Source organism: Copadichromis virginalis, linkage group LG11 (genome assembly GCF_057382275.1).
Source record: "Copadichromis virginalis isolate Kocher_CV1m ecotype Utaka linkage group LG11, C_Virginalis_male_GT1.1, whole genome shotgun sequence".
Classification (NCBI taxonomy): Eukaryota; Metazoa; Chordata; class Actinopteri; order Cichliformes; family Cichlidae; genus Copadichromis; species Copadichromis virginalis.
Window position 1 is genome coordinate 19,980,292 of NC_140628.1, and position 144,179 is coordinate 20,124,470.

At 40.4% G+C, this 144,179-nt stretch overlaps 10 protein-coding genes, 2 long non-coding RNA genes and 1 pseudogene across 13 annotated transcripts; 9 read left to right on the forward strand and 4 right to left on the reverse strand.

Annotated features, from left to right (window-relative positions):
- Nucleotides 1-7,143: 7,143 nt before the first annotated feature.
- On the reverse strand, nt 7,144-12,551 carry LOC146698416 (uncharacterized). Its single transcript, XR_014923028.1, has 4 exons — nt 11,998-12,551; nt 7,778-7,839; nt 7,509-7,571; nt 7,144-7,342 (listed from the first exon to the last, which is right to left on the reverse strand). It is a non-coding gene; the product is annotated as an uncharacterized LOC146698416 (long non-coding RNA).
- A 9,839-nt stretch (nt 12,552-22,390) lies between these two features.
- On the reverse strand, nt 22,391-23,077 carry LOC146698417 (sialic acid-binding Ig-like lectin 14). Its single transcript, XM_085472585.1, has 2 exons — nt 22,753-23,077; nt 22,391-22,668 (listed from the first exon to the last, which is right to left on the reverse strand). The coding sequence occupies exons 1-2, from the start codon at nt 23,075-23,077 to the stop codon at nt 22,391-22,393; spliced, it is 603 nt and encodes a 200-aa protein (XP_085328711.1).
- A 4,025-nt stretch (nt 23,078-27,102) lies between these two features.
- LOC146698418 (uncharacterized) lies at nt 27,103-30,163 on the reverse strand. Its single transcript, XM_085472667.1, has 9 exons — nt 30,056-30,163; nt 29,860-29,920; nt 29,199-29,585; nt 29,084-29,104; nt 28,941-28,991; nt 28,737-28,857; nt 28,323-28,397; nt 27,985-28,063; nt 27,103-27,883 (listed from the first exon to the last, which is right to left on the reverse strand). The coding sequence occupies exons 2-9, from the start codon at nt 29,918-29,920 to the stop codon at nt 27,809-27,811; spliced, it is 870 nt and encodes a 289-aa protein (XP_085328793.1). The 5' UTR covers nt 30,056-30,163; the 3' UTR covers nt 27,103-27,808.
- A 2,341-nt stretch (nt 30,164-32,504) lies between these two features.
- Nucleotides 32,505-45,312, forward strand: LOC146698419 (TBC1 domain family member 15). Its single transcript, XM_085473503.1, has 10 exons — nt 32,505-32,756; nt 33,925-34,110; nt 34,246-34,364; nt 34,654-34,757; nt 43,059-43,126; nt 43,248-43,394; nt 43,829-43,919; nt 44,073-44,221; nt 44,323-44,464; nt 44,549-45,312. Exons 1-10 carry the CDS (start codon nt 32,549-32,551, stop codon nt 44,715-44,717), a joined length of 1,383 nt encoding a protein of 460 aa, XP_085329629.1. The 5' UTR covers nt 32,505-32,548; the 3' UTR covers nt 44,718-45,312.
- Nucleotides 45,313-46,282: 970 nt separating this feature from the next.
- hsc70 (heat shock cognate 70) lies at nt 46,283-50,833 on the forward strand. The gene is made up of 9 exons (XM_085473504.1): nt 46,283-46,434; nt 47,570-47,774; nt 47,935-48,140; nt 48,454-48,606; nt 48,679-49,234; nt 49,354-49,556; nt 49,678-49,876; nt 49,988-50,220; nt 50,412-50,833. Exons 2-9 carry the CDS (start codon nt 47,570-47,572, stop codon nt 50,604-50,606), a joined length of 1,950 nt encoding a protein of 649 aa, XP_085329630.1. The 5' UTR covers nt 46,283-46,434; the 3' UTR covers nt 50,607-50,833.
- Nucleotides 50,834-51,325: 492 nt separating this feature from the next.
- On the forward strand, nt 51,326-53,148 carry LOC146698421 (chymotrypsin-like protease CTRL-1). The gene is made up of 7 exons (XM_085473508.1): nt 51,326-51,410; nt 51,675-51,778; nt 51,905-51,984; nt 52,065-52,146; nt 52,246-52,426; nt 52,627-52,757; nt 52,953-53,148. The coding sequence occupies exons 1-7, from the start codon at nt 51,365-51,367 to the stop codon at nt 53,112-53,114; spliced, it is 786 nt and encodes a 261-aa protein (XP_085329634.1). The 5' UTR covers nt 51,326-51,364; the 3' UTR covers nt 53,115-53,148.
- Nucleotides 53,149-53,217: 69 nt separating this feature from the next.
- LOC146698422 (chemerin-like receptor 1) lies at nt 53,218-58,184 on the forward strand. 2 transcript variants are annotated; one of them, XM_085473506.1, is made up of 3 exons: nt 53,218-53,735; nt 54,050-57,629; nt 57,719-58,184. In XM_085473506.1, the coding sequence occupies exons 1-2, from the start codon at nt 53,726-53,728 to the stop codon at nt 55,099-55,101; spliced, it is 1,062 nt and encodes a 353-aa protein (XP_085329632.1). In that variant the 5' UTR covers nt 53,218-53,725; the 3' UTR covers nt 55,102-57,629; nt 57,719-58,184. The 2 variants fall into 2 exon arrangements, with proteins under 2 accessions (XP_085329632.1, XP_085329633.1); XM_085473507.1 differs by having other exon boundaries at nt 54,050-57,620.
- A 1,521-nt stretch (nt 58,185-59,705) lies between these two features.
- LOC146698423 (histone H1-like) lies at nt 59,706-66,381 on the forward strand (annotated as a pseudogene).
- Nucleotides 66,382-72,714: 6,333 nt separating this feature from the next.
- Nucleotides 72,715-74,801, forward strand: LOC146698424 (formyl peptide receptor 2-like). The gene is made up of 2 exons (XM_085473505.1): nt 72,715-72,755; nt 73,148-74,801. Exons 1-2 carry the CDS (start codon nt 72,746-72,748, stop codon nt 74,218-74,220), a joined length of 1,083 nt encoding a protein of 360 aa, XP_085329631.1. The 5' UTR covers nt 72,715-72,745; the 3' UTR covers nt 74,221-74,801.
- A 5,428-nt stretch (nt 74,802-80,229) lies between these two features.
- LOC146698425 (formyl peptide receptor 2-like) lies at nt 80,230-81,887 on the forward strand. Its single transcript, XM_085472669.1, has 2 exons — nt 80,230-80,283; nt 80,676-81,887. The coding sequence occupies exons 1-2, from the start codon at nt 80,274-80,276 to the stop codon at nt 81,746-81,748; spliced, it is 1,083 nt and encodes a 360-aa protein (XP_085328795.1). The 5' UTR covers nt 80,230-80,273; the 3' UTR covers nt 81,749-81,887.
- Nucleotides 81,888-96,537: 14,650 nt separating this feature from the next.
- Nucleotides 96,538-101,793, forward strand: LOC146698426 (chemerin-like receptor 1). The gene is made up of 2 exons (XM_085472670.1): nt 96,538-96,629; nt 100,257-101,793. Exons 1-2 carry the CDS (start codon nt 96,620-96,622, stop codon nt 101,333-101,335), a joined length of 1,089 nt encoding a protein of 362 aa, XP_085328796.1. The 5' UTR covers nt 96,538-96,619; the 3' UTR covers nt 101,336-101,793.
- Nucleotides 101,794-113,867: 12,074 nt separating this feature from the next.
- On the forward strand, nt 113,868-115,581 carry LOC146698427 (chemerin-like receptor 1). The gene is made up of 2 exons (XM_085472671.1): nt 113,868-113,926; nt 114,027-115,581. Exons 1-2 carry the CDS (start codon nt 113,917-113,919, stop codon nt 115,100-115,102), a joined length of 1,086 nt encoding a protein of 361 aa, XP_085328797.1. The 5' UTR covers nt 113,868-113,916; the 3' UTR covers nt 115,103-115,581.
- A 26,640-nt stretch (nt 115,582-142,221) lies between these two features.
- On the reverse strand, nt 142,222-143,275 carry LOC146698428 (uncharacterized). The gene is made up of 2 exons (XR_014922907.1): nt 143,204-143,275; nt 142,222-142,768 (listed from the first exon to the last, which is right to left on the reverse strand). It is a non-coding gene; the product is annotated as an uncharacterized LOC146698428 (long non-coding RNA).
- Between the last annotated feature and the right edge of the window lie 904 nt (nt 143,276-144,179).

Genomic DNA, 144,179 nt, shown 5'->3' on the forward strand with positions numbered 1-144,179 from the left:
AGCGCCAGAATAGAATTGAGGATGATTTTAATATGATTGTTTTGTAGACATAACAAGAGTCTTGTAGTGGAGAGGGACGTAATGTCCTCCTGAGACCCAGAGAATAAGAAAAAACAGGGAGAAATTATTTTCGTTTTTTCTTTTTTCTTTTTTTTCTTTTTTCTTTTAAATGAATCAAGTGTTATTAAAATAACAATCTCATAAGATGAAGATCAGGGACCAACTCAGAAGTCACTGACACTTCACTAACTGTAAACTATTGGTTTAGGAATAAGTGATGGCACTGACCTTTCTATTTCACAAAAGTCAATTTATTTAGGATATCTGAGTAAGTACTGATTTTATTTGGAGACACAAAGGAACATTTGGCACTTCCCTCATCTCACATCTGTTTCATTGTTGTACCCAATCATTCTACAACTGAAATGCCTTGGACTGCTAACCATTTCAGGCAAGTGGAGTGAACCATATTTTGCTAGACTCTCATCAGATTGGGGCTTCCTTTTATTGATCTTTGGAGAGAAGTCTTCATTACTGATATTATTCAGGTCTTGTTCACATGTTTGTCCCAGGTTTCTCAGCCAAGAGGAGCTTAAACCCCAGATACTGTGAGTTCTTTTCACACGTTGAGATCACTGATAACTCTCAGCAACGACGTGATCTCGTAGGAACAATTAGGTGTTATGGATTCAACTATAATTGCGACTCTTATTTTTTACTTTACTGGAAAACATTTCTGCATTTTACCCATATTTTATTTTTAACTCAAAATCAAAATTCCAGATTCTACTACATGTTGGTTTTGCACCAGATAGGACGACAGATTTCAGGTGGCCCTGTGTCTTTCTCTATTACATCTGCCACTGCATCTCGATAATCTTTGTGTGGCTTTTAGTGGGTCCTGACCCTCTCATATTTTGAAAAATCTATGTTTGAATCTCCCTTAATAATTGTGTTAAGAATTCTCTCCGCCTTTGTCAAAAGTTGGGTATTAGGAAAAAGTGAAATAAATATAAATATAAAGTCCCAATGTGTAGAGCACACATTAATAAATTAGTCATGTTCCCTGTGAAAGTAAATGAGCCTAATTCTTAAAGACCCCTGAAATTATTTACCAGATGTTTATTTTTTGAATAAAATAAAAATCTGAGTTTAACAAAACATTTTAATTGTAAATATCAAGCTTACCTTTCTTTCTTCCATAAAATGTGCTTGTGGGCACGCCAGCCATTTTGAAAAGGTGGGAAAAACAATTGGCAAGGCCACACCCCCACACATGTGACATAATTTTAAAGGTACTGTTGTCCTCTCTAAGAAACATCAGGATTTAGAGGAGTGGCAAGTAGAGTATGAAAGCTACAAGCAAAAAACTAAATGTGTACTACAGTGCGCAAAAATGAATTACTGGGTCATCAGGGGGTCTTGAGGGACATTTATAAAACAAAAAATCCCACAAACTTTAAAAGTGCACTTGAAAAGCTCACACAAGAAGGTTAACCTAGCTTACCTAGAAGACCTCATCAGGGGGAGCACGCTCCCCCTCGTTGAAGAGCTCACCCACTTAACTCGCATCCCAAGAAAATAGCTAACCCCAGATAAGGCAGCGTGATGTATCCCGAGATAACAGGACTGGGACATCTAAATAAAGGTGTGAAACAATCGCCTTCAAAAGGTTATCAATTAACTTTAACCAAAATTAGGACCACTCGGTGCGGCAAGAGTTAATAGTTATTAGTCTCAACACCCAAGGATAATTAGAAGAGCATGACTGATATGATGCAACTGAGATTTTGTTATACTTAACTTTTGCAAAACACAAATAAAACTAAATTGAAACTAAGGATTTTCAGAAAATAAAAACTAGACTAAACTAGCAAAGAATTGGTAAAAACTAATTACAACTGGCAAAAAATTGAAAATCTGGAGTCGAAACTAAATAAAAGATAAAACCTAATGAAAATGGCGAAACGTTTAAAACTCTGGTGCAGAGATTGGCAAATCTGACCAGGAAAAGTATGAGATGGATTGTCAGGACAGTCAGCGTTAAAGCCACTTTTGACAGTCCATACTAGGATGGCATTGGACATCTTGGGGGTGGAAAGGGGTTGGTGTGACCAAGGTGTGGTTTGGCTTGTTGTATGTATATTTGAGATCATATGGCTCTGGATGGACCAGTTACCAGGGCATGGAAGGAGGACAGACTCATTAAAGGAGCAGAAGGCATTTCCTGGGATTGGAGATCCTCTGGGTGAGTGGTTGATTAAAAGCATGCATAAAATAGAAGTTATCTGTTGTTATTGATTGGTAATAGATTGATAATTGGCCTCATTTACAGCTGTATTGACTTGTTGTGGACGTAGTCGACTTCAGGTTTAAACACTCTCATTAACAGGTTGAAAATAGTGATATTAAAGGAAGAGTATGCAGCACCACCCTGTCAGACGCCAGTGATGGTGGAGCTCACTGATGAATCAGGTGAGCTGGATTCATGGCTGATTCAAAACTAAGATCCCCCTGCTGTGGTCAGTAAGGGGAGAAAAGGGGGAAATAAAATCAAGAATTAGAGAGGCATTTATAAACGTTTAGGTGTCAAGTGAAATGGGACAAAAGGGGGTGTTATACTGTTATTTTCAATGTCAGCATTATTATTGTATGAGAATCATGCAACAAGCATTGCATCGATGATCATTTATTGAAGTTTTTGACCTTATACTAACATCTGTGTTCCTGTGATTGTTATAACCTCTGATGAATCTTCTATTTACAGGTGTTAGGATAATGATATAATTTTTCATTGCAAGTGTAACCGTGATCATTTTTATACATATTGCAACTTGTTGCTCATTGTAGAGTTGTGCTCAAGTTAATAAGGGTTAAAAGCTACAGTCAGCGCGAATGTCTGACTGATCTATTGAGGGGAAAGGCTTCGAGCATAGAAGGCCGCACGCGCTTACAAAACACTGATATCATGTTATTCTTTGTGGTCTTTTCTTAAATTATGTCTTTAAGGTTAGTTTAAATAGTGGCAGTTAATTAAACGAGATTTATTAAAATATTAAATACCTGAGTCAGAACGTTACACGCGGATCACCTTAAGAGTCTGGGAAACTTTGTAGCTGCCTAACTTTTTTGAATGTTCTAGCTCCGTTGATTTGACACATTGGAATGTGTCAAAAAAGGGGGGGAAGGTTGAGCTTTAACATCAAACAAGGATTATTTGAACATTTTATAACTTCATTTGTGTCTTTAATAATTTAGGAATGGTAAAGCTTAAGCTAATAGCGGTCCGAGAAGACGGACCTTTTAGAGAATCAGTGAAAAAGCATAAACTATCACTTTCATGTTTAATCATTACTCATTGAAATGAACTGAATAGCGTTTAGAAGATTTGTTAATTTTTTGTCTTTTGTTAAAAAGAGGGGTTTCAATAATTTTCAGACACACCTTGCAAATGTGCTTATAACGAGTTGGCACTCGGCCTTTTGAAGGTCAGAAGCTTCGTTCGGCGTGACTGTCCGGACTGATAAAGTGTAAGAAATGCCTTGAGTGCGGAGGGCTAAATGCAAACACTGCTTACACACACATAAGATATGATTAGAATAAGTCCCTGGGACATTCTGAATGTTTTAGACCAATTCTGAATCACTAGAAGGTCAGTAGCTAAGAACATTAGATTATTAGGGTTAGGAAGAGAGGTGTTTTGGTTTTCTGTCTCTTACAGAGAAAGGAACAGACACCAGACGAGGTCACAGAGATGCGAGGATCCTCCGTAGCAGAGTCAGACACAGTGACTGCCGAGACATCAACTGGGTCCAAGGGTCATGGCGTTTGGACTCCAGCTAGTCACCACAAAAGGATGGATCCCATAAACACAGCAATAACCATGAAGGGGTTGGCGGAAATCCGGGAACACCAGACCAACGAAGTTCGAGAGGCTTTTGGGCAAAAAGGGGACACCTTCCTGTTCCTTTTTCTGGAGAATACACAGATCGTTGTTTGAAATCGGAGCAGAATAATCCCCTGATCTGTGTTACAACTGAAAGGTTGTCTAACCCCTAAGGCGGAAGAATTAAGAGCAGAGGATCACCCATCTGGACGACACTGGTAGCTGCAGCAATAAAATAAAGGTTAAGAGCTCTTCGGACAGAGGTTCTAGTCTACGTCTGAATGGTATCAGGGAACACCAAATAAAGCTGTGGGAGAACAGGGGAGTGTCATCTGGACCTGCTATCCTTGTAGTAATAGTTTGTCTTGCACCTGACTTGCGCAAACACAGAGGTCATCTTACATATGGTTTGCCCCTCAGGGGGACAAAGGACCTCAGGAGTGAGAAGAGATGAACCCGGCCACACTGGGCTACAGGGTGTTTGTGAGGTCATTATTCTAATGACCTCATCAGGGGGAATTGTAAAATTATGATATTATTTTATGCCATGTTATACCCCTAATTAAAGATTGTGAATTATTATGCAGTTTTAGTTTGCATTATTCTCCTGAATTAGAAGAAGCTGATAACTATTGCATTAGTTAAACTGATTTGCATTACATTAAACTGCTGACTTGTTGTGAATGAATGATATTGTTTTATGATGCATTATATTGCTGAGTTATAAGAAATACTGTTCGCAGAAGGTTATTGTCTAATTTGTCTGAGTAGAAGAGAACAGAGTGTGCTGGAGTTTTCTGCCCCATTTCAGCAGGAGCAGATAAACAGGGAGCCAAGGTCGTAGCTTAGGCGCTGTGTGAGAGAGAGCATGTGAATGTTTAGGCTTTTTATGATAAGGTGGAGGCACCAGAGGTTATAAAAGTTTGAGCAATGCTCCACCATTTTGAGATTTTGAGGCTGTCTGCATCAGTGTCCATCTCCCACGTGTGTGATCATTAAATCATCGTTTGACTCAACCCGGCCGGACCAGTGTTGTTATTGTGGTTTTTTCTCTTGTCTCCATCCCCAATATTTTGAACCTTAACAATCAGAGTTAAGGGGAAGAAGAACACAATGAAGAATAGTACAAAAGGTTAAGTAAAAAAATAACATAATTCCTTTTTTGTTTACATTTTTTTCTGATATTTTCATATTCTAGATATTCTAGATACATATTTAAGCATTTTTTATTCATCTTTAGGCATAAAAAGAACATTTTAGAACTTCATTTTTTAAACATGTACTTTTTAAAGAGTTTTTTACATGTTCACTTAGGTGGACAATTTATAGTGTATAGAGTGAGACATCAATGTCCAGTGTAGTGGTTTATGTGCAAGTATACCATCGACACTGACACAAATACAAGAAAATAGCCCTTGAATAGCTGTCTACTGTAGTGACCACTATGCGTGAAACGGTTAAACATACCTGATTATATTCTGATCAGTATTAAGCAATTAAGCATAATTGACTATCAGAAAAAAAAATACCTAATACCATTTCTCTTATTCACAATCATGTATAATGATGGGTTGTGTCACGGTACTGGGTGACCCAGTTTCGTTGTATTTTGTTATTCATTTGTGTTCTAGTTTCAGTTTAGCTTATCTAGTTAATTTCTGCCATTTTAGTCCTTTGTTTTTTAGATCCTTTTGTGTCATCTGCCCCTGTAGTAAGTCTCCCTGGTTTGTGTGTCTACCTATCATGGTTCTTGCCTGTGTGGTTCTTGTTGTCCTGTTTCCTGTTTATTCTGAAAGTCTTGTTTCCATGTTCTATGTGCGTATTTCCACTGTGGTGCCATTATGGTCAATTGTGTCCGCTGTTTCTCCATGTGTGTTCACTTCCCTCTGTTACACTCAGGGGCAATTCTAGGATCAGAGCTTTGGGGGTGCTGAGCACCCAGAGAGCTGCCCATCCTGGCAAGGTAAACTTTAGTCATCACGATGAGACTTCTTCCCCGTCTCTGTCAGTCCCTGCATCCTTAAATGTCTCCAGTTGTCCCGAGTTCCCTCTGACTGTCTCCTTGGTGCATTTAAACCCCTGTTCCTCCCTGTCCTCATCGTCTGTTGTCTTCATCTCCATTATCACTCATCATAATTGTACCCTCTCTGTGCAAGTCTGCAAATTTCTTTATTAAATCATGAGATTCTTAAATTCATCAAGTCTCTCTGTGCCTGGGTCCTACACTCCAAAAATAGAAGAGTCCTTGAAATGTACAAAATATTATTACAAAATTAGAAAAATTGAGACACCTTGGCCTCTGGTACAATGTATACAATGTATGAAAAGATCTTTACTGCAGATACTACTATGGCTCTGCAGATTTGTTCTTTTCTTTTATCCTATGTCGCCTCACTTTGAGGTTGGTAAATCTGTCTATCACATTTTGGTGGTCAAGTTTCTCAAGCATTTCTCAACTGACATCACAGCCAGGTGCTGGAGTCTGCTTTGACCCATGGTCCTTCTCAGCCAGGTATGGAGCTGACTCAAGACACTAAAAGACCTTTCACAGCTACAGCTGCTAGCTGGGTTTGTTAGGGCAACCTGAATAACAGTTTTCAGTGTGGGGACGATCTGATTATCCAGAAGATTGTACAATGTTAACATATCTGGGATGGCACCAGCCTCATTCTTGAGCTTCAAAAAGGTTTTGGCAACCGTGACTTCCTCTGACTAAAGCTCAATATGGTAATGCAGTGCCAGGGCTGACAACCCAGTTTGTTTTGCAGATTCTGTACAGCAGCTTTAATATAGGGAGAAAACAACTTCCAGATTGTACGAGTAAAATTAGTTTAACAGTTTCTGTTTTGCCTGTGTCCCGAATTCGAAAATGTTGAGCAACAGAACAAACCAACAGAGGCTCAGGAGAGTGCAATCAGACAAGGAGTTTATTAAACACACGCAGGAGGAGAAGTATACAGCACCACACCAGCAAAACGTCTCCTGCTAAGAATACACGTGGAAGTGTTTTATAACATCAGGGTTCACGCCCCTTCTCGCTTCGATTACAGATCAGATACATCGATTTGCAGTAAATGGTACATCTTAAATGGCTAAAAACAGACACCAAAGTTCCCTTTTCTATAACACCTTCCATACATGGCAATAAATTTCAAGCCTACATGGTCCCTGAGGGCTTGTCCTCTTCTTGACGGGTCTTCTGTCATCTGTTACCAAGTAGACTAAAATGCAGTCAGAAGCTAAATGAGTTTCAGGCCTTTGGCCTGGCAGGTTTTTGGATTATATGTGTTTGTAAGCGTGTATGTGTCTATCCTTCTATGCTCCAAGTCACCCACAATATATCGACTGAGACATCGCGCTTATCGAAGCTTGAAACCTTCAATAGACTGAGACTGAGCATCAACTCTGAATAAAGCACAGACATGCAATGTGTGTATAAACTGACTAGGGCTGCACCTGTAAGAAAAAGGTTAATAGCAGTAAGTTTCATAAACATCTTTAATGCAATATCAATGCTGTAAGGTATATTATTAATGCAATGTTAATAATGCAGGTTATATTGTTGCAGTAAAATAATTTCTGTATCTCCACACCTGTTAGTACTCCCTGTCTGTTTTCTTACCTGGTTCTTCCTGATCTTGTACTTTCTCCTCATATTCCCCTCTTTCCTCTCTCCCTCTTTGGACTGACAATCATACACAAATAGATTGTATTCAATTAGATTTAAAAATATATATATCAAGATCACTAATAAAAAAGTCCTCTCTCACTGTACTTTCAACCAAAAGGCAAATAACCAAAGCACATGTACAACTAATAAAGGATATAAATATTGAAACACTGATCCAACATTATCCTTTATTGACGGATCATTTGATCTTACACTTTTACCTGAATGTGGCTCCTGTTTTTGAAAAAACGTCCTCATATCCAATATGAACCTGGCTGTCTCTCTGTACACACACACACACACACACACACACACACACACACAACAGGAGTTATAAGGTTAATGCGCATCCAGTCAGTTAGCTAGTTAGTACCTTGGGTTCAATATCGGCACATATGATAAAATAACCAGTTTCTCTCATTATATTTCAAACAAGACAGTGGTAACAACAGCAGGCTACGGATAATGTTAAGTTTTAGATTTTAAATAGGCTGTATAAATTTCAATGGGAGCAACAGGACGGTCAAATATCGCTGAATTTACTACAGATTAGGACGGATTGTAGGGTAGCAAACATAGTCAGGAAACACGTTTTCAACACAGCAGGTTACCTGGGTGTAATGTTTTTCAGCTAAAAACAAACATGGTCTGACTCCTACCTAACTATATAAAGAGTAACTGAAGGTTAAATGCTGAAGCACCCCCAAAAATGGGCTAAAATCGCCCCTGGTTACACTCCTGTGTATTTAAGTCTTGTGTCTCTTACTGTTGTCAGGTCGTCTGCTTATGTTCCCCCCCTTGTAGTCACAGTCATAGTTATAGTCATAGTCACAGTTAAAATCATAGTCAAACTCATAGTCTAGTCTTAGTTGTCGGTTTTGTTATTCATGTATCAGCCTAAATAAAGGCTTGCTTTTGTTTTTCAACCTCAGGAACCATCAAGTTGTTCTCTAAAAGTGAACACGAACTTTTTTTTTAAGTGCTTTAAAAGTGCAAAAACCCACAGCTACAAACATCTGACTGACACTACTACCTTCTAGGTATCCTATAGAAGATTCTCATTGCATCACTACATGCAACATGCAGCTTCTGCATGCAACAGTGATTGTAAGAGGACCACAAGGGGGCAGTACATAGCGGTGTGCAATACGTTTCAAAGCAGGGGCGGGTGTCCTGCAGGTTTTAGATGTGATCTGATCCAACACAGCTGATTTAAATGGCTAAATTACCTCCTCAACATGTCTTGAAGTTCTCCAGAGACCTGGTTATGTACTCATCATTTGATGCAATGGTATTTGCCTGCACATAGAGCTTACAGTGCTGTCTGTATCATCATCATCATTCATTTCATCAGTAATAAAGCATGGATGGTATCTTTTTAATCAGACTTACACTTTATTTATAAATTTGATTAAAAATAAATATGATTTACTATTAGCTAAAACATACAGATAAACTTTTGATAAATATTTGCAGCTCTGGAGGCCAGTATCCCTGAATTGGAGAGTTTGCTTCAAACCCTTGAAAAACCCCTATCTAGCCAGGCCCCTGTAGCTGATTGTAACGCTTGCTGACCCCTGGCAAGCTGTCCCAAGAAAACTGTCCCAAGCACAGGACCGCTGGGTGATGGTGATGAGGAAGCATAGTCTTAAACAGAAGCTCCAGAGGTAGCACCAACATGTTCATGTGTCTTCTCCACTCGGCGACACACCATCCAAGGATTAAATTCCAGTAATTGGCGATTCTGTTCTGAGATGTGAAGCTAGAAACACCAGCAACCATAGCCAATTGTCTTCCAGAGGCCAGAGCCTTCAATGCGCATATTAGAGTCAAACCACAAACTATATCACTCTTTCACAATAAATAATAACGCGCACAAGTTGTTTCAGTGATAACAAACTATATTAATTATAGATAATGCTGTTTATCAACAGTGAAGGCATGGATGTCAACAGATTAACACAGGTGAAACTGCCCCTGACTAGATCTTGCAGAGTGAAAAAACACAAAACAACCACTCGAGGGCCAACTGCCGAACAAAAAACACCTAATTCCATCATATTACAATAGCTATATCAAGCTATATAGTTTATGTCTTCCATATTTCCAACCATATCCATAATCACATACTGTGTATGCTACCATTGTATGTAGTGTATTATCTTACTTTTTTCATTGATTGTACTTATTTGTATTTTTGTATTTCCTTCTGATATCTGTACCTGAGCTGAGGTGACGCAAAAATGTCCCCGTTGTGGGATCAATAAAGTCTTATCTTATCTTATCTTATTGAGGGAAATTTAAAACTGCTGGCTAAGGGTAAATGTAAATTCACTAAAATCCTAATTCCAAGCAGTAATGACACCTGGTTACATTAATCAGAGGACACTAAAATCAATATTGAAAGGATGACTTTGCCAAAACAATGTCGGACTCTGTAGTTTTCTCTGGTCCCCTCCCCAATTGGACCACGAATGACAAGTTTAGCTGCATGTTCTCCTTAAATTCCTGTCTGCCTGAGTGGTGTCCCACAAATGATGTGGGCTTGATAGATAATTGGGAAACTTTCTGGAGGAAACCTCCCTTATTAGGAGGGACCGCATCCATCCCATTTTGGATGGAGCCGATCTCATGTTTAGAAATCTGGCCAAATTAATCAAAACCTCCCAAACGTGACTATCCAGAGTTGGGACGAGGAAGCAGAGTTGCAGTCTTACATGCCTCTCTGCAGCTTCTCTCATCCTGTTATCCCCAGAACCCCATCCCCTTAGAGACTGTGTCAGCTCCCAAATAGACAAGAAACAAACTAAAACCCTGCAAAAAATGACTGAAACATAAGAAATCACAATGAAAGAGCAATACAGTACATGTGGTCAGGTCTGTCATGCCCCAATCCTGGTTTTGGCACCACTGTAAACAAATGCACGACAGTCCCGACCACATGTTCGCACTTTTCAGTACACTTTTTTTATTGCGGCTGTTGACTTACACACGCGGCTGCGGTTTTTCAGCAGATGCAGTGGGTGCCCATATTATTAATGTGACTGCTGCGAATTTCTTTGTTCGGCTTTAAAAGTGATTCCGATGCTAAACATGACTTCCACATGACTTTTCTGCTAGGTAACTTGCGCCCCACCTGTCAGACTTCTGCCCCACACAGGGGGGCGCATGATAGGTTTGTAGCTTGAACCTATCCGCTGGAACGTTGAAGACAATATAATTACACAGCAAAGCAAGACACGAGTAGGCAAAGTTCTTCATGTTACTCATGCATGAGGGAGTCCTGCCTGGAGCCAAGTGTCGTTCCACCACTTGACCTCCGTCAGACTCTCAGCCAGGTCCCCCATAGCACTCCTTTTATTGTGGTTACATGAATATGCATAGGGTCATTAACATATAACATCTTACATAGGTATACATGTGAACAAAGAATACTCTGTGTGTGTGTGTGTGTGTGTGTGTGTGTGTGTGTGTGTGTGTGTGGTCAAGATGTGACCCTGTGAAGACTCCCCAAAGGCTGGTGCCAGGAGTCTAGGGCTCCATCTGAACAAAAGGCTCTTATACTTAAAGAAATATACGTGTGTTTGCTAAACCATATATCAGCAAAAGAGAAGATACGACCTCTCCTAGGAGGTGTGTGATCTATGCCAGAATACTCTGTAGAGGAGTGAACGCACTCCCCTCTTCCTGCTACACAGAGTTGTTACAGACCTCCTTGGATGAGACATTCTTCCAATCTACAAATGATTATATACTTCTAAGCATATATGGTTAAATATTTCTAAGCATAAATGACAATCAACAATACAAAACCTAACAGCGCACCACACACTTTGAGAATTACTGGCATAACCAAACGGAAAAAGTTTATAATTGTGAGACTACATTTCATAGTTAGCATCAAATTAGTGGCTTTAAAAAGTTAAAGAAGAAAGTAAAAGCAGAAGAAAATGCACATTTAAAAAAGCAGCATAATATGACATTACTCTACAGTAGGGATGGGTATCGTTTAGGTTTTATCCGATACCGGTGCCAAATCGGTACTTTTGAAACGGTGCCGGTGCTCAAACGGTGCTCAAACCGGTGCTTAAAGAATGGAGAACACAAAATTGGTCCAAAAACCTCTCATGTTCAGCTGTTTTTTGTAAAAATATAACAATGTTAGCCTTTTCTGCAGCTATGGGGCATATATGGCATCACTCTTGGCTGGAAGCAGTGCTTAAACAATGGAAAAAACACAAACTTTGTCCAAAAACCTCTCATGTTTAGCTGTTTTCCACTTTTTCTTTGGTCATTTTATCCTTTTTAGCCAGGGTGAAGGGAGTATCTGCCATCAAACAAGAAGACAGCTGCATGTAGCTATGATGATGTTTGCTAGTTCACCTTACATGCATTAATGTAATAACGTGGTTAGCCTACTCAACGTAAATTAGCTACTCACGCAGAGAAGAACGGCTGCTGACACCATCATCCGTCATCATTTCTGCTACACTGGCAGGGCTAGGGGCCAGGACTCTCCTCTTCGTGTTTTTGGGGGATGTTGCATAACAGGCAACCCACCGGCAGTAGATGTGCTCGGTGTGAGGTCTCGCAGCAAGCTATCAAATACGGTGCATTTCTCGGCTTTTAAAAAAAACGCTATGCGTCGCCAGGTGTTTCATCGGATTTGAGGTGTTACCTCCTTTGACAGTATCACAGTATCAGCTTAAAGCACTTGTTGCAGGCTGCTGAGTTTGCATATTTTGCTATGAAGTACAGCCAGACTTTTGACCGCTTCGCCTTGGGCATTTTTAATCTGTAGCTCTGCTCTAACAGAACGTACGTACCTGGCCCCGCCTACTATCCTCGGAAACGTAAAATGATTGGCTAGAATCTAAAGTGTATCACAGCTCAGGAAAAAAAAGCACCGAAATAAAGCACTGAAATGTGCGCTGCTTTTCGGTCTGGTTACTACCGTTTATGTCAGAACCGGTGCCATCATGGCACCGGACACCGGTACCCATCCCTACTCTACAGTATATGTGAAAAAGGTGAGATTGTGTGTTTGATAAAATTGAAGCAATGAGCAGTAAAAGCAGAGTAGAAACCATACAAGTCAAGTTTCTCCAAAATGAACTAAAAGCAGCTTTACGAATATTCATTGCTGTATTTGCTGATGTGGCAGTGAGAAGAAGAGGAGATGAGTACTCTACAGTGGGTTTCGTTCTTCGTGTGCATTTACACTAAAGGTATATGAGTTCTGTATATTGTATGATTTCTTGTATTATATAGAGTTAAGCAGTCTGTTTTTTTTGTTGGGTTTTTTGTTGTTGGTGGTGGGTGGTTGTATCTTTATCTCGAAGGCAAATAATTCTTTTTTTCCTTTCCCATTGTCACAGGGATTTATTTTGTATTTTGAAGGTTATCTTGTTAGGCTGGTGATTATAAGTTAGTGTGTTATTTTTATTTAGGTTTTAGTGGAGGTTAAGGTTAGCCATTACTTATCATCTGTGTCCTTGTTTTCTGTGTTTGGTTGCTTGTCTCGTCTGTCATGTGTTTCAGGTCTCTTAGGCTCATGGTGTCATGTCTAAGTCTCCATGTTTCCTGTTTTATTTTGAAAGAGGTCTTGTGTTCTGTGTTCATTGTTGTAGTTTCACTTTCCCTGGTGGCGTTGCCATGCTAATTTGTATCAGCTGTATCCCCAATTGTTTCCCGTCCCCTGGTCATGTATTTAGTCTGCGTGCCTTCCTTTGTTCATTGTCATGTCGTCTGTGCTAACTACCCCACATCACGTCACAGTTATCCTAGCCGTGATCCTAGTTATTCTCAGAGCTAAAGTCGTACTTCTGAGTTATGGTTATTGTTTTGTTATAGAGTCGTAGTTGCAGTTTTTTTCAGTTCTCTCACAGTTTAGTCTTCTAAGTATATGTTTTGGTTTTCCCTCATTCTGCCTTATTTCATGCTTGTGAGTATCAGCTCCAAAATAAAGGCTCGCCTTGTGTTCAAGTTTAGTTTTGTCTTCTTGCCTTTGTCCGCACCTGGGTCCTCCACACACTCCGCAGACCGTGACAGTCAACGTGAGGTGATATATTTAAGCTCTCTTCTTCTCACTGGTGTTTCTGTTTTTCTACTTCAATTAATCTCATTTTACTGTCAAATTAATTACAGTTACTCAAAGTGAAGCTTCATCTTGGACTGTAAAGTTGCCATCCTCAGTGAAAGGTCTCCTTGGCTCATGTGTGGTGATCCCTTGCTCTTATAACTACCTGCAATGTTTGTGTCGTCTGATATGTATCACGAAAAGCATCCTTGTGCAAGTTTATCACATATCTCTTTGATTTTTTCTTTCTCATTTAATAAACATGTCCTCAGTTTCCAGGTTTATCCAATATTTCTGTCATTGGTAATATTCTGTAAAAATTAAGATGACCCGGTTATAAATATGTTTGATATCTATTTTGTTCATTATTTGTGTTCAGTAATATTGTTTTATTGTATTTTTTTGTTTGTTTGTTTGTTTGTTTGTTTTTATGAGTTGCTGTGGGTAATCAAATACCACAGTAGTTAAACTGCATAATGATGGTCTTTGAGCACACATCCCACTAAAGGACACTGGGAACTTTTGACCATGCTTTTGTCACAAATGTGCACATCAATAGCCCACGGAAGGAAATTTTGTAGAGCTTTTTCTGGAGCTCAATATGGGATAAGTGTAGGTACAGTGAACAACAATACATGATGACACTCTTCTTTTTTGCACCAATGAACAGATACCGGTCCCACTGTGAGGCTGATGCCCTTCTATAACCCTGCCCTTCTCTGCTTGTGTAACAACCTCTGTGCTGCTATCTCCTCCTCCACTTTTGAAACTGTGTTTGAGGACGCATAAAGGCCTCTTTTTTTTAGAACTGTGTGCTAAATTTCACCTTTTGTGTGTCAAAAATGGGGAAACTTTGGACGCTCCCTGACTCCTTCAGTACTTAGTGAGAATATTAATATTTGTCACAAGATGGTGCTGTAAGGCAAAAAAGAAATAAATCTTTTTTTAAATTTACAGTTTAATGAGATCTTCATTGATTAACATTTCAGTTACAATGTGATGCTGCTGCTTATATTAGAGTGGAGGTGATTCAAAAAATAATAATACAATCAACAATATTAAAACATACTCACAATATAATTTGCAACCAAAGGTCAGAATGGAAATAAGTTCCAGCAAAGGGCAGTCAGGATATGGCTAAATGGAGGTTGTGGCTAATGCAGGATTATATGACTAAGGCTAAGAACAGTGAACAATCTTGCAAGAACAATAGAAGTTAAGCCTGAACACTAGTTTCTCACTTTAATTCGCAAACTAGCCAAGGAGTGCATCAACATGAGGCACATATGTGAAATGGTTTGTGTAGGAAGATAGATGGGAGGCATGTGTGAATAACACAGAGTTCATATGCAAAGAGATTCTCTCGGCATAAACACTGAGGAGGAACTGAAACCAGATAAGCTGGATCACCTTTTTTTCTTCCTTTTTCTTAAATGAGCTCAAAGATAAAATGTCTTTCTTTTGGCATTGTGCATGTCCAGTGAAATAATTCTATAAGATACAATATTTTAATTGCTTCAGGCCTATCTTGGTAATAAAAAGTTCAGACAAAAGCAGAAATAGAACATCTTTGACTTTCTTAGCTGTAGACTTTGTTCAAGTATAGTTAATCCAGTCATGGCAGTATCACACCAATGTGTGTCTCTTACACATCACCACTACAGCTACTTCTGCTGAGCAGAAACAAACAAACAAATGAGCAGAACATGAGAGATAAATGTATTACCACAATATTTTTGGGGGCAAAAATAAAGAACAAAATCGAAACATTTTTTCACCAAAATTGAAAGTAGCCTCAATAGTGATCTCACAGAAAAATATTTAAGTACTAATTTGCTAATTCAAAAATACTGAAAATAATGTAATTCATCTTCACTCTGTGGCATATGAGACAAAAGATAGATTTTGTTTGTGATAAAGTGGATGCAGTGACTATTAAAAGCAGAATGTAAACCATACAAGTCACTGTAAAATGCCGGCAAAGCCACTTTACTTTGCGCTTTTATTTTGAAGAGTACCTTAGCACTTCCTCTTTTATTGTGTCAGACTCCCTGTTCTGTTCTCAGTGAAATGACACAAACACGTTGCTTCAGAGTGAGTAAGACATTTATTTTTTGAAAATACTCATGCAAAACCATGTATTTTATTTACCTGTCACATGCTATAACTTTGGAAAGTTTACACAATGTGGTTGAATTCGTTTTTTGTGTATATGCATCTCATTTGTTTGTGGTGTGGAAAGACTGGCTAAGAGATGCGCATGGAGGAGGTTGCTAGCTGGTTCAGCATGATTAGCACCCTTGGAAGCAGAAAGAGGTTGGTTTAATAATTGCAAATGATTGTTTATGTATTTAAGAGACAGAAAGGTTATCGTTAATTCATTTTATTAAATGCTGTAACATAAATTGTTTAAAAGCGATTGATTTATGTCAATGTCACGATTTGAGTTCATCAAAATAATTTTCTATATAGTAAAATGTGAACATTTCTGCACTTTGTACTTAAATGTTTAATGGTATTTGTTTGTGCATCTTTATAGTTTTCACGGTGCCATATTGTCGGTGGTTTAAAGAGGAGAGAATAAAGTTGCATCAGTCATAGCTCTCTGCGTCACGAGTGGTAATTCCAAGTGGACAGCTACAGTCACCTCTTATCTAAGGGAAATAAAAGCAGCCACACCATGTTTGTTAAGATGGTATTGCAATGATCTTTGCTCTTCAGGTTTTTGTCCTGTTCATAGTTCTTGTCCAGAATATTTTCAGTATTAATTAAGCTTTTCTGTATTTTGCCATTAATTTAGGCTCTTCTTGTCTTATTGGCTGTTTTATTTCTGTGCTTCACTTTATCATATTTCATTGTGCACTTTTATCACAGATCCCCAAACAGAAAGCTCATCTTAGACAGTTGATGTGCCATTCTCAGTGAAAGGTCTCCTGGGTTGATTAGTTGTGATCCTCTGCTCATATAACTACTAGGGGTGCAACGATACACAAAATTCACGGTTCAGTTCGGTTCGATACTTTGGTGTCACGGTTCAATATTTTTTCGATGCAACAAAAACTGTTCATGCCTTTTTAATTTGTCATTTATTAAAATTATAAATATATATTTTAAATCAAAAGTACAGTTTTTAAATTTAATGTTGCTGAAATAACAAAGTAATAAAAAAAAAAAATCAGATCACGAAATCACTCATCTTTGGAAAAGAGAGTTTATTACAGAGAAATGGCTCTTTCCAAAATAAAAGCTATACTATACGCTTCTTCTGGGGCATACTCTCAGCAGCATATTAAACATATCAGGTCCCCATAAGGAGAATCATGTGCTAACGGCTGTCTAAATGACTCGGGTAAAGTTTGTAGCATGCGTGCTTGTTGTTTTTGTCTGCTTCCACTGTCATGGTCCTGGGCCATGTGGGCCCAGTATTCTTAGTTTTCATGTATTTTTGTATTTTGTTCTTTATTTAGGCCATGCTTCCTGGGTTGATCTGTTACGTTGTTCCTTATGTGTTTTCCCTTCGTGACTCTCACCCCCTGTGTGCCCCTCTGTGTATTTATGAGCCCTCGTCCCTCTTTGTGTTTTATTCTATGTTTTCCCCAGCCCGTTATGTCTGCGTTCTCCCCGTGCTCTCTCCCCTCCTGTTTGAACCTCTGTGTACTTCCTGTTTTACTTTGCCCATCTCCCATCAGTGTTACGTTCACTCCTGCCGTGTCTTGTTATGATTATCAGTGTCACCTGTGTTCCCCGTGTGCATCCACTTCCCCTGATCATCCCTCATGTGTTTTTAGTCTCTGTGTTTCATGCAGTCTGTGTCGCGTCGTCTGTGTTTCCACCCTCTATGTTTCCATGCCCGGTCTATTGTATTCTTAGTCATAGCTTTACCTTAGTTATTCCCAGTTTAGGTTTCCGTTTAGCCACGCTATCCCTGCTGTATTTGTATACCTTGTCATCAGCCACAATAAAGGCTCGCTTTTGTTTAAAGTTCACTCCCGCCTGCTCACCTGTGTTCGCACCTGGGTCCACCATACACACCACCGCACGGTCTGTCACAGCGGACCGTGACAGTACGACGCGACCATGTCGGACCCAGCGACACAGAGGAGGGGGATCGTCCGGACAGTGGAGTCTCTATGCGACAAGTGGCTGCACTGTTCCAGTGAGGAGGAACGACAGGAGTTCGCCCGCCAAGTAGGGGTGTGCGTATCTGTGTTCCCCTGGTTATGGGAGACGCTGCACCCCCTCGTCAGCGACTTTCTCGTCTCCACCCTCCAACTCCGTCCGCAGGAGCAGCGGCCCGGTGGGCGTGCACCTTCACCAGAGCCGTGCCGTTGCGCCGTTTCCCCGCTGTCTCATGAGCCAGTAGCGGTCAGAGTTGGAACGGTGAGGCTCGCCACAGACACACCTTCCGCCCGCACCCCGCCGGCTTCCGCGTCTTCACCGCGGTCTGGCCGCACGGCGTGGCGCACGGAGACAACGGAAGCCATAGACTTTGGCGAGGAAGAGCGGCAGCAGGTGTTACGGGCTTATCGGGAGGACGAGCTCCGGTGGAAACCCTGGCTCATCCCGGAGGAGGACCTCTCACCTGCTGCACAGCCTACCAGCCGCTCGCCGTCTCCGATCCGCTTAGGCTATTTTTCGCCTGTCTCATTTCTGGCAAGGATGGGGGCGGACGACGGGGAACTCACCACTACGTCACCCTCTGTGTTGGCGCCATCAGCGCCCATCGCGCCAGCTTCCTCTGCTCGAAGGAGGCGGCGCGCCCGCCGCCATAAACCGGACAATGCTAAAACTACACAACATGAAGTGGACGGCGGGTTCGTTTTTGATAGAGCTATTTTTGTCGACCCTGAGCCTGCCATTTCTCGGACTGTTTTTTCTGAGCCTGCTCCTTTTCCTGCTCGTGTTTCTCCTCCCAGGCCAGCTCAGTCAGCTCCCTCGCAGCCCCTCACAACTCAGTTAGCTCCCTTGCAGCCCTTCACAGCTCAGTTAGCTCCCTCGCAGCCCTTCACAGCTCAGTTAGCTCCCTCGCAGCCCTTCACAGCTCAGTTAGCTCCCTCGCAGCCACCCTCAGTTCAGTTTCCTGTGTCCCCAGTGCCACTTTCAGTTCAGGCCCCAGTAGCTCCAGTGCCGCCTGTAGCGCAGGCCCCAGTAGCTCCAGTGCCGCCTGTAGCGCAGGCCCCAGTAGCTCCAGTGCCGCCAGTAGCGCAGGCCCCAGTAGCTCCAGTGCCGCCAGTAGCGCAGGCCCCAGTAGCTCCAGTAGCCCAGTCCCCGATAGCAGTACGGTCCGCTGGTCAGCTTAACATTCAGCCAGGGGTCCCAAATCTCTCTGGCTCTGCATCAGCTCCTGCTGGGAGCTCGGATGAGCTCATCCAGGACTCCGCGGCTCCCACGCCGCCATCTACCTCGTCAGCTGGGGGGTCCGAGGGGCCCGTTCAGCCTCCCGTCTCCGCTGGAGGGTCCGAGGGGCCCGTTCAGCCTCCCGTCTCCGCTGGAGGGTCCGAGGGGCCCGTTCAGCCTCACGCCTCGTCAGCTGGAGGGCCCGAGGAGCACGTCCAGCACCATGCCACATCAGCTGGAGGGCCCGAGGAGCCCATCCAGCCACCTTCTGCTACGCCTGGTCCAGCCTCTGCTTCTGCTACGCCTGGTCCAGCTTTGGCTTCTGCTCCTCCCGGTCCAGCTCCGGCCTGTGCTTCGTCTGCTGCAGCTCCGGCCTGTGCCTCGTCTGCTGCAGCTCCGGCCTGTGCCTCGTCTGCTGCAGCTCCGGCCTGTGCCTCGTCTGGCCCAGCCTCAGAGTCTTCGTCCTCGTCTGGCCCAGCCTCAGAGTCTTCGTCCTCGTCTGGCCCAGCCTCAGCCTGTGCTTCGTCTGGTCCTGTGCCCACCGGACCATGGCCAGCACGCCTGACACTGGAGAGCCGCCGCTGCCTTCCGCGCGGCCGGCCTCCTGAACTGCTCCGCCGTCTCCTTCGTCGCCGCCGCCATTGCCTTCCGCGCGGCCGGCCTCCGGACCTGCTCTGCCACCTGTGCCACCCGCCTGGTCGGCCCCCCGACCGTGTGACCCGTGAACTCTTGTGCCTGTGGGCTCTGGGTCGGCCCCCGGAACCTTATTTGGACTACGGTCATGTGCTCCTGTGTTTTCTGTTGTTTGTTTTGTTTCCCGTTCTGGTCCCTCCGTCCTGGTCCCCCGCCTCCCGCCCTGGGTGGGTTGTTTTCTGTTTTAGTTTTGTTTCTCGGGTTTGGGCTGTCGGGAGCCAGCCCTTTAGGGGGGGGTGATGTCATGGTCCTGGGCCATGTGGGCCCAGTATTCTTAGTTTTCATGTATTTTTGTATTTTGTTCTTTATTTAGGCCATGCTTCCTGGGTTGATCTGTTACGTTGTTCCTTATGTGTTTTCCCTTCGTGACTCTCACCCCCTGTGTGCCCCTCTGTGTATTTATGAGCCCTCGTCCCTCTTTGTGTTTTATTCTATGTTTTCCCCAGCCCGTTATGTCTGCGTTCTCCCCGTGCTCTCTCCCCTCCTGTTTGAACCTCTGTGTACTTCCTGTTTTACTTTGCCCATCTCCCATCAGTGTTACGTTCACTCCTGCCGTGTCTTGTTATGATTATCAGTGTCACCTGTGTTCCCCGTGTGCATCCACTTCCCCTGATCATCCCTCATGTGTTTTTAGTCTCTGTGTTTCATGCAGTCTGTGTCGCGTCGTCTGTGTTTCCACCCTCTATGTTTCCATGCCCGGTCTATTGTATTCTTAGTCATAGCTTTACCTTAGTTATTCCCAGTTTAGGTTTCCGTTTAGCCACGCTATCCCTGCTGTATTTGTATACCTTGTCATCAGCCACAATAAAGGCTCGCTTTTGTTTAAAGTTCACTCCCGCCTGCTCACCTGTGTTCGCACCTGGGTCCACCATACACACCACCGCACGGTCTGTCACAGCGGACCGTGACATCCACTTGTCTTTGCACTAGGATGATGTCGGTGTAAATGTGCAGTCATATTCGTTGTGTTCCCACTAGTGCTGTCAGCGTTAATCTCGTTGAAATGACCTTAACCCCACAACACGGCAAATCTCTGTTAACGAGCTACCGCGGATCGCCCCGTGCGTGGGGCTGGACGGCCAACACGTTAACGAGCTAACTGCGCTAACGCACTAGTTCCCACCATGTAATTGAGCATTGCATGGCACATCCAACATACTATTTTGCTTTAGTCCATGACGCGCTTACCTTCAGGGTCATACGTCACATGAAAACCAAAATAGTTCCAAACACCAGATCTGAATTAGGGTGGGGGAGGTTCAATTTGCCATGTTGCAACGAGAGCTTAACTTCTGTCTGGCTAGCTTGCCCTGCGCTCAGTGAATCTGCGTTCGACTACACCGCCTAGGCTGCACTGTCGAGCGCAGATCCACTGAGCGCTCAACACAGACAGCATCGTCAGAAGAAAAGTTGATAAAATAAATTAAAGATTTTGTATTGTTTGATACATATGCGTACCGAACCGAAAGCACAGTATCGAACGGTTCAATATCGATACGAGTATCATTGCACCCCTAATAACTACCCAGAACCAGAGGGGAAGGTCAGAAAACTCAGATGGATTTGTAATAAATGTCCATAATCAAGTCATCTAAAACTCTGGGACAGATTCGAAATCTGAGAAAGGTGCTGGGAGACCTCAACAACTGTGTTTGGCATTTCTGACTATTTTAGGTTTAGTGAAAGCGAATGGATGGATGGATGGATGGATGGATGGATGGATGAAACAGGTCTGTGTCATGGCTGTGTGCGGGCAGGCAGGAAAAAGGACCCAAAATGCAGACTCGTGGAGGTGGAATTTAAGCTAAAAAACCGACTGCTTTATTGCAGGCTTAAATTAGGAAATGGAACAGAACGATGAGGGCATGAAACTGAACTAAACTGGTCAGAATGAGGATACGATGTGACGACAAGCAGGAGCAGACACAGACATTGAATACAAGAGGAAAGCAGGGCAAAGGGAAAACACCTGGAAGACGCAGCTGACATCAACAGGACAGGGAGACACCAAACTAGAAACGCTAACGTAGGGCACAGACTGTCAAAGTAAAGCAGGAAACAAGCTGGCACAGAACAAAAACAACACTAAACACTAAATCATAAAATAACAATACATAAAACACTTGGTCACCGACCCAGGACCGTGACTGTCTGATCCAAGGCATTCATACTGATGCCATTTTGCTTTCATTTGATTTACTTTAAATCATACATGAAAAAAATTAATTAATTTTGTATTTCTATACAGATCTTTACAGATTATGGCAAAATATGCTCTCTTTCAAGTCCCTGACAGTACTCTTGTGGACGCAAAGTTTCTGAATTGCAAAATATGTTTCATAACTACCTTATTATTTTCACATTGTCACATAACAACATCTCTTTCTAAGAATATTATTTAAGAATATATATGTATCAATTTTTTAAACTGTATTTTAACGTAAACATTTGGAGAAATACAACTTTAAGAAGGAGAAGCTGTTGATCACTTATCATTCACCGTAGATAACACTAAAACATGTGTTTTTAGTGCAGACACACTCTTTGACATCCACTTAAACCAAACAATCACAAAACCCCTTCGGGCTTCACAAATAGCAAAGCTATCTGTTTTAAGATTCACTTTAAGTAGTTTAAAGACGCTATATACCTCAAATGCTAAATTAAAACCTTGAATTAATTTATTGTGTAGAGTAAGAAGTTATACTTCGATCATGCACTGGGCTCATATTAGAAGAATAATGGAGCTTTGTGCCTCCTTCGCCCCTCTGTGTCGCACTGTGCAGTTTAAAGGCTTGTTGAAATCAGTGGCTAAAGGCGGAAAGGTCAGAGTTGACACTGTTTGCCAGTTCCATGCATTCACTTTCTTCCACTGGCTTTTGATGACTCCAGTGTGACTCCAGGAGAATTGAGGAGGAATAGATGGGCAGGAGTGAAAAACAGAGCAGGTAGCATATGCCTGATTATTCACCTCCACAGACAGAGTTGGCGGTGGGGGGTTGCCTGCAGAGTTGTAATATGACACCACTATTATAAAAAAATCATTTTAAAATTTGCATTTTCTTTATAAATCGATAACTTACTTACGTATAACATCAATGGATACAGCGTTTTGTGTGTAGGAAAAGCTTTTGTATTGTGGCATTTCAATCCTGAAGTAAAAAGGTCCAACATCAGTGCTCCGGACACTATCCAGTAGCATCGTGCAGTTCCGTGTTCTCAGTTTTCCCAGAAATTGAGTTCGTTTTTTGTACTCCACAGGCAGTTTCCGTTTTTGGATAGAGGTTGCCACAACCTTGTTCCCTTTCTTGCAGAATCCTAACCAGCTGTTTATGATCTTTTTGGAGCTAGGTCTGGGGTAATTATAGGTGCAGGGAATAACCACACTTTTGGCTTTTGGCTGACTGGACATCATGAATCACTAATAAAAAAGATAGCATTGAATTATACTATTATGTTGTGTTATGTAGAAGGTAGTGTGCGGTTCCACCACATTAAAGTTAGACACTCACCAAAAAACATCAGAAATGAAAGGCACAACTTTAGTTCCATCACTGATGAGGACCTGAAAATAAAATAGTTAAAAAGCATTAAAAAGCACTTGTTACATTTTGGTTAGTCTTTTTGCAAGCAAATGAACATTTCAGAGAACACTGAGACCCAGGAGTGCACAAAAGCTACAGTTTCATGAAAAATACCATGTGACAAATTACAAAGATGTGTATACAAACGTGTTGTTTAAAAAAAGGCTCTCATGTGATGTTACTGCAGGCCTTTTTAAAACTAAAAGCTGCATAATGATGTAATGAACTGTTCATTTATAATGTTACCACATCTAAATGTGGTACTAGAAAAGATACATTTACCACATTTAAATCAGAGGAAGTAAGTGTTTCTTGTCCTAGCTTCCTTTGTTGTATGCATTGTGTTACATTTTTAAGTCAACATTCTACATAATATAACCCTCTCATAGAAGATGTAGAATGTTCTTTATTGTAAGTATTTTTCATTGATGGCCAATTAAGTATGTTTCTCTATCTCTGGACACAGTTTTCTTGTTAGTGTTTATAAAGTAAACGTGTAAATAATGAATGTAACTAACTTTTCTACATTTGAAGATAATATTGACCTGTACATTTCTTTAGTTTAGTGCATGAAAACAGCCTGTGCAATACTTTTTGTAAATAGTCAATGGTGCAATAGACCTCAATACTTGAAATGTGCAATTCACTTGTATTTTTATTTTTATTCCTATTTATTCTATTTATCCCCTTCGTATATTTTATTTATATTTGTCTCTGTATTTATATATGTGTGTGTGTGTGTGTGTGTGTGTATGTATATATATATATATATATATATATATATATATATATATATATATATATATATATATATATTAGGGGTGCAACGATACACAAAATTCACGGTTCGGTTCGGTTCGATACTTTGGTGTCACGGTTCGATATTTTTTCGATACAAAAAAAAATGTTCATGCCTTTTTAATTTGTCATTTATTAAAAGTGTAAATATATATTTTAACACAAAAGTACAGTTTTTAAATTTAACCCTAACCCTTGTGCGTGTTGTTTTTTAGCTCGTCATATTGCAGCCACAGAAATTCTTTTGTCCATGAAACCATAAAGCTGCACTTTCTTTTTGCCTTATAGTCTGATTTGTCATAACTTCTCCGTTTTGTGGTAAGCTTTTCTTTGGCTGTCACTTCTTCACCCTGACCTGTCTTATTTGGCTCAGCAGAACTAAAATATATATCTGTCTGTGAAGGTTCTCAATCATCCAGGTCATCGTAGTGAAATATATATCCTGCCGCACTCACATAAGCTCAGCGATTCTCTGCGCGATCAACCTCTCACATGTTTAAGCTGCGGGAGATTTCACTTGTCATGTTTGCATAGTAAGCTAACAATTAATAAGACGATGTCAGAGGAATTGGTGCACAAATTATCATCACTCACAGATCAGTGCTGTCGCTCTCTACACACAGTTCGCGCGATTGCAAAGTGAAAGCAAAAAAAAAACAAGCGCAAATTCAAACACGATTTCAATATGTCACATATTGACAGTGGCTCACCCAATGACATAATTACCCAGCTACATTTCTGAAAGAATGCAAAAGCATTGACATATATTTTTCCTTCCTACAATAGCCCGACAGGCAGGGCAGAGATAGCCCCGGGACGTCGGGCTAGCGATATTGCGAGCCCTGTATCTGATTGAGGAATCACTCATCTTTGGAAAAGAGAGTTTATTACAGAGAAATGTCTCTTTCCAAAATAAAAGCTATACTATCTGCTTCTTCTAGGCTATATTCTCAGCAGCATATTAAACATATCAGGTCTCCATAAGGAGAATCCTGTGCTAACAGCTGTCTAAATGACTCGGCTAAAGTTTGTAGCATGCATGCTTGTTGTTTTTGTCTTTGCACTAGGATGATGTCGGTGTAAATGTGCAGTCATATTCGTTGTGTTCCCACTAGTGCTTTCAGGTTAATCTCGTTGAAATAACCTTAACGCCACAACACGGCAAATCTCCGTTAACGAGCTACCCTATACAGAGGGGCTAGACGGCCAACACGTTAACGAGCTAACTGCGCTAACACACTAGCTCCCACCCATGTAATTGAGCATTGCATGGCACATCCAACATACTGTTTTACTGTAGTCCATGACTCGCTTACCTTCAGGGTCATACGTCACATGAAAACCAAAATAATTCCAAACGCCAGATCTGAATGAGGGTGGGGAGGTCCACTTCTGTCTCGCTAGCTTGCCCTGCGCTCTTCCTTCTGACCATGCTGTCTGTGTTGAGTGCTCAGTGAATCTGCGTTCGACTACTCCGCCTAGGCTGCACTCTCGAGCCTAGGCGGAGTAGTCAAATGCAGATTCACTGAGCGCTCAACACAGACAGCATCGTCAGAAGGAAAGTTGATAAAATCAATTACAAATTTTGTATTGTTCTTTTTTTTTTCTCCCCTTTGGTTTTCTTTCTTTCTCTCCCCCTCTTTCTTTCATTCTTTCCCCCTGTCCTATCCCACAGTCATGTCTGTCCCGTTTGCAACTGAAAATAAAATAAATTCATAATTATAATAAAGGTCAATCAAATGGACCAATATGATGATCCACTTAAAATAAATCCTCTTGGCATCTTTCTTGGCCTCAAGACAACAATTCTGATGGCTATAGATCCAAACGGGACACAAAAAAAAAAAAAAAATTGAAAAAAATTGAAAAAAAAAATTTTGAAAAAAATTGTATTGTTCGATACATATGCGTACCGAACCGAAAGCACTGTATCGAACGGTTCAATATCGATACGAATATCGTTGCACCCCTAATATATATATATATATATATATATATATATATATATATATATATATAATATTCTGTAACTGTAACTTCTGTCGGTGCTATGCTTTTTGGAAATCGAATTTCCCAGAGGAACCCACCAGAGGGATTAATAAAGTTCTATCTTATCTTGTCTTATCTTATCTTAATCCCATCTATGATGATAAGCCAGTGCCAGTAATCAGGGCACTGATACAGCCAAGGTCGAGAACATTGAGTCGTCAGCACAATCTTGTCAGGCTCCTTGTATTTACTTTCAATGTCGGTTTACATGAAAATATCAGTGAATGGACTTGAATGGGTTTGTTTCAATGATGAGATCTTACTTCTGCTTGTGGCAAGATTACCTTGAATTATTTGAACATCAATCAGTGCTTCATTTTTAATGCCCCTTGAACTGGCTGAAAGTGGATACAAGGATACGTGTTGTTTGTCTTGAACTTGGTTTTGAGTCCAAGAACATCCAAACATTACATTTCGCTGCTAAATGCAATTAAATGTATGCAGCCAATAGTTTCAGTGATACTAAAATAATGTACACTCCATCATGACTGTATATTCTTCAATTTATCTGAATAGTCAGTGCATGTAGATAACAGAGTTTTCACTACACTTCTTAAGTAATGCAACGTTCCAGGACTTCTGCCTCTCAGTAAGCATTGCCCATCAAAGTTAAAACAGAAAGCAAAAGGTATTAGCAGCAGTTACAGTTTCACTCAGTTTAAATTACAAATAGCCTCTACACATTTTCGCTAATTCTCTTTAAAACTGCAGTGCATCCATCTTTTTCAACCCTTTAAATAAGTTTCAGCAGACATGATACAGGATGTACCCAAAGTGAATGTAATTTTCACCCCTCACTTCTGTATTTTAACTAGTTTAGTTAAAATGGGTTCCAAAGTTCCAACGAAAAGAGAACTCCACTCAAGCGATATTGCCGCAAAGTTGCAAAACTGATGCTTGATTTCATTTCCTTAGTTACTTGGTGGTGTAACACTGGCAGGTTTATTTACCAAGGTCAAAGACACTGATGTAAAGCAAAAAAAAAAAAAAACTGCATAAGATCAAGTATATTAATAAAGTTGCTGTTTTTATTTATTGCTACAGACTATTTGGCAAAGTTACTGTCATCAGTATTGGTTACAGTATTGTTATGCTCACCAGCATATATTGCCTGTATTAGGCAAACTGGGCAAGAACATTGCAATGGCAGATTTCTTAAAAAGAAAAAAACCCCAAAGCATTTGACAAAAAAATGAAATCCTTCCTAATTTTCAATCCTAACAGGTTTTCATTCTCCAATTACACAATATGCCACAAGTAAGGCTAGGAGAAGACTTTTTCTGACAAAGGTAATGTTGTTAGGGTTGGAGAAAGATTATTGTTACTGTGTGTCTACTGTTCCCCATCTCTAACACTGACATCTCACTTATGATTTTATGCTATATCATTTTTACATAAATTCATGTTTTGAAACAACATTCTTGTCTGACCATCTGAAGGTCTGCAATCACAAGTACGCAAAAAAGGAATTATCATTGTTTTGCAATGCTGTGCAGGCTTTTTTTTTTTTTTGGTCATTTAGAGTGTTTTCACACTTTCATCCTTCAGTTGAACCCACAGCGACTAGTCAGGGGTTTTTTGGGCATATGTGAACACTCTCAAAAAAGACAAAAAATATTAAGACCTGCATGAAATGTATAGAGGCACATAGTAATGCAAACACATGAACATGTGTAGAAAGCATCGTACACTAATGACATGCAGCTGTCCTTCTAAGTTCTGTAATCCACATTTGCATATATATTGTCTGCACAACTGCTGTTTGTAGCCAAGTGATTTGTTGGAGCCTGCAGAGACAAGAGGTTACATAAAAGTTGGCTTTAGTCATTTTTATCTTTGCTGTTAACTTCTTGGGACAGTAAAACTTGTGTCAGTGTGGGCATTGTACCTTGACATTGATGTAAACAGGATCATCAATAGCTTTCCCTTCAGGCAGCTTCTTAGTTTGTCTGTCACAACTGACTTCTCTAAAAAGAACAAAAAAAGAAAGAGAGCAAGAAATTAAAAATGCCAGGTTGGGGAAAAGGTCATCAGAATTTTGTCACTGTGCAACAAATAAATGCATAATTATATCCTGATAACACAAATGTATCAAATGGTACAACACCAAATTACAATAATTACTTTTGGATTCGTCACAATGACACATTCAATTAAAAATAAAAGAAATGTCAAGCTTCTTAGATGGGTACACATGTATGGTATACTTTTTCCATTAATGCAAACCTTTTGGGTGGGTTTGATAGTGCTCTGCTAAAGTTTGCATAGTATCCAGAGTCCTCCCTGGTGAGACTGCGTGACCTGGGACAATTATGATTACTGTTATTGCGGTTGTTTGTACATGATAACTAAAATTTAAACAAGGTTAACATTCGAAGCACTCTGGTATGTTTATGATAAATGAATATAATCTGCTTTGGATTATTTCTCTCTCGTACTGTACATATGCTTCACAGAAAGTTAAATTTCCACATTTAAATGTCTTTTGATTACATAAATGCTTTACATACCACACATTTGCCTGAAAAGTATCCAGATGATAAACTATGTACATCAAGTATATCAATCTGGGAAATAAAGCTCATTCAAGTTTGCTGCTTGTAGGCCACACATTTGGTTTACAAATGATGGAAAAGTTACCTCTTGTATTTTATAAAAATAAATATCCCAGCAACAAGAAGAATGATCACCACAAGAACTGCTGCAGGGATGGCTACAGACAGTATTGTTGCATGGCTCGTGTCGTTTTCATTTGCTTTTGCTGCAAAAAATAATACGTTCAGTAAAGAAAGCTGAAGTACAGAGGGTGACATACTCAACAAACTGTGTGAATATTAAACTTACTTATTGTTGTTTCAGTGGTTAAAAGGTCTTGAGTCGTATAGGAATCGGTACCTGTTGAAAAAATATTACACAGCATGATGGCAAATTTTTTAAAAAGGCTCCGTTCAATTTAAATATAAATAATGCAGAAATGAAGTTAATACCTGGCTTAGAAGCCCCCGTCTCTGTGGAGGAAACAAGCAAGGTATTAATTTCATTTTTTTTTGATAAATGCATAGTTTAAATTTAAAATTTAAAATAATTGATTTAAATTCTGACCATTTATGGAAAATGAGACACGGACAGGGTCCTTGATGAAACTGTATTTATCTTTCTGCACATCAATTCTTACATAGATCGCTTGCTCAATATCTGTGATGTCGGTGATCTGGAGAGAACAGTTGCCCTTGTTCGGGTCTCCAATGAGCTTAGTCTTTCCTCGGTACTTCTCAAGCACACAGTGATTATTTGGGTTAAAAACAAATGCCATCCTGTCTTTGTCCCCGTTACTGCAGTTACTTTGGTCATCTACTGATAACATTTTCCAAAAAACTGTAACATTATTAGTGGAGATTTCCTTTGGATAGCTAAAGTTGCATTGTATGGTAACGGTTGATCCAGGTTGTGCTGTGATCTTTCTTTCGACATTTATTTTCCATTTTGTATCTGCAAATAAAAACAAAGCAAGTCAGGAATTGCATTTATTTTTCAAAGGCTAATTTTAAAGCTATAATTTACATTGTAGAACAAATTGTTTATTACAAAAGCAAGGCCAGCATTAGAAAAGCACATTATATGACAGCTTCACCATCATTAGTGTATGAATCTGTGTAAATGGGTGAATGAGAAGCATATAAAGTGCTCCAAGTACCATATTTACTACATACTGAAAGTGCATTTCCAATTTAAATCATACACATGAGCTTATTATCTCACTCACCTTTTGAATTACAAGCCAGAATCAATACTGAAATGAAACCAATAAGGCCTGGCAGCTGCATCTAGCCAAAGCAAGACAGTCACAGGTTAGTAGACAAAATCCCGATTTAGTTTTACAGAATTCCCATCACATGTAGCCAACATACTGTACAGCAAATTGCCTATAGTCTACTATTTAGCACATAGTAAATACTCACTATGAGAGGGAGGTGTAAGAAAATGATGTTCCTTTGTGCTTTCTCAGTATGTATTAGATCTCTGCACTGATGTGAAATGACATGGGTCTGTTTCCCGTTGCACTCTAATGATCACTTGAAAAAAAAAAAAAAAAAAAAAGGAAGTTGGGAAAGAAAAGTGAACGCCGTCCCCACAATAACTATGTTCAACTTTCAAATTTTAAGCACATATACTGTATATCAGAAACACTCTCTTCCTTCTCTTATATCATTAAATTTTTACATATTAACCAAAGTGTAAAAGTCGCACTTTGCTGAACTCCTCCCTTTTTTTTCTCTCTGATTAACATTTGTGAAAAACATAGCAGGTCAGTGTCACAACAGCAGAGAGGTGTTTGCAAAACTGTCACTTCTAACCCAACAGTGTAGTCTAGTGCATTTACAGTTGACCTTCCACTCTGTCAAAAATATTAAACCAGACTATAATTTCTATTAATTGAGGAGGATTGAGCTTTACACCTGACTATATGGCACGTGAACAAAGGATAGATGATATTATGTTATTGGAAAAAAAAAAAAGACTGAGTTGCAAGTTGGATTAGACCTGGTTTGTGTTTTTCCTTATCACACAGAAGCGATTCCGTGAATTTGTAATGTGATATTTTTGGTAACAAGAAGTAATTATAGCTAGACAAATATTTGTATTGATGTCAAAAATTGCACAGCGTAGAGGTCAAATCAAATATATGGACCCACCTACTCTGGTGACCCCTTGTGAATGAGTGGTAGTAGACTGCAGAGGCCTCGTCAGGCCAGGACTCTACAGTCTATTTACACCTACAGGCCAGTGGACACTGTTTCAGTGATGAGGATGTAACATCCTGGACAGGGTGGAACGCTGGTTTGAGCGAGGTACTCATGGCCATTAATCAGTGGTCTTTGATCAGTGGTTGTTTATCAATGGTCATTAGAATTTCCATAATTATGTTGAAGGAACTGATCCCCCAGCCCATTGTTCCTTCAGTGGGCTGGTTTCAGTCATTATGCAAATATACTGTTTATAAGATTGGGGAAACCTGCAGTCAGCTAAGACTGAAGAAGTCACTTGCATGGGTGACGAAACATTTCTCCCACTGAAGACGCTACGTCCAGAGGAAAAGAATCAACTTTTGGAGAGAGTGGCAGCTTTCTTACCATAAGCTGGGTACTATTTGGTGTGTGGAGTGGCTGATTATGCACAAAATATATGTGGTAGCAACATTCACTGGCCACTTTATTAGGTTCACTTTGCTGATACTGAGTTGGACCTCCTTTTGCCTCCAGAGCTGCTTTAATTCTTTATGGTATAGATTCAGCAAGATGCTGGAAACATTCCTCAGAGATTTTGGTCCATGTTGACATGACAGCATCACGCAGTTGCTGCAGATTTGTCAGCTAGACATCCATGATGAGAATCTCCCAGCCGACCACCTCCCAAAAGTGCTCTATTAGATTGAGATCTGGTGACTGCAGGGGTCATTAAACATAACAATGACTTCATATGAATTAACTCGTTATGTTTAAGAAACCAGTTATGATTAGAGCTCTTTGACATGGTATGCTAACCTGCTGGTAGCAGTCAAGATGGATACACTGTGGTCACAGGGGGATAAAATGGTCTGCATCAATATTCAAGTTAGCTTTCAAATCTAAATAATCATAAATTGTTTTTTTTAATGTTATAAAATATTTCCCCCGCCATTTTGCTACTAGCAGCAGCCTGAACTACTTATACAAGACACGATGGATTCATGCTTTTATGTTGTTTTCTCCAAATTCTGACCAGACATTTTTAGAGTTTTCTATTGTAATGAAAAATTTGGTCTTCTGCTGCTGCAGTTCATGTGCTTGGGTGTCCAGAGATGCTCGTCTGTATCCCTTGGCTGTAAAGTGATTATTGGAGTTCCTTCTTATCACTTCAAAGAAATAGCTGATATGAACTGCTACTCACTGGATATTTTCTTCTTTTTTTTTTACCCAGGCCATTCTCTGCAAACCTTAGAGATGGTTATGCGTGAAAGCACCAGTGGTCAACGGTTTGGGAAATACTCAGATCAGCCAGTTAGCGAAATCCCTCTTCTGGGGGACATTTGCTAAATACAACCACTAGATGGAGCAAGATATACGCACAAGTCCACTGTGAACTTTAGCACATGGGTTTTGACTCCACCTGGAATGTGGGGCAAATTGGGATCTTAAAGGTGCAGTCATATGACTCCCAGATGGCTGAATGAGAGTTGTGCTCGCTGGATATGCTTTCCTGAAAGTCATTCCGACGGGTTTAGCAAAGTTAAAACGACTCGACCACGCTGCTGGAAATGAGTCTTGAATGCTTTCAGTTGTAGCTCACGGAGGGAGACGAGCTGTGTTGTTTAGGAAGCGGTGGGCCATAGGAGGATGATTATGTTGCCTGTTATGTGGATGCAGCGCGAATGACAAACTTCATCTTTGCGTGATTTAAAACCGCAGCCACACATGGAAGATCTAAACACAGGAAATCCAAGGCAGACCGCAGGGGAACGGTTGACAGCCAGCAGCCCCCAGCTGGATGGAGGCTCTCAGAGGACAGTAGCAGCGATCTGCTCTCCTGCTCTTGCTGTAGCGCGCCTCACTTTACCCAGAGTCATGGACGCCGAGGGGAGGGTCGACGAGTCAAGACTGAGGATGCATATCTTCAAAAACGGTTTCTAAAACGCACAACTTACTTGCAAGTAGTTTTTAATGTAAACTTGATTCGTGCAGTTTTGCAGGAGACATGAAGTAAGACTGCTTGTCCGCACTTCCGTTTTAATACTTTAGTGAGTACGGAAGGCCAAGCAGAAATCTTAAAATATCTAATTATCCACGTTTAGAAAAGCAAACTCTTTTCTCATCTAGTTCATTATAAGTTTGAGAGATAATTGCGTTTTTCTGTATTGATACACTATAACAGGACAGGGGCTGGCAATCAGCGCAGTCCATGAAGCAGCTGGATTTAAAGCTGTAGTTTCTCACACCGACTGTTGCTGAGGCCTCAGGTTGTTGTGAACAAACCTGAATGCACCGCACCTGCTGATAAAAGGCGTGACTGCATTCGCTCAATGTGTGTTTTTAGAGAAATTTAATTTGACTCTTTGGAAAAATAAAAATGGGCTATAGTGTTTTGACAAAATATACATGTGTCCATTTTAGCACCGTTTTGGTGTACGGTAAAAATATTTAACATGATTTTTTTTTTTTTAAATGGGTTTTCATTCTTAAGATTAAATCAGGTGACGCTTTGCCTCTGGGGAAAAGCACAACCAGACGCTTCTGTAAAGTCCAACATTTCACTGTTCACCAGACCGCCTGGAGCAAAGAAGTCCAGCGTGACTACTGTGATAAAGCGGCTCCATTTATAGGGTTGGTAGGATTTCTAGGAGTGAGATCACATGAGTGTCAATGGCTCCATAAACATATGCTGTGAACTAGAAGAAGCAAAAACGGACAGAATACGTCTGTGTTCTAGCTGTATTTTTAGTGTCTTAAATGCAAGAAGACTGTCATCTCATGCCAGAACTTATCAGCACTTCAGCAATCCTGCTGAATCTGTCCTCTTTGTGGAGGATGTTGAACTCCACCAGAGACTAAGACGTTACAAATGGCCTCTTAAATATTTGTCTCAGCAGGCTCAAGCTCACTAAAATATGTATTTGCAGTCTTGTTGCTTTGATTTACATCTAAAATTTGTTCCTTTCAGGTTTGATCTTCCCATGCTCTCTTTCAGACCAGTGGTGACTGGTTTAACTAAATGTTAGGAGGTCACGTAATGTTTTATCTTCAAGCACAATTGTCCACTGACAATGATTGAAAGGTCTGCACTCTCTGTCCAGGTGGGGTGTGTCCATCTGAGCGTGGTCTCGCGTGGCGGTTTTTGTTCGGGATGTACCCGTGTGGTTCAACAGCTTTAGAGCGCTCGTTGCTGCAGGACCAGTTGGCCGTACGTTATCAGGTGATGAAGAGAAAATGGCAGCACTTCCTCCCCTCAGCCATGCGAATGCGCCTCAATGGTACTGATGGTAAGTTGTACGGCTGTCAGTTAAAAGCCACGTACAGTAGATTCCTTCTTTTTCCAATTTTTTTTTCTATTGTTGTTTGTTTTTAACTGCCGTGATTTCTCACTCTTTTCCCTAAATATCTTATATGTGATCAAGCTGAGTTGCTGGCAGCCGTCAGGTACTTTGACCAGAGACAGGCACAGACCCAGCAACAGTCTCAGGACAGGTCAGAGGCGGTCAGAGTTAGAATGGCTTTTTTGGAGCTTCAGGCACAGGTCAGTTCAACTAAACATCTGTGAGTATTATTGTGACCTGTCTGATGTCTGGCTTTTTGCTTCTTTTACGCATACTTGTCTCTACTCACTATTGTTCTGCATTGTTTTTTGTTAAGTTATATTTAAAATGTTCCCTTTGGTTTTTCTTTGTAGAACATAAGAACAGTTTAAAGTGAGGGAAATAAAATAAATGCAGTATATTTATTCAAATGAAACAACAGGATCTAAATTTGTTAAAGGGTTTGCCATTTACCTACTACCTCTTTGTACTAACTTTTCCTATAAACAGATATTGTTTGAGCGGGTCACATTTGACCGTGAGGAGCTGCAGGAAGCCATTCGAATCATTGATAACGATGTGCCCCGAACCAACAGAGACCTGAGCTATTACCAGTAAGTGATTATCAGTTATGGTATTTTTTTTTTTAACTAACTTTGATAATTTTTTAAAGAGGTCTGCATACACTTATTTTGTTTGTCTGTCACTACTGATCAAGCACCAGATATCTTTCACAGCAGCCAGCAGCAAAAAATAAACTTGGCAATATCCAATTGTTTAAATTGAAGGACAAAGTGAGTTTCTGCTCTCTAAAAGGTTCGGGGCAAGATGATAAAAAAAAGAACACCACAGTTAGGGCTGTTCAATATGATGATATACATATCGGATGACGATATGAAAACATCTATCGTGTCATATTATACGCTATCGTTTGTTTCGTGGTGTCGCAAAATAAGCTGTTTACGGCAATATTTTTTTATTTATATTTAAAATAATCACACTATGGACGGACAAGCGACTGTTTTTATGTATCGGTTCATTAGTAACAATGACGGTAAAACCATCGTGTATCTCTGCCGTCCGCTTATTTATTTACCACATAAACCTTTCACAATAAAGCTCAAGATCCTGTTGAAATTTTTCAAAATAAGCTGAAATGATGGGAAAATACATTATTCGCAAATATTAAATTTCAGAATATGCATCAAAAAAATTACCTCAAATAAAAAAGTGAAGTAACTATAAATGGCGCTTACAGTCAACACGTGGATGCAGGCACAGAAAATACCAGCATGGCCAGTGAAGATGAGGCAGAACCAAGTAGCTCCAAACAGAAGGACCGGTCAAAACAAATTGAGGACCTTATTCCTAAACTAGGGGCTACCTCTGTAGCATGGAAATGGTTTGGGTATAAAAAGTCTGACACAGACCAGAAAACTGTACTATGCAAATTATGCCGCAAATGGGTCCTAACCACAGACTCAAACATGACAAACTTCTACCACCTACGCAAGAATCACGTGAAAGAGTATGGAGAGAGTTTACAGATGAATAGCCAAAAAGAGCCATCATGTGCTAAAAAATAAACTTTACAGAGGGGGTCTGTCACATTATCCATGTTGGGGAGGCTGCAAAGCATAAAGAATGCGGTTAAATGTCCCCTGGAGCACCTTGGAAATAGTTTTGAGCAGTGGTAAGGCATCATGGCAGTTGTTGTTCACACTTCTGATCATCTGATTATCTCAGCAGTTTGAAGCAGCTAAACATTCCCTTAAGAATGTTCTTCTGATACAATACCATGTCACAATTAACACAGAATAACTTCAACCCCCCCCCCCCCCAAACATTACAGTCCTGTTTAACTTACAGGGAGTGCAGAATTATTAGGCAAGTTGTATTTTTGAGGAATAATTTTATTATTGAACAACAACCATGTTCTCAATGAACCCAAAAAACTCATTAATATCAAAGCTGAATGTTTTTGGAAGTAGTTTTTAGTTTGTTTTTCGTTTTAACTATTTTAGGATGATATCTGTGTGTGCAGGTGACTATTACTGTGCATAATTATTAGGCAACTTAACAAAAAACAAATATATACCCATTTCAATTATTTATTTTTACCAGTGAAACCAATATAACATCTCCACATTCACAAATATACATTTCTGACATTCAAAAACAAAACAAAAACAAATCAGCGACCAATATAGCCACCTTTCTTTGCAAGGACACTCAAAAGCCTGCCATCCATGGATTCTGTCAGTGTTTTGATCTGTTCACCATCAACATTGCGTGCAGCAGCAACCACAGCCTCCCAGACACTGTTCAGAGAGGTGTACTGTTTTCCCTCCTTGTAAATCTCACATTTGATGATGGACCACAGGTTCTCAATGGGGTTCAGATCAGGTGAACAAGGAGGCCATGTCATTAGTTTTTCTTCTTTTATACCCTTTCTTGCCAGCCACGCTGTGGAGTACTTGGACGCGTGTGATGGAGCATTGTCCTGCATGAAAATCATGTTTTTCTTGAAGGATGCAGACTTCTTCCTGTACCACTGCTTGAAGAAGGTGTCTTCCAGAAACTGGCAGTAGGACTGGGAGTTGAGCTTGACTCCATCCTCAACCCGAAAAGGCCCCACAAGCTCATCTTTGATGATACCAGCCCAAACCAGTACTCCACCTCCACCTTGCTGGCGTCTGAGTCGGACTGGAGCTCTCTGCCCTTTACCAATCCAGCCACGGGCCCATCCATCTGGCCCATCAAGACTCACTCTCATTTCATCAGTCCATAAAACCTTAGAAAACCAGTCTTGAGATATTTCTTGGCCCAGTCTTGACGTTTCAGCTTGTGTGTCTTGTTCAGTGGTGGTCGTCTTTCAGCCTTTCTTACCTTGGCCATGTCTCTGAGTATTGCACACCTTGTGCTTTTGGGCACTCCAGTGATGTTGCAGCTCTGAAATATGGCCAAACCGGTGGCAAGTGGCATCTTGGCAGCTGCACGCTTGACTTTTCTCAGTTCATGGGCAGTTATTTTGCGCCTTAGTTTTTCCACACGCTTCTTGCGACCCTGTTGACTATTTTGAATGAAACGCTTGATTGTTCGATGATCATGCTTCAGAAGCTTTGCAATTTTGAGACTGCTGCATCCCTCTGCAAGATATCGCACTATTTTTGACTTTTCTGAGCCTGTCAAGTCCTTCTTTTGACCCATTTTGCCAAAGGAAAGGAAGTTGCCTAATAATTATGCACACCTGATATAGGGTGTTGATGTCATTAGACCACACCCCTTCTCATTACAGAGATGCACATCACCTAATATGCTTAATTGGTAGTAGGCTTTTGAGCCTATACAGCTTGGAGTAAGACAACATGCATGAAGAGGATGATGTGGACAAAATACTCATTTGCCTAATAATTCTGCACTCCCTGTATTTCTCTGTGCGTGTGTGTGTGTTTCAAACAAGGGTTTTACTAACACTGAGTCATCAGTGTAATGTCAGAGACACCCACTGCTGGGCGTCACATATTTATTTTGAGTTCAGAATCTGTAAGTCTGTGGTCTCCATCTTTTTAACACTGATACTTTGTCGGCATTGAGACAGCTATCAGGTAGTCCACACCTGCACTGAAATTTATTGAGATTTCAATATTACATAGATTTGTTGCTTATTACTGTACCAATTGCTGTTTAAATGAAATAAAACTGTATAAAGCTTTTGAATTAGAGGCCTTTCATTGTCATTATACAGCAAGCTGCTGTCAAAATGGAACACAAAACTGTCAGTTACCCAAAAGTGACCCATTATTAGGTTGAAAAATAACAGCTGTGCATCAACAGGTGTTCAAGCATAAGTAGTATAACATATGATGTAAATATAGATAAAACCTGCGCATGTAGGCCAACACAAATGGGGTATATAGGTCAACACGCATACTAATTCCCCTTTATAAAAGTCATAAAAAACAAACTTTTAAAGTAAAACACTTTTTAATTTCAGCATGATATGTAGACAGATTGAAAATGTAAAAGTGAGGTCGGAGGTAAAATGTGACATGATATTTGTATGCAAGCTATAACTTGATATTTAGAATTCCCATATATCATTAGTTATATGCCTATTTATGTTGGCAATACAAACAATGGCATTAAGAAAAACTGTTTTAAATAACTCTATACAGCATTATTATCATCACGCTGACCTTCAAATCAGTCTGACTTTGGAGGAGAGGTAAGAGTTTAAATCTAACATATTTTAAATCTTTATATGGTAAATTATTTATTTTGACAATACAAAACATGCTTGTAAGAAGTCCTTTTGAGTAATTATGCTTACCATCAGAATGACAATAACTGAGGTCATGATCATGAGGTAATGTGGTTATGGTACAGAGTTATATACAGTGGGGCAAAAAAGTATTTAGTCAGCCACCGATTGTGCAAGTTCCCCCACTTAAAATGATGACAGAGGTCAGTAACTTGCACCAGAGGTACACTTCAACTGTGAGAGACAGAATGTGAAAAAAAAATCCATGAATCCACATGGTAGGATTTGTAAAGAATTTATTCGTAAATCAGGGTGGAAAATAAGTATTTGGTCAATAACAAAAATACAACTCAATACTTTGTAACATAACCTTTGTTGGCAATAACAGAGGTCAAACGTTTACTATAGGTCTTTACCAGGTTTGCACACACAGTAGCTGGTATTTTGGCCCATTCCTCCATGCAGATCTTCTCGAGAGCAGTGATGTTTTGGGGCTGTCGCCGAGCAACACGGACTTTCAACTCCCGCCACAGATTTTCTATGGGGTTGAGGTCTGGAGACTGGCTAGGCCACTCCAGGACTTTCAAATGCTTCTTACGGAGCCACTCCTTTGTTGCCCGGGCGGTGTGTTTTGGATCATTGTCATGTTGGAAGACCCAGCCTCGTTTCATCTTCAAAGTTCTCACTGATGGAAGGAGGTTTTGGCTCAAAATCTCACGATACATGGCCCCATTCATTCTGTCCTTAACACGGATCAGTCGTCCTGTCCCCTTGGCAGAAAAACAGCCCCATAGCATGATGTTTCCACCCCCATGCTTCACAGTAGGTATGGTGTTCTTGGGATGCAACTCAGTATTCTTCTTCCTCCACACACGACGAGTTGAGTTTATACCAAAAAGTTCTACTTTGGTTTCATCTGACCACATGACATTCTCCCAATCCTCTGCTGTATCATCCATGTGCCATCCTCTGGCAAACTTCAGACGGGCCTGGACATGCACTGGCTTCAGCAGCGGAACACGTCTGGCACTGCGGGATTTGATTCCCTGCCGTTGTAGTGTGTTACTGATGGTGACCTTTGTTACTTTGGTCCCAGCTCTCTGCAGGTCATTCACCAGGTCCCCCCGTGTGGTTCTGGGATCTTTGCTCACCGTTCTCATGATCATTTTGACCCCACGGGATGAGATCTTGCGTGGAGCCCCACATCGAGGGAGATTATCAGTGGTCTTGTATGTCTTCCATTTTCTGATGATTGCTCCCACAGTTGATTTTTTTCACACCAAGCTGCTTGCCTATTGTAGATTCACTCTTCCCAGTCTGGTGCAGGTCTACAATACTTTTCCTGGTGTCCTTCGAAAGCTCCTTGGTCTTGGCCATGGCGGAGTTTGGAGTCTGACTGTTTGAGGCTGTGGACAGGTGTCTTTTATACAGATAAGTTCAAACAGGTGCCATTCATACAGGTAACGAGTGGGGGACAGAAAAGCTTCTTACAGAAGACGTTACAGGTCTGTGAGAGCCAGAGGTTTTCCTTGTTTGAGGTGACCAAATACTTATTTTACACCCTGATTTACGAATAAATTCTTTACAAATCCTACCATGTGGATTCATGGATTTTTTTTTTTTTTTTTTTTTTTTTTTTTCACATTCTGTCTCTCACAGTTGAAGTGTACCTCTGGTGCAAATTACTGACCTCTGTCATCATTTTAAGTGGGGGGACTTGCACAATCGGTGGCTGACTAAATACTTTTTTGCCCCACTGTAGTTGTACATTTGAGAGTTGTAGAGATAAGTATTTTGTAATTTCACAGTGACTTAACAAATATCAATACAATATTACACAGAGTATAGATAAATATAATATACAGAGTATTCTAAAAATTTAAGATACCACTCATTGTGGTACTGTACAGGAGAGAACTTAATGCACCAAGAAGAATACTCTTAATAAAAGAGGATGTGGTAGTGGTGGTAGAGAGGGGAGTCAGTGCAAAGTTTACCGTTGTACTGGTGTTTGAGAAGAAACAGTTTCTTTTTGGTCCCCCTTGATCTACAAGTCGCTGTAGCTGATGCCAGAGGTGAGCAAGTTGAATCAGTCAGAACAAGGATGTGATGGATCCTCTAAAATATAACCCAATTTCCAACCTTTCTTTTATCTAAAAATAAAAAAATCTTACAAAGTAGTGGAACAGATCATCTGCAGAGAATGGTTTATTTGAGGAGTTTCAGTCAGGTTTCGGAGCTCATTACAGTACAAAAACAGCTTTAGTGAGGGTTACAAATTATATTCTTATGGCCTCTGACAGTGGACTCATACATCTGCTTGTCCTGCTAGAGTGGGGAACTCCAGTGTACTGAAGGTTTTAGATGTGTCCTTGAGCCAACACAGCTGATTTAAATGGCCAAAACACCTCCTCAACATGTCTTGAAGTCTCCAGAGGCCTTGTAATGAATTAATATTTATTTATCTAAAACCTGCAGAACAGGCCCTTGAGGCCTGGAGTTCCCTACCCCTGTGCTAGACCTTTAACATTAAATGCAACATTAAATACTGTTCACCATAATGTTTTACTACAGTAATTACAAAATCCTGTAGGTATTAAAGGTAATGTGCTGTGCAGTAGTATGAGTCATATCTATCTAACAGATTCAAATTTGTTCATGTTAATGGAGTCTTCTTCAAACACTAAGGTTAATTATGGAGTTCCACAGGGTTCCACACTAGAACCAGTTCTGTACAGTCTGTTTACACAGAAGGCATAGCATACATTTTCGCTGCTCTGCAGATGATACCCAGGTCTCCATGAAACCAGATAATACACGTAACGATTTGCCTCTAATGACCTCTATTGACCTCTAATTTCTTGCTTCTGAATTCAGATAAAACTCAGGTTTTTGTGTTCAGCCCTAAAAATCTTAGAAATGTGATGTCTAACCAGATCCTTACTCTGGATGGCATGTACCGTGATCTCCAGTAACACTGTGAGGAATCTTTGAGTCTTTATTAATTAGGCCATGTTCTTCAATGGACATAATGAACAAATATGTAGGAATGATTTCTTCCATTTTGGCAATATCTCCAAAATTAAAAATATCCTGTCTCAAGTTGACGCTGTAATTCGTTATCAGGTTTTCCTAAAACTCCCTGAAAAGCCTTCAGTTGTTCCAAAATGCTACAGCAAGACTACTGCCAGGACTAGAAAAAGCATATTTCTCCTATTTTGGCTTCCCTGTTCCATCCAGAATTGAATTTAAAATCCTTCTCCTCACATACAAGGTCTTGAATAATCAAGCCACATGTTATCTTAAAGACGTCATAGTACCATGTCACCCCATTAGAGCACTGCACCCTCAGACTTTTGGTTTACTTGTGGTTTCTAGAATATTTAAAAGTAGAATTCAGCTTTAAGGTCCTTCCTCTGTGGAACCACCGCAGTTTGGATTCGGGAGACAGACGCTGTCTGTGCTTTTAAGATTAGGCTTAAAACTTTCCACTTAGGTTTAGATTTCTTCCTATTAAAAGTTTTTCCTTCCCACAGTCACCAAAGTGCTTGCTCATAGGGGTGTTTTTCGGTCTATGATGGTAGGGTCTTTACATTACAATATAAAGCACCTTGGCAGCTATTGTTGTGATTTGGTGCTATATAAATAGAATTGAATTGAAAATATTTTACACACTGTTGAGGCAGCAGGAAGTGAACAAGTCAAATGGGGCAGAGAGGACCTGGTGATCTTCTGAGCTGTATTAATTGATGTGCTGTAGCCTCCTCTCTGCTTCAGTGCAGCTCCTGTATCTCACCATGAGACAACATTTAGACACATGACACAATGGTCAGTGAATAATCATTTGTTCACTGATTGGAAAAATGTGTCATGTATCGGCATCATGTTAGAGATGATGATGTGTAGATTCTTCAGTCTAAACTACATTTCAGATTCTAAATTTGGACTAACTGCGGCTTAAAATGAGTTTTTGAATCGAGGCTACAGATATCTGAGTGAGCGGTGGTAAGCTCCAAGACCAGTGTGACACTGAACTGGCAAAGTGGGTGGGAAGTAGGAGAAAAGGAAATATTCTGAAGGCCTTTCATTAATAAGATATTTATGTTCACACTTTTAAATACAGCCAATAAATGCTGTTAACCAACAGATGATTTTAAAAAATTTAGTTGTACATTTTTAATGCATTTTGACAAAATTTTTCCTCTTTTCTATGCAAATGACCCAAATCAGTGTTACTGGGTATGAATAGCATTTAATGTTCATAATTAAACTGCCTTTTTTGCAGTTTCTGTCACCTGCATTTTGTTCTTGACGAGCTTAATCATTTTAAACATTTAAATTTTGGGTAGGAATCCAGCTTGCTCTATTAAGGAAAAGTGAAGTTGGGTAAATGATGACTAAGTGGACAACACTGAATAAAAACCCCTCGCTTCGTTTTATTTCTTAGAAACTTAAAATTATTTAACTGACTTTCAATTGAAGACTTAGTAGTTAAATGTCACATCTGACAATCTCTCCATGAGTGAAGGTTTAATTTGGGGCATAAAGCATCACCAGTGTTACGCATCAAAACAAGTTTTGGCAGCTGTGTTGAACTAATTCTGCTTATTTATAACATACTAATATTGTTTGTGTCTGTGGATGTTTGCAGGAATGAAGGCTTAGGCAATCTGTTGGTTCTGCGAGAAATTCTTATCACTTATGCTGCTTTTCATCCAGGTAAACGACCCTGTGTCAGGTTTGCTGACTCGGTCTGGATCAGATGGATTTAAAGGTTGTTTGTTGAGCTATAAAAAAGAGGCTAACTGTTTATGCATTGCTCCCTTTGCTGTAAATCCAGAGGTCAGTTATGCCCAGGGGATGAATGACCTGTGCAGCCGATTCCTGGAGGTCCTCGACTGTGAGGTTGACACTTTCTGGAGTTTTTCGTGCTACATGGAGAAATTCTCCAGGGACTTCAGGGCCGATGGTCTACACAGGAAAATGGGTAGCGATAACAAAACAGATATTTAAAAAAAATACTTTGACACCAAATAGTGTTTTGTTTATGTCTGCCACACCCACTGTTGTCATGGTGTAAGATCTGTAAATTAAACTTTCCTTTTCTGTTTCAGATAATAAATTTCATTCAGCTTCTGCACCGTTGTGCTCATATGCACCCTTATTTTAATAGTTCAGTCAAGCACTGCCTGCTTTTTTCTTTTTATCCAAAGAGTAATATGTTACTTTATGACCCCTAGTGGTCAAACAAAGACACTAACTTTATTTCCAGGGTAGAAATTTGATGGTAGGTCGGATATGCAGAACAAAATCATATTAGCCCAAAATCCAATTAAAATAGAATTAAGTCTCTATAAAAACAAAAAAATGTTTTGTATAAATTAGTTTAGTTAAAGTATAAAAGTTTTGTTTAACATCTAGAGTTGGAGGCAGCTCTGCTGAAGGAACTGGACCCTCCGCTTTATGCTCATCTGATGAAAGGCAACATGGAGAGGTTTACGTTTTGTCACAGGTAGATCTGCAAGGCTTTGTTTTTCTGTGCTCTATTTTATTTATTTATTTTGAGTTTTCAAATGCAGTTTTGCAAGGTTTTTTTGTTTTGTTTTGTTTCCCCCCCACACAAACGTCTTATTTACATGTAAGCACATGTTGCCCCTCCTTTAAGGTGGCTGCTGCTTGGTTTCCAGAGGGAGTTTGAACACAGCGAAGCACTACGCTTGTTCGAGATCCTGAGCTGTGACCACCTGGAGCTCATCTCACAGCAAGTCGACCGAGCTCGTTACCAGGAAAGAGTTGCTCAGAAATTCAGCACAGGTAAAGCCCGGAAACACAAAAGAAAAAGTAGAAAAACCCCCACAAAAAACACAAACCTCTTTGCTACTTCTTATTATGCCCTTGCCTTGTGATATTGCCAGAAGACGGTTCAGAGTCAGAGCTGCAGGCGATCAACACTGACTTCACCTTTGAGCTCTTCATCTGTGCAGCCATCCTTTTAGAGCACAGAGAGTCTCTGTTGCAGTGCCCAGATGACTTTCAGCTCCTCCAATATACTAACGGGTTTGTTTTTGTGCTGCATCACACGGCTCATCACAAATAAGATGTGCATGTGTTAGTTAATGTGTGTGTGTGTGCTTTGTGCAGCCTTCAGGGGACACTGGACCTGAACAGTATACTGAAGAAAGCCGAGCATCATTTCTACAACTACTGCAAGCGCTGTGCTTGGGATTTTACGAATGGTCGCTGCAGGCCTGATCGGAGCAAACACGAGGACTTTTTTTATCATCTCCGTAGTTTATTTGTTTTAAAATGATTTTATTTTTTTTTTAATGATCTCACAGGTTGTAATCTGTAGCTGACAGTTAATCCCTACATGCACTTTTTGATGCCACTTACTTTTTTGTCTGAGGGAAACACTAATGTACTGCTGGTTGCTGCTCACTTTAAATTTGCTCACTCATCACTATGAGTACGTGTACACTATTTATTGTCTTATAGTTGACCAACACTGGGTGCAAGTTGTTGTGCGGTGATTTTTTATTTTATTTTATTTTTTTATGCAAGGTCTAATCTTTTATTACTTCACAGTAGGAGCTTTGTTTTATTTTTTTTCCAGGTTGTTAGCAGTTTATAAATAGGCCCGGTCTCTTCGCTGGCAGTTATATTTAATGGTAGATGACACATGTGTCAGAGGGGCCTACAGTATGTGTACCACAAAGTGTCCAAGAAACCACATTGCATAACTGTCCTAAATAGAGAATGACAAACATGCACACTACACTATGAATGTTTAAAAAAATGTACCTCAGTAAAAGTGTTGAAGATTTTTATTCTGCTGGTGAATAAACCTGTTTCATTTACATTTTTGAATTTTTTTTAAATAAAAGATGACCTTGTGTTTTGAAAGACCCTGTTTTACTATGTGAATTGATTGAGCTGAATTAAAGTCATTTGATATGTAGGAATGCAAAAGAAGATCCTCTAAGAAGCCTTAACATCAAATCTGAATAACTGTGCGACTTCAGACACAAAAAAGATGGACTTTACAGGCGATTATCACAAATGAGGTCAGTGCTATAAAAAATAGTTCTGCTAAAGTGAGTTAAATCAAATCAAATCACTTTTTATTGTCACATCACATGTGCAGGCACACTGGCACAGCACATGCGAGTGAAATTCTTGTGTGCGAGCCCCACAAGCAACAGAGATGTGCAAACACAACAACACAAACGAGCAAAATACAAGAATGGCCAACCTGAAACTAATAAATATATGTACAATATATAATAGTGTATGCATTTCTGGATGTGTATACTAAATATTTTCCTACGTGTGTGTGTGTGTATACACATTTTTACAAATTAAATAGTAAAAAAATAAAATAAAATAATAATAATAATAAAATATATAAAATATACAGAATTGAATATGTGCAAAACAAGTGGCATTTATATACAGTGTGGAGTGCATAATGTTGAAGTTCCAGTAGTGAAGCTGAGGTGTCTATGACGTGTTCAGCAGTCTGATGGCCTGATGGAAAAAGCTGTCTCTCAGTCTGCTGGTACGGGACCGGGACACATGGTAATGTGCACCATGCAATATTTACAAGCTGTTTTTAATAAAAAACTTTGTCCTCACTCATCACCATTTATGGAGTATGTGAACCTAATTATCAATGTTCAGGAACTACCTTTCTTCATTACAGAGCATGTTCTGTAATGCCTATGTTCTGTAAAACTGGGAGAGAACCACAGAGTTAAAAATAGAGGCTTTTACATAGAAATCTATTTGGAGATTCGGAGAGAGAAGACGTGGATCGAGAACTTTCCTCAATGGGATCACCTGACACCCTCTCTCCTTGCACAGTGCTCTTTATACACTGGGGAACTGACACTCGTCCTCTTAGTCTGCCTGCCAGAAGAGGGGAAAGGAGTGCTGGAGAGAAGCTCAGACGGCTGTGTTGGGTGTTGAGCGAAAAAAAAGCATTTTAATTCTGTAAACTGTCAAGCGCTGAAAATTCAACAGCAAAGGTAACAAGAATAAAAAGCATAAATTGCTTTCTGGCCTTGCTTCATAGTCTGTCTTGCTTACTGCTTTCAACGTCTAACTGGCAGAAGTCAAATTCACAAACAAGTGAGGCTTGCATGGTTCTTTTCAAACAATCGCATGACAAAATAAATCTAATTCTCTATGAAGAAAAGTGCTCACGTTTCTCAAATTTCCACAAAGGTCATGGGTGGTTTCTGTGTGGGTGGTTAATTTCCATGTAAAAACAGTCTTGCAACAAGTTTCAGATGTTGGTACAGTGCTGCCACAACAGTTTGTCAGCATTTTCTGCTCTGTGTTACCCAACTGGATAACAAGTGATAATTCAATAATAAGTTCTGTTTGCAACATATCTGGAGCCTTGGAGGAACAATGATTGACACATTTGCAGAAAGAAAACAGGAGATAAGCCAAGAAACGTTATGCTCTGTGATTTAGTGTAATAATCAACTGGGTGTTTGTGATTTTCACAGCTCCTAAAAGGGTCTTGCTCCCTTAGTTTGGCAATTAATTCAAAACACGACTCCAAGAACTGTGATAATAAGAGGACTACTTTGCTAATCCTTCTGAATGTCAATGCTGTCCATTTCTTTTTTCACATCATTAGTTTTAAAAGGAACCAGGCCAGGTTTGAGTCTCTGATTAACTGATCCCTGAAGATTTTTTGTCACAGTCCACTCATTACTATGCAGACATGAGGATACTCTATATAATAAGTGAAAGCTATTTAGAGCCAGCTGTCGGAAAATAGATACACCGGTCACTACTGCAGGATTAGTGTAGCACATTTAAAAGCTTGAGTAAGACACTCTAGTATTATGTTGCCAAGGCAGAAGAGCAGTAGTATATGTTTCAAGTGTCAGCTGGTCATTTAAGTCACTGTGGTACTGTGACAGCACACCACCGCAAACCGGACCTCACGTGGTAGTGGTGTCTGGGCTTATGTAACAGCACCAGGTTCACCTTTCTAGATGCTTACAGTAACATTTTAAATAACATTTTCACACAGAAAATGTTAGAACTATAAAAATACAAACAGATAATAATCCTTGGCTCAATAATGATGAGTATGTGCAAAAATGTGGGATTGCAGTACTACGTTTCTCTTCTGTGTCACAGATGTCTAAAGGACCAGCAGTGGGTATTGATCTAGGCACCACATATTCCTGTGTGGGAATCTTCCAGCATGGCAAAGTGGAGATCATTGCTAATGACCAAGGAAACAGGACGACACCCAGTTATGTGGCTTTCACAGACACAGAGAGACTTATTGGAGATGCCGCCAAGAACCAGGTGGCTATGAACCCAACCAACACTGTATTTGGTAAGAACTCCAATACCCAACCGACAAATCGGTTGAAGCAGTGATCAAATAAAAGTATTCTTTGTGTCCTCACTTTATAACCACGTAAATATTGTCGATACACTCCAAACTGAACATTACATTAACCAATTCGAATTTTTTCCATTAAATCTATTTCCAGATGCAAAGCGTCTGATTGGTCGTAAGTTTGACGATCTCGTGGTACAATCTGATATGAAGCACTGGCCCTTCAAAGTCATTAATGAGTCATCCAAACCTAAAGTGGAGGTTGAATATAAGGGTGAGATCAAAACCTTCTACGCAGAGGAGATATCCTCGATGGTCCTCACCAAAATGAAGGAGATTTCTGAAGCATATCTTGGCAAGGTAGATAAAAGTGAATGGATAACAGGATCGTTGAAATTAGGTGGAAAAGTTGGGTTTTATGCAGGAAAAAAACCCTGCAACTATCAGCAAACTAAACTGGCTAATCTTTCTAAATATGAATACTTCTTGAAAATATAATAGCACTGAAGTTTAATGACTTTGACATGAAGCAGGTTCCCCAGGTTATCTAGTGTCTGTGGTGTCTGTATAGTAAATTATAGTTAGATAAAGTGGTTCCTTACAGTTTTCATGTTTGCAGTTTCAGATCTAAAAAAAGAAGCAATATTAACTTAGTGTCTTATTCTCTTTACAGCCTGTGACCAATGCAGTCATCACAGTTCCAGCTTACTTCAACGATTCCCAGCGTCAAGCCACCAAAGATGCTGGGGCCATCTCTGGCCTTAATGTACTGCGCATCATCAATGAGCCTACTGCTGCAGCTATTGCTTATGGACTGGACAAGAAGGTAAGCTAATTTTAAAATGTTCAGCTTTTGCTATTTTGGCTTCCTCTTTGTAATTCTCTCCTCTCAATTTAGGTCGGTGGGGAGCGCAATGTGCTTATCTTTGACCTCGGAGGTGGTACTTTTGATGTGTCAATCTTGACTATTGAGGACGGTATCTTTGAGGTGAAGGCCACTGCTGGTGACACACACTTGGGCGGTGAGGACTTTGACAACCGCATGGTGAACCATTTCACAGCTGAGTTTAAACGCAAGTTCAAAAAGGACATCATCAACAACAAGCGAGCCGTGCGTCGCCTCCGCACAGCCTGTGAACGCGCCAAGCGTACCCTTTCCAGCAGCACCCAGGCCAGCATCGAGATCGACTCGCTCTATGAAGGTACAGATTTCTACACTTCCATCACCAGGGCCCGTTTCGAAGAACTCAATGCAGACCTGTTCCGTGGAACCCTCGAGCCTGTGGAGAAGTCCCTGAGGGATGCCAAGATGGACAAGACACAGATCCATGATATTGTCCTGGTGGGCGGCTCCACACGTATCCCTAAGATTCAAAAGCTGCTCCAAGACTTTTTTAATGGTCGTGACCTCAATAAGAGCATTAACCCTGATGAGGCTGTCGCCTATGGTGCAGGTGGGTCTCTGCAGCATTTATCACTATATATTTGGCTATATTATTGGCACTATGGCTCAATAAAACAGAGCTGCTGACTGAAACCATAATCAGTTTAACTTTGTGGAAAATCTCCACAGCTGTGCAGGCCGCCATCTTGGCTGGGGATAAGTCTGAGAATGTACAGGACCTACTCCTGCTGGATGTCACACCCCTTTCCCTGGGAATCGAGACAGCTGGAGGAGTAATGACTGTCCTTATCAAGAGAAACACCACCATCCCCACTAAGCAAACCCAGACCTTTACCACCTATTCAGACAACCAGCCCGGTGTGCTCATTCAGGTACATCAGGGTTAAAGTTGTGTAACTGTTTAACCCTTATGCCCAGCTGCATTCTAGGTACTTGTGTACACTAAAACCTGACTCTGATACATTAAGCTACAATATGAATAATTGTTTTCAGGTGTATGAAGGTGAGAGAGCCATGACTAAGGACAATAACATCCTTGGGAAGTTTGAACTGACTGGTATTCCACCTGCTCCAAGAGGGGTTCCTCAGATCGAGGTGACCTTTGACATTGATGCAAATGGCATTCTCAATGTGTCTGCAGTGGACAAAAGCACTGGAAAGGAGAACAAAATAACTATCACCAATGACAAAGGTACAATTATGAAAAAATACATACTAATTCATATATCCAGCAGCAAATTTATTATGAAAAAATCAAATCCTATACATGAATGCAGGGGAAAAAAATTTAATTCTGTCACAGGCCGGTTGAGCAAAGAAGACATTGAGCGCATGGTGCAGGAAGCAGAGCAGTTCAGGGCTGAGGATGAAGTCCAGAGGGAGAAAGTGACAGCCAAGAATTCCCTTGAATCTCTCGCCTTTAACATGAAGAGCACCGTAGAGGATGAGAAACTCCAAGACAAGATCAGCCCAGAGGACAAGAAGACTATTGTGGACAAGTGCAACGAAGTCATTGCATGGCTGGACAGAAACCAGGTAAAAAGCCATGCCTTAAAAGTAGACCGAGGTTCCTCTTTATCTAAAATTGTGAAAGCAGTGAGCATTACATTGTATCAAAGTTATGAATCAATATCCTTTTTCCTTTTCCTGTCATATGCTTCCTGTCAACTCCTGACCCACAAAGCCTTCTGTCATAGTAGAGTATATTTGCTCTTTTCTTTCCCCAGATGGCAGAGAAGGAGGAGTATGATCACCAGCAGAAGGAACTGGAGAAGGTGTGCAACCCTATCATCTCTAAACTATATCAAGGGGGCATGCCAGGAGCAATGCCAGGAGGAATGCCAGGAGGAATGCCCGGTGGCTTCCCTGGCGGTGCAGGAGGTGGCTCCTCTTCTGGCCCAACTATCGAGGAAGTTGACTGAACTCAGTGTTTTTTACTATTTGCCAATAGATATTCACCTTACCTAGTACACATCTGATAAATATCTAGTCAAGTTTATAACAAATGTTTTGCAATATCTAAGCACACATCACATTCAATATCCAGATGCATATTTAGATAGTTTAAAAGTCACACCTTTGTATCAATGCTTTTTTATGCAAAAAATCAATAAATATCAACAGTAAAATTCTGATTTGAAAACTTTAACGTGTGTATCTTCTCATTTGTGAAACTAAGGTATGCACAGAGACACTCAACTTGCAGCTGTAGAAAAGTGCAGATAAAACTGGTTCCTGTAAACGAACCACATGTAATCTGATCAGTATCTTTTTCCTGCCTATTAACAAGAAATATTTACAGGAAATATTGCCACAATGAAAGAAGGTCGATGTTAAAAAGAGGTGAGATGTTGACTGTAAATGTGTGAGTTTGAAAGATAAGATGCAAGCAAGAGCATGTACCTTGGAACATCTTGATCAAAGGTCAATGAAAGGTTTTTCCTGTCTATTACATGACAACTTGGTGCTTTTGCCTTTTAGCAAAATAAATTTAGAATTCAGCAAAAACTGAGTTTATCACCAGATGCCATTTTCCCATACTGTGGGCACATGAAAGGGGGGATTGTGGGTGGGGCATGAAGACCTACACATGCAGTTCAGGGTCAAGCGTATTGGATGTGCATATAAAAGCAAGTGTGCCCCACATCTGAAACTCGGGAATCACAACCGAAACACAAACATGTTCTTGATCATCAGTTGCTTTGCTCTTGTGGCCTCTGCATTGGGTGAGTGATTTGTGATTTCATGACAAAGAAATTTGCTACCACACTCTGAGATCTGTGGTGGTAGTTGTGGATTTTACTCTTGCTGTTTGACTAGCTGCACAAAAGTAAACACTTTACACACTGGTCAGCTGTGTGCGAAAATGGGAAACACAGTTAAGCATTTTGTGCACCACCAAAAAAGACAAGTACAAAAATACATACAGAATTAACTCTGACACTTTTTGTCAAATAACTTTGAGCTTTTTTTATGTCACTGGGTCTCAGGGTGTGGAGTGCCTGCTATCAAGCCCCAAGTGAGTGGATACAACAAGATTGTGAACGGGGAAAATGCTGTGTCTGGCTCCTGGCCTTGGCAGGTTTCGCTTCAGGTAGTTTCAGTTATTTACTACTCACAAACAATGTGGTTTTGCTACAGTCACAATTTACAACAACTTATTTCATTTTAAATTAAAATGTAGAAGTTTGTTACAGATATTTTTTTTTCTTTATTGCAGGATAGCACTGGATTCCACTTCTGTGGAGCTTCACTGATCAACCAGTACTGGGTTGTCACTGCTGCTCACTGCGGTGTGAAGTAAGTCACTTGAGTGCTGTAGCAACACAATAAGTCTTCCAACACTTTGATCATCCACCTGATTTATTTCTTTTTTTTAGTCCATCACGCCACCGTGTGATCCTGGGAGAACATGATCGGCAGTACAATAGCGAGCCAATTCAGGTCATGTACATTTCTAGGGTGAGCTATAATACAACACAAATGAAAGTTGTCTTCATCAAAGCCCTTGTCTGAATCGTATTATATTTGTGTGTGGTTTATCCTCACCTCTTCATCTAGGCCATCACTCACCCCTACTACAACTCCCAGAACTTTAACAATGACATCACTCTTCTGAGGCTGTCCTCCCCAGCACAGTATACTTCCCGTGTGTCACCTGTGTGCCTGATGTCTTCCACCAGCAGCATCCCCTCTGGAACCAAATGTGTCACCACTGGATGGGGCCGGACTGGAGTAACATGTGAGTTTTTTTCCAACGGGTAAATTGAGATAATCATCTCACAATACACTGGTGTAAAAAACTTAGTTTACAAAAAGGTAATGCAGATAAATAAATGAATAATATACACTGCTGCATAGTTCCTGGAGAAAAATGTGAAAGACTTTGTTTGCAATTAGACTAATTCTTTTTATTCCTATCCTTTTTTTTGTTTTTCTCAGCAAGCCCTCGCTTCCTCCAGCAGACCGCCCTGCCTCTGATCAGCCCTGATCAGTGCAAGAGCTACTGGGGTTACAACAGAATCACTGATGCCATGATCTGTGCTGGTGCTTCTGGAGTGTCTTCCTGTCAGGTAACAACCACTTCAAAATGATTATGACAATGATCAGAAATACTCTTAGAAGGTCAAATTTTAGGGGGTAGCTCAGAATTTTCAGAAAATGCAGAAATTAAATGCATCACTGCTGAATAATATCAAGAGCATGATAAAAATATAATATTTTCTTTTATATCAACAAAGTAAAAACATCCCCTTTGTCTACTTTAGGGTGACTCTGGTGGCCCTCTGGTCTGTGAGAGCAGTGGTGTATGGTACCTCACTGGTATTGTGTCCTGGGGAACCTCTAACTGCAATGTCTACACCCCTGCTGTGTATTCTCGTGTGTCCTACCTGCGCAGCTGGGTCGACCAAACAATTGCTAATAACTGAAGCTTAAGAAAAAAATAAATAAATCAGCAAAACACACATGTGTAGGCTTCCCTTTAATATACTGCTAGCAAAATAAATAAGAGCACACCACGTTTCCCATCTTTCCATCAATGATTACAATATTATCGGTAAATGAATAACAATCGCACTAGTATTTTACTAGTTATTACTATTACAACTGACATTTGATGTTAGCAAATCCCACAATACTGATGTTTGGTGAATTTGTGACAAACAGAACAATAGATTTCTAAAACAGCTACTGTTGGTTTGTTGTTTTTCATGCCCATCTGATAAGCCAGAGAGTGAGGGTGATTGGGTAGGATAGTGAAAGTGGTTACTAAAGACTGCATAGCAGAACTAAAATGTTGGAAACCACACACTATAACAAGACAGACCTTGTACAGTATTACACATGTAAGGCGTCTCCCACTTTTGAAGCATAATTACAAAAGTGTTGCAGCATTAGCATATTCTGGGGTGTTGCTGGTTTTCTATCAGCTCATTTCTGCGTGCGTTGCTTCATTTGCTACCGCGTAAACTAAAAGGGAAGAGTAATCAAAGACTTCTAGAAGAGGCAGTAAAGACAGAATCTCTCAGCTAAAAGAAACATGGGGACTGGTAAGATACTTACATGCCTGTTGTCAGTTCTCACTAAAACAGAAATTTAGTTAAAGCTGTGCACATGTTAAGTTACACAAACTGAAACGCATGATCTTGTGATATGGTGCATAGATCATGTGCCAATACTTTAATATACATATATAAAATCTGCAAAGCACTTATTTTGTGTGTGCGTGTATATATTATATTATATTATATTATATTATATTATATTATATTATATTATATTATATTATATTATATTATATTATATTATATTATATTATATTATATTATATTATGTGTTAAAATAATAATACAATACTTCACAGGTCAATCTACACTGGAATCAGCTTCGACATACATACAAAGAGCCGCCATTATCATGTACTGCTTGATATTTATAGTTGGAACTCTGGGCAACGCTCTGGTTATCTACGTGACTGGATTCAAAATGAAGAAAACTGTAAACTCAATTTGGTTTCTTAACTTGGCCATAGCTGACTTCCTTTTCACAGCCTTCCTGATATTCTCAGTCATTTCTCTCTCTCAGAGTCACCAGTGGCCTTTTGGACAATTCGTGTGCAAGCTCAACAACTTTGTGAGTTTAGTCAACATGTTTGCCAGCATCTTTACTCTGACAGCTATAAGTTTGGATCGTTGTTTGTCCATCTGGGTGGTGGTGTGGGCACAGAACAAACGCACAGTCTGCAAAGCTCAGCTCATATGTGCTGGTATCTGGGTGACTGCTGCGATCTGCAGCACTCCTTATGCCACTTTTCGCACCGTGTTAGGAGATAATGGGACATATTACTGTGGTTATTCTATGACACATGAACAAAAATGGAGTCTCCACATTTTTCGCTTTCTTATGGGCTTTGTGATCCCATTCCTGGTAATAGTCATCTCTTATGTGGCCATAGGGATCCGTGCAATGCGCATGCAGAGAACAAGGAGAAGGAGATCTCGCAGAATCATTTTCTCCATCATTTTTGCATTCTTCATCTGCTGGTTACCCTTCCATGTTTTTAACTTTATAGAATTAAAGGCTGTGAATAACCCAGACCTCAGGAACATTGTTAGAATCATGGGTCCTCTGACTGTGAGTCTGGCTTTTCTGAACAGCTGCCTGAACCCCATCCTCTATGTTTTCATGTGTGAAGAATTCACGAAGAAGCTTCGGCAGTCCATATGTTTTGTACTTGAGAGTGCTCTGGCAGAGGACCACGTGTCATTTATCTTCACTCACTCCATGTCATCAACATTTTCAAGGATTTCCCGAAAGTCAGACGCTGCCACGACTTTAGAGAAGCTCAACCCAGCTGCTTTTGAATCCTGCACAGAAAGCAAAGTAGTCATCACTGAAAAGACACTTAGCACTTAATAAGATCTCACCAATAGATGATGAAATAAATCAATAATGCAAGATGTTCATCTCATCTCTTTGAAACATACAGTATAATGTTGGTACCCTGGCTCTGATTATCATGGGTGTCCTATAAGTCTGTTGGGGTAAGGCACAATATAATTATGCATGAAACCATAATCCAATCAAATCAGTCGGATTAAGTTCTTGATTAATCAATTAATGTAACATATAACACAAGTTTTTTAAAAAGAAAATAAGACTTCTATACTGTGGTTTTGAAGGTCTTGGATTTCTATCATTTGAATGTCAAAATTTTTACATCAGTTTTATATTTGTATATATATATCTACATTTTATTGCTCCAGCTTCTTTAACCATGTAAATCACTATCAACATCTATAAAACTGTGACAAGTGACTGAACAGTGATTGAGTTTTTTGCATTTTTCTTTTGTCTGGTAAAGAAAAACATGATAAAAGGGTGCATTTGACTGACAAACCTTACTTGCGCCCTGGCAACCGCTGTTTTATCTTACAGGATATCATGGTGCTGTATACTTCTTGCATTTGCAAAATGGAACACATTGCGTAAATCAAAGTACACCACAAACCACAAAAACATCACTTTTAAAACAAAACAACGATGAAAACAGGTCCCAAAAATGACCAACATTAATATTATTTGTAAGCTATTAAACCATGAAGTGTGGTACATGAACCTGAGATTTAAACAGCATCTATCTTATCTTGCTGCACAGATGTGCTGTGCTTGCTTCTTTTTTCTTGTGGTTTTTTTTATTATCAGAACAACACCTGCTTCACTATTCATGCTAAAACTAAAAATGGAACTCAGTAGCAATAAAAAACATTGTTACATTTTTTTCTTACCACAATGTTGCTGAAAAACATTTTGCAATATCGCTAAACGCAAAACTACAATCCTACAATGGCGACTGTATGATTTACATTATTAGATTCAAAAACTGTAAAATTATACAATATTTATCTGTCCCTTTAGCACATTAAACTCAGTCATTGTTAAAATTCCAATAAATCCAATATTGCTCAAGAAAAACAATTCCACAAATGCTACATTCACACCCAGTTTTCCATTCTCCAGTGTGAAAATGTTAGAAGAAGGACAAGCAGTGTATTCAGAGTTGGCTTACAAGCTCAACCCTGACAACCCATCCTTTTGAACACATTGTCCCAAAACTGGTCATCTGTGATCACTCCCTTTGTCAAGCTGTTTAGAAATGAAACATGTGTATATAAAAACTCGAAATGCCAAAGACTGCAATTGTCTTTGTCTAATGTTTCTTTAATTCTATATAAGCAAGTTAACGGGTGGCATTCATGGAGGATCTGAAGTGTCAGTAAAATTAGATTTTGGAAAGCCAACAACCTAGACTCATCAGCCACTTTATTGGGCACGCCTGTTAAACGGCGTGTTAAGGCAAATTTCTAACCAGTCAATCACATGACAGCAAATCACTGTAATGTTTGGTACTGCTTAGAATCTGGCTAAGGATTCAATATGCACTGAGACACACAGAACTGCAATACCAAGCAAACACCATCTCCATAGACACAGTGGCCATGGAAACAAAACACCATATAGAAGGCTTCTGTGCAAATGTGAGTAAATGCTGACTGGGCCTTTGTCTTTATAGGAAATAGTGTTACAGGAATTTGATGACATATATATATATATATATATATATATATATATATATAGAGAGAGAGAGAGAGAGAGAGAGAGAGAGAGAGACATGTATTCAGTTTTGTACCACTGGCGCACTATGACAAGCAGACAAATTCCTCATTTGGGTAAAACCTTGGTGATAAATGTAATTTTGTTTGTGATTGCGATTCTGGCGAGCTACTTCATCAGGCCAGGTCTCTGCAGGCTATTGTGTCTAAAGTATCTGAAGCTTCACAAGCTCTAATGCTGCTTTTGGTACATCTTCACTGTATGATTTCTGTATAAACTTTTGTATAACCTGCTTAAGATGAAGCAAGTATGTGTCAGCATGAGCTTGTGAAAACTGCTTAGCTAGGCCTAACAATGTTTCACTATGTTATCTGTTAACTGTTTTGCTCAGAAGGATGAAGTGCACGGCCAGCGCCAGGTGGTGGCCTGGGAAAGGATAGTGGGAGTCTTGTTTGTGCAGCAACAGCCCAGGCTGGACAAAAGACTGTTGTAACTGAAACGATATACAGTTTGTGGGATGTTATAAACATGCTTGTCCCGAGGTTAGAATGCTCATTACTATGAACCTGTCATGTTTGGGAGTGTGTATGTATATTCTCCTGCGCAGTAATAAATAGTTTGTGTCATGGTCCCCGTGTCTGCCCGGCCGGCTCGACAAGGCCACATGTGTTTTTGTGTACGTTCTCCTCTTGCCTCCCCGCCAGGGCGGAGCTCACTGCGGGCTCAGGCCCTCGGCGTACACACCTGTGTCTCATCAGGCACCAATTACAGGTTGGACACTTAAGGCAGGGACGCAGACAGTCTCATCGCTGGATGATTGTGTGAGACACGTTAGTGAATCTCAGCTTTGTCATCTCTAGCTCTGTGAAGTTTGTCTGTGATTTCTGCGTTAGCGTAACCCACCTTTTTCTGTGCACAGTTTCCCCGGAGCCGTGACCAACCCGACGTGTGAACCTTTGTGAAGAGAGGAGCAAGAGTGAACGTGATTCCCTTCCCGGACTTTCCTTTATGACCCTGGACCCCCGCTATTCCCTCACTCTATATATCTGTACCTGGTGACTTTGTAAATAAATATTGTTTCTTGCATTGACCTCTGCTCTGTGCCTGAGTCCTACTACAGTCCGTGACAGTTTGATCACAGCTCTTTCAGTGTTGCAGACTTTATTTACAAAATTCCACGACAAAAGACAACAAGGAAAAGCACAAATACTAAAAATGAATGCAGACACATTTGCAACTGTGGTATTGGAGCTGTCCTGTTGGGATCTATGTGTAGCTGGTCAGTAAGTTCAGTATTTGTTACCTCTTTGTCACCCACTCATTTTCTGGATTGGATTTGTACTCAGACATGCACAGATGATCTTGAGAAGTTTGTGTTAACTATTGAGAAAATGAAATTGTGGGCTGTTAGAGTTTGTATTGTTGATTGTCATTTATGCTTAGAAATATTTACTTATATATGCTTAGAGTTTTGTAATTAGTTGTAGATTGGTAGAGGTTTTGATCCTTGATAGTCTGCAAACTTTGTGTGTATTAGACAGCACTTTGGGAGCATGAGAGGTCATACCGTGTCTTATTATTTTATGGTAGGATTAACGTAGTTGCGTCTGTTCTAGTCTAAGTGCTCTTTGTTTAGATGAACTGCAGGACTTCCTCACCGTGTTATCTAGGATGAACCATCTAGGGTGAGGGGGAGGCTACCCTCTTCCTGACCAAGGATGTTTGACCCTTTGATCAGCAGTCCACACACACACACACACACACACACACACACACACACACACACACACACACACACAGGCAAGGTACTCTTTGTTTGTATGTAGACGTCATATGTTAATGAACTTATGCATATTCATGTAACCTCAATAAAAGGACAGTGTATGGGAGAACGGACGAGACCAACTGGAGTCAAGCGGTTGTCCGGTTCTCTCCCGTGCACGAGTAACATGAAGAAGTTTGCCTACTTGTGTCTTGCTTAGCAGTGTAATTATATTGTCTTAACGTTCCAGCGAATAGGTTCAAGCTACAAACCTATCATTAATTGGTCCTTCGATGCCGGAGCCCTGGAATCGCATTCACCGAGGGGAGGAGGGACACGCTGAAAGACTGACGTCAGCCAGGAAGTTCCTGTGGATTCGCTGTATGTCTTTTCTCCTCGATGAATGGCGATTGGCGGGATTCGAGGCTGATATTACACGCTAAGCAACACCGAGTAAGTTTAGAGTCCAACTCTATAACTGTACGTCTTCGCCGCTCAGTGGGGCGTTGTCCGTGGCCGCTTAGTGGGGCTAAAATTACGTCTTCGCCGCTCAGTGGGGCGTTGTCCGTGGCCGCTTAGTGGGGCTAAAATTCGCCGTCTAAGTGGGGCGATGTACAAGGCCGCTCAGTGGGGTTTTTTGTACAGAAGCATTAAGTCGCAGAGTTGCGCAGTTCGAACTTTTTTTGGTTCGCCGTCTTAGTGGGGCGAAATACAGACCGCTGTGTGGGGTACTGTAGTGAGTTCTCCACCGCTCAGTGGGGTGTTGAGAAGTTCCGCGGGGTCCAGATTGTGCTGGACAGTAGGCCTATTTTGTGTTGTTGTCATTGTCGTCGTCGTTGTTGTTGTTGTTGTGTGTGCGGAGCAGAACATGTGGTCTGTGACACCGACTGTTGTTGTTATCACGGGTTTCTAAGCAACCAAGAGTGAGTCGGAGGGAGACAGACGTTTGTGCTGGACTTTGCTCCTGGCAGCACAAAGTATTTATGTAAAAAAAAAGAGAGAGCGACGGCTCCACAGCTGCGCGGGTTCACGTGAGCGCGGTCACGCGGACCTGAGCCGTGCGGTTAATCGCAGGCTTATAAATGGAAGAGATTCAAATGTTAGAAGTTTTCAGAAAACACACCAGCCTTGGAGAGCGTGTGGAGAAGGCCAGCCCACATCAGCAGCACTTAAGATATGCTCTGGTGAATGGCTTTCCCCCCACCCCTTGCTGACACAATGTTTATTCTTTAGCTTGCCCTGATCGACAGCAGCCTGTGTGCCAGACCATAGATTTAATTGAGGTGGATAGTTGTTAAAAGTAATCTACATTAAGCTTGTGGTTGCTTAAATTCAGTACAATGACATGTGAGGTGAAGTGATATAGGTAAATATTTAAACTAATGATGTGCATAGAGGCACTTGACCTGTGTGGAAGACTGTCGTCTTATTATGAGCCATTGTTGAGATATAGAGCACATCTGTGAAAACAACTAATATGCTCAACCCTGTATGAAACATCTAAAAGTACATGATGGAGAAGCTGAGTTGAATATGAAAGTGTAAGACTTTGCCGCTGTGGGCAGAGCAACTACTGTGTGATGTTGCGTTGCAGTTTTTTTTTTTCTTCTGAGCTGATGAGCAGGCTACACATTATCAGATCGAGAGCTGTCTGAGAACTACTCTAAGAGAGGGAAACAGCGCTATGATAACTGTGATAACTGGAGTGTGCAACGTTTCCATGAGCAGTTTTCCTGCATCTTGACTTGTGTGTAGAGTGTTCATAACATCAGCATCATGTTTTTGATTATTTGTTTGTTGGGTTGAAAAATAGTTAAATAAACTGGTGATCATATTTACGGATCACCATGGCACATATCATCAGCCATGTGATTTATTTTTGCAGATGACAAAGTGAGTGTGAATGTGTCTGACATCACAGTGTTTTTGTGCACTGTGCAAAAGTGATTGCCTCTGATTGTGAGTGAGAGCGGTGATTTTGCAGGTCACCAGCTATTTAAAAAAAAAAAAAAAGAAGAGTGAAAAAGAGAGAGAATTTATATTGTAGATGAAAAATAATCATAGGAAAAAGGTTTTGTGTTGATCAGCCGAAAAACAACTACAATGTCATTTTCTGCTTTTAAGAAAGGATTGTTCACACAAACACAGACAGAGAGAGAGAGAGAGATGTGTGTTGATTAAGCAGTGATGATAATAATGAAAATGTCTTAGTTTGTCACTTTCAGGTGAAAAGCAGACCTGAATCAATTTTCCACATGCAGCAGTCGGAAGAAAGTTATAGTTTAACATCATTGGAAACATGCAGGCCAAGTTTCTGGCTGACTTATTTACAGTGCCATGTGTTTCTCAACCTCACAAGCGAGCTCACTCCTCCCTGAAGATAAGGAATGCAGCTCCAAAGCAATAACATGATAAAGAGACAGCAGCAAGTCCTGAGCACAAAAAGTCCCAGCAAAGCAGCAGCAATGTGGATAAACAGCAGCAGAAGAAGAAAGCAAACCCATCTTCCTGTCTGATTGGTTGAATTTCACGGAGGGGCGAGCAAGATGGCAGCGTGAAGAGGAGTTTTTGTTTGAGTTCTCAGCACGAGACACTTATTTGACGCCTTTCTGGCTTTCGGGACTTTTTTGGAGATCAGCGCGCTAAACTTGCTGGATCTGAGGCCAGGTTCTGCGGCGGCAGCATGTTGAAATGCTCAAAAAGGACTGAGTGACTCGGGCAAGCCACATGCGGCTAGCGACATGAAAGAAATGGACCCTTCATGATGCGTTCAACGTGCCAGCGCTGTGGTGGGAAAGGCTCCATCATAAACACGCCCTGCGCCCTGCGCCGAGGTTCAGGCCAAGAAGAAGAAGACGATGACTTCCAAGCCCAAGAAGGTCGGCCTCAGCGTGGGCGAGCTGATTGTGAAAGCCGTGGCCGCTTCCAAGGAGCGCAACGGCCTGTCCGTGGCCGCTCTCAAGAAGGCTCTGGCTGCCGGAGGCTACGATGTGGACAAGAACAAGGCCCGTGTCAAGACCGCCATCAAGAGTCTGGTGGCGAAGGGCACTCTGGTGCAGACCAAGGGCACCAGGACCTCCGGATCCTTCAAGATGAACAAGGCTACTGAGAGCAAAGCCAAGAAGCCCGCCGCGGCCAAAGCCAAGAAACCGGCAGCAGCTGCTAAGAAGTCGCCCAAGAAGGCAGCAGCAGCACTTCAGCTACTAGACAGGACAAAGCTGAAGGAGAACTGCCGGGACTGTTGAAGTGGGAGAGGACAACAGAGTGAGAAGACTAGGTGAGAACACATAGGAATTATTTAATGTGGGAAATCAAAATTTGGGTTAGCAAACCTGGGGAAAAGAAAACTGACTGCTTAAGTTGGAAAATTGAGACGGAGTCTGAAACATTGCGAAAATAGAAACATATACAAAATCACACACACACAAGCAGAACATGCATTAACCCTACTAACAATTCCAAACACAAAATGACTCATGAAGACTCATAGCACATTAGTTAAGAAATGATTAAATAATAGCAGAGAAATGTGTAGGAAAGGCAGCTTTAAGAACATGCTCTGCTGGAGATGCAGCTCCACAGACATGCATTAGACCTGCCTAATAACACAAACACCCATGCAATGAAAATTAGCTTGTTATCTTTCATCAGTGTTAAATTAGTGTCAATTTAGCAGACACTTGTTATTAAATACTGAATGTATCCAATGCAAAAAAAAAAAAATTGACTCTCCAGGTTGCAGGACAACAGTTTAACTTTTGTGGGAAAAAAGATCCTGGTTTGACCAACCAGTGATCAGACAATAAATTTAGTTGTTAAAATGGTAAATTGGGAGAAGCTTCCTGCTTGATTGAGGCAGCACATGTAATTTACTGTATGAGGGAAATTGTCTTTTGTGATACTATTTTGAACATGCTTTTCTGTCGTCCTGTCAACTTAGTGGGTTAATAGCTGATATGCAAATTAGTTGATCGGTTTTAGATTAATGAAAGGTGACTGAATTCTAGTACGAGTGAATGAGATGTGTTGGAGTTGTTGTGTGTTGAGTGGAGACTCTAAAACACTGAGTTTCCTGTTTTGATGTGCGAGTGAATCTTGTATTTAGATACACAACTCTGAATACATCAGAACAAACGTCTTTTGTGAAGTGCATGACAGCATGTCACATGTTTTATGATGAAGGGAAAAAGGAAAAATTGAATAAAATAGATCTGTGGCTTAAATGAGTGAAGAGCACAGACCGGGTGATTAAACTCATAGCTAATATGACATTAGGGTTATGTTGTGTGTTGTGCAGCTGATGGTTGGTTTGGAGTGAATCTAGCTGATGATTCTTCTCCTGTTGTGAAGATGATGAGGAGTTTGTGTCATGACTTAACAAGGCCTTTTTATTTTGATACTTTCACAGTGCACTGAGAGTTTGGTTTGATAATCTCTGTTATTTTTTATTTTTCATTTTTGAACAAGCACTGATTTTTGCTTGTGAATTTCTTTTCTTTGAGCAGATCTGCAAGTCGGGAATTAAAAGCGTTACACGTCGTCAAGAAAATTGTTGCAAGTGAGTTTCTCCACATTTAAAATGGGTTCAGGAGAAAGCCACTTATTTGGGACAATTAGGAAATGAGAGTCCCCCCCCAAAAAGGATTCAACGAGGAAATCCAGTCTAAATTATTTTTCTTTTTGAAATAACGTCGTTTTGCTGAGCGTGGAAACGAATGCGATGATAATTTCCACAATTAGCAAAAGAAGGAACCACTGAGTGAATGAGTAAGAATTTTAAAATAACTGACTGACTGACTGAACATGATTGTGTGAAGCTAACCCCCACCTGACAAAGGTGCAGATGAACCCATGTGTTTCCTTTTACAGGAGCAGAAAGATGACAGCAACACTCGAGGTTGCATGATGATTTAACCTTTTAAATGCCATTTTCTGTGTCTGTGCATTTATCAGGTGTGTTATTCATAGGCTTGTGTTGCTCACAGAGATAACTGTGACAAAGTATGCATACGCCTGCGCAAGCGCTAATATTTGCATTTTCTTTTCTTACAGCATGCCAGTTCTTCATGTGAATTGATGATGCGATTTATACCAGGACAACTGGTTGATGTTTTTTCCTACTACAGGATTTCTGGGTTTATGTGTGAGGAAAACTGTGTTTACAGGTTATGAGTGGTGATGCTGTTGCATTGTGTTGATGGGAAAATGTGAAGGTTACTTTGATAATGTGAATAACCTGTGTGAAATTTCCTGTGTTGAGAACTGGTGTTACTTCTTTCCACAGCTATAGATGGCTAACTTTATGGTGTTTTTATGGCACCTCTGGAACCTGTTGACCTGTGTCTGACCTCTGTCTGACTACAGTCAATGTGTATTGCTAATGTTAGTTTCTTTGAGAATGCTGTGGAAGATTCAGCTGAAACGGACAAGTGACATGAGTGAAACAAATAAGAGTTTACGTGTTTATGGAATAGTTTGTTGTGGGCTCTTTGCTGGCCACTTTGAGCCCATAATAATAATAAATAATATATGAGTGGAGTGACTTTGCTTAAGAGCAGTCACCGATTACATTGATGTTGCCTGAGTACATGGGATGATCCATGTCTGAGGCGACTTATGAAAATGATTGTAGTTTACTGATTTGAGAAAACCTGCACATGACACTTGTCTTGCTGATGTTGAATGCTTCTTGTCCTTATGATACAATTGTTTATAGGTATGGAGTTTGATTTCACTTCCAGATTTTGCTTTCCAGGCCATGATGGTGTGTATGCAGGCTCCTGGGAGAGCCAGGTGTTAAGCAACCTTAATATGCAAAGCACACTAACATTTTCATTGCAGGGTTATAGGTCCAGGGTGGTGCTGCTCCAGGGGAGGAGATGCCCTGATGTTGCCTGGGATATGATCTAGCTAATCTTTTTCTTTAAGACAGGGATCCAGGTTTGGTGAGTTGACACATGGGAATGTCCATGCGTCAAGAGGTGGAGTCCAAGGATTAACATTAAACAATGTTTTTTATTATTGTTGCAGTGATTTGTGTGATTAGCCGTTTTATTTACAAATATTAAACCTATGCAAGTGGTGCACCCATGTTCAGATGAGGCTTTGATGGCCTATAAGTGAAGTTCACTGAACTAGAGAATGTGGTTTGATGATTGTTGACATGCTCTCCAAATAGAAGTTTTTCTTCTTAGCAAGGAAATACAGGTGCAGCAGTAATCTCCTGAGAAATCTTCAGAGACCCAGTGAGAAGCGTGAACCATTCCAGGCATAGCTGACAGCCAGGCAGTGGTTGAGGTCAAAGATCAAGCTGGTTGGGGCCCATCATGAGATCAGACCTTGGAGCCACAGCAAGGACCATGAAACTGCCTGCAAAATAGAGGAGAGGATCGTCCACAAGATGGGAGCTGAGGCCAGGAGAGAGGCTTCAGGAGGATCAGAGATCATCTTCAGCACAGCAGACATCACACAGAGAGCTGTGCTACTGAGCTTCCAGGAGATTTTAAATAAAATGAAAGATTCAATATTGACGCTGAGGAAGACGACTAAGGTGTACGACGTGCTCTGCCTTAAACCTTCAGCAGCGTTGGAACATAAACACTCAGGGGATGAGGAGCGTGCCAAGCTCCATCGACAGCGTAGAAGGAGTTCGAGGATGACATCATGATTCTGTGAAAAGCACAGGAACCAGAAGCTATGGTGGTGATAACAGCAGTTTCCTATGAACATCACCTAACGCTGTGCCACTGTACTGTGCATACGATGACACTCTGAAGGCTGCTGGGATCATAATAGCAGTAAGACAACCCTGCACCCTTTCCACAGAGGTGTTTTCTGCAGAGTATGGACAATGAAGGAGTCATAAATATCCCCCTCACAGGACGAAGGCCTGAAGTGAGGTAATGAGAGGCCATAAAACTAGAGTGCTGAGAGGTCTGCAGCTTTGGAAATAGCTGAGAACCATGTTGACAAACAACAAAACCAACTGGTATGTTTGAATGTTTATTCTACATACATTTGGACTCTGGTCCTATGGACAACGATGGAAACAACTGGAAGAGACATTCATGACGCCCTGCAGAACTCAAACCACTCTGCAGAGAGACATGTGATGTGCACACCTGGAGGAAGCATTACCAAGCTGAGATGTTTTTGAAAATGTTACTTTTTTATTTTCACTATTAAATTAACAATTTCTTTGTTTGCTCGTAAGATGCAGTTTGCCATGAGATGAGCTCAATGAATGGGATAACTGCTAATACATTTATTAAACTGTGTACCTTTTCAGTAATTTAGGGTGATTTGACATATGCTGAGTAAAAAAATGTTTACATTGAAACTGTCAGACATGAGGTATGCATAACTGGGAACTTTCTAGCATAAAGGTCAAAAAACGGGGGAATGTTAGAGTTTGTATTGTTGATTGTCATTTATGCTTAGAAATATTTACTTATATATGCTTAGAGTTTTGTAATTAGTTGTAGATTGGTAGAGGTTTTGATCCTTGATAGTCTGCAAACTTTGTGTGTATTAGACAGCACTTTGGGAGCATGAGAGGTCATACCGTGTCTTATTATTTTATGGTAGGATTAACGTAGTTGCGTCTGTTCTAGTCTAAGTGCTCTTTGTTTAGATGAACTGCAGGACTTACTCACCGTGTTATCTAGGATGAACCATCTAGGGTGAGGGGGAGGCTACCCTCTTCCTGACCAAGGATGTTTGACCCTTTGATCAGCAGTCCACACACACACACACACACACACACACACACACACACACACACACACACACACACAGGCAAGGTACTCTTTGTTTGTATGTAGACGTCATATGTTAATGAACTTATGCATATTCATGTAACCTCAATAAAAGGACAGTGTATGGGAGAACGGACGAGACCAACTGGAGTCAAGCGGTTGTCCGGTTCTCTCCCGTGCACGAGTAACATGAAGAAGTTTGCCTACTTGTGTCTTGCTTAGCAGTGTAATTATATTGTCTTAACGTTCCAGCGAATAGGTTCAAGCTACAAACCTATCATGGGCCTTTTAAAGAATCTCCAGGAAAAATCTGTAAATAAAAGATTAATCTTATTGTGAAAATAAAATATTTCATATGAGTCATTTAGTACCTCCCACGTTAATTTGACCAATATAATGTGACAGCCTTCTATCCACCAAGACAGGTTTTATGACCTTTAATAATGCTTGCACATCCAATCTGTCGGCGTAGGTTGAGATCTAGTGACTGTGGAGGCCATTTGAGTACAGTGAACTCATGTTAAACTAGTTCAAGAAACTACAGCAATCCTCCAGTAGTCTGTGGAATGTAAACAATGCTCGGTTGGTACTTAGTGTATTTAAGTGTGCAAAAAAATGGGTGGATCCATTCTGTCATAATATTTACACCAAATTCTGATCCTATAACAGAGACTGAGGCTCATCAGACCTGGCAAAGCTTTTTGGCTTCTGAGTGGCCAGAGGATTATCATGAAGGCTTTACACAGGAACTGTTTTTTATGTTGTTGAGGTGCAGAGAGTAAACGTGCTGCTGGGAACGTTATCCATCTCCATCTTGGTGATTCCGAACCACATAATGAAAACTCACGTTACGTTTTTTCAGATGATTCTCTGTAAATCCTAAAGATGGCTGTGTGGGAAAATTACTGTAGAATATGCAGCAGTTTCTGCAGTAGTTTCTGAAAAACTCAGGTTAGTTTTTAATTCTACCAAAGTCCACTATTTAGATTGAGAAAAGTTCATATAATTATTTAGCCTTGTTGTGCAAACAAGCCTGCATAACTTAATAAATATATAACTTGAAAAATAACAAACCTAAAAAGGAACACTAGGTACGAGATACATGAGGACCTGTGATACGGTGATACTTTTGGTAAACAACCATTTGACTAACGTGTGTCTCACCTGCTCTTGTTCCATCTCTGTTCCTCTCTCTCCCTCTTTGTGCTGACAATCATCAAATCTACAGTTGAAACCAGATATTTACACACTCTTCAGATAAAAACAGATACACTTTTTTAATTGTAATATCAAATCAGACTAAATGTTTCTTTTTTTTAGATTGATAAATATAAAAACATATTTGTTAACTTTAAGAGTAAAGAGAGAAACTATCTGTATTTCTTAATTGTAAATGGCACCAAATTGTATTCAAAATTGAGCCACACTTATGGAGCTCCACGATTCTTTTCCTGGTGTTTTGGTTGACATCTCTTGATTTTCCCATTTCAAAGAAACAGGCTCTGTGTTTTGCCTTATATGCATTGTTACGGATTCAAATATTGGGGATGGATACAAGAGGAAAAACCAAAATAACAACACTGGTCCGGCCGGGTTGAGTCAAACGATGATTTTAATGATCACACGCGTGGGAGATGGACACCGTACGCAGACAGCATCAGATCTCACCTCAAAAACCACATCACAATAGTTTTATGAAATCAGGGTATTAGAACGCCCCCTCATGCGTAAGACAGGTACAATACAATCAATGTTGACAGTTATTTGACACAGCAAAGGAACATTCTCTCCATCCCGAGGACAGGCACTGACTCCCGCTTATCTCCTGGAGCCAACCGTCCCCTATGGAGACACAACATTGCAGCTACAAGGATTTCCAGGTTTGTTAAGGTGATCAGTGTGTAATGCTCTGAAGCAAGTATGTAATATTGTTTAATCAACTGCCACTACTTAAAACATAACAAAAGATATAACTGAATATAAGATCACAAAGAATAACATGATATCAGTGTTGTGTAAGCGCGTGCGGCCTTCCATGCTCGAAGCCTCTCCCCTCCATAGATCAGCCAGACATCGCGCTGACTGTAGCTTTTAACCCTTATTAACTTGAGCACAACTCTATAATGAGCAACAAACTGCAATATGTATGAGATGATCATGGTTACACCTGCAATGAAAGATCATATGATTATTCTGCCACCTGTAAATAGAAGATTAACCTGAGGTTATAACAATCATTGTAATACAAATGTTAATGTTGTCATGATCCTGGGCCATATTGGCCCAGCATTCTTAGTTTTCTTGTATTTTTGTATTTTGTTCCTTATTTATGCCGTGGTTCCTAGGTTCTGTTAAGATGTTCCTTATTTGATTACCCCCTGTGTGCCCCTCTGTGTATCTGTGAGTCCTCGTTTCTCCTTGTGTTTCATTCAATGTTTTCCCCAGCTCGTTATGTCTGTGCTCTCTCCTCCTGTCTGAACCTCTCTTCCTGTTTTACTTTGACAGTCTCTCGTCAGTATGCGTCATGTTGTGTTCACTCCTGCCCTGTCTCGTTATGATTATCTGTGTCAGCTGTGTTCCCCGTGTGCTCCCACTTCCCTCATGTCTCCCTCAGTTCAGTGTCGCGTTGTCAATGTCTCCTCCCCGGACCTGTGTGTCTTTCTGTGTTCCCTCGGTTTTCTGTTAGCATTCCCAATTTAGTTCTGTTTCTTTGTGAAGCCTGCAATAAAGCAGTGATTTTGAGTTCAGCTTTTTGTCTCCGTGAGTTTTGCGTTTGGGTCCTCTTCTGCCTCCACACAGCCAGATCATGACAAATGTAATGTCAAAAGCTTCAATAAATGTTTAATGCAAAGCTGGTTATATGATTCTGATGTACTAATAATGCCGATACTAAAATAACAAAAAAAACACCCCCTTTTTATCCCACAGCATCCACAGCTGTGCCACCAATTTACTCACATGGACTCTACTAACCTATCAGAAGCTTCTTCAGCTCAGAATGGAATCGTCTGGAGTTTCTTATTAATTAACAATAAATTTAGTGTATATGTACTCCTAAATTTGATGAAAGTGATAAAAAAATAGACAGCTCTGTCTCTCTTTATTCTGACAATTAACTAATTCAAAAGCTATTTCAATATTTATTTATCTAAAACAAAACAAGTTTACTCATGTTGTACAATAAAAAAAAATGTTCTTGTGTTTTCCATAAAGTGTATGTAAATATCTGGTTTCAACTGTGAATATACTGCTGTGTATTGAAATTCCTCTTGTTTTGGGGTATATACTGAACAACATACAAAGCATAATATATAAAATACTACCAGAGTTTTTTCTTTGAAAGAAGCCCCTTATGTCCATTCTTGTATATCAGTGCATTACTGAATCCGATTTATTTAGCCGTGGAGAGTAACAACTGAAAATATGAAATAGACACACATGTAAGCTAAGACTCTCTAAAGAAACAGCATTGTTGTTGTTCGGCTTTTCATTTCGCCATTTGTTAATTCACTTGAAGAGCAAGTAACGTAATATGGGTCAAGTGATCAGTTTGATATCGATCTTTTGTGATACACCGTCATATTTACATTATTTGTACAGTACGAATGATTTGCTTTGGTACCTAGTTGAACTTCAGTTCTCCTCTGAGAATTCAGAGGAGAATTCGAAGAATTCACGAAGAAGCTTCGGCAGTCCATATGTTTTGTACTTGAGAGTGCTCTGGCAGAGGACCATGTGTCCAGTCACTGTACGTCATCAACCATTTCAAAAATGTCTCAAAAATTTGATCCTGCTGCAACTTTAAAAATAATTGACCCAGCCATTTATGAAAACATCCCAGTAAGCAACGTGATCATCACTGAGGAGATTCCGGTCTCCGAGTAAAATCAACACACAGCAACAAAATCCAGTGTAACAAAAGGCAATGTAAAAAGGAATTCATTGATTTTTAATCCAAAACTTTCACATCAGATTATAACATAAAGTACATTCATGCACAGAAACACAAAGCACGTGTTTTTGTCTTGTCATATTATTAGACAAGCAAGAAAGAGTCAGAGTAACTGAAAACCCATGTTATTGTGCTGCAGCTTGGAGTTATAGCTATTGAGTTCTTGATTAAAACAAAGGATTAATTCAATTCAATTTTATTTATATAGCGCCAAATCACAACAAAAGTCGCCTCAAGGCGCTTCATAGATACAGAGAAAAACCCAACAATCATATGACCCCCTATGAGCAAGCACTTTGGCAACAGTGGGAAGGAAAAACTCCCTTTTAACAGGAAGAAACCTCCGGCAGAACCAGGCTCAGGGAGGGGCGGCCATCTGCTGCGACCGGTTGGGGTGAGAGAAGGATGACATGAAGTATTACATGAAGCGTTTTTTTTTTTTTCTTTCTTTGGAGAGGGGGTTGTTTTTGTTTCTTTTTTTGAACTTTATATTGTTCATAGAAATTGGATTGCCATCATTAAATTTCCTTTGAGAAAAGTTATATATGTTTCTAAGTAAGCTTTTAATACTCCTGCTCATCAACCAGTTTTTTCTTTATGATCAGAATTCATAATGATGTCAGAAGACACTGAACTTTAATAGAGCATTATGATTTTGTTACACTTGTATATAAAATAAAAGAATAAAAACATTCTGATGAAGTCTGATTCTGAGTCTGATTCTGTTTATCTGGACGTAGCGTTTTCAGTGGGAGAAATGTTTCGTCACTCATCCCATTGTCTTCTTCAGTCTCAGCTGGCTGCAGTTTTCCCCAATCTTTTAAACAGTATATTTGCATAATGACTGAAACCTGCCCACTGAAGGAACAGTGGGCTGGGAGGTCAGTTTCTTAATCTTAATTATGCAGATTCTCATGACCATTGATCAACAACCACTGACCAAAACCCACCGATCAAAGGCCATGAGCAGTGTTGGGTGTAATGCGTTACTAAGTAACGAGTTACTGTAATTAAATTACTTTTCCACTGAAAAAGTAGAGTAACTAATTACTGTTCATTTTTAGGTATTTTAATTACAGTTACTTACAATGTACTTGTGTTACATTGTAAAATAATTAAACTCGCTGAAATCATTTAATTTCAATCATTTGTCTTCTAAATGTAGACGTAAACTCTGCCGCTTTAACATCGCTGTAGTGCAGCTGCACGTCATTTCGCGCCACTTTGCTGCATAGTCGTATTCTAAAGCAGAAGATGTAGGATTCGGCTGAAGCGAGTGGCTGTTTTTTGAAATAGAAATATTCCCGTCTCTTCACTTTTCTGAAACAAGCAGACAAGAATATTACAGTAATATGTAAGCTATGTCCTAGGGAGAAAAAACTATCGGCTGCTGTTAATAGCATGAGTAATCTACTGAAGCGCCTGACACGAGAGCATAGACGAACACTTCTGAGTGATCCTTGTTCATCATCCATGGACAACTCCTGCTAAGCAGGCAAAACCTGATTTTATTTCAGCAGCACAGAAAGCGTCTGAAGGTGATCTTAAAAAAATTATTGCAGTCTACATTGTGGAAGAGATGCTACCGCTGCGTACTGTAGAGTCTCCGTCTTTAAAAAAAAAGTATTTATTATTTAAAGAGTTTAATTTCTATTGTTTGCCCGCTCAAGGTTTATAGGGATTTTAAGAAGTATTTAGTTAAATTACTTATTTAGTAATTAAGTTACTTTTCTGACACAGTAATTAGATAAGTCAAACCAGCGTTCCTCCCTGTCCAGGATGAGTACATCCTCATCCTTGAAAGAGTGTCCACTGGCCTGTAGCAGCTTTCTTTTGGCGCCTTCCCAGCTTTGACAAAAGTCCAGCTGGGATAATCACATTTACTCAGGGCCTTCACATCACACGACTGTGTGCGTTAGGGTCCAATCCATACACCGGCCACTCAGCCTTGACAATAAATATAAGACTGAACTAAACAGCATCATTTTTTTAACTGAATTTTACTGTTTGTATTGACACTTGTTAACAACATACCAAACATACACTATAATGTTAATTGGTAAATCTATGAACGATTTTTAAATGATCTCTAAAACTATTAGCATATGTGTGTCTTTCATGTCCATCTGATAAGTCAAGTGACTTTTTGTGTAGCAGAAGCACAATGTAGGTAACCACAAATGGGACTCTCTACAGCAAAATATGCAAGAAGGGTACAATAGTTAGCTATAAAATAATACTCTATTAAGACTTGTCATCACAAAAATGTTCATTCAGTTCGGGCAAATGTTGTTGCATTAGTGTGTTCTGAGAAATTACTGTTTTGTTATCTGCTCATTTCTGTATTTGCGTACTGATTCATCTGCAGCTGCAGAAACTGAGAGGGAGGAGAAATCAAAGACAGAGAGCAAGTAGAAGCAGCAACTGATAGAGATCAACTTACAACCACGGCAGACTCTCTCAGCTAAAAAGAGCATGGGGACGGGTAAGTTAATTTAGTCTAGACATATATTACTATTTTTCTTTAAGCAGCAATATGTGAAAGGTTATTTGAGTTCTTGTTAAACTGTTCAAAATGAGCACTCATACCTGGTATTAATTATGTTATTAATCACAAAAGAAACTGAGTTAGATAAATGCAAATATCAACTTGCACACAGAATTCTGTATGTGCATCACAAAAGTAGAAGCTAGTATTGCATAGAACATGTGTTGGAGCCAACTATGAAAATGCATAGCTGTATTTTGTTAATTAAAAATTACTTAATTTGTATAATTTGGCAACAAATGTAATGAAATCCTCTTATTTTATCTGTTCATATAATATATTGTGGAAACATGATTTGTTTAATAAAACATTTTCTTTTTTGCTTTCAGATAACATCACTTTCAATGCAACTCAGTCACCTGAACAAGATGCAGCTTTCACACACATACAAACAGCCTCCATTGTCATCTACTGTGTGATATTTATAGCTGGAACTCTGGGCAATGGCCTTGTTATCTACGTAGCGGGATTCAAAATGCAGAAAACAGTCGACTCGGTTTGGTTTCTCAACCTGGCCATAGCTGACTTCCTCTTCACGGCCTTCCTTATTTTCTCGATCATTTCTCTCTCTCAGAGTCACCGATGGCCTTTTGGAACATTCATGTGCAAGCTCAACACCTTTGTGAGTGTAGTCAACATGTTTGTCAGCATCTTTACTCTGACAGCCATGAGTTTGGATCGTTGTTTGTGTATCTGTGTGGTGGTGTGGGCACACAACAAACGCACAGTCAGCAAAGCTCAGCTCATATCAGCTGGGATCTGGGTGATCGCTGGCGTCTTCAGCACTCCTTATGCCACTTTTCGCACTGCATCAGTGGGGAACAGAGGGGAAAGTTCCTGTGGTTATTCTGCAACAATCAAAGAACACAAATTGACTCTCTGCATTTTTCGCTTTGTTATGGGCTTTGTGATCCCATTCCTGATAATAATGATCTCTTATGTGTCCATTGGTATCCGTGCAATGCGCATGCCGAGAACAAGGAGACGCAGATCTCGCCGGGTCATTTTCTCCATCATTTTTGCATTCTTCATCTGTTGGTTGCCTTTCCACATTTTCAATTTCATAGAATTGAAGTTAGAGCTCCAGGGGATTGTTAGAATGTATGGTCCTCTGACTGTGAGTCTGGCTTTTCTGAACAGCTGCTTGAACCCCATCCTTTATGTTTTCATGTGTGAAGAATTCCAGAAGAAATTTCGACAGTCCATTTGTTTTGTACTCGAGAGTGCACTGGCAGAAGACCATTTGTTATTTCTGTCCACCCGCTCCATGTCATCAACCTTTTCAAAAGCTTCCCAAAAATCAGACACTGCTGCCACTTTAGATCGGATCGACCCAGCCATTTATGAAAACATCCCAGAAAGCACAATAATCATCACTGAGTCAATTCCTAGAACTGAATAAGAGTGCCCCACCAGACAATGAATTTTGAAATGAATCATTGTTTTTTGTTTTACAAATTTACGCTCATGCACAGACATACACAATATTTCCAAAAGTGTTTGCTTGTCTGCCTTCACATGTATATGAACTTGAATGAAATCCCATTCTAATGTATAGTGTTTAAGATGATGTCAGCCCACCCTTCAACTCATTGAGATGTTTAGGAATGTGTTTACCATTCTTCCAGAAGACCACTTGTGAGATTAGACAGCGATGTTGGATGAGAAGGCCTGACTCGCAGTCTCGGCTCTAATTCATCGCAAAGATGTTCTATTGAGGTCAGGAACCTGTGCAGGCCAGTCCAGTTCTTCAACACCAAACCCGTTCATCCATGTTTTTATGGACACAGTGCTTTGTGCATTCTTGCACAGTCATATTGGAACAGGCAGGGGCCATCCCCAAATTGTTTCAAAAAATTTGGGAGGATTAAATATTCATTACAGTTCCTTTCACTTGGCACAATGCAGTCAGAAAATTACCATTCTCCTGGCAACAACCAAACCCAGACTTATCCATCAGATTTCCAGACTGAGAAGTGTGTTTCATAAGAGAACCATCAAACAAACTCCAGGGAGTTTCTTTTTTTTTCTTTCATGCTGTCAATTTCCATGATTTGAAATACCATTATGACATTTCATTTTAAATTACTTTCACTTTTTTGTATGTATGTTTCTAACCATGTTTAAACAATATGCATCATACTCTTACACGAGAGCTGTGTCTTTTTATTGATCATTAAGGTTTTTTTGATCAACCTGTTAATAAAAACATGCTGATGTTGTCTGCATGACAAAACTGGCTTACACTCTGCATACTCTTCTTTTATTTCACTGGATATTTATAAGGCTGTATACTTTATGTCACAGTGTAGTATTGAACACACTATGCAAATTTAAAAATAAAAGGAATCCTTATATATATATATATATATATATATATATATATATATATATATTACGTGAAGTACCCTCAGAAGGTCTGCTAGATGATGTTAATGCAGCACTACGGACAATACCTACAACCACGATTACCGACACTAACAAGCTGATCTACAATACGGCAGCAGTGATCAGTGAGATGCTTGGCTACAAGTTGAACAGCGACAAGGGGCAGTACCCTCCATGGAGAAGGAGGCTAGAGGGCAAGATCAAAGTAGCACGGAGGGAGGTTAGCCAACTAACGGAGTTGCAGAAAGGTGCGACAAAGAAGGTGCATAAGAAATACAGCAAGCTGTCCATACCTGAGGCCTTGGAAACTGCCAAGCAAAGACTCACAGCCTTGGCCAGCCGCTTGAGGAGGTACACCAGAGAGATAGAAGGCAGGAGAATAAACCAGCTGTTCTCCACAGAACCAGCAAAGGTGTACTCTCAGTGGCAAGGGAACAATAAGAGAACAGCACCACCAAGGCTGGAGACGGAGCAATACTGGAAGAGCATATGGGAGAAGGATGCAACCCATAACGGCAATGCTCAGTGGCTGGAGGATCTGAGGGCAGACCACAGCGACCTCCCTGAACAGGGTCCAGTAACCATCACAGTGGCAGATATCCAAGAAAGGGTCTCCAGTATGAAGAGTTGGACAGCACCAGGGCCCGACATGGTTCACGCCTACTGGCTGAAGAAGCTGACTGCACTCCACGAGCGTCTGGCAGCACAAATGAACCAGCTGCTAGTTAACGAGAGACACCCGGAATGGCTAACTGAAGGCCGGACGGTCCTGATCCCCAAGGACCCCAAGAAGGGACCGGTCCCCTCCAACTACCGACCAATAACCTGCCTCAGTACTACATGGAAGCTCCTGTCAGGCATCATATCGGCTAAGATGAACAGGCACATGGGTCAATACATGAGCGGGACACAGAAAGGAATTGGCAAGAATACCAGAGGCGCAAAACACCAGCTACTGGTAGACAGAACAATCAGCCGAGACTGCAAGACCAGACTGACCAACCTGTGCACTGCCTGGATTGATTACAAGAAGGCCTATGACTCAATGCCCCACAGCTGGATACTGGAATGCCTAGAATTGTACAAGATCAATGGGACCCTAAGAGCCTTCATCAGGAACTCAATGGGGATGTGGCGTACAACACTAGAGGCCAACTCCAAGCCCATAGCACAAGTCACCATCAAGTGCGGGATCTACCAAGGAGATGCTCTGTCCCCACTGCTGTTCTGCATAGGCCTGAACCCCCTCAGTGAGATCATTAACAAGACTGGCTACGGATACCAACTACGGAACGGAGCAGTTGTCAGCCACCTCCTGTACATGGATGACATCAAGCTGTATGCCAAGAGTGAACGAGACATCGATTCACTGATCCACACTACCAGGCTATACAGCAATGACATTGGAATGTCGTTCGGACTGGAGAAGTGTAGCCGGATGGTAACAAAGAGAGGGAAGGTAGTCAGAACTGAGGGGATTGAACTACCAGAAGGCAACATTGCAGACATAGAGGACAGTTACAAGTACTTGGGGATCCCGCAGGCGAATGGGAACCATGAAGAGGCCGCTAGAAAAGCTGCAACCACCAAGTACCTGCAGAGGGTCAGGCAAGTCCTGAGGAGTCAGCTGAATGGTAAGAACAAGATCCGGGCCATCAACACGTACGCCCTGCCCGTGATCAGGTACCCTGCTGGGGTAATAGGCTGGCCAAAGGAGGAGATAGAAGCCACTGACATCAAGACAAGAAAGCTCCTTACCATGCATGGAGGGTTTCACCCCAAGTCCAGCACCCTGAGACTGTACGCTAAGCGGAAGGAAGGGGGCCGGGGACTGGTGAGTGTCAGCACCACAGTCCAGGATGAGACAACGAACATCCAAGAATACATTGGGAAGATGGCCCCAACTGACCGAGTGCTCAGTGAATACCTCAGGCAGCAGAAACCCAAGAAAGAGGAGGGAGACGAGGAACCATCATGGAAGGACAGGCCCCTGCACGGTATGTACCACCGGCAGATAGAGGAGGTGGCTGATATCCAGAAATCCTACCAGTGGCTGGACAAAGCTGGACTGAAAGACAGCACAGAGGCACTAATCATGGCAGCACAAGAACAAGCTCTGAGCACAAGATCCATAGAGGCTGGGGTCTATCACACCAGGCAAGACCCCAGGTGCAGGCTGTGTAAAGATGCCCCAGAGACAATCCAGCACATAACAGCAGGGTGCAAGATGCTAGCAGGCAAGGCATACATGGAACGCCATAACCAAGTGGCCGGCATAGTGTACAGGAACATCTGTGCCGAGTATAACCTGGAAGTCCCGAGGTCAAAATGGGAGATGCCCCCAAGGGTGGTGGAGAATGACCGAGCTAAGATCCTGTGGGACTTCCAGATACAGACGGACAAAATGGTGGTGGCTAACCAACCGGACATAGTGGTGGTAGACAAACAGAAGAAGATGGCCGTAGTGATCGATGTAGCGGTTCCGAATGACAGCAATATCAGGAAGAAGGAACATGAGAAGCTGGAGAAATACCAAGGGCTCAGAGAAGAGCTCGAGAGGATGTGGAGGGTGAAGGTAACGGTGGTCCCCGTGGTAATCGGAGCACTAGGTGCGGTGACTCCCAAGCTAGGCGAGTGGCTCCAGCAGATCCCGGGAACAACATCGGAGATCTCTGTCCAGAAGAGCGCAGTCCTGGGAACAGCTAAGATACTGCGCAGGACCCTCAAGCTCCCAGGCCTCTGGTAGAGGACCCGAGCTTGAAGGATAAACCACCCGCAGGGGCGTGCTGGGTGTTTTGTTTTTTTTTGTTATATAAATCCTTTAAAATTATAACCAACAGATTAACACATTAGATTTTTGTAGGCTATTAAACTATGAAATACAGTCAAAGAACTGGAGATAGCCTCCGCTTATTATAGGTTTGTTATTGCACGGATGAGCTGTGCCCTTCTCAATTAGGACTTGTGGTTGTTGCAAAATCAAAATGGTATTGCCTCACTATTCATTCTGAGACTAAAAATAAAATTAAGTCAAGAATTATTTTTTTTAAAAATGGCTACTAAACACATTCTTCTTACACAAGGATAGATGTAGAACTGCAAAGCAAAAAATAAATACCGTAATAGCTGGCTCCGGCCTTGTTATTGATTGGTGGGCATGTTTTTGTTTACTATTTTAATTTCCTCATTAACAGCTCCTCCCATCCACTGAAAGAAAACCTGTTTAGTATACGGTTTATATTACATTCTTCTTATAAGCAGGACAGAGGAGAGAAGAAAAGGGGAGAGCAGAGGAGCTGAACAACGAGATACCAAAATAACAGGAAAGAAGTTATGAGACCAGGGCAGGTAAAATTTAAAAACTTTACTAGATAAATACTTTCTCAAATTAATACTTCATCGACATTCTAACATTTTTTTTTTAAGTTTTATTCCTGCTGCTTAATTTTTTTTTATTGCCTCAAACAAGAAGAACTCAAATTGAACTTTTTATTGTTTACTGTTTATTTCTGAATCATTCTAAGAATTCAATCTTTAGTGTTCATAATGTTTGATATGTTATATGAATTATACTATAAAATGTAATTTTAAAAAAACTTTAAAGAGGTGTTGTTATCAAAGGAAAATCCAAAACATTTCAGAGCTGGGCTAAGGGCTCAGTGTTTCAAAACCCTAACAACCCCCCTGGTATAAAGTAACAAATTTACTAAGAAATAAGAATAACTGAATATGTGATTAAGAAAAAAGCAAAACTAATAAATTAATAAATAAACAGAAGAACATCATAAAAACGCACTCCTGTAACGAGCTGTCATTTAGGATGGCACCGTGGTAGTAGAATCGTGAAATGGACACTTGTGGCAATGATTCTGATATATGACAATTTATGTCATCTTTTTCAATGATATTACTGAAGTCAAGTACTCAGTGCAGAGTTCAGAAATTACAAAAGAAATAGCAAGATCGTATCAATAAATTATAAACAAACCACTATTAATGCAAATGATTACCCAGTGCCATGTGCAGAAAGTAATGATATACATGGTCAGAGGGCCCGGTGGCGCCAGTGTCCGGCAGCCTCGCCTCTGTCAGTGCGCCCCAGAGCGGCTGTGGCTACACTGTAGCTTGCCATCACCAGTGTGTGAATGTGTGTGTGAATGGGTGGATGACTGAATGTGTAAAGTGCTTTGGGGTCCTTAGGGACTAGTAAAGCGCTATACAAATACAGGCCATTTACCATTTACCATTTACATAGTACTGGTATACACTGTTAAATGCATGACCACCGAGAAAAATCAACTGCTTGAGACATATGGTATTCTATTATTTGAAAAGTGTCCTTGGGCACCTCTACTTAGTTCTATCTGAACATCTAGATCAACCAGATAATTACAGCTAATGTGCAAACACACAGAAACTTTCCAACACGTGTGCAGGAAGCATTACTGTGTTTTTAAAGCACAGCTAATGCTAACAAAGAAGCAAAAGCATATTTACATTTTTTCCATCTCTGCACCAGTGACTACTTCCATACAAAATAAATAATATACAGTTTTACTGTTTGCATCGACACTTAATAACAACAGTCTTTGCCAAACAGCCACTTTAATGTTATTTGGTGAATCTTTATGCAATAAACTCTTACATTTTTAGCACTTCTTTGTCTTTTGTGTTCATCTGATAAGCCAAAGAGTGTCTGTAAGGGTGCATGAATGTGAGTACAGTGCAGCACAAGAACGATGTAGCTAACCACGATCGGTGATTGTCTACAGTGATATATGTACAACATTGGCACAATATACAGATATAAATAATACTCTTGTAAGATTTGTCCAACCTTTTGAGCGTCATCACAAAAATGTTCATTCAGTTCAGGCAAATTTGTTGCATTAGCATATTCTGACGCATTACTATTAAATTATCTGCTCATTTCTGTATTTGCATACTGCTTCATCTGCAGCTGCAAAAACTGAGAGGGAGGAGAAATCAAAGACAGAGAGCAAGTAGAAGCAGCAACTGATAGAGATCAACTTACAACCACGGCAGACTCTCTCAGCTAAAAAGAGCATGGGGACGGGTAAGTTAATTTAGTCTAGACATATATTACTATTTTTCTTTAAGCAGCAATATGTGAAAGGTTATTTGAGTTCTTGTTAAACTGTTCAAAATGAGCACTCATACCTGGTATTAATTATGTTATTAATCACAAAAGAAACTGAGTTAGATAAATGCAAATATCAACTTGCACACAGAATTCTGTATGTGCATCACAAAAGCAGAAGCTAGTATTGCATAGAACATGTGTTGGAGCCAACTATGAAAATGCATAGCTGTATTTTGTTAATTAAAAATTACTTAATTTGTATAATTTGGCAACAAATGTAATGAAATCCTCTTATTTTATCTGTTCATATAATATATTGTGGAAACATGATTTGTTTAATAAAACATTTTCTTTTTTGCTTTCAGATAACATCACTTTCAATGCAACTCAGTCACCTGAACAAGATGCAGCTTTCACACACATACAAACAGCCTCCATTGTCATCTACTGTGTGATATTTATAGCTGGAACTCTGGGCAATGGCCTTGTTATCTATGTGGCGGGATTCAAAATGCAGAAAACAGTCGACTCGGTTTGGTTTCTCAACCTGGCCATAGCTGACTTCCTCTTCACGGCCTTCCTTATTTTCTCGATCATTTCTCTCTCTCAGAGTCACCGATGGCCTTTTGGAACATTCATGTGCAAGCTCAACACCTTTGTGAGTGTAGTCAACATGTTTGTCAGCATCTTTACTCTGACAGCCATGAGTTTGGATCGTTGTTTGTGTATCTGTGTGGTGGTGTGGGCACACAACAAACGCACAGTCAGCAAAGCTCAGCTCATATCAGCTGGGATCTGGGTGATCGCTGGCGTCTTCAGCACTCCTTATGCCACTTTTCGCACTGCATCAGTGGGGAACAGAGGGGAAAGTTCCTGTGGTTATTCTGCAACAATCAAAGAACACAAATTGACTCTCTGCATTTTTCGCTTTGTTATGGGCTTTGTGATCCCATTCCTGATAATAATGATCTCTTATGTGTCCATTGGTATCCGTGCAATGCGCATGCCGAGAACAAGGAGACGCAGATCTCGCCGGGTCATTTTCTCCATCATTTTTGCATTCTTCATCTGTTGGTTGCCTTTCCACATTTTCAATTTCATAGAATTGAAGTTAGAGCTCCAGGGGATTGTTAGAATGTATGGTCCTCTGACTGTGAGTCTGGCTTTTCTGAACAGCTGCTTGAACCCCATTCTTTATGTTTTCATGTGTGAAGAATTCCAGAAGAAATTTCGACAGTCCATTTGTTTTGTACTCGAGAGTGCACTGGCAGAAGACCATTTGTTATTTCTGTCCACCCGCTCCATGTCATCAACCTTTTCAAAAGCTTCCCAAAAATCAGACACTGCTGCCACTTTAGATCGGATCGACCCAGCCATTTATGAAAACATCCCAGAAAGCACAGTAATCATCACCGAGGGGATTCCTAGAACTGAATAAGAGTGCCCCACCAAACAATGAATTTTGAAATGAATCATTGTTTTTTGTTTTACATATTTACACTCATGAACAGACATACACAATATAATTTGCTCGTCTGCCTTCACATGTATATGGACTTGAATGAAACCCTCATTTATTCATGTAATGAATTTTACATCAATTTCTAATGAATTTTATTGCATTAAATGTTTTTGTTTTTTTTTAACTTTAAACTCTTTCACAGAAATATAAAATGTCAGCTTGTTAGTATGGTACTTATCTATTGTTGCACAGACAGGGAATATCCCATTATGCTTACTATATTTACTTATAATAGTAAGAAAGAGGAGTTACAATTTTAATTAGTCAGAATACGTTAAAACTTATGCGTGCTGCATCTCTGCATTAAAATTCACTAAAACAATTTAACATATGAATGGTTTTTTTGTGTTGTTTGTTTTGTTTTCTGTTTTTTTTACTTTGATGCTGTCATTTTTCCATGATTTGGATTTCATCATTAAATTAATTTTAAGTGACTTTTATGTTAGAAGGTAGATGTTGCAAAGCAAAAAATACAATAAATCATTTTTTTTTCGTAATTCTTCATGTCATGGCCTTAAGATACAGTTCATATGTTGTTTGGCTACTTTTTGGGAAACATTTAGCTTTCAAGCTCTAATCCTTGGCATTTTTTCATCGATAAATACATGGGAACAAATAATGCTAATAAAAAGGTGCCAAAATTTATGAATTACAATGTTAGGATGCCTGGGTCGTTGACCCAGGGTTTTTGAGTTTATTATATTATTTATACTTTCTAGTCTTTGGCTTCTTTGAGTTCTGTCTTATGGTTTATGTCTCTGTCTTCTTTAGTTGCTCTGTCTCCCCTATCACCTGTATCCCCTTGTCTAGTTCGCGTCTCTGTGTATCCTTAGTTCCTATTTCCCCGTGTTCAGTCAGTGTTTGTCTGCCCTGGTCCCACGTCTCTGTTCCCTTTGTTATAGTGCCTGCCTGTGAGTCTGTGTTATGTTTCCTGTTTTACTTTGAAAGTCCATGTCTGATGTTAATGTGTCTGGTTTTGCTTCCCCTTGTCTCGTTAGGCCTGATTTGCCCCAGCTGTGTTTCCCTCCTGTTACCCATTCCCTGATTGCTCCCTCTGTGTATTTAAGCCCTGTGTTTCTTTGTGTCTGTGTCGTGATCTACCGTTTACGTTGCTGTGTGTTTTGGCAATCTGCCGGTGTTAGTTTATTTTTGAGTTTTTCCAGTTATGTTTGTGTTCAGTATTAAAGCTGTTTTGGTTTAAGTTCTGTCTCCGGAGTCTGCACCTTGGGTCCTATTCCTGTTTGCACACAGCCACACCTAACATACAATAGTTTATTTGCTTAGTTGGCTGTTATGTGTAGACACCGAACTGGTCTGTCCCTTAAGTTAGTTGCAGGTTTTTTTTCTTTATTGATTCATAGATCAGTGTTAAATGTATTACGAAAAACATTACTCTGAAAATGGTTAGAGACTGGATGAGTAAAAAAGCAAGAAGAAAAAAGAAAACTATTGCTCGAGACCCCTTCAAAAATTACAGTAATGAATTCTGACACCATGGAAACAAAATATAAAGAAATGTATAAAGAAAACATGCTAAATAGTCAGTTTTCTTACATTGACTATTCAGTATGTAAACAAAAAGATGCAATAGTTACAGTTCAAGGAGCAGTGTGCTGAAGTTAGTATGAAAATGTCGTTTATTTTCTTTTTCTGTTTTTTAAAAAATTGAATTATGACTTTAAGGTCTGAGATTAGAAAAGATGTACATCCTTGAGATTTAGCAACATTTAAAAGCCTTCATTTCAGTTACTCTGTATTCAAGTATATTTTTTAAAATATGCAAATAACCTTTTTTGAGATTTTTTTTAAATACGTCATTAGGCCTTGGGGTGTGGAGTGCTGTCTTATTTTCTTTCTTTCTTTCTACCATTTCCTGAGAGAACATGATTGTCAGCTCAATAGTCCTACAAAGAATTAATGGTGCCTCTCCAGACAGTAATGCACCACCATACCATCAGAGATGCAGGCTTTTCAACTGACTGCTGATAGCAAGATGGATGGTCTCTCCCCTCTTTAACCCAGAGGATGCAAATGTTTGCATGTTTTCCAAACACAACTTCAAATTTCAATTCGTCTGAATACAGAACAGTTTTTGACTTTGTCTCAGTTCATTTTAAATTAGCTTTGACCCAAAGAAGATGGAGCATTTCTAGATCATGTTAATATATGGTTTCTTGAGAGATGTGTGGAGATACTGGACTTTTGAAGAAACTTGCCCTGTGGAATCAGGACCTTCACTATTGTTGAACTTGTGTTTGGATTGTTGTTTCACCTTCATACTGTAAATAAAGTCACTGAACATTATCTGAGCAGTTCCTTGAAAACATTTGCAAATGACAGCATTCTGATTTTTTTCTCACATTTTGCACAACATTCCAACCTTTCAAGAATTGGGTTTGTAATTGCCCAAGAATGTAACACTGCCCATTATGATAGCTGAATATATGGTTTATATCCCTCATTTTAGCTTTCCAGTTATATGCAGTTCTGTCTCCTCTGTAGCACCTCAGGGATAGTGAGTCTCCCTCTATTTATTACTAATGTATTCCGTGCCATCAGTTGGTCCTTTGTGTAGAAACATTATGTATAAATACACATGCACTTGTCTGATATGTCATACATTTCTTTTGTATTTATGCATAGGAATTTGTATACTATGTAATATGATTCTGTAGTCAGTAACTTGCAGTAAATTGCAGCAAATTGCATCTCCTCAGACTTAAGATTCTATGCCCGCAGCTCATCACTGGGTTAGAAGACTTAGATTTAGAAGAAATGCCATACACGGCCATATAAAGAATTCAAAAACCCACCACTAAGTAATGATGCATTGCTTATGGTATACACAGTTAAATACATGACAACCAAGCAACCAACAGTTTAACAAAACATTTTTTTGTGTTCCCTAAAAACCCCCAAAATAAAGTCATTTGTCTCATTTTAGGGTGGCCCACTCGCCTGTGGGATCAATGGTATTTGATACCCTGTTGATATTGTTTCCTGGGGCACCTCTAACTACCGTTGCAGTATATTGCTGTGGGTCCTTCCTGTACAATGGGATTGACAGATTACTATTTACAACAAATGTTGTAAACAATGGTGTAGTTAAAATCTGCAAAACACAGATCGATTCAGTGCTTTTTGTGCTTTTCTTTGCTGCTGTTTGATGCCTTCGTGGAAAAATCAAGCAAAAAATTCAATTTACGGGCACAGTTGGCAAAAGGAAAATGTAGATAAGCAAAAACAATGGCTATAAACAGTGAAATATACAACACAACCACATTAATAATAATAATAATAATAATAATAATTCTTTGAAAGTGCCTTTCAAGATTGCCAAGGACACTTAACAATATAATAAAATACATAACAGAACAATGACAACAAAGAAAAATAAGAAAACAAAAGCACAAGATAAAATAAACAAACAATAGGTTAACAGTGAATATGCAGATTTGAATAGATGGGTTTTGAGTAGGGATTTAAACTGGGTGAGAGAATCAATGTTTCTTACACTCAACAAAAATATAAACGCAACACCTTTGTTACTGCTCCCATTCCCCATGGGATGGACGTAGAGACCTAAAATTCATTCCAGATACACAATATAACCATCCCTCCCAAACAGTGGTCACAAATCAGTCCAAATGTGTGGTAGTGGGCACATCTGCTATATTGAGATAATCCATCCCACCTCACAGGTGTGCCACATCAGGATGCTGATCTGACATCATGAGTAGTGCACAGGTGTACCTCAGACTGCCCACAACAAAAGGCCACCCTGGAATGTGCAGTTTTGTCTCACAGCAAAATGCCACAGATGCCACAAGCAATGAGGGAGCATGCAATTGGCATGCTGACAGCAGGAATGTCAACCAGATCTGTCGCCCGTGCATTGAATGTTCATTTCTCAACCATAAGCCGTCTCCACAGGCATTTCAGAGAATATGGGAGCACATCCAACCGGCCTCACAACCGACCTCGTGTAACCACACCAGCCCAGAACCTCCACATCCAGCAGGTTCACCTCCAAGATCGTCTGAGACCAGCCACCCAGACAGCTGCTGGAACAATTGGTTTGCACAACCAAACAATTTCTGCACAAACTGTCAGAAACCATCTCAGGGACGCTCAACTGCATGCCCGTCGTCCTCATCGGGGTCTTGACCTGACTCCAGCTCGTCGCCGTAACAGACTTGTGTGGGCAAATGCTCACATTCAATGGCATCTGGCACGTTGGAGAGATGTGCGCTTCACGGATGAATCATGGTTCACATTGTTCAGGGCAGATGGCAGCTGAGAATGTCCCAGTTCTTGCATGGCCAGCACACTCACCGGACATGTCACCCATTGAGCATGTTCGGGATGTGCTTGACCGGCGTATACGACAGCGTGTACCAGTTCCCACGAATATCCAACAACCTCGCACAGCCATTGAAGTGGAGTGGACCAACATTCCACAGGCCACAATTGACAATCTGATAGACTCCATGCGACGATGTGTTGCACTGCATGAGGCAAATGGTGGTCACACCAGATACTGACCGGTTCTGGGTCCCCAGACCCCCAATAGTGCAAAAAACTGCACATTCCAGGGTGGCCTTTTGTTGTGGGCAGTCTGAGGTACACCTGTGCACTACTCATGATGTCAGATCAGCATCCTGATGTGGCACACCTGTGAGGTGGGATGGATTATCTCAATATAGCAGATGTGCCCACTACCACACATTTGGACTGATTTGTGACCACTGTTTGGGAGGGATGGTTATATTGTGTATCTGGAATGAATTTTAGGTCTCTACGTCCATCCCATGGGGAATGGGAGCATTAACAAAGGTGTTGCGTTTATATTTTTGTTGAGTGTATATTTGGGGGTTGAGAGTTCCACAGGTTGGGAGCAGAGAAGCAGAAAGCTCTGCTTCCCATGGTGGTGAAGTGGAAAGAAGGCACAGCAAGCTGAATAGAAGAAGAGTATTGAAGTGAGCGGGCAGAAGAGATAGTGCTTAACAGGTCAGAAAGGTAGGGAGGAGCGAGGTTATGAAGGGCCTTGAAGGTGAGCAGAAGAAGTTTGTACACTATCCGGAATTTCACACGGAGCCAGTGAAGTTCCTGGAGAACAGCGGTGATGTGCTGGCAGGAGGGGGTTCTGGTAATAATGCGGTCAGCGGAGTTTTGAACCAGCTTACTTAATAATTGGTAGCTTAAAAACATGTTTTTAAGTTGTTTACTCGTAAAAATTATGTTCCTCCATTACTTTTTCCACATTATTTAAAACGATTTTAAGTGTTATGTAATTAATTACAGCAATTACAAAAAAGTTAAGTTAATCTGCTGCTCTGCTCCCAACCTCTTAATCATTTTTTAAGTTAAAATATTAAGTTGCTGATTTTCTTCATTGTTATCATCATTTTAGCTTTCTCTTATTTTTGTTAGCTTTCAATGGCTACCAAACCTTACAAGATTTTGCATTTTTCTTTTACACAATACAGCAAACACCTTTAAGATCAATGTTACACATGTAGAATTCCAAACAGTTAACAATTTTTGAAACAGAGTCAGCATCTTTAACGTAATGCTGGCTCATTTATCAGCACATCTCTCTGAGGATTAAAGATTGGATAGGTGTTAAGGACAGTTGTAAAGGTTTTACAACAACTGCCAAGGCACAATTTGTTGAATATAATATCAAAAACAGCTAGGTAGAAAAAAGAAAAAAAACGTTTTTTGTCTTCTGTTTTTTGTCAACACTATCATTTTATTCCAATGGACTTCCAAGTACAAAGCAACACAATCTGAATAAAATCTCTTAGTGCTCTAAAACAAGTGACATCTTTAGAAAATACTGTTCTTGGGACTTTCCACTGGCTCTCAGTCCATCCAGGTCAAGGAACAGCTTCTGAAAACTTCAAAAGTATATTTTAGATCCATGCAATAGCTCAGATTGAGAGCATATATTATGCCCACGAGTAACACACAGCACCTTGGGAAATCCTGGCCCTCCAGGATTTTTGTTCCTTCCACCTGTTATGGCAAATGCAGATGGACCCAGGAAGCAGAACGCACGGAGGCACAGTTGCGGTGAAGACAGTTTATTTACAGTGAGGGGGAGGTATTTACAAGGACAAAATATATACAGTGTATTAATGGGGACGCGGAGCCAGGACGCATTTACGCAATTTACGCATTGTTCACTCCCAACTCGGTTTGGTTTCTCAACCTGGCCATAGCTGACTTCCTCTTCACGGCCTTCCTTATTTTCTCGATCATTTCTCTCTCTTAGAGTCACCAATGGCCTTTTGGAGAATTCATGTGCAAGCTCAACACTTTTGTGAGTGTAGTCAACATGTTTGCCAGTATCTTCTTTCTGACAGCCTGGATGTCTGGATCGTTATTTGTCCATCTGGGTGGTGGTGTGGGCACACAACAAGAGGACAGTCTGCGAAGCTCAGCCCATGTTGTGGGCTTTGTGATCCCATTCCTGGTAATACTTGTCTCTTAAGTGGCCATAGGCATCCGTGCAATGCGCATGTCAATAACAAGTGTGGAAATATTAAGCAAGATAGATGTTGTTGCTCAAAGGTTAAAAGAGCCAGGCATTGAGGATATGAAATTATGTGTAGGCTAGTGGAAATGGATTTTATTATGACATATATACCTGTATACACTAGATATGTAATCATAATTACTCAGATAAATTCTGTGCAATCATATATACTATGCACACTTACAATGAAGTGTCTTATATAGTGGAGTCACTGTGTTAAGCAATTAACCTGCATGTTCAACTCACATGACCCATATATTTAGGTCAAATATATCTACCACTATATGAATGAAAAAGTTTGTGCCACTTGTTGTATGAATACATGCTGATCAGTACTGTTTGAAAATGTAACAGTGAGGATCAGTAAGAAACCTTTGATAGTGTTATGGCCAACTGTGACTAGTCTAACATAGGGTTAATTCAGCTTGGCACTGCTAAAGTATGCGCATCGGACCCCTTCTCTGCATCCAGCTGCATTTAACTGTAGTGCTTCACTGCGTGTTCAGCCCTTTACATGGCTGTACAACAGCCGTTTAGATGGCTGTACAGCAAAAGCAGTGTTGGGATTCAGAGATTCTTTTATTGCTACCATATAATCTGCCTTTTGGAAGCCAAATGTGCCAGAAGGCCTGCAAGGAATAGTAATTCAAAGGGTTTATTCTGTTTTTCATAACCCTGTCACCATCTTCTTAGGTCCATGGAACATACTGCCTAAAGCCGAGAGCCCGGGAGGCGTATTCTATCTGGTAATGAGGGTGGACATGTCAGGAACAGATTCGTTTGGGGTAATTAGGGTACACTTAGTTTACCCCAAAGCCTGAGTCACACTTAAAAGCTCAATGACAAATCTAACTGATAAACTAATAATCTCGCACCAAACACGATAGGGCAAGCGGAGAATGCCAATTCATTCATGCCAAAACAAGATAACTATACATGTTTCAGGTTTTCTACAGATAAAGTAAAGTACCACGTGGGAGAAATCGACCCTACTTGGTGTGCTGTCACACCCATGGGAAGAACCACGAATAATGTGAGTGACCCGAGCACATTAATTGGAACATGGGCAAGAAGTGGGTTGTATTATTATTGTGGGCAAAGCACCCTTTTGGTTCGTGTCCCAATGGGAAGCGTAGGGACATGTGCAATGGTGCGACTGGGAGCTCCACTCATACTGATTGGAAATCAGGTAAAGACTATTCAGCAACACAACACACGTACCTTAGCAGCCAGACATAAGAGACACATTTTGGCAAAAAGAGGGACCCAGGGTATACATGCATATGACCCCCGGCTAAACTCTCCGACTAGGATAGACTCCATAGGAGTGCCCAGGGGAGTTACAAACGAGTATAAGCTGGCAGACCCAGTAGCTTCAGGGTTTGAAAGTATATTCCTTTGGATAACGCCTAATAAGAATGATGACCGCATTAACTACGTTCATTACAACTTGCTGAGACTCTCTAGCCTTACCAGGGACGCCCTGGAACAACAATACTGCCCCAGATGGCTCAGTAACCCGAGCTCTGGAGGGCCTGAAAATTTGTCTAAAACCATACATGAGCACTCAGGTATTGAAAACCCAGTGGGGTCCTGGGTGGCATCCGTGTTTGGACAATGGAAAGGTGTGGCTATATCAGTGATGTGCTCATTGGCTGTATTTTTGGGAATATTGGTCATTGCTGGGTGTTGTATCATTCCTTGTGTCAGAGGATTGTTGGTAAAGATAGTGGCGAGGGTTGCGAACCCTGGCTGGGTTGAGGGCATCTACCAGATGAACCTGGCACCCATAGAGTGGGGCAGGGAGTGATACAACATGAAGTATGGTGACATTCCTGTTGGAATGTCAAAAGAGGGAATGTTGGGATTCAGAGATTCTTTTATTGCTACCATATAATCTGCCTTATGAAGAATGTATTAATAACATGTTTCACAGTATCATTTATCAGTAATATTTCCTGCAGGGTTTATAAAATTGCATTGAATATGTCTGTCATCACATTGACCTTTCTATTTTTACAGGTTGAGTTCATTCTATACACAATGCATGAATGTGCTTGGTTAGAGTTGATGTTCCATTCTAGAAGGTTTTAAGCTTCACTGGTGAGAGTGTCCAGATGATACATGCTGAGGGGAGATGAGAACATAGCAGGTTAATTGCATGCACGCTTACGATACACATATTAATCTACTAGCAGGTCTGAGCGAAGGCCTAAGCGTCTTCTGCTTCAGTTTGAGACTGGCTGCAAAGTACTCTACTTAGTGATTAATGACGAGGGTCCATTATTAGCTCTCAGAGATGCTGAGACCTGAAGTTATTACCCTAAAAGGCAAGTAATGTAGAAAAGGGAAGTTATATGTCGGTTTATGGTTATTAGAAGTGTACGTGATGTACCCTTGTCTGCACGGGTTGAACTTTTGCCCGTCTGTCACCATGTATTTTTGAACTGTATTGACGTAGGTGTGATATTTTATCCTATAAAACCAGAACCCATTGTATTTTTGTCAGAGCAAAACAATTCGTATGCTGACGGTTGGTTGTTCTCCTGTGATAATAAAACTCATCGTTTGATTGCACTTTTCCGGAGCCTCCGTCGTTTGTTGTCTGGTCTGAAGTTGATCGATCTCGCAACAGCAGGCGGCCCTTTAAAGCCCTCCCCATTGATGTGGAGGCGGGTAGTGGAAAAGTATAAATGTAGCTCTATTAAGAGGAAATGCTTCAGAGATTCCTTGGAGCATACTCTGCCAGGCCTAGAGTGTGACATGGGTGATCTCCATATGCATATGCTTTGCTAAATAATGGGTTGAAGTTGAACTTTACTGTCTGTGAATGACTATTTGCCAACAAAGAATCGGGTGAAGCCAGCGTGCTTTGAAAGTTTGCATCGCACATGTTTTGGAGTCAATTGTGTTTATTTTTTACAGCTGAGTAACAAAAGGATCAGAGAAATCGAGAGAGGATCTTGACACAAGGAAACCGAATTATTTTCTCCATCATTTTTACATTCTTCATCTGCTGGTTGCCCTTCCATGTTTGCAATTTTATAGAATTGAAGGCTATGACTCACCCAGATCTTCATGGCATTGTTAAAATTCATTGTCCTCTAACTGTGAGTCACACTATGTAAATCATACTATGCACAAACCACAAAAGCATCTGTTAAAAATTAAAATTAAAAGCAAAAAGGAAAAATTAATTCGTAAAAAAACATTGAGCACATTAATACATTAACATTAATGGTAGACCAATAAATGAGGAAATGCAGGAACCCTCAGCTGGGTCTAGGTATCTGCCTGCACACATTTTGGGTACATGTCTTTCTCACCTCGGGACTGGTTGTTTCTACATTAAATTAAATTATTTTGTTGCAGAAGTTGAAATGTTTATGCACTATTATTAGTAGTAGTAGTAGTATCTGGGAGATGCTTTTCTGCCAGATCGATATATTATATTATAGAGGGTGTCATGGCTATTGGATGGATTCACGCGCAGAGTTCTTTGCAAACAAAAGAAGACAATTTATTTACAACAGGGAACACCTCAGTGCTATATATATGTACAGTGAGTTGGGAGGGGGGTCCAGGGCTCAAGGGAGAAGGGATAATCCACACACACTCACTCCTCTTCAGCCGCACACTCTCCAAAACTCCACTCATGCTGCCACACACAGAAAGGGTCCATAATCTGCTCCAGGAGGAGGGTATCTACACACAGAATTCACAGGCAGATTGATTGATTGATTGATTGAATCTTTATTTTGAACATGTTGAAAAAGTACAACAAAATAGAATTAAAAGAGACAAATGAACAAAGCAAAACAAAAGGCAAACGAGCAACCACAACTCCAAATAACTTTCATGTTCAAAAAGGAGCAGGAAGAAGCATAAGCCTTTTTAATTCCACCCCTTTTCCACTATCTAGTATCAATATACTACAGAAATACCTCCTTGCAATTACATTATATGTCATGTGTATTTTTTTCTCATTTTTTTAAAAATATATATACATATATGTTTCTATCTATCCATACATACGTATTTACACATACGCACATATACACATTTTCAATAACCCCATTAACACCTCAAGGATACACAACCTACAAATATATATATATATACCCATACCAACATACCCGTGCACCCGCACACACATGAAAATATTAGACAAGAACACCCTATCAAATCTCTACCTTTTCCCTGTACCCTGTAAAAACCATATCCTTAAACCGCTTTTTAAACTGTGCCATGCTCGGACATTGCTTCATATCTTTACTTAGTCTGTTCCACAGCTTCACTCCACACACAGAGATACAAAAACTTTTTAATGTTGTACGGATACGAGGATGTTTTAAATTTAATTCCCCCCTCAAATTGTATTCCCGTTCCCTTTTAGAAAACATTTTTAGAATATTGTCAGGAAGCAGGTTATTTATTGCTTTATATATAATTTGTGCTGTGAGAAAATGAACCAGATCTGTGAATTTTAGAATTTTTGATTTTAAGAATAGTGGATTTGTACGATCTCTGTAACCAGTTTTATGGATTATCCTTATGGCCCTTTTTTGCAATATAAAGATTGATGATAGCGAACATTTGTAAGTATTGCCCCAAACCTCTGCACAGTAATTCAAATACGGTGCAATCAGGGAACAATAGAGAATGTGGAGTGATTTGTGGTCCAGAATGTGTTTTACTTTACTTACGATTGAGACACTTCTTGAAATTTTGTTATGTATATGATTTATATGAGATCCTTAGATGAAGCCGAGAGCACGAACTCAGGAGATTCAACGTTCCAGCGGTGAGCTGCTCTGTGCCACTGCCTTAAATAGCAGCTGGGGAACTCAGCCAGAGCAGCAGGTGGTGACAATCACAGGTGCGTGGGCCAAGAGCAAGAACCTGTAACGAGCTCCGCCCAGGCAGAGAGAAGGAGAAAAACAACAAAACCTGTAGCCAGTGTGAACCAGCCAAAGATATAGAGGGGCCATGACAGAGGGTACTAACACATGGTATGAAAGATTTCCCCTATCTGTCCTTTAACGAAGGGGCTTTACTGTCTGTCTGTAGAGGTGAGGGTGATGGTCAGGGTTATGCACATTGGATAACAATTTGTTCTCTTTGTGGTATTTTCTTAACTTTAAACAATAAACAATGAACAGAGTGTTATTCTTTTTTTTTATAAAGGAACCAAAAATGGTATTTTCCTCTTTTTGATAACACAAAATGTATCAGAATCATCCTGGGAACTTTAACCGTTTATGTTAAAACAGAACATAAACAGTTCCCTCGGCTCCATGATATCTTCTTCACTCACACCATCAGATATTTGAGGCTGCTCAACTCCCCTCATGCATTCTTCTCTGTCCATTTCAATAAACTTTTTTAGGTAAAATTACTAAACATTACTGAAATCTTACCAAATCAAAGTTAAGGTTCTCAAACTGAAGCTCCAATTTTGAGTTTTACCAGCATAATTATAATATCTAATTACTTAACCACATTTTGCACCATAAAATGTGGAAGCTGTAAATCTTGTCATTTTGAAAATCTAATCTGTGTGCTCTGCCCAGCCCCCACAAATATGGCATCTAGTGATGGGTCAGTCGCAAACCAAACGACTCTTAGAGCCGGCTCTTTGAAGTGAATGATGGGAGCTGGCTCCTCATTGGGAGCCGTGTTTTTGTTTTTGTTTTTCTTTCTCTCACCCTCTCTCACACACCTTTTTTCGCATCACGCCGGACGTGATTGGTCAATATGTGTTTGTGCCTTGTGTTTTTGCTGATCACAGGAGGAAGGGGCGGTAGTTACACTCGCAGCAGCAGTAGCACACGAACAGAGCAGGAGGGAGTGAGAGAAAGAGAGCCGGGGCAACAACAAGAGACAACATCGACACATTAGAAAGGTATAATAAAGAAAATGAATGACACCAAGAAAGAAGCAAAATCTGGAACCATTGAAATTTTATTGACAAGACAAAGGCAGAGTGTCATGTAGAGCCGGCTCTTACTGGCTAGAGACGCCCCAGGCAGGAATCGAACTTGCGATTTCCAAGTGGACCATTGACACAACATTTCCACCAGATGTTGCCATCAAGCCAAATATTGACGTCATACAAACAAATCAGAACATATAAGTATACAAGTTAAACCACAATAAATAAAGTGAAATGACACAGGGAATAAGTATTGAATACATGGAGATAACAAGGGGCAAAATGACATAGAAAGCCAGGAGATCACCTGAAATCTGTCAGTATTGATAGAGAAATCCTGTCCCCTATCAGTACTAATTGATATCAGCTGCTTTAGTCCTAATTGATGGCCTATAAAGGCTCCTCATTACCCAGAAGGCACACAGGAAAGACTTCATGATGGGTAAAAGCAAAGAACTCTCTCAAGATCTTCGTAATCTTATCGTTGAAAAGCATTTTGATGGGAATGGTTATAGGTGCATTTCCAGAATGCTGAATGTTCCTGTGAGCACTGTGGGGGCCATTATCCGGAAATGGAAAGTGCATCAGTTCACCATAAACCTGCCACGATCAGGTGCTCCACGCAAGATCCCTGTCCGAGGAGTCCAAAGAATAATCAGGAGGGTTCTCCAAGAGCCAAGAACCACTCGGACAGAACTTCAGGAAGACCTTGCATCAGCAGGTACTGTTGTTTCAAAGAAAACTATAAGCAATGCACTGAACCGCCATGGCATCCATGCACGCTCACCACGCAAGACTCCATTGCTGAACAAAAAGCATGTCAAGGCTCGGTTAAAATTTGCGCAACAGCATTTGGAGAAGCCTGTGGATTATTGGACGACTATAGTATGGTCAGATGAAAGCAAAATTGAACTTTTTGGCAGTCATTCTACACACCATGTTTGGAGAAGAAATGGCACTGCTCACCACCCCAAGAACACCATACCAACAGTCAAGTTTGGGGGTGGAAGCATCATGGTTTGGGGCTGCTTTTCAGCAAGGGGTACTGGCAGACTTCATATTATTGAAGGCAGGATGAATGGAGAGATGTACCGGGACATTCTGGATAAAAATCTGCTGCCATCTACCAGGAAGCTAAAAATGAAAAGAGGGTGGACATTTCAGCAAGACAATGATCCCAAACACAAGGCCAAGGAAACAATGAAGTGGTTTCAAAGAAAGAAAATCAAGTTGCTTGAATGGCCCAGTCAATCACCTGACCTAAATCCCATAGAAAATCTATGGAGAGAACTGAAGATTAAAGTTCATAAAAGAGGCCCAAGGAACCTTCAAGATTTAAAGACCGTTTGTGTGGAAGAATGGGCCAGAATCACTCCTGAGCAATGCAGACGACTGGTCTATCCATACAAGAGGCGTCTAGAAGCTGTAATCACCAACAAAGGCTTTTCTACAAAGTATTGAATAAAGTGTGTTCAATACTTATTCCCTGTGTCATTTCACTTTATTTATTATGGTTTAACTTGTATACTTATATGTTCTGATTTGATTGTATGACTTCAATATTTGGCTTGATGGCAACATCTGGTGGAAATGTTGTGTCAATAGTCCACTTGGAAATCCCCTTACTGATAAAAATGCTGATGTGTCAAATACTTATTTTCCCCGCTGTACACACACACACACACACACACACACACACACACACACACACACACACACACACACACACACACACACACACACACACACACACATTTTTGTGTGGAGTGAATAAATAAAAGCATTGTGGCGGAGGTGTGGTCTCGGTTCTGCTGCAGTTTGTGTTGCCATAAATAAATAGTCTGCAAAACAGCTACTGCACTGCTGTTGGGTTAATCTGTGAAACATATACTCAGACAGCTAGTGAGTGCTTGATAAGTCAAAGAGTTGTAAAAGTGTATAAGGAAGTTTAAAATTTAGCACAGTGTAGCAGAAAAAAATACACTTAACCACAAGCAATTACTCTTATACAATGAAATATGCAAAATACGAATACAACACACTGCAATAAATACTAATCTAGTAAGACGTGTAACCTTTTAAAATTAATCAAAAAATATTCATTTAGGTTCACCAAATGTCATGCACTCCTCTGTTGCTTCATCAGTGTATATTGAGGCATTTCTGTTATTTTGTCTTTTCATCTCTCTGTGTGATTATTGCCTCATCTGCAGCAACTCAGAGGGAGGAGTAATCGAAGATAGAGAGCAAGTATAAGCAGCAACAGATAGAGATCAATTTAGAATAACGTCTGTCAGCTAAAAGAAACATGAGTGGGGGTAAGATGATTTACTTTAAATATAAAATGTATTAGCATTGAATGCTGATATGAATTCCTGCTAAAGTTATTTAGATGAGCATGCATGCCTGTTATCATTTCTGATTACAACATAAATTAAGTTAAACAAATTCAAAATTTCAGCTTGCATAAAGTACTTGACATAATCTAGTAGCATATTGGAAGTAAGGGTTGCATAGTGGATGTGACACGGTCAAGATATATATATATATATATATATATATATATACACACACACACACACACACACTCACTCACTCACTCACTCACTCACTACCGGTCAAAAGTTGTAGAACACCCCAATTTTTCCAGTTATTTATTGCGGTTCAGTTCAGATCAAGCTTGAAGTGGTACATAGCTAAATGGTTGACTGCCATGGGTTAAAAAAAGGTAAGGTTACCTAAAACTGAGAAGTAATGTATATTTTAAAATTACACAAAAAGACCTGTTTCAGCAAACACAAAATGAGTTAACAATTTAAAGCTGTTCTGCAGGAATGGAGGTTGTCATGCCTTGAAAGCTGGTACTACTAATTCCTACAGGTGTTCCAACTTTTTTGGAGTACTTACAACCCCCTTTGTCTGCATAAAAGCAGTGTTGGAACACACTGTGGTACCATAACCTCGTGAGCATCAGTTGAACAATATTGTACTGCAGAAAGTAGTGTGTTGCTACAAAAATTGTGGAAAAAAAGGCAATTAGCAACGGAAGAGTGACTGACCCTTGTAACACTTAAAAATGTAGGTCTTTCCTACAAAGAAATTGCAAAGAAAGTCTAGGTGTCAGTGAGTACTTTTTCTTTCACCATCAAAAGGCACTCAGAAACTGGGGAAACTCTGACAGGAAGAGGTTTGGCACAGAGAGTTAACAGCTTGCGTGATAGACAGCTCACACAGCAACAGCTTTAATAATCCTAAGCACAGCTTAATATTAGTCTCAGTTTTAACTTTAAGGAGAATACTTCCAGCTGCAGATTTGACAGGATGAGTTGCAGCAAGAAAGCCATTGCAAAGATGTCAGAATAAGACAAAGAGGCTTGGCCATGAAACACTACCAGTGGACTACTGAATACTGGAAGAAGGTATTATGGACTGATGAATCAAAATTCGAAATCTTTATTCATCACGCAGGATCTTTGTACGCCGTCAAGAAGGCGAAGTGGTGGTTCCACAGTGTGTGGCATTAATGTCAAACATGGAGGAGGAAGTGTGAAGGTCTGGGTGTTTTGCTGGATTGAGGGTCAGTGACTTGTACAGAGTGAGAGGCACCCTGAACAAAAATGGCTACCACAACATTCTCCATCACCATGCAATACCCTCTGGTATGTGCCTAGTTGGTCAGGGGTTCATCCTACAGCAAGATAATGACCCAAAACATAAGTCCAAACTAACTACCTCAGGAAAAAAGAACAAGATGGTAAGCTTGGAAACATGGAGTCACCAGCACAGTCTCCAGACCATCGAGCCGGTTTGGGATGAACTGGACAGAACAGTGAAAGCAAACTAACCTACAAGTGCCACATGTTTATGGGAAATTCTTTAACAGATATGGGAAGAACTTTCTGAAGAATATTTGATTTCTATTGTAGAAAGAATGCCACGGGTGTGTTCAGCTGTTATATTTGCCAAAGGTGGCTGCTTTGACGAGTCAAAGGTTTAGAAAAGATTTTGGTCTATAAATTGATTCCATTATCTGTTTGTTTGTTTTTAACTCCAATTGCTTATTTGTACTATGCTTTCATTTCAGAATGCAATTAGAAATTAAAGTGCATAATTTTTAATAAAAAACTGAAAAAATTGGAGTGTTCTAAAACTTTTGAAGGTATATATATATATATATATATATATATATATATATATATATATATATCGCTATATATATATAGCGATATATATACAGTGGGGCAAGAAAGTATTTAGTCAGCCACCGATTGTGCAAGTTCCCCCACCTAAAATGATGACAGAGGTCAGTAATTTGCACCAGAGGTACACTTCAACTGTGAGAGACAGAATGTGAAAAAAAAAATCCATGAATCCACATGGTAGGATTTGTAAAGAATTTATTCGTAAATCAGGGTGGAAAATAAGTATTTGGTCAATAACAAAAATACAACTCAATACTTTGTAACATAACCTTTGTTGGCAATAACAGAGGTCAAACGTTTACTATAGGTCTTTACCAGGTTTGCACACACAGTAGCTGGTATTTTGGCCCATTCCTCCATGCAGATCTTCTCGAGAGCAGTGATGTTTTGGGGCTGTCGCCGAGCAACACGGACTTTCAACTCCCGCCACAGATTTTCTATGGGGTTGAGGTCTGGAGACTGGCTAGGCCACTCCAGGACTTTTAAATGCTTCTTACGGAGCCACTCCTTTGTTGCTGTGTTTTGGATCATTGTCATGTTGGAAGACCCAGCCTCGTTTCATCTTCAAAGTTCTCACTGATGGAAGGAGGTTTTGGCTCAAAATCTCACGATACATGGCCCCATTCATTCTGTCCTTAACACGGATCAGTCGTCCTGTCCCCTTGGCAGAAAAACAGCCCCATAGCATGATGTTTCCACCCCCATGCTTCACAGTAGGTATGGTGTTCTTGGGATGCAACTCAGTATTCTTCTTCCTCCAAACACGACGAGTTGAGTTTATACCAAAAAGTTCTACTTTGGTTTCATCTGACCACATGACATTCTCCCAATCCTCTGCTGTATCATCCATGTGCTCTCTGGCAAACTTCAGACGGGCCTGGACATGCACTGGCTTCAGCAGCGGAACACGTCTGGCACTGCGGGATTTGATTCCCTGCCGTTGTAGTGTGTTACTGATGGTGACCTTTGTTACTTTGGTCCCAGCTCTCTGCAGGTCATTCACCAGGTCCCCCCGTGTGGTTCTGGGATCTTTGCTCACCGTTCTCATGATCATTTTGACCCCACGGGATGAGATCTTGCGTGGAGCCCCAGATCGAGGGAGATTATCAGTGGTCTTGTATGTCTTCCATTTTCTGATGATTGCTCCCACAGTTGATTTTTTCACACCAAGCTGCTTGCCTATTGTAGATTCACTCTTCCCAGTCTGGTGCAGGTCTACAATACTTTTCCTGGTGTCCTTCGAAAGCTCTTTGGTCTTGGTCATGGCGGAGTTTGGAGTCTGACTGTTTGAGGCTGTGGACAGGTGTCTTTTATACAGACGATGAGTTCAAACAGGTGCCATTCATACAGGTAACGAGTGGGGGACAGAAAAGCTTCTTACAGAAGACGTTACAGGTCTGTGAGAGCCAGAGATTTTCCTTGTTTGAGGTGACCAAATACTTATTTTCCACCCTAATTTACGAACAAATTCTTTACAAATCCTACCATGTGAATTCATGGATTTTTTTTTCACATTCTGTCTCTCACAGTTGAAGTGTACCTCTGGTGCAAATTAGTGACCTCTGTCATCATTTTAAGTGGGGGAACTTGCACAATCGGTGGCTGACTAAATACTTTTTTGCCCCACTGTATAGTGCACGTAATCAAATATTATTTTTTGTTCTTTTGCCCCATTTTTCTGTGTGTGATGTATAATGTGTTAAATAATAATCTTTCTTAAAATACTTTCCTTCTTGTTTTCAGGTAACATCAGTTTCAATGCAACTCAGTCACCTGAACAAGATGCAGCTTCCACACACATACAAACAGCCTCTATTGTCATCTACTGTATGATAGTTATAGCTGGAACTTTGGGCAATGCTCTGGTTATCTATGTGACGGGCTTCAAAATGAAGAAAACAGTTGACTCAGTTTGGTTTCTCAACCTGGCCATAGCTGACTTCCTCTTCACAGGCTTCCTGATTTTCTCGATCATTTCTCTCTCTCAGAGTCACCAGTGGCCTTTTGGACAATTCATGTGCAAGCTCAACAGTTTTTTGAGTTTAGTCAACATGTTTGCCAGTGTCTTCATTTTAACAGCCATGAGTTTGGATCGTTGTTTGTCCATCTGGGTGGTGGTGTGGGCACACAACAAGCGCACAGTCTGCAAAGCTCAGCTCATATGTGTTGGTATCTGGGTGATTGCTGCGGTCTGCAGCACTCCTTATGCCACTTTTCGCACTGTTGTGGAATACAATGGGGTACATTACTGTGGTTATTCTATGACACATGAACAGCAATGGAGTCTCCACATTTTTCGCTTTCTTATGGGCTTTGTGATCCCATTCCTGGTCATATTTGTGTCTTACGTGGCCATAGGCATACGTGCAATGCGCATGTCAAGAACAAGGAGACGCAGATCTCGCCGAATCATTTTCTCAATCATTTTTGCATTCTTCATCTGTTGGTTGCCCTTCCATGTTTGCAATTTTATAGAATTAAAGGCTGTGACTAACCCTAAAACCTTGCCCATTGTTAGAATCGTGGGTTCTCTGACTTTGAGTCTGGCTTTTCTGAACAGCTGCTTGAACCCCATCCTTTATGTTTTCATGTGTGACGAATTCATGAAGAAGCTTCGGCAGTCCATATGTTTTGTACTCGAAAGTGCTCTGGCAGAGGACCATTTATCGTTTATGTCCACTCGCTCCGTGTCATCAACCTTTTCAAGGATTTCCCAAAAGTCAGAAGCTGCTGCAACTTTGGAGAAGATCGACCCAGCTGCTTTTGAATCCTGCACAGAAAGCAAAGTAGTCATCACTGAGGAGACACCAAACCCCGAATAAAAACTTACCGTTGGCAATGTAAATTTGAATTAATTTTTTAATGTAAAATTTAATCTCAGGATGATTCAGATTGTAAATTTGTGCAAAAAAATCTAAAATGTTTTGTTGTTTTGTTTTTGTGACCCCTACTGTTTTCTTTAGATTTTTCTAACTATTCCAGGGGAAATCTCACTATGCTCCATGCAGTAGTAAGAAAACTAAACTAGCCATTATAATAGAAAACCTATGAAGCTTTGAATTGTGGTATTTAATTTGTTAAAAATGAATTATGTAATCCATACAGTCATATTAACATTTTTGATTGAAGAACAGCTTTATATTTGTGTATATGAGTTTCTAATGCTCTAGATTATTTCATGTTTTTTAATATCAGCATCCACTGAACGGGGTATTAATTATGCACATAATTAACCAGAATAATTGTCTCATTTCTTTAAAAATTCGTAATAAACCATACCTTACAGATTTTATATTGTTATCAATCTCAAAACCCACAGTAGCCATTTGTTGTCTTATCTCTGTGTTCTGTAGCAATTTAAAATTAAATGGTCCAAAGTCGTCTTCATCACAGTGTAGCAGAGGTGGGACCAAGTCACTGTTTTGCAAGTCTCAAGTAAGTCTCAAGTCTTTATCCTCAAGTCACAAGTCAAGTCTCAAGTAATGTCAGGCAAGTCAGAGTCGAGTCTTAAGTCACTGGTGTAAAAGTCAGAGTAAAGTCACAAGTCTGAAACTTTGAATTTCAAGTCCTTTAGAGTCCTAAAAAAAACAAAAAAAGAATGTTGCAGTTATATGCTAAATGTAAATATTAGAACATGTAATTTTTAAATCTGTATTTTTCTCAACACATGACGAAATAGTGAACTTAGAAAATATACACAAATTGTGAAATTGCACCTCTATAAAATGCAGCTCAATTAAACTTAGCTCCAAGAATAATTTTCACCGACAGTTCTGAGATAAGCTGCATGTTAGTCTTGGATGCGCTTGTAGGACGGGCTTTAAAATCGGATGACAAAAATATCATACACATTAAAAAAAACTGTATCACCAATGTAGCCTGGACAACATTTGCTAGTTAGATGAAGTCAGCTATCTCATCGTAGCAAAAGAGAAGGACCACCTACTGTTCTTTATGCAACTTCAACTGTCGGAGAAAATTGGAAGTTGTTCCATCTCTGTCTGTGATTCTCTTCTTGCATGTTTTGCATATTGCATTTCGGTTTTTTGTTGACTACTTCATAGTTTATGTACCTGAAAAAAATAACTCCTTGCAGCATTTTTGAGGGTTTTTTTTTTCCTTTTCTTTTTTTAAAAAATCTGGTTAATTTAATTGGCTGTGCTACAGCTCACGCACACATACGTACAGAGTGTGGTTTGAATAAATGATGCACACTTTCTATATAATATGCGTGTTAAATTTTATATTTGGGGTGAAATATCAAGTCTTTTCAAGTAAACCGGATCAAGTCCAATTCGAGTCCCAGGTCATTGGTGTAAAAGTCCAAGTCAAGTCACAAGTCTTAGAACATTTTTTCAAGTCAAGTCTAAAGTCATAAAATTAATGACTAGAGTCTGGCTCGAGTCCAAGTCATGTGACTCGAGTCCACACCTCTGCAGTGTAGCATGGGGCATTTCTTTGTTGTAACATAAAAGCACCACTGATCCACTGCTCTGACAGGAAGTTGCCCAACAGAGATAAGTTTTCAGATATAACTTTGTCATAGATATTTTTAACAATTTGAGAATGTTCTTCTTCACTCGCATATTTATACTGTGTTAAACCTCCATTATTATTGTCATTAATTATACTATAAATTTGTTTTGGACATTGATTCTGATTCTAATTTCTGTTAAGATATTGCCATTGCTCAAGGATATCTCCAAAAAGGAGTTTGTAGTATATAGCTTTCCCTTTCAATTAGCCCCACAGGGCCTTGTTCTTGTTTGTTTTCCTGCTCACACAAGCACTACACACATTTTTGATAAAAGAGATTTTCAATTCAAAGGTCAGGCACACTGTTCACCTTTTTGTTACCTCACGATTTGTTCCCCATATCAGTTTAACGCATAATTTATTGAGAACCACCTGATACATTGTGGGTTTTGACAGTGTCCACTTTCTGTCACGGCAGGCAGGAGTGAAGAACCCAAATGCAGACTCATACACGGAAGCGAAACTTAAAGTCAAAAAGCAGCTTTATTGCTGGCACTAGTAAACACAGAACTGAACTAAACAATACTACGAACAGAACACAGAACACATATATGACGGGACGGCGCGACACTGAGCAGACTAAACTAGACACCATATACAGAGGGTAACAGGGGAAAGAGGTAGCAGCAGTTAATTACACATGACAAAAGCTAAACTGAATGTGATGACTGAATGGTAAATGGTAAATGGCCTGCATTTGTACAGCGCTTTTCTAGTCCCTAAGGACCCCAAAGTGCTTCACACTACATTCAGTCATTCACCCATTCACACACTGGCAATGGCAAGCTACATTGTAGCCACAGCTGCCCTGGGGCGCACTGACAGAGGCGTAGATACAGACTGAAGACTACCAAAGAAAAACAGGAAGCACACAGAGACGCAGACAGACCTAACAGAGGAGGAATCGCAAAAGCAAACCAAGACTAGAAACACAGAATCAAAACCCAAGACACTAACAATGACACATAATAACAAAACCGAGGATAAATAATAATACAAAACCGAAAACACTGGGTCACCGACCCAGGATCGTGACACTTTCCACTAATCCAAATTCCCAGGACTTTCATTTCATCTTTAACCTCCATCCATATTATGGGTATCTTTACTGAGTAAGATGCTCTAACCTGGACATAACCTAGCTAAATAACATAGGGTGCTATTCTCATTACAAATAAGAATAGCACCTAACTTTACAAAATTAACATTTCTATTCTCCTAACAAAACGGTAATGAAAACCTGAAACTTTATATTCTGCCCTCACTCCTACACTGGATACAGTTATGCAGATAGATAAACTCCTCGACAACTGACAGGTGTATTGTCCCTTTTATTGACGCTGCCTTCAATTATCAACAGAGTGAAACTACAAACAGAAGAAATAAGCAATATTCAGTCTATATATTCACACGATAATGCAAATCAGTTGACTAAACTAGCTAACATTGGAAAGAAAGTAAATCTGAATACAGTACACCTTAGGGCTGCACGATTTTGCATAAAATGAGAATCACGATTTTTTGGCTTAGAATTGAGATCACGATTCTCTTTTCCAGTATAAATATTTATTGCACTTATTAACTGCACATCAACTTCGTAACAGTTGAGACTGAACATAAAAACAATAAATAAACATAAAAACAATAAATGTCTCACGTTTTGTTGTTGTTGCAAAATGTTGTACTGCTTGAAATTCCGTCTCCACCGTTGCTCGACACTGCGTGTATAGAGCAGGTAGTGCAACAATAGAAAAATAGTTGCGGGACGGCACTGTGTAGCGTTTGTCTAGGGTGTTGATCATTTTCCTAAATCCCTCGTTTTGCACAGTGTTGATGGGAGCCATATCTTTGGTCAGGTGATAAGTGATAGCCTCCGTAATTTCTTTGTGCCTGCGGGAGTTCGCCGTGTATAGGGAAGCGCTGTATAAGGTTCCCGTTATTGATGTTTGGTTGGTTGACCGGGACGGATTTTCTCCTGTCACTTTCTCGTCATCCCTGACGTGCTCTCCGTTGTTTTTTCCCTGCTAATTTTAGCATCACACGGCACAGCTTCTGTATCACGTGGTATAAGGCTCTGCCCATGTCATTTGTTGAGCAGGAAGAGTGAGCGCTTGTTTTCATGCAGAGTACGTCCTGGATCAAAATGCGGTACAATCGTCGTCTTTTTTTTTTTTTAATCGTTGTCATTTGGAAATGAGATCGCACATAAGTATGAATCGAGATCGCGATTTTCTAACGATTAATCGTGCAGCCCTAGTACACCTTTAACCATAAAAGTGCATAAATAATAGCAAATATAGTTGCATTAACTCTTGTTCAACTTAAATACTCACAAGCGATGCTTTCTGTAAAACAACGAAGAGGATGGATGCAGATGTTTATCCGAACAACATGCTGAGTCAGTCTTTTCTCAAAGTGTGCTGCATTACTAACGCTACAGCTAATAACAAACAAATCTTGGCATGAAAGAACTGTAGTGACTCTTGCTGGTGGGAAGAAGAACTACACCAGCACACTTTACATTTTATAACTATTTTACTGCACTATTTAATGTATGACCTTGTCTGGGGTACTTCTTCGTATGCTAAAGTAGGCTGTCCTAATTTGTGGTAAGTAAACATTAGCTTTTGTGTTCTCATTCTGAAAGGATACTTTTTCCTCTCGGTCACTGCATTAAGTCTCAAGTTGGGGCATGTGTTCTGTGTCTTTATTGTTCTCTTGTGTCTCTGTATCCTCTTCATGTTGGTTGCTCTAGTATCACTGTTCCACTTTCTGGATTGAACTCTGACGCCTCTGTCCACCATGGCTGTTTAAAATGTTCCCCCTGTTCTGTCGGAGGTCCTCTGATTCCTCTCTATTCATCCTCATCCTCTGAACTGTGCTCTTGCTTATGTTCCTGTTGTTTTTCTGTTTTTGCTTTCTCAGTTCTGCATGTCAGTTGAATTTTTCCACTGGCAAGAAGTCACACGACTGCAGGAGGTTCCTGTGGACAACCCTGATATGCCCCTTGACATTCTCTGGCTTGATTTCATATACTGGGCTATCCTTATGTTTCCTGTGTGTCACCCAAAACACCTAGCCCTCCCAGAATGATCTCAATTTCCCTGGTCCTCTATCTTCTCACTGAAATTTCAGACCAGTAATCTGCACTATGGGTATAGCTCCGTACCAAGTGTTTTGCTGCCATAGAAAATTTTCCCTGATCAACTTTCCTTATAGGCTGTTGCTGAGGCCAGTTTGTAACCATTCTTCATGCAAGCCTTCCACTTCTCAGTATAGTCTTGATGGGAAGGGCTTTGGGCTTTAGCTGTGAGACCAAAAACCATCTGAATAGGGAGTCTGGTGTTTCGCCAAAACAAGAGGAAGTAAGCAGTAACTTGTAAGCACCAACAGTAAGCAACCTGGCCTCACTGCGCATACAGTTATAAGCATGGACCGCCTTTACCACAGATGCTTTCCAATCTGCTTTTGCTCCATCTGCAAGGTTGCAAAGCATGGCCAGCAGTATTCTACTAAATCTTTCTACCTGGCCATTTCCCCAGGGGTGGTATAGTGTGGTTCTGGATCTCTTAACTCAACTGTATTCTTACAGCTTGGCAAAGAGTTTGTTTACAAACTCTCTTTCCTGGTCCTGATGGAGCCGTATTGGAAACCAAAATTCAAGATGAAATCTCCAAATATTTTTTCTACAGCTGTTTTGGCACTTTTATTTCTGCAGGGGTTAGTCTGAGCAAATTACGTAAAGTGGTCCATTGCCACGAGGATATATTCATACCCTCCCTTACATTTCTCTAGATGCAATTAAAAAAAAAGAAAATGAAGGTTTTCGATTGCCCTAGTCAAAGTCTGGACTTAGATACGATCGAGATTTTTCGGCTCAGTCAGTCATGCTCAGAAATACTTATAGTTCTTGGTGTCAAGGACTTCACAGCCAGTTATTACTTTTTTACACAGGACTAGGTTGGTTTATTTGGTTTATTTCCCCCTTAAAAATTAAAATCATAAAAAATGATTTCCTCACATTGTCTTTATGTAATATTAAAATTTATTTAACGATCTGAAATATGTGTGGCAAATGTGCAAATGTTAAGACATCAAAAATACTTTTTAACAGCACTGAAGATGATCAATCACAGATCCTACTTAAGGTGTGGGTGGGCAGTCATTCATCGCTGGAATGTTGATTTACATAGTTAGTGAAACCCTGGCTCTTAAAGTCAGTTGTCTTCTCAGGTGTCCTCCGAGTAATCTCCCAGTAATCTTCCGTGTGTGCAGGTTGCGGCTCCCCTCGTTGTCGCATCCTGGAGTGTAACGGTGTGTTCACACCGAACGCGATAGACGCGAACAGAGCGTCAGGTTTACATGTAAAGTCAACGGAAAAGCGCGATGACCCGCGATTGCGGCTAACGCGAAAATTCGGAAGCAGATTTGCGTCGCGAAAACGCCTGAAACACGCGTCAGTCTACCGCGTTTGGAGCGTTTGACTCGCGAAAAAAAACATGCGCGTGAGTTTTTGTGTTGCATTTTGTGCATACGCGCGTTACGCGTCTACCGCTCGAGTTGGAAAGATCTGAACTCCAGCGTCAAATCGCGCCGCGACAACCAATCAGGAGCCTGGTGACATGGCTGTGACCTAGGTCAAAAGGGCAGATCCAGCCAAAGCCCTTCATTCTTCAATGGAAGGAAGGCTAATCAACGCCATAGCAAACAACCCGGAGCTGTACGACACCAGCTGCTTTCTGTACCGAGACAGGAATATAAAGGACCGAGCTTGGAGGAAGATATGTAAAGAGATCGGGCAACCTGGTAAGTTCATTCATTTCTCTTTTGAAAGTTTTCGCTGACCCGGGGAAGCCGCAAAAAAGCTAGCAAGCCACCGCTATTTTCCCACTGACGTACAAATACCGTTCTGCTTTTATGCATGTTGTCATATAGGAATATATTTTGTTTATTAATAAACAGCACACAGTGGTCCCACTGTTCATCCGTCACTGCTTCGCTTTTTCGCTGATTTTCTTTTTCTTTTCTTTTTTTTGCACCGTACAGCATTGCATTCTGCAGCCTGATTGACAAATCTCCTTCGTGTCGTGTCTCCTGCGCTTGCCAAATTTATCATGTTTGGTTTTGATAACCATCACGTCCAATAGAAAAAACAGCACAAAAATACCCATAACTATGACCCTCATTTGGAAATAGACATCCTGCACCGCGAGGGAAAAAGGCGCACGAAAGTGGCAGGCAGATGAAGACAAACCGCGGCATAATAATACTTTTACGTTTTGCAATCTACAAAGGTTTGCACTTTGAGAATCAATTGTGAGAACTGTGACCAATGTTCATGTGTGTGGGGAAAACAGTGTATAAAGTGCGTGGCCAGGGGCTAGTTATTCTGAGAACCCCTGCTGCAATAAATGAGGGACCACTGTACATACTTTCTCTGATTATATTCAACCTGTTAACATTTAATACTGTATTGATAGAGCCAACTGATTCTGCAGCAGAGCATCCCCTGTTGCTTCTCCTGGCTGCCCAGTCCCTGAGCTCCTGCTGCTGCACCCACAGATATGTACAGCAAGCACTGATACCTTTTTAGTTGGTGGGATTGCCTTGTGATCACCTTTACTAAATATCTACAACCAATCTGATTATATCCTGTTTTTGTTTTGTTTTTTTCAATGTTGAAATTAAAATCTAGTAGCAGCCTTCTCATTTCTTTGTGTTTTGTGCTGTTTTACAGGCCCACAGGGGAGGACGGCTCTGAGGCAGATGAGGGACGGGTCCCAGGACGGTCCATCGGCGGTGGAGCTGGCCATCCTGGTGTCCCTGAAGAGGCCACACCAGTCTTCAATGGAGCATTTCCTCCTCAGCCTTGTTCCTGCTCTGGAGAGCAGCTGGTCCTTTTTATTCCTGTCTCTCTGTAAATTCTTATATTTTATATATTTATGTTTAATGTTTTTCTGTTTGAGAATTTTAATATTACTTCAAATAAATTTTTATAATGACTAATGTCTCAGTTCTACTACACAGCAAATGTTGGCACACGACTTGACACATGTAGAATTTATTTCATATTATACTAATGACAGAATATACCAATACAGTGGGATGCAAAAGTTTGGGCAACCTTGTTAATAGACATTATTTTCCTGTATAAATCGTTGGTTGTTACAATAAAAAATGTCAGTTAAATATATCATACAGGAGACACACAGTGATATTTGAAAAGTGAAAAGAAGTTTACTGGATTTACAGAAAGTGTGCAATAATTGTTTAAACAAAATCGAGCAGGTGCATAAATTTGGGCACCACAAAAAAAGAAATGAAATAAATATTTAGTGTATATCAATGTGTGTGTCTCCTATATGATATATGGGTGCCTTTGTCTGGACGTGCTTCCCATCCAGAGCTCCACAGCAGAGAGGAAAGTTCCAGCGCTCCTGGAATCCCTCTGTGATGGACCGCCAGTCTCCAGGTGAAGGCACAGCCATGAAGTCGTCCACTAGACAGTCCCAGATGGCCGTCGCTACCTGGGGGATGATCTGGCTCACCGTGGACACACCAACTCTGTAACTGAACGCTTGGTCGTGAAGGAGTCCCCGGTGACAAGGAACCTGGACAAAATTGTTCAAAATTAGTATTATGTGTACTGCAGTTACAAAATACATTATTCAAATTCCAAAATACTTTTGTGATGTCAGATTTAAATCACAAAACTTAAATCTTACATAAAACATTTTGTAATTACAAGGATAAAACAGTTGTGTTTTGTTTGTTTAACTTTAACATATCATAATTTGATTGGTAGCAACTTTTGCCACTACAGTGTGCCAATCACGCATAATTCCTAAACATGTCAATCAGGTAGGAATGAAGTTAGACATTAATAGAAATAAAGAGTTGTGTGTTGACATGTAACCCTTTCCTTGCTTAAATCATTAATATTTTTGAAAAATTAATCTGTGATAAGACATATCTTATCAAGATAGAACCATGTAACTAAAGATGAACCAAACTGTTCAGTTTTATATAACTCTGTTTTAATAAAGGCTGGTGACCCCTGTTATAGTCTGACAGCTGCAGGGATTATATACAAATATTCAACTATCCCAGAATTAAACCAGGTCTAAATAAAAAAAGGAGTGAGTATCACTACAAAGATTAACCTACAGTGGTCCTAATACCAGTTTGATATCAGCAAACACCGAGAGCATACGTATGACACCACAGCCATGCTATCAATGCAAACACTGATAACAGCATAAATTGAATTAAATCAGGACTTGATGAGACCTTTCGAGTATCACTAGAAATATTATAAACAGTCGTCTCCGTACCACAGTTTGCTATCAGTAAACACCAACGGCATTCATTGATAGCATAGCACATCCATGTTAGCAGTCTATAAACGATAGTTTAGCATATTAGCACAGGTATCAATAAAGGATTACCGTATTAAACACTTTTACTAACCTCAGGCAGACGGACAGGCGCTCTGCAGGTGGGATTGAGCGCCTGTAGTTGGTGTCTAGGCGGGCGATTCTTGGACAAACGCGGGACAGCAGGTCCTCAAACTGGGCGAGGGGAAGACGGCGATATTGCTGAAGTCGGCCGTCATCCAGGCGCAGCTCCTGGAGCAAGTGTTGAAACTCACCAAACTGCTCACGCGTCTGGAGGACCTGATGGACCCAGGTACGGCGAGGACGTCCTTAACGCTGCTGCTCTGCTCTCCACAGTAAATAGAGAAGGGAGACTCTCTCTTCAAACGCTAGCTCGACAGCTGACAAAGGTACCGGTCTGGCACAACTTCCTCCCACATCCCTCCCACATTTCCGGTTCACGCGCGTCAAAGTATGCAATTTTGAGGCGCGATGGATTTTTCTTGGACACGCGTTGAGGTGCGAATGTGCACGCGTCAAATTAGGGCCGTTTGGGGCGTTTTCGTTCGCGTCTATCGCGTTCGGGGTGAACACACCGTAAGAGAGCGTGTAGGAGAGGAAGGTGCTGGGGAATAGAATTGTGATGTCATTGTTACACTTCTGGGAGTTGCAGTAGGGATCAATGTTTGTCAATGTTGTCAGTTTATTGGAGATTATGTATCGGAATTTCAGGAGCAGGACCATGCCTCCAAACACGCTCCTTCCGGCTGTCATCTATATAGGTTCCCCCAGTTCTGCAAGCTGATCATTCTCGTTTACGTGCCCCACCCTCCCTCCCTCCTTGTTCTCTATTCTTTAACTTCTTCGCTTCTATTTAGTACATGGTGATCTGCCAGGCCCGGGAGACATCGCCAGTCCCCTTCGAGGCCTTCCCCAAACTGCAGCTTAATTCATGTCAAAGCCATTCACCTTTACCTACTAAAACGCTGTCAAACCTAAAATGAGGACGTGGGCCCAGCTAGTGAATTGTAGTTTCATAGTTAAGTGAAACATTTATTCTTTCAGGTTTAAAGTTGATAGTGAATTTGATGTTGTAAAGTATATTTCAAGTGTGCTGCAGAGGTTCACATGACGTTATGGACTTTGGTCACAAGGTGCCAGAATTCAGAAAGGTGAGGGTTAAGCCGGAAAGATTTTAATACATTACATTGCCAAAAGTATTCTCTGTAAACCCCTAACTCGAGTGACATCGCATTCTTCAAACTATAAGGTTTAATATGAAGCAGGTCCACCCTACAAATCTTCAGGGAAAGCTATCCACAAGGTTTAGGAGTGTGTTTATGGGAAGTTTTGGCCATTCTTCCAGAAGCAGATTTATTAGGATGAGAAATCCTGGCTCACACCAAACTTTACACTTGCTGCAATGCAATCAGACAAGTAGCATTTACCTGGGAACCACCAAACCCAGATTTGTCAGTGGAATTTCCAAATGGAGAGGTGTGATTGGTCACTCCAGAGAACAAGTTGTCATGGTCCTTGTGCCTCGCTGGTCGACTCTCCATTAGGCAACATAGTTGTTTCTGTTTTTTACTCTCTCCCTCCTTCCTCTCCCGCTCTCGCTCTCTGTCTTTCGCCGCAGCGATGCTCATTACGGGCTCCCGCTGCTGGCCCACACACCTGCTCTCATCACCACACCGGTCGCTGATCCCAGCTGATTGCTATTTAAGATGGCGGATCTGCGCTAGTCTTCGCTGAATCGTTGAGCTATCGGCGTCAGTCAAACCTGCAAATCTGAACCTGTGTATCTGTGCGTGTTGTGACTATCCTGCTAACCGGACCTTTTGTGTGTGTAGATCTTTTCTGGAACCTGATTATGGACTACGAGAGGAGTGGCAGTGGAGAAGGAGTTGGAGTTTTGTACAGAAGGTGTGGAGCACCTCTTCCCAACCTGTTTCCCCACGGACCCCTTTCCCCTGCACATTGTGTATATTCACTTGGTGTTGTGTTCACTGTAAATAAATGCACTATCTTTCACCTAAGGAAAACCTGGCCTGTGTGTGAGTCCCTTTAAGAAACCTTATCACAAGTCTTCACTGCTTTAGAATCTAGTGCCAGCCTACTTTACCGCACTGCATCTAATGCTGTCCATTGTGCTCGGTGATCTAAGGCCTGGAAGTAGCTGCTCAGCCATGGAAATTCCATGGAGCTCTCTATGTGCTGTTTTTGAGCTCATCTGGAGCCCATGTGAAGTTTCAACGTCTGCAGCAACTGATTCTGCAGAAAGTGACTTCTACACACCAATTGCCTCAGCATACACTGACCCCACTGTGTGATTTTCCGTTGCCTACAACTTTATGGCTGAGTTGCTGTTGTCCCTTAAACTTTATTATAATACCACAAACAGCTGACTCTGGAATGTTTAGTAATGAGGAAATTTCATGACTGAACTTGTTAGTAGTTTGTAGCATTCTAGTCTGGTACCACACTGGAATTCCCTGAGCTCTTGAAAGCTACACTTTCTTTCACAAATGTTTGCTGAAGCAGTCTGCATGGCTACCTGCTTGATTATATACACTGTTGACATGAAAGTGATCGAAACACCTAAATTCAATGATTTGGATGGGTGAGTGAATACTTTTAGAGAAATAGCATTGATGCATCTTGTCTGTTTCACTTCCACCTTTCTATGAAGCTGTTTGCATTTATCTTGGGTGAAGCTTGAGATGCATAGAGAATAATGATGTCATAATGCTGTGTAAAGTTCTTGGTAAATGTGTATTTGCTTAGGTGAACACTTTTAAGGAGTCACCCGTCCATATTTAACAAGATGATCTATGTTGTGTATTTATTTATTTATCTAATTATTGACCTGTTGGTGCTTTTGTCCTATACTTGCTTAATGCCTATAGGCCACCATCAAAGGCAGGCAGAGGCTTGGAGCCCAATGCCAGACTTTGACATTTAACAATAGTTATCTTAGCTAGTACCTTAGTATGTCTTGCTAGGCACACCAAAGTCTGTTGTTACTGAGTCAGGTGCACCAAACTGGGGGTCAGAGTGGGAAAAGCAGCAGTTGACTGCACTGCCTTGACTTGTTAGTACACATGACTGTTTAAGTTGATCAGTCAGAGACTTCGCACGTTCACACCTCTAATTTCACACCTCTAAAAGGTGTTTCCAGCAATGTTTCCAGGAAAACATTAATAAAATATATGTAACTACAAATAATTTCTCAGTGAAATATGATAACACTCTTAGTGAAATAAATACTGCTCTTCCAAGATTTGTTCAACCTTTCAGTTTAATCATGGAAATATTAAATAATATCCAGCAAATATATCACTCAGCCTTTCCTGCTGCATGAGCATATTCTGAGATGTTTCTCTTCTCTTTTGCATAAACTGAGAGGGAGGAGTAATGGCAGCAAATAAAAGCAGTAAAAGACAGAGACGAGTGTAGATTAAAGACCGACTCTCTCAGCTAAAAGGAACATGGGGTCTGGTGAGAAACTTTCGACATACATTAGCATTTCTTTTAAACTATGTCAGCTAAAAGATAATATGAACTTTTGATAAACTGAATAAAGTGATTTTTGTTTTAGGTAACATTAGTTCGGCTGCAAATCCATCACATGGACTGGAATCAGCTTTGAGACACATACAAACAGCCTCCATTCTCATCTACTGTGTGATATTTATAGTTGGAACTTTGGGCAATGCTCTGGTTATCTATGTGACGGGGTTAAAAATGAAGAAAACAGTCGAGACAGTTTGGTTTCTCAACCTGGCCATAGCTGACTTCCTCTTCACGGCCTTCCTGATTTTCTCGATCATTTCTCTCTCTCAGAGTCACCGATGGCCTTTTGGACAATTCATGTGCAAGCTCAACAACTTTGTCACTTTAGTCAACATGTTTGCCAGCATTTTTACTCTGACAGCTATGAGTGCTGATCGTTGTTTGTCCATCTGGGTGGTGGTGTGGGCACACAACAAGCGCACAGTCTGCAAAGCTCGGCTCATATGTGTTGGTATCTGGGTGACTGCTGCGATCTGCAGCACTCCTTATGCCACTTTTCGCACTGTTGTGGAATACAATGGGGCACATTCCTGTGGTTATTCTATGACACATGAACAGAAATGGAGTCTCCACATTTTTCGCTTTCTTATGGGCTTTGTGATCCCATTCCTGGTCATATTTGTGTCTTATGTGGCCATAGGCATACGTGCAATGCGCATGTCAAGAACAAGGAGACGCAGATCTCGCCGAATCATTTTCTTCATCATTTTTGCATTCTTCATCTGCTGGTTGCCCTTCCATGTTTGCAGTTTTATAGAAATAAAGGCTGTGACTAACCCAGACCTCAGGAACATTGTTAGAATCATGGGTTCTCTGACTTTGAGTCTGGCTTTTCTGAACAGCTGCCTGAACCCCATCCTTTATGTTTTCATGTGTGAAGAATTCATGAAGAAGCTTCGGCAGTCCGTATGTTTTGTACTTGAGAGTGCTCTGGCAGAGGACCACATGTCGTTCTTGTCCACTCGCTCCATGTCAACCTTTTCAAATACTGCCCAAAAGTCAGAAGCTGCTGCAACTTCAAAGAGGACTGACACGGCTGATTTGAAATCCTTCACAGAAAGCAAAGTGATCGTCACTCAGGAGACACCGAGCACTGAATAAGATTTCAACATCAGGTAATTTCAACTGAAAAAAAAAATCTTTTTTAATTGTTCGTGTCAAATTGACTGACACAGTGCAGTCATGCATAGATATTAAAAAGTGTGTGTTAAATTGTTACTTTGTTATAAATTGTTCTTACTGTTGCAGGGAGTATCTCGCTGTGCTCCCTCCAAGTGTAAGAAAGAAATGTTACGACTTTTCTGATTAGTCACAGTAACAGAAACCCTTTGTGGCTTTGCTTCAGCTTAAAGTTGTGATTATTGATTTACTGATTAAAACAACCAATGTTACATGAAATGTGTTTTTTAAGGGTTTTCAAGATTACATTTGGTAAGATTTCTATTTGTGTACATAACTTTTTCATCTTCGAGCTTGTTAAACCATGTTTATTAGTATCTGCATCTATTACACTGTCAGAGACTCAACATTTATTGGTCTCTATGTATTTTTAACCTGTGAATAAAAACATGCCGATTAAATGCTTTTGTCTGTCTTCATGACAAACCTGACATACACACTGCTTCACCTCTGATCTAACAGGATGTCACAGTGTTCTATATTTGACTTGGAACACACTATCTAAATAACTATGAAGTGCAGGAAATGAACCACAGATTCACTCAGCTAGTTCTAGGTATCTTGCTGCACGCATATACTGTACAGGCCTTTCTCACTCTGGGACTCAATATCAGAGCAGTAGTAATTACACTATTCACTCTAAATGTTCTTACTAAAAAAGTTGCTAAAAGTTTGCCTTTCATGAGGAAAGATATTGAACTGTAAAAGCCATAGTAAATATCAGTAATGTTTGGTTTTCACTAAGGATTTCCAGAGGTAAGCAAGGTTATTTGCCAAGTCAGCATCATCAAAACTTTCTATGATTTATATCCAGTAGATTCTGCAGAACTGTAAAATTATACAATATATTGCTATATATTATACTGATATATTTATCACTTTGCCTACACTACACTGCACTTAACATACATTTCTGAACTGGTCTTCATCATTTGTGTCCTTTCTTCTACTAGCTGCAATTCTAGCAGTATAAAAGGAAGTAAGAAGAAGGAGTGTAAAAACATTTTATATATGTTATAAATCACTCACATCAATCATACACACATTCCTGTGACAATGCAATGCACAGTTCTTCAGTGGTTTTAATGAGGTGTGGCTTTTGATGGATCTTTCAGTCCAGTCCTTGTGTAATTCAGCATTCCTCAGCTATTTTTCCCTGTTTCCCTACCTTAAAAGTGGCTTCTTGACAGCCACCTTGATGAGCCTTCATCATGAGCAGTAGATGGATCAGCTGAAGGGCCAGATGCATGTCTAATGTTTTGTGTCAATTAAATGCTTGTTTTTTCTCCTAACTCTTAAGGACATGACTTTCAGATACTTTTTGTAGTACTGAAAGAGAGTACTACACTATTTGACTGCAAATAGTCTGTAGGCCTGCTACTTCTTTTCCGGTTCCTCATTTTTTAAGCACACAAAAATGCAATTTTATGAATGTCAAACTGTGTCATCATTGACATTTTTTCACAGAGCCAACAAAAGAAATGAAAACAAATTATGTTTTTGTGAGTCTGCTAATAACAAATTGCAAACTGAAAGGAACAATTTAAAATGAGTCCGTTGCTAAGTTGTCTGTTATGTGTTGACACAACACTCATTCATTCCTTGAGCTAGATGCATTTTTATACTTATCATATCTTACTTACTATCTTACTATCTTACTCATATGTCAGTGTTAAATGGCTTTAAAAAATCCTCTGAAAATGATCAGCTACAAGGACTGAACTGAAAGTGAATGAAAAAGCAGCTGATGTCAAAAGGAAAACCTTCAGGAAGGCTGAAGAACTATTGCTCAAGATCCCTTGATCAACGGCAAAACATTACAAGAAAGTCAGATTCCTTGGAAGAGAAATACAAGAAGCACTTCAAGAACACACCCTTCCACCAACGCAGTTCACTCTCTGGGCAGCATTTACTTTTAAGGAAATAGTGCTGTAATTTTTAAATATTTGTTTTTGTTTTGTTATTTTTAAACATAGCCTACTTTACAAAGTTTGTAGCGGAGTAAAAGAAAAGAATAGAAGTTTGATCTTAATTGACCTTGACAAAAAAGTCAAAAGTCCAGTAAAACGTGAGATTTAGTACATTATCTCCATCTAAAACCAACAATTACACTTTGTCCTCTGTCTGAGTCTGAGACCACTACACCAAGCACCAATTATCTAATCTTTACAAGTCCTGCTATGATCAAGGGGACATCCTGGGCTTTCTATTGTTACTATGGAGGCATGTGACACACGACACAGGAGCTCTAGTTTTACACTCCAACTTTATTCACCTCCAAACATGAACTGAGCATATTGTGCCCAAACACAGCAGAACCCTTCCTCCCAGCTTGGGTGTGAGTGGAACCCTCTAGTGGGTTGTCACACATGCCCCCTCCAAACACCCAAACAACAGTCCACTAGTCCAGGACCCGGGGCTTAATCGTCCAGAATGGCTGAAACAGGAAGTCCAAGAACTGGCTGTGGGTTCACCAGGCCGGGAAAGACAGGCCAAACCCTCCGCCGGCTACACAAGTGCCAGCGGGCACGGAGCAATCTAAGAAGGAGGGTCAGAGTCCAATGTTCCGGCAGCAGGTGGGCGGCCGCGGCGGGGGGCCCAGGCCGGAACCACAGGAGCATCCTGCAGAACGTGTGCAGGCTGAACACTGAAACTACCTCCTGCCAGCCCCCAAAATCCAAAACAAAATAATTGGGACCTGGTGCAATAACCCGAAACAGGCCGTCATAAAGCAAACGCAAAGGGGGTTGATGGGCGTCATGCCAAACAAAAACAAAAGGAGAAGATTCCAACAAAAACATCTGGTAGGCATTGGTGCACGAGACCAGGGACAGAAAAGGGGGCTCCAGGGGGGCGGAGAGCCAGCACCGAGACATCAAAACATGGGTGGGGGCTCTCAGGCAAAAATTCCCCGGGGACGCGGAGGGGTTGCCCAAGGACCAGTTCAGCGGGAGAAACCCCAAGGTCCTCCTTAACCGTGCCGCACAACCCCAACAAAACCCAAGGCAGACGGTCGACCCAGTTACCACTCGTTAAGGAAGCATGGAGTGCGACCTTGAGCGACCGGTGAAACCGCTCGCACATCCCGTTAGCCTGCAGATGGTATACCATGCCATGGACCTTGACCCCCGGGCCGTCAGCCATGGCGGACCAAAGTTCCAACATGAACTGAGGGCCTCTGTCCGAGGTAATGTCAGCGGGGGGACCAAAACAAGAAACCCACATGGACACGAACGCTCTGGCCACCACCTCAGCTGTTGTGAAAGCCAGGGGAACCACCTCCGGCCACCTGGTGGTGCAATCCACCACAGTCAAAAGGTGTGTGAAACCCTGCAACTATGGGAGCAGTCCGACCAAATCGGAGTGCACATGTTCGAAACACCTACCAGGAATGCGGAAAGGTTTCAGGGGCGCCTGAGTGTGCCTGTGGACCTTCAAGCATTGGCATGGAACGCATGTAGCAGCCCAACTCTTTACCGCTTTCCGCAGGCCCAGCCAAACAAACTTGTCACTGACCAGCTTGACCAAAGCGCGGACGCCCGGGTGAGAGAGAGCATGTATGGAGTCGAAAACACGACAGCGCCACAAAAGAGGAACAATGGGGTGCAGGCGACCTGTAGACACATCGCACAGCAAACGCGGACCACCATCCCACACTGGCATGTCTTCCAGCATGGGGACAGTCTGCGAGGACCGAAGGGCGAGGACGTCCCGGTCGGCACTCTGGTCTGCAACCATGGCGGCGTAGTCGACACCAACATACACTGGCGAGATCAGCGCGCGGGACAGGCAATCAGCGACCTGGTTGGATTTATCAGCCACGTGCCGAATGTCCATGGTAAACTCTGATATTGCCAAAAACTACCACTGCTGGCGCGCGCTTCAAGGATCAGAAACCTTGGACATGGCAAAAGTCAGAGGCTTATGGTCAACATATGCTGCGTCGCGAGATGCAGAGCCAGTAACTCTCTGTCAAAAACACTGTACTTGCGCTCCGTATCACGGAGCGTGCTACTGAAAAAGGCAAGGGGCTGCCAGATGCTGGAGACGCGTTGTTCCAACACGGCGCCCACTGCTACATCCGAAGCATCGGTGGTCAATGCGATCTCCGCTGACAGGAACGGGAACAAACTCAAAAACACATGCAAATTCCAAAACACAACGGAAGTGCTCCAGGACGCTAGGGGCAGTGTTGAGCTCGATTTGCAAAATAAACGGCAAGTTTGTCTGTATGGGACGGTCTAGTCTCCGTCGCGCTTCCCAGGTTGCCTAGCAACCATGATACTAACCGCTGGAAACGTGTCATACAACTTGGTTTGACAGAAATGAGGGAGAACATATTTTGTTCATTTGTTTGTTTGTTTGTTTCTACAAGAGCTTTGTGTGATTTGATAAGTATCTGAGGCTGAGACCACAGGACAGTAAAACATGATTTTTGGGCTTCATTTCTGTACTGAACAGTTATTTCAAGATTAGTTAGTAAATAACAATTAGCTCATGTTGTTCATGAGACTAAAGTCATATCACTTTGGTAATGTAAATATAATATGGCCAATATTATAGTTATTATATTAATCATTATTAGCTATTACAGCAGTGAACATGAACTCTGTGTCAAATACTGAGCTTCAGTACAGATTCAAGTTGCAGTTATTTATATGTCTTATCACCTTAAATCTTCACTCAAAGACAAGTATCTTTGACAGTGCATATATAGGTGTATCATATATAAGAGACAAATGTTGTTCCTTCAGTATGTTGGCATTTCTAAATTTGGCTCAATGCTTACATATATGTGTAAAAAGCAAATGTACGAGCTGTGATAACTGTTTCTGATAGAATGAAGAGTAGACTGATGTATTAAATATCAGTCTACTATTGGGTGAGAAAATCAGACCATGTCATCACTGCTTTAAGTCATACAGAATAGATATCAGAACCTTAAACAGGCTGGCTTCTGCTAAATGGGTCAAACTGGGCAGAAAGTATACAAACACATAACATCCTTATAGAATATGATGTAACACTATAGATCAACTTACCTCAGAATATATAAAGCATATAAACAATTACAGCAATATGATGCAACAAACACAGCAGTGCTACTAATCCAAAATACTCAAAGCTTCATAGAACTGAAACAAACATTTATTTTTAGGTCCATTCTGCTGCTGATACATACTTTAGGTTTCTGAATATTAAACTTGTTGCTGCCTTTCATAGTGTGTAACTTGAAGGCCCTGAGTACTTTCTCCCACACTGAAAACACTGGAATGATAAAATGATTTGAACATTACCTAATAAGACTGATTCAGCACAGACAGTTAGTTATGTTAAACTTTTCTAGCAGTCCTTCACAAACAGGGAACAGTCTGTCTATTCTCTCCATCTGTCAGCTGCTGCTGGCTCTTCCTCCTCCTCTTCCTCACACACTGCTGAGTTTGTCCTGGTGGATCATCAGGGGTGCAAAGCCTCACAGATGATGTGCAGCAGTGGGTCCCTCAGTCTGTCCTCACTCTGGACATTTGCAGTTGTCACACATGGAAATCAAATGTGTGATAAGCTGCAGGATTCAAACACAAGTGTGACTTATAAACACATGTTCATACTTTTATTACACAATCAGAGAGAAAGAAACAGAGAGCGAGTGCAGGACAGACAGACAGGTGAAAGTCTCAGGTGTACACACTGCTACAAAACAGCACAAAAGAAGGAGGATTTAGTGTTTGTGTTATTACGAAACAAGAGGAGTTCCCAGATGGTACAGTGAACACACGTGTGACTCCTGTGATTAAAGCATCTTTCTTTCAGCTTCACGAGTGAACCGTCAGCTCGTTCAAACACACGTTAAAGTCCGTTTGGCTCGACACCACCGAACAGAGGCAGCAATATAACATAGCTAACATTAACAGTGCAGTGGATCCTGCTTGTGCCGTGATATTCAGGACTGCAAACCGAGCAACATCACTGACTTTCAGCTTGTTGTGTTTGTGGATATATGACTGACTTTAATTATCCACAAAATCATCACAATCTCTGTAAGATTAAGGTCGACTATATATATATTTTTTTAAAGTAAAGGCTTTAAAACCAAGTTAATTCTGAAAGTACAGACATTGCTAATGTCACATAACTTTCCCAACATGTGGCCAACAATAATGGTTTAATGTTCTTCATTAAAAAAATATTTGCGCATAAATAAGTGACATAATATTCAGTACTTACTTCTGAAAGTTTACTCTTCCTCCGCTCCGCTTCCACCGTTTTTTTTCGGCAAAATTATCCACACTACCGCCGCGCTATGAAATCTGGGATATGTTGGGCCATGAAGGCTACACCGACCCATCCTTAAAATTCAGGGAAATTAAGGACGCATTTGAGGGCCGCATGTAGAGCAGCCTTTGAATTGGGAAAGCCTTCTCTTGTCGCTGTGACGTAATCGGCCTTAAAATGCGGCCTTTAAGGCTGCAAACCCCAAATCCGGTCATTGGTACTTCCTGGCTTGTGTAGTTACTAGGTAACAAAAGCTCAACACTGCCCCTAGCATCCTGGAGCACTTCCGTTGTGTTTTGGATTTTGCAAGTGTTTTGGATTTTGCAAGTGTTTTGGAGTTTGTACGTGTTTTGGAGTTTGCATGTGTTTTTGAGTTTGCAAGTGTTTTGGATTTTGCAAGTGTTTTGGAGTTTGTACGTGTTTTTGAGTTTGCAAGTGTTTTGGATTTTGCAAGTGTTTTGGAATTTGTACGTGTTTTTGAGTTTGCAAGTGTTTTGGATTTTGCAAGTGTTTTGGAGTTTGTACGTGTTTTGGATTTTGCATGTGTTTTTTAGTTTGCAAGTGTTTTGGAGTTTGCATGTGTTTTGGAATTTGCATGTGTTTTGGAGTTTGCAAGTGTTTTGGAGTTTGTACGTGCTTTGTCTCTAGGGGCCACCGTATAGGCCACAGTATAGCAACTTGAAATGCTCCCAAAAATGGCTCCACAGCATGTAAAAATATAATATAAGCTCTGGCGGACTTGGTTCTATGGTAGGTCTTAAAGGGTTAAAGCGTGGAAGTACTGACCTTATTTTGAGTTTGATTCCATAAAAAGTGACAAAAACATTAGCATCTGCTGTACACTGCATGGGAAGAAAACTTTGTACAGCAAAAAAAAAAACTAAATTTCCAAGCCAGCACAGAGTACGCTACCACGGAATGGGAAATTCACAGAGAAACCCCCAAATCCTTCCAGTGACCGCTGTGGCAAACATCCGCCTGCGCCACTTCTGCTATACAGGTGAAAATAAAGCAACAGGACGGCTAAATCTTTAATTTTATTTATTTTCTACTGTGTTTTACTTGCATCTATTTGAAAATAGGTTTAAATGTTAAACAAATTTCTTCCAGTCAGAGAATGTTGCATATAATTTAATTTATGATTGATGCATAAAATTAAAAGATTAAAACTAATAAAACTAGTTTTATAAAGAGACTTTTTCATTTGATTACACTTTACAAATACTTTTGGCAATAAAGCGTATCAAAATCTTTGTGGCTTCACCATCAACTTTCTCAATTTTCAAGTCCATAGCTTCATGTGAGCCTCTACAGCACAGTTGTAAAATATTTTACAACATCAAATTCACAACCAACTTTAAACCAAACATCATGAGAGAATAAATATTTCACTTAACTAGGAAAGTACATTTTAAAACAAAGTTGTGTTTTTGCCACATGGATTCATATGCATCTTCTTTAATACAGGATTGCAGTGGATTCCACTCTGTTTCCCAATTAACCAGTACAAGGTTGTCACTGCAGTGTGTCATAAGACACTTATAGTATGTCCTATAACAATACAAGAAATGTTCCATAAACCTTCTCTCGTTTGTTTTCTTCAGTCCATCATGCCTGTGAATTTATGTCCAAATTGTAAATTTGCATAAAAAATTGTTTAGTTTTGTTCACACCTCATCGTCGGTGTGATTTGTTTTAACCGTAACCCTATTTTATATGGTTTTATTTGTTAAAGATTAACAAACTATGAGCATTAACTTGGACATTACACTTCACTTTTTCTAATGTGCCATTAGACAACCCCTCACTACCTTCAATAGACTGTTCTGCCTCTATTCAGTCCTGATCCATGCATGTCAGCATGTACTACCTGCAAAATGGGATTAACCAAATTATCACTTATAGCTAATCTACAAACACATGCAGAATATGCAGCACATTCATGAGTACTTCCATACAGAATCAATATTTTACTGGATGTTACTATTTGTACTGACAGTTAATAGTGGCAGCCTCACAGAGTGCTGGGGTTTGGTGCTTTGATAAACTGAGTTTATAATTAGCAAGTGAAACTTTGATTATTGCACCTGATCACATGCTCTCAGAAATTAGGCAGCATATCAGTTTTTTAGACCCTTCACTTCAGTCAAGTCTCAGAAACTTAGGTGTTATATTTGACAGTTCAATGTCTCTTGAGAAACACTGTAAACAACTTGTCCGGAACTGTTTTTATCATCTAAGAAACATTTCTAAACTCAGGCTACTGGTGTCAAAGGCAGAACTTGGGATGATTATTCATGCTTTTATCTCTTCTCGTTTGGATTATTTTAACGGTCTTTTTACGTGTCTCAACAAATCAGCTCTGGATCGCCTTCAGTCTGTACAGAATGCAGCGGCAAGACTTTTAACTGCTACAAACACACATTACTCCAGTTTTGGCTTCTCTTCATTGGTTGCCTGTAAATTTTAGGGTTCATTTTAAAATTTTAGTTGTAACTTTTAGAGCTCTGCACGGTGAAGCTCCCCAGTATATCTCTGACCTGTTGAAACCTCATGCTTCATCCCGAGCACTTAGGTCTTCAAGTCAGAGGCTACTGGTGGTCCCACATACTAGGTTTAAAACACGTGGGGATCGGGCTTTTCAGGCACTGGCACCTAGGCTGTGGAACTCTCTGCCGTTGTCTTTACGCTGTCTAGACTCTACTGACTCCTTTAAAAAGCAGCTGAAGACATTTTTATACAAACGGGCTTTTAATTCATTTTAACTTGTATGTCTAATCTTATTTGTAAAGCACTTTGTGATTTTTATCTATGAAATGTGCTATATAAATAAATTTTACTTACTTTTTACAAGTGCAGGTTTGTGGTTTTTCACGTCCACCTGATAAGTAAGTGAGTAGGAAAGTGTCTCTAAGGAGGTGTGAAGCCTGGGTACTTTCCAGCAGAAGAAAAATGTATTCAACAATAAATAATTGCTAAGGGAAATACATAACCTAAGTGGAACTACAATAAAGACTACTCCTCTAACACAGGAGATAATGGGACACATTACTGTGTATATTCACACATGAACAAAAATGGAGTCTCCACATTTTTCGATTTCTTATGGGCTTTGTGGTCCCATTCCTGGTCATATTTGTGTATTATGTGGCCATAGGCATACGTACAATGCACATATGGAGCACCAGGACTGCCATAATGAATTAATTAAATACACCATTAAATAATTAATTAAATGTGGCAATAATTAATTAAAATTGGAATTAATTAATTAAATAAATAGTTATGACACATGTAATTAATTTATTATTGGCACATTCAATTAATTATTTATGTATTTCACATTTTAATTAATTATTGACACATTTAATTAATTATTGACACATTTAATTAATTATTTAATGATATATTTATTTATTTCATTTTGGCAGTCCTGGCGCCTGGCTCTCATCATGAAATAATTTTATCTGTCAGCCTCACCCATCAAACTCAGGGGGCGGGGTTAACGCTGCCCATGCAGCTTCTCTAACATTTGATTGGTTGCCGTGCAAAGTAAGTCAAAACAGGTCGATCCTAGATAATCGATTGCTTGTGTGGACTTGGGGCAGCCAGGTATCCCAGAATGCAGATCAAATCACAGGCAGCAATGGTGGTGGTGTAGTTTTAAAATACCCCGTTTTTCTGTCACCAGCTACACTTTTAACAGTGTTTTAGCCGCGAATGTCGCGACGTATGTCTGGTCAGGTTGTCAACATAGAACATGTTTGCAAAAGTGCTCAGATGTTTTCAGAGATTTCACTAGCTCTGCTAACAATTAGCATGCAGAGTGCACCGAGGGGGTTACGTTAACCGGTTTGTTTACATATTCCACTCTCCGTGTTCCATATGTTGCATTCGCAGATTCTCATTTTCACCGAACGATCGTCTCTTTCCGCCTGGTCTTGTGTCTCTGTGCTTCTGTAACATAAAGAACGAGCTGACATTTTTCTCACGAAACCAGCGATCAGCTCAACAGACCCTCAGTTTACCTGCATGCATCCTCCTCCTCATCTGTCAGCTGTTTAACACCTGCTGCTAATTCAAGAAACACGCCTACGTTACCTGGTGATAGTCACAGTTTAACTGGGCAGCCGGTGCTCGATATAAAGCAATGTCAACGCATTTTTCTGCACAAGATAAGTAAATATAGTGTTTTCCCCGAGCACAGAGCTGCTGGAGCTTGTTTCCTTACAGAGCACTTTATAGGCGAACAGCTTCATCAGCGGCTGATGTCCAATCACCGGCACACAGCTTTGAAACCTCAGCTGAGTTTTAGCTCTCAGTGGTTAAACGCTGGACTTCATTCACTCAGGTTCTGTCTGTCGGGTCACGTTTACTTCGCTGTTTTATTTACAACTGAGCAAATCGGTTTGGCTGAGGTTAAAGTTACGTTTCATAACTGCATAGTTTCACAGACGTTTAATGGTTCACTGGCACATGTGTTAGACTGAACTATCATCTAAATATCATCTGTTTTTTAATAGTTATTCAACTGTATTCTAAGCACCAGCTGTCTGTTAGAATGTGATTTTTTTCTCTCTCTGTTGGCAGAGGTATAAAAATGCGCAGGAAAATCTGATGTGCATGGCAAACTTCAGCGACGATATTTAGGGAGGAATAAACACACATCAAACATAAATGAACCATTTGCCTGTCTCCATAATTGAGAGCATCTTCTCTTCTTATGTCAACACTCTCTCTCTCTTTTTTTTTTTTTTTTCTTTTTCGGTCATGTTATGTTTACCTGTCAAAGGCTTGTTACAAACTATGAAACACATCGTGCAGACTTCTGGATGTTAGAAGAAAACTAATACTGCTCATGAAGGAGACTAAAGGCAGGAAGGTGTCCTTTAAAACTAAACATGTTAATAGGACCTCCCCTATTTATATCATAGTTTATGATATAGCACATGTATTTCAGTAATAGCCTGCTGATTTCAGTGTAGTGGTGAACAGTCGCACAGCTCACGTAGGCGTTATCTGTGATACTCCTTAACTATAATTTATCCAAGTTAACTTCAGTTAACCATTCAGACAGTTCTTTTGCAATGAAAAACATAAACACCCATGCTGCCGGTAGGTTTCCTCAGTGCCAGCTGTTAACATTATAGCTGCTTATGCAGTAACCATGGTAACCACGGACTCTGAGCGGCTGGATCGACGGAGGTCAGACAAAAATTTTACATGTATGATCTTAAAACAGGACACAGCCACTATACGTGCTGGCCTCATATCAAATGTGAAGGCAGACTGAATCTATGTTTGACGTTTGTTTATATCTAATCTTCCTTTTCAAACATTTAAACAGCAGCGAGTCTGCAGCTGAGGGAATACAAACTCAAATTGTCGGAACAGGTTTGCTCGTTTCTTGGATTCATTTGGTGATTTATTAAATCTATAACTGTTATTCTAATCTGCTGCTGAGTCTCTTACACTTTTCTTTATGCTGTATATTTTCACGTCTCTGGAATAGTTGGCAGTTAGATAGTCAGCTGGGAAACTCTGTGTTAACTCATGGAGCTGAGGATATCGTGGATATGCTGACCTCGCTGCGTGGTGTACAGAGCGAGGTCAGCATGATTAATATTCACAATAAAAATATTAGCCGAACATCATGAAGTCTGTATGTGTTTCATAGTGTCGAACAACCTTTGTACAGTTAAAGCCAGCAGTTACTACATGACGGAAACACCAACGTTATCTCTTTTATGCGTTTATACACAGGTCACGCTGATTACTGAACAAAAACCCAAAGATCAGATGTTAAACAGATTTATTTGCTCTCTCTCCTCCTTAAACATGTTTTTAATGTTAGTTATAATTCAGAATTGGCGACTGAAACACGTAGGACACATAAGAACATCAGGAAATAAAACACCGATAAATATAACCTCAGTAAAAGAAGTCAGCGGGGGTTACTACAGCTGTGTACCAGGGCCTTCGCTTTGTCGGTGGGATTGCTTGCGAGGCGAGCGGGTCTATCCCACGCTTTGCCGTGAGACTGGGCAGACATCTCCGAAATCATCGAAGCACTTTTGCAAAGAGGCTGTATCTTGACAAACCGACCAGACACATGAAGATTAAACCACTACATTCTTGGCTAAAAAAAATATTAAAACGGTATTTGGTGACACACAAACAGGGTTTTTCAAAGTTCAGTTCTGTTAGCTTCCACATGCCGGTTGTTGTGTGCTAGAAACAATGGCCACCAGGCCAAAGCAATGGTTTTGACTCGATCAGCGTTAACCCCGCCCCCTGAGTTTGATGGGTGAGGCTGACAGATAAAATTATTTCATGATGAGAGCCAGGCGCCAGGACTGCCAAAATGAAATAAATAAATATATCATTAAATAATTAATTAAATGTGTCAATAATTAATTAAATGTGTCAATAATTAATTAAAATGTGAAATACATAAATAATTAATTAAATGTGTCAATAATTAATTAATTAAATGTGTCATAACTATTTATTTAATTAATTAATTTCAATTTTAATTAATTATTGCCACATTTAATTAATTATTTAATGGTGTATTTAATTAATTCATTATGGCAGTCCTGGCACTCCATATTTTTCACGTCCACCTGATAAGTAAGCGAGTAGGAAAGTGTCTCTAAGGAGGTGTGAAGCCTGGGTACTTTCCAGCAGAAGAAAAATGTATTCAACAATAAATAATTGCTAAGGGAAATACATAACCTAAGTGGAACTACAATAAAGACTACTCCTCTAACACAGGAGATAATGGGACACATTACTGTGTATATTCACACATGAACAAAAATGGAGTCTCCACATTTTTCGCTTTCTTATGGGCTTTGTGGTCCCATTCCTGGTCATATTTGTGTATTATGTGGCCATAGGCATACATTCAATGCACATGTCAAAAACAAGAAAACAAGGATCTCACCGAATCATTTCACTCCATCACTCCCATCATTTTTGCATTCTTCATCTGCTGGTTGCCCTTCCATTTTGGAGTTTTATAGAGATAAAACCCTTTGTGGTTTTGCTTCAGCTTAAAGTTGTGATTATTGATTTACTGATTAAAACAACCAATGTTACATGAAATGTGTTTTTTAAGGGTTTTCAAGATTACATTTGGTAAGATTTCTATTTATGTACATAACTTTTTCATCTTCGAGCTTGTTAAACCATGTTTATTAGTATCTGCATCTATTACACTGTCAGAGACTCAACATTTTTTGATCTCTATGTATTTTTAACCTGTGAATAAAAACATGCCGATCAAATGCTTTTGCGTGTCTTCATGACAAACCTGACGTACACACTGCTTCACCGCTGATCTAACAGGATGTCACAGTGTTCTATCCACAGGTTTCTGTAAGAGCGTACGTAGGCTGCCATGACAGACCACTACTTCCGTTGTCCGGTTTTATACTTCCGGTTACTCAAAGCGAGACCCAGCGTTCAGTCGTTGCTAACAACAAAATCAGTTACTTTGTGCGGTAATAAGTGGCTTTACCTGTTCGAAGATGAGCTCGGGTTCAACGTGTGCTGTCGTCGGCTGCCACAATAATTCAAGAAAACTGAAAAACGCATTAGAAACATTTTGCCTTGAGCATCAACAACTTAGAAAGGCCTGTCCGTGCCCACCGCCCTACGCACTGCACTCTATGCCGCGGAAGGAGGATCGGAAACTAGCGTGGCGGGCAGCTTTAAGACTCAAACACCCTCCAAAGAGAGTTTATGTTTGCTCCTTTCATTTTATCGATAAAAAGCCCACAGAGCTACACCCCGACCCGGAGCTTTATCTGGGCTATGACCGACCCCCACCGAAGAAAAGAAGAAAGCTCACTCGGACCACTTTGAGTGTGACAGCTTCCAGTAATACGAACAAAAACACAGAATCTGTACCCGGTAAGTGAAAGTGTAAATGTGGTTTGCCACCATTTCGCATTTTAATCACGCAATTCTTTACTTTTACTAAATAATAGCCTATGGTGAATGGCGTTAGTATCAGCACTAGCTGGTTATTAGTAGAGATGGACCGATCCGATATTACGTATCGGTATCGGTCCGATACTGACCTAAATTACTGGATCGGATATCGGAGAAAAATAAAAAATGTAATCCGATCCATTAAATATCACGAAAGCACCTCACAAAACTTGCAACACGCCGTAACTCACCTCAGAACGTTAGCACGTCGGAGCAGTATGCATCACGTGATAGAGCGGCTGTGGCATGCGGGACCTGTCGGTGGTCTGGATAGCATTTGGAGCTTCGCTAGCAACCCGGCATTTCATCTCCGACAAAGTTATCCCGAGAGAAGTAAAGCAAGTGTGTAAGTCCATCCCTGAATGTTTGTAAAGCATTCCTGCGTTAAGCTTAACAAGCGATATATGGAGCGACTGCCTCTCCTGCTGCTACTTCAATCATGAAACTGCTTAACGATCAGCTGATCGGCTTTTCTGTCGCGAGTCCGTGTCTCTAGTTTGCTTTTGGCCCACTTTGCACCAGAAAGAGGAAACCAGCGGCTGAACAACAGCAGCACGTTTAAGCTTGATAAGCTGTTGTTAGAATGTATTTAATGTTACTTTCTACACCAGGATCTTTTTCTACGTAGCTGACAGCTGGTAACTGTGCAGGGGCGGATCTAGCAAAGTTTAGCCAGGGGGGCCGATAGGGCATTAACAGGGAAAAGGGGGCACAAAGACATACTTTTCTTTCTTATTCTCATTTAAAATGTCTAGCTTTTAATAAATAATTATCTGACACCCAAAGTTTTAATTTGATGCAAAATGAATAGAAGTCCATTACTGTATATAGTAACTATTAAGTCTAATATATAGTCTATATATATATCCAAATTTATGATATCGGTATTGGTATCGGACATAAAAAAGTGGTATCGTGCCATCTCTAGTTATTAGCAGCAAAGTCTCAATTTTAACGAAAGTTTATAATAATAATAATAATGCCAAAAGATTAGCTCCAAGGGCTGTAAAAGTCTTAGGTTTGTGTTTATAAAGAACATGTTTTTTCAAGTCGAGAAAACTCAAGTAAAAATGTTAAAGGCAACCTTTGCAAAAATACCAACAGTTGTGACTTTTTTTAGAATGTAAAATAAAATCTAATCACAGTAATTGAATAAAATTGTGACAAATTTTTAGGGGACTTAGGAACATTTTATGTTGACATTTATGATTTTGCATTTGTGTGAAAAAATGTAGAATGAGAAATTTCATATTTTATAAAAATATAATAAGCTAAGTGACACTTTACAGTTTCTCTTATGCTAACAGTTTGACTGTACATCTGATCATATTTTTGTCTTATTCAGACTCCACAGTGTTACGTTCAGTGGAATTAGACCAGGCCAGCATCTCCACACAACCCCCTGAGCCACATCTGCACTCAGTCCACACACAGTGGGAGGATCCTTCGCAACAAGACCATCAATACTGCAATAGGTCTCGCAGAAAAGATGTGCAGGATAAGATGACTCAGTGTGATGAAGTTGCATATTTCATTCTTCAAAATGATGCAGACGCTTTGCTGTACACTGGGATAGCCTTAGAAACATTTAACACACTTGTGTCGACACTGGAAGGATATGACAACAATGAATTTACAATGCCTGTCCGAGATCAAGTCCTCATGACACTTATGAAATTAAAGAGTAACCGTGTAATAGGTGACCTAAGCCGCCAGCTTCATATATCACAAAGCATGGCCAGCAAGATCATCACACACTGGTTAGACAAGCTGGAGGAAGTTCTCCGACCATTAATTCCATGGCTGCCAAAAGAAACTATTCAAGCAACTATGCCTGAAGCCTTCAAGAAGAACTTTCCAAATACTACATGCATTATAGACTGCAGTGAGACCCTTTTACAGAAACCCAGAAATCTGGGCTCAAGAGGGGAATCATACAGCCATTATTATTCACACAACACAGTCAAATATTTGGTTGCTGTTGCACCATGTGGACTAATCATGTTTGTGTCTGCGGCATATGGCGGCCGATGTAGTGACAAATTTATCACAATGGACTCTGGAATATTAACATATCTATAACCTGGTGATGAAGTCATGGCAGATAGAGGTTTTACAATTAAAGACTTACTCTTTGAGAGAAAAGTTAGATTAGTAATACCCGCTTTCACAAAAAAACGTAGACAGCTAACTGAGGAACAGGTAACATACACACGTCGGATTGCAAATGTAAGAATCCATGTTGAAAGAGCAATCAGACGCTTGAAAGTCTACAAAATACTTTCACAAATTGTTCCTATAAGCATGGCTCCTAAAGTAGACAAGATACTGAGAATATGTGCTGCTCTAGTGAACTTAAGAGAGGATCTCATTCGTGATACACAATAATTGTGTATGTTATGAACAATTGTGGACTCGGGGATATTAAGATGGTTACTCAGGACATAATGTAATTATGTAAATGTAGTGTAATGTAATTATTTTAAAATTTGATGTACATATATGTAGAGAGTAAATAATTCCAGGTCTCACGTTTTTATCTTGTGTTCTAGAAGAAAGGTTATGTGATACAGTGTGTGTGTGTGTGTGTGTGTGCGTATGCGTGTATATATATATAAATAAAACAATTGCAATCAATCAATTGAACAATTATTACTTTTTTATTCAACCACAATGTGATAAATTTCTTAAATGAAAAAAAAAAAATGTTTTTCTCAAATCTACAATAATTAGTTGTGCATTCTTGACATTTTTTTGTGTTGGAAGATTACAGAAATACAGAACTATTCACAACATTTAATGTTGTCAGTTTGTCATTCATTTCCCACCATATGTTACAACTACGTACATTTTAGTTGTATTGAAATATTTAACAGATTTCATATTGAATGTCTCCTTTCATTCACAAGACAGAGACCAAACTCTGCAGACATGTTGGTGTCTGACTGTCCCATTTATAGTTGTAACATGTATTAAACCTTGCCCATTATCTTCAAGTATCTCTCATTTAACTGAAACCGTCCTGCTGCATACTCCTCTACAAGTCGAGGTAAGAAATATGAGAAGTAAAACCCTCTCAAGTGTTTTACTTGTTCCTTTACAAATGCTTCATCATATTGCACTGTAAATGAAACATGCTCAGTAGGTGTCCAGATCACAAGTGTGGCAGTCTTGAGCCCTGTGCAAAACATTGTAAGTTGCACTTGCATGTAATAGCCTCTGCTGCCAGTTTTCTGCAGCTGCAGTTCCTCATCTACCAGTTTGATATCGCTGCATTTCTGGGTAAGCTGCTCCGTGAGTGAAGGATAAGTCTGCACAGGACATTTTATTTCTAGAAGCACATCTGAGTCAATGACCCCGTCAGGACTCGCAGAGAGCCATGGCTCCTGGATGCTGATAACACTACCCATGTGAAGGATGTTCATAATAATAATAATGGATTGGATTTATATAGCACTTTTCAAGGCACCCAAAGCGCTTTACAATACCACTATTCATTTACTCTCACATTCATACACTGGTGGAGGCAAGCTACAGTTGTAGCCACAGCTGCCCTGGGGCAGACTGACAGAAGCGAGGCTGCCATATCGCGCCATCGCCCCCTCTGGCCAACACCAGTAGGCAAGTAGGGTAAAGTGTCTTGCCCAGGGACACAACGACCAGGACAGAGAGCCCAGGGATCAAACCGGCGACCTTCCGGTTACAGATGCGATTCCCAACCCCCTGAGCCGACTGGCTCATACCCTGTTCTTTCAGCTGAAGACAAGCTCTAACTTCATTTTCTTTACCATAGTTTGTTTCATAATTAAGGGAAGGGTACATGTGCTCAGATAAAAATTTGTCATTTTTTGTGGTGGCATGTACTGGAACTTTTTTAGCAGAGCTTGTTGTAAGTCTGATTTTCCTGCAGTTGTGCCACAAATCAGATGCACTTTGCTCTTTTGTTTCTTCTTGTAATTGTTCTGCTTGCTCTTCAGAAACTTGAATGTATGCCTGGTAGAATGCCCTGCATGGATTACAGCTTAGTTTGTAACTGTGTGCTTGGTGTGGCTGAAAAAATTGCTCATCAACTTTACTGTTGCGGTGAGGACCTGCAGATGGCGAGGCATTGTAACACTTTCCAATCAATGTATTCTTGAGGAGGAAAAGTGGCTTCACTGGTGCTTTGCTAACACTGTCAATAAAGTCTTGATGTGTAAGGTGATATGGTGTGTTAGGGAAAGATTGTGTCACTGCAGTCCGGGAGTTCACATCGTACTGCTGCTCTGCCCTGTGATGTCTGAAGTTTATCTGGCTTAGACGGTTAGGTTCAAGGTTCTTTGCTGTCCCTGCATTCCACCTGCGCTGCTCGTCTGTACACGCAAGCCCTGTCTTTCCACTGATCGCAGCATTCTGCACCTGTAACAAACATTAATATTTTTTTCTCACTGTCAATACTCAAGATTTAACATAATGAGGAAGTTTACACTAACAAAAGCAGTACACGGTCGGTGTCCTGCATGTTATAGATATGACCCTGGGTCAATACACCTGAATCATATCCAAAACAGATATAAACACTGGCAAAGTCACCCATATTATCCATTTCATATTAATAGTCAGTTACTTTTTGATGCAGAAATATACATCCACAGTCTAATTTTTTTCAAAGTAGTGTGTGTGTACAAATATACATATATATAAACAAACATGTATTATACTACCCTGTGTCACTTCTTATAACTATAGTTTTTCTTGTCTTGTAAATTTGACCTTAATGTGCAGTCTTTTATTTTTTTAATATTTTATCTTCATGTGATTGTACAGCATACAGCCCACACAAAGTTAACGAGTGGCTTTCACATGTAAACAGTGCTCCACGTAATACTTGGCTAGATGGCAGTAGCGTGACTCCTTAATCACAGCCTTTGACCAGTCCAGTGTTTCTGTTTCAGTGATTTAAACATTGTGATATCCAGATAAGTGATATACCTTCCACAGAATAGCAGCCGCATGACTACATGATCTCCCTAATCCGGCGATACAGGAACAGCCGACTGTCTCCACTACTCCACTTTCTCTTAGCATTACCCATGCTAAGTGTTTCGCTTGATTAATACTCTGGCTCGGCTCTACAGCTGCTTTAAGAAAAATAAAGTCGCCTTGTTTGTTGAGCAGTACTTTATCAATTTTGTTGCTGTGCAGGTAATTATACGCCTCGGTGCTCTTGTAATTACGTAATTCCTCGCCATCAACGCCTTCGGAAAATACAAGGTAATTAATAATGTCGATGTAGCTAACATCGGGCTATAGTTTCATGTCATCTACCCACTCCGTGAGAAGTGACGGGTGAGGCACTGCAACTGAACTGTCCTCGCTGCTTTTTAAAACATCTCTACTGTGTATCCACCTTCAATGTGTTGCCATTTACTCCAGGTAAAAGAAACTGCAGTGAGAGAAATCTTTATCAACAGTGAAGGTGTAACCCCGCAACTGTCAACAACAGCGCAAGCGGAAGTAAAAAAAAACGGCTTCCGCTATGAATCGGGGTAATGGCGCGAAATCAGAAATACTGTGGATATCTGACTTGGAACACACTAAGTAAATCAGACTACACACAAACTACAAAACATCTCTTTTAAAAGCAAATAGGAAAATAGATAACGGAAAAATCTCCTCAGCATATTGAAATGCAGCAAATGAACCACAGAGTCCCTCAGCTAGTTCTAGCTATCTTTTTTTTTTTTTTTTTTTTTTTTTTTTAAATGACATCAGAAACAGCAGTATGCGACATTACGTGATGGCAGAGCTTCAGTTCATCCTTTGTCTTTTTTTTTTTTTTTTTTTTTTTTTTTTTTTTTTTAATAAATAGGACAGGGGGAATGAATGAGAGAGAGAGGGGGAGAGAAAGAAAGAAAACCAAAGGGGAGAAGAGACGGTGAGAAGGGGGGGGAAGAGAGAGAAAAAAAAAAAAAAGAACTCCTGGGTCACCTGTATGGAGAAAAAAAAAAAAAAAACAAACAAACAAAAAAAACAAACAGAGGAGACAGCAAACAACAAAGAGCAACATAATAATAGAGAAAACAAAGCACCATCACAATAAACTAGCTAGTCATAGATATCAATATTTACTAAATGATAAACGATATTGTGCAGCACGCAAGATAGACAGCGCACAGTGTGCTTTGAGGCAGCAGCCAAGAAAGCTTTAGTCCGTGTCTGTGAATACCCATGTGTGCATACCTGTGTGGATCAGCATGCTTGCATTCCAAAGGTTTCTCCATGTAATGATCTGCTAGGGAGTGTGGGGGGGCCACAGCCCCGTCCTCCAGGGTGTGAAGCGGGTATGGAGGAGATCAAAACTCCAGACATCCAGAGGCCCCCAGAACACAAGAGACCATGGAAGACCAACAGAGGGGCAGCCGCGCCACTGTCCCAGTAAGAGCTGAGGAGAGTCCCAGATGAGGGCTCGCCCAGCAGCCGCGGAGCAGAAGTCAGGGGGAGTTGCAGTGACGCGCCCGTGAGCTCCGCCGGCCCCCAGCTGCGCCTGAGTGACCGAGCCCTAGGCCGAGAGGCCGGGGGCACCCCACCTCCAAAGGGGCCCGAGCGAGCCCCAGGCCCCAGGCCCCGACAAGCGGCCGCCAAGGAGTGAGCCGGTGTGTACCTGGACGCCCACCCCCAGACACAAAGAACCACCAACACACCGACACCTGAGGGAGTCCGCCACCGGCAGGGGAAGTGGTGGTGGGTGGAGATAGGCCTCCAAACCTTGGAGGGCCTGAGGTGTCCCCAGAGAGGTGGCGTCTGATACCCAACCTGACATATAGACACAGACATACAGGCACACACAGACACAAACATCCATTCCCACCCTCATGCTCTCATATGCACTCACTCCACACTCAACCAACGTGGAGACAGACATAAAGAGACGCTGTACACACAATCACACTCCCCAAGCGTACTCTACAAACCGGGTCTAGGTACCCTTGCCCCTGGAGGGGGGAATTGCACCCAGACCCAGGTGGTGTTACCCTTTTCCCTGCGGTGGGGAGAGGCAGACCACCCCGACTCCGCAGCAGCAGGGAGGCCCCACACCCCAGACCGCAGTCGGACGGCCAACTCCTCCTACTAGCCCTCCCGCTCCAGCAGGCCGCAGAGAATGGGGGTGGGAGAAGACTCCAAACCTCCCTCCACCCGCTCATTGTAGTGTTGATGCATATGTGTTCTAAGGTGCAATTAAAACCCAGGAGGGCATGGAGCTACCTGCCAGTTCTAGCTATCTTGCTGCAAACATATACTGTGCATGCCTGTCTAACTCTGGGACTTGTTGTTGTTTCAGTATCACAACAGCCAGCAGAGTACCTACTACACTATTCACCCTATAACTGAAAACTAAAAAGATTTAAATATTTTTTGCTAAAAGCATTTGCCTTTCATGAGGATGATATTAAGAACAGACATAGATAGAAGGACTAACTGCCTCACATGTCCATGCTTTAGGAATCCGAGAACAGAAAGAAAGCATCTTCCTACTGTCAGGGGATGATGTGGAGGAAGGACAGACATCAGAACATAAGATTTTAGGCATTATAATATCTGGAAGGCAAATTATTCAGACGAATTTACACACAAACACAGACATACACACACACACACACACTCGTCTTGTTTGCTATCCTTGTGGGGATATCCCATTAAAATAATGCTTCCCCTAGCCGCTTACTCTAACCCTAACCATCAAAAATTAATACTAACCCTTACCCCAAACCTAACCTGGATTTTAGGTTTGGGGTAAGACCATGGATTTTGGTCCCCACGAGGGCTCTTGGTCCCACCAGTATAGTAAATTTCAGATTTTGGTCCCCATCAAGATAGTAAGAACCCGTACACACAAACACACACACCAGCTTAGAGTTTGATTTCATGTCAGAGCTCAAGTCAAGGCTGCCCACAACAACCAAACAGGTAGTATTGATGGGAATAACGGCACTAAAAAGAGCTGGCTCTTTCCGCACCCAACCGGCTCTTCAGGTTGTTTTGTTGCTTTAATTTATTTATTATCAACAACAATATAAAATTATGCACAAAGGAAATTACTAATGTAAAAAAAAATGTGGTTTTATTTATACATGTTTATATATAAATATATACGGTGGCCTCCAGAGACAAAGCACGTACAAACGCCAAAACACGCACAAACTCCAAAAAGCACGTACAAGCTCCGAAGCATGTCCAAACTCCAAAACACATTGCTAGCGTTAACTGAACTTCCAAAACAGAGCTACCTAGATCACTTAAATTACACAATTGTTTGTGTATTTATACACAAGCACTCATATATATTCAGATAACTTTTAAAAAAAGAGTTCATTTACCTGTTACTCCCACACACCAAATCCGGTCGTTGGTACTTCCTGGCTTGTGTAGCCACTAGTAGTGATGGGATTTCCGGCTCTTTTTACAGATCCGGCTCTTTCGGCTCCGAACCGGCTCTTCAGGTTGTTTTGTTGCTTTAATTAATTTATTATTAACAATAATATAAAATTATGCACAAAAGGAATTACTAACGTAAAAAAAGTGGTGGCCCCTAGAGACAAAACACGTACAAACTCCAAAACACATTTCTAGCATGAACTGAACTTCCAAAGCAGAGCTACTAGATCACTTAAATTACACAATTGAAAGCATGTGTGTATTGTTTGTGTATTTATACACAGGCACTCATATATATTCAAATAATTTAAAAAAAAGTTCATTTACCTGTTACTACCACACACCAAATCCGGTCGTTGGTACTTGCTGGCTTGTGTAGCCACAAGATAACAAAGGCTCAACACTGCGCCCAGCATCCTGGAGCACTTCTGTTGTCTTTTGTACGTGTTTTGAGTTTTTATGTGCTTCTGAGTTTTTATATGCTTCTGAGTTTTTACGTGCTTCGGAGTTTGTACGTGTTTTTACGTCTTTTGGAGTTTTTACGTGTTTTGGAGTTTTTACGTGTTTTGGAGTTTGTACATGCTTCAGAGTTCGTACGTGATTTGAAGTTTGTATGTGCTTTGTCTCTAGGGGCCACCGTAAATATACTTTTATTTATTCACTCCACATAAAATGTAATAAATAAATCACATAATACAAAAATCAACTATTCACATTTCAAGTTTTAACTATTTAAATTTTCAGCTTTTTTGTTTTACAAATTTAAAGTGAAAACAACACAAAACACTGCAAACCACAACACAATTAAATATAAATTATAATATGAAAACTAAAAGAACATGCATATTCTCTGTCATATGGGCCTGCATGAATAAACTTTCTGAATCCTTTATCATCTGCAACCGAAAATAGTTGTGGATGATTACTATACCTTTCTAATGTTGTTGTCCCTGCCTCTCTTTCTCTCTCTCTGGCTCTGTTCCTGTGCTACTGAGTGTAACTACCGCCCCTCCCCCCCTCTGCCCAGCTTAAAGCACAAGGCTCGCTTGCAGAGTGCAGCGGAAAAAAAGTGCGAGAGGAGAGGCTGAGAGAAAGAAAAAAAAAAACACAAAAAAAAAACCACGTGACGGCTCGCGATAAGGAGCCGGCTCGCGTCGTTCACGTCAAAGAACCGGCTCTAAGAGCCATTTCGTTCGCGAACGACCCATCACTAGCCACTAGGTAAGCTCAACACTGTCCCTAGCATCCTTGAGCACTTCTGTCGTGTTTTGGAGTTTCTACGTGTTTTGGAGGTTTCACATGCTTCGAAGTTTGTACGTGTTTTGGAGTTTGTACATGCTTTGTCTCTAGGGGCCACCGTAAATATACTTTTGTTTATTCACTCCACATAAAATGTAGTAAATAAATCATATAATACAAAGACCAACTATTTACATTTCAACTTTTAAGTATTTAAATTTTCAGTGTTTTCTTTTTAAACAAATTTAAAGTGAAACAACACAAAACACTGCAAACCACAACACAATTAAATATAAATTAAAACGTGCAAAACAAAAAGAAGATGCACATTCTCTGTCATATGGGCCTGCATGAGTAAACTTTCTGAATCCTCTATCATCGGCAACTGAAAATAGTTGTGCATGATTACTATACCTTTCTAATGTGACGTTGTTGTCCCCAGCTCTCATTCTTTGTCTTTCCCTCCCGCTCTCTTCCTGTGCTACTGCGAGTGTAACTACCGCCCCTCCCCCCTCTGCCCATAGCAAGCACAAGGCTCGCATGCGGAGTGAAGCGGGAAAAAAGTGCACGAGAGAGGGTGAGAGAAAGAAAAAACATGTCGTTCACTTCAAAGAGTCGGCTCTAACAGCCGTTTTGTTCGCAATCGACACATCACTAACAGGTAGTCCTCTGATTACATGCAACAGAAAACAGGTTACCCGGTTTTACAAAATAAAAAAAAATAAAAAATCTGCACGACCCAGAGGGAGATGGTTATTTCTGAAGGTACCATTAAAACTGGTAACATTTTTCAATGAGAACTTTCCTAATCAGAATGTAACAAGGCTGCAAATCATTGATCTCTATGTCATTTTAGTAACTCTCCTGTCTTGATATGATCGGCCCTACAATTCAGAACCAATTCAGATCAGGGGCTGCTAGGCTTGATCTCTTTTCTTTTATGTTCTCAGCAAGCCCGCGCTACCTTCAACTTAATGCATTTTTGACACTTATATACACCATCAGTGTAATTTTTTTTAAAACCATAAACATATGTTTTTGTTTGCTTAAGCCATCTTAAGCCTTAAGTTAACCATGAGCCTTAGCTTGCACAAAATGGCAGATGTAACAATGATACAAATTACTAAGCTGGTTTTTATTATGGTCTTTGGGTCCAGTGTTTTGAGTTTCGTCTGATTTCATCATTTCCTCGTTTGTTTCTTTATATTCCCGTGTCTGGTCTGTTGCCATTTTTGTGTTGTATATAATATCCCTTTGTATCAAGTTAGTTGTAATTTCTCTGTGGTTATCCCTTTGTTCTTGATATCCTCATTTTTCACTCCATGTTTAGTGTTTATAAACTTAAAATAGTATTCCTAGTTTCAGTGATTCTGGGTTATGTACTAGTTTAAGTTGTTTGTATTCTGTCCCTTGTTTTAGTCATCGAGCTTTGCCTCTGTTCCCCAGGTGTTTCTTTTCCCCTCATTATCTTGTGACTATGTATTGTCTGAGTCTCCCTCTGTTCATTGTTTGCTCCTAACAAAGGAAAAAACATGATTATATATTTCCCACCTCTTCATCCATGAGTACTTCCATACAGCATTGATATTTATCAGATGTTTCTGTTTGTATTGACATTTCATTGTAGCAGCCTCACCGTGTGCTGCTGACGAAGCCTCTAAAGAAAGTTAACTGGTAAGCAATTAGTGTTGATTTGTTGTTTTTCATGTATATCTTCTAAGTCAGAGACTGACAAAGAGTCTCTGAGAAGGTGTGGAAGTGGGCACTTTCCAGGAAAAGAAAATGTACATAGACACGAGGGGTGATTCTAGGATCAGAGTTTTGGGGGTGCTGAGCACCCAGAGAGCTGCCCAGCCAGGCAAGGTAAACTTTACTCGTCATAATGAGACTTCTTCCCCGTCTCTGTCAGTCCCTGCATCCTTAAATGTCTCCAGTTGTCCCGAGTTCCCTCTGACTGTCTCCTTGGTGTATTTAAACCCCTGTTCCTCCCTGTCCTCATCGTCTGTTGTCTTCATCTCCATTATCACTCATCATAATTGTACCCTCTCTGTGCAAGTCTGCAAATTTCTTTGTTAAATCATGAGATTCTTAAATTCATCAAGTCTCTCTGTGCCTGGGTCCTCGTCACAAAACATGACATCACTGTTTTGTACATTTTAACACAATTGAATCCCCACATTTGTGAAAGAAAAGCAAAACACTTTTTTGAAAAGTTTGTAACAAAACCATCAAATCTGATAAAGGTTATTTAAATGCTGCCAAAGAAGAATGGATTTGAATTTTAAAAAATACACATCCTAACATTAATTACTGCGGGAAAATAATGAATGATGCTCACAGTGAGTAAAAAGTAAACTTCAGTGCATTTTTTGGACAGAGATTCACTTTTAATGTGTATGTATAATATAATACAGATACATAAAAATACACTCCAAAAATAGATGAGTCCTTGAAATGTACAAAATATTATTACAAAATTAGAAAAATTGAGACACCTTGGCCTCTGGTACAATGTATACAATGTATGAAAAGATCTTTACTGCAGATACTACTATGGCTCTGCAGATTTGTTCTTTTCTTTTATCCTATGTCGCCTCACCTTGAGGTTGGTAAATCTGTCTATCACATTTTGGTGGTCAAGTTTCTCAAGCATTTCTCAACTGACATCACAGCCAGGTGCTGGAGTTTGCTTTGACCCATGGTCCTTCTCAGCCAGGTATGGAGCTGACTCAAGACACTAAAAGACCTTTCACAGCTACAGCTGCTAGCTGGGTTTGTTAGGGCAACCTGAATAACAGTTTTCAGTGTGGGGACGATCTGATTATCCAGAAGATTGTACAATGTTAACATATCTGGGATGGCACCAGCCTCATTCTTGAGCTTCAAAAAGTTTTTGGCAACCGTGACTTCCTCTGACTAAAGCTCAATATGGTAATGCAGTGCCAGGGCTGACAACCCAGTTTGTTTTGCAGATTCTGTACAGCAGCTTTAATATAGGGAGAACACAACTTCCAGATTGTACGAGTAAAATTAGTTTAACAGTTTCTGTTTTGCCTGTGTCCCGAATTCGAAAATGTTGAGCAACAGAACAAACCAACAGAGGCCCAGGAGAGTGCAATCAGACAAGGAGTTTATTAAACACACGCAGGAGGAGAAGTATACAGCACCACACCAGCAAAACGTCTCCTGCTAAGAATACACGTGGAAGTGTTTTATAACATCAGGGTTCACGCCCCTTCTCGCTTCGATTACAGATCAGATACATCGATTTGCAGTAAATGGTACATCTTAAATGGCTAAAAACAGACACCAAAGTTCCCTTTTCTATAACACCTTCCATACATGGCAATAAATTTCAAGCCTACATGGTCCCTGAGGGCTTGTCCTCTTCTTGACGGGTCTTCTGTCATCTGTTACCAAGTAGACTAAAATGCAGTCAGAAGCTAAATGAGTTTCAGGCCTTTGGTCTGGCAGGTTTTTGGATTATATGTGTTTGTAAGCGTGTATGTGTCTATCCTTCTATGCTCCAAGTCACCCACAATATATCGACTGAGACATCGCGCTTATCGAAGCTTGAAACCTTCAATAGACTGAGACTGAGCATCAACTCTGAATAAAGCACAGACATGCAATGTGTGTATAAACTGACTAGGGCTGCACCTGTAAGAAAAAGGTTAATAGCAGTAAGTTTCATAAACATCTTTAAGATAAGATAAGATAAGATAACCTTTATTAGTCCCACACGTGGGAAATTTGTTTTGTCACAGCAGGAAGTGGACAGTGCAAAAGTTATGAGGCAAAAATTAGAATACAATAAGAATAAATACAGTACACAACTGTACAGAATAGAATAAAATAAAATACTATATACAGTAGAATAAAATAAAATAAATATACAATAAGATAAAAATAGAATACAAATACAAATACTATATACAACTGAGTAAAAATACAACGATGACAGAAAGGTTTTAATGCAATATCAATGCTGTAAGGTATATTATTAATGCAATGTTAATAATGCAGGTTATATTGTTGCAGTAAAATAATTTCTGTATCTCCACACCTGTTAGTACTCCCTGTCTGTTTTCTTACCTTGTTCTTCCTGATCTTGTACTTTCTCCTCATGTTCTCCTCTTTCCTCTCTCCCTCTTTGGACTGACAATCATACACAAATAGATTGTGTTAGCGCCATTTATAGTTATTACATGTTTTATTTTGAAAAGCCTGAAAAGGATATGGTGCTTTTGTTGTGAAAGTTTTGTGAGAAATAAAGTAAGCGAATGGCGGAGCGACACGATGGTTTTACCGTCGCTGTTGCACAAACCGACGCGTAAAACAGCCTCTTGTCCATCCAGACTCTTATTTTAGATATAAGAGAAATAGAGAACTCCAAGAAGAAACAAAGATAGCCACTACATTAAGTAAAACCATCATGCTCCCGAGCAAGACGACTGCATCGCTATGAGATCGTGCAAAGTTTGATACAGCAAGTCAGTTAAGTGCACAGAGCTGTATGCATGAAGAATCTAAGAAAAGAAGAAATAAGCTTTCATGGATAAAGTTTTGGACTATGATATGCTGCTAAGCTACAAGTCGTGTTAAAACTGAACAATTGCGATTCTCAACTTCTTACAAATAAGTCAGTGACAGTGTTTTTGGTCTTAAGAAGATGACACTAACTACGAAAGCCTCAGCTTTGTGTCATAGACCATTTTGTTTCATGAACACTTGTTGAATAAGAAGTTGTGTAAAAGGGGCAGAGATGGCAGATAAAGACCTGCAAGGTTGCAGGCCCAGGACACAGAGCTGCAGTAGCGGGACTGGCCACAAGAGGGCGCAAAAGTACACCGAAAGAGGTTTGGAAGAACAGCTCGGCAGGCACATAAACGCAAGAAGGTCCAAGCTGTCACAATTAACTTCAAAAATGAATAAAATTAGTGGACTGATGAAAGAGAATGAAAGCCTTGACATTGTTGATGAACATTTAAGTAACTTTTCAAAGCTGCATGAAGAATTCTTACGGGCAAATGATGATGTACTGTCACTGTTGCCAGAAGATGAAAGGAAT

Bases quoted from the DNA above. Each gene is read 5' to 3' on its own strand.
- LOC146698417 (XM_085472585.1), bottom strand. From the start codon at position 23,077: ATGTCCAGTCAGCCAAAAGCCAAAAGTGTGGTTATTCCCTGCACCTAT. The intron at 22,669-22,752 runs GTAAGTAAGTTA...ACAACTCTGCAG, and splicing joins TGTATCCATTGATGTTATAC to GCAACCCCCCACCGCCAACT.
- LOC146698418 (XM_085472667.1), bottom strand. From the start codon at position 29,920: ATGCAGCTGCCAGGCCTTATTGGTTTCATTTCAGTATTGATTCTGGCT. The intron at 29,586-29,859 runs GTGAGTGAGATA...TTTTATTTGCAG, and splicing joins TCTGGCTTGTAATTCAAAAG to ATACAAAATGGAAAATAAAT. The intron at 28,992-29,083 runs GTATTAACTTCA...TTTTTTCAACAG, and splicing joins GACGGGGGCTTCTAAGCCAG to GTACCGATTCCTATACGACT.
- LOC146698419 (XM_085473503.1), top strand. From the start codon at position 32,549: ATGGAAGATCTAAACACAGGAAATCCAAGGCAGACCGCAGGGGAACGG. The intron at 32,757-33,924 runs GTTTCTAAAACG...CTCTCTGTCCAG, and splicing joins GATGCATATCTTCAAAAACG to GTGGGGTGTGTCCATCTGAG. The intron at 43,920-44,072 runs GTAGATCTGCAA...CCCTCCTTTAAG, and splicing joins AGGTTTACGTTTTGTCACAG to GTGGCTGCTGCTTGGTTTCC.
- hsc70 (XM_085473504.1), top strand. From the start codon at position 47,570: ATGTCTAAAGGACCAGCAGTGGGTATTGATCTAGGCACCACATATTCC. The intron at 48,607-48,678 runs GTAAGCTAATTT...CTCTCAATTTAG, and splicing joins CTTATGGACTGGACAAGAAG to GTCGGTGGGGAGCGCAATGT. The intron at 50,221-50,411 runs GTAAAAAGCCAT...TTCTTTCCCCAG, and splicing joins CATGGCTGGACAGAAACCAG to ATGGCAGAGAAGGAGGAGTA.
- LOC146698421 (XM_085473508.1), top strand. From the start codon at position 51,365: ATGTTCTTGATCATCAGTTGCTTTGCTCTTGTGGCCTCTGCATTGG. The intron at 51,411-51,674 runs GTGAGTGATTTG...ACTGGGTCTCAG, and splicing joins TCTTGTGGCCTCTGCATTGG to GGTGTGGAGTGCCTGCTATC. The intron at 51,779-51,904 runs GTAGTTTCAGTT...TCTTTATTGCAG, and splicing joins CTTGGCAGGTTTCGCTTCAG to GATAGCACTGGATTCCACTT.